The sequence below is a fragment of the Cherax quadricarinatus genome, chromosome 49, assembly GCF_038502225.1.
Source record: "Cherax quadricarinatus isolate ZL_2023a chromosome 49, ASM3850222v1, whole genome shotgun sequence".
NCBI lineage: Eukaryota > Metazoa > Arthropoda > Malacostraca > Decapoda > Parastacidae > Cherax > Cherax quadricarinatus.
In genome coordinates this window covers 16,728,241-16,871,515 of record NC_091340.1, presented here as the reverse complement: position 1 = coordinate 16,871,515, position 143,275 = coordinate 16,728,241, and the positions used below count along the sequence as shown (strand labels likewise).

The 143,275-nt window shown below is 41.4% G+C and overlaps 1 protein-coding gene across 1 annotated transcript; it reads left to right on the top strand.

Annotated features, from left to right (window-relative positions):
- The first annotated feature begins 26,974 nt into the window (after window positions 1–26,974).
- On the top strand, window positions 26,975–119,224 carry MED28 (mediator complex subunit 28). Its single transcript, XM_053788518.2, has 4 exons — window positions 26,975–27,134; window positions 36,845–37,024; window positions 70,665–71,000; window positions 118,777–119,224. The coding sequence occupies exons 1-4, from the start codon at window positions 27,078–27,080 to the stop codon at window positions 118,987–118,989; spliced, it is 786 nt and encodes a 261-aa protein (XP_053644493.1). The 5' UTR covers window positions 26,975–27,077; the 3' UTR covers window positions 118,990–119,224.
- The last annotated feature ends 24,051 nt before the right edge of the window (window positions 119,225–143,275 follow it).

Sequence of the window (143,275 nt, the reverse complement as noted above, 5' to 3'; positions counted from 1 at the left end):
ATATACAGACTTTGCAAAAGCCTTCGACAAGTGTGACCATGGCGTAATAGCGCACAAAATGCGTGCTAAAGGAATAACAGGAAAAGTCGGTCGATGGATCTATAATTTCCTCACTAACAGAACACAGAGAGTAGTCGTCAACAGAGTAAAGTCCGAGGCAGCTACGGTGAAAAGCTCTGTTCCACAAGGCACAGTACTCGCTCCCATCTTGTTCCTCATCCTTATATCCGACATAGACAAGGATGTCAGCCACAGCACCGTGTCTTCCTTTGCAGATGACACCCGAATCTGCATGACAGTGTCTTCCATTGCAGACACTGCAAAGCTCCAGGCAGACATCAACCAAATCTTTCAGTGGGCTGCAGAAAACAATATGAAGTTCAACGATGAGAAATTTCAATTACTCAGATATGGTAAACATGAGGAAATTAAATCTTCATCAGAGTACAAAACAAATTCTGGCCACAAAATAGAGCGAAACACCAACGTCAAAGACCTGGGAGTGATCATGTCGGAGGATCTCACCTTCAAGGACCATAACATTGTATCAATCGCATCTGCTAGAAAAATGACAGGATGGATAATGAGTACCTTCAAAACTAGGGAGGCCAAGCCCATGATGACACTCTTCAGGTCACTTGTTCTATCTAGGCTGGAATATTGCTGCACACTAACAGCACCTTTCAAGGCAGGTGAAATTGCCGACCTAGAAAATGTACAGAGAACTTTCACGGCACGCATAACGGAGATAAAACACCTCAATTATTGGGAGCGCTTGAGGTTCCTAAACCTGTATTCCCTGGAACGCAGGAGGGAAAGATACATGATTATATACACCTGGAAAATCCTAGAGGGACTAGTACCGAACTTGCACACGAAAATCACTCACTACGAAAGCAAAAGACTTGGCAGACGATGCACCATTCCCCCAATGAAAAGCAGGGGTGTCACTAGCACGTTAAGAGACCATACAATAAGTGTCAGGGGCCCGAGACTGTTCAACTGCCTCCCAGCACACATAAGGGGGATTACCAACAGACCCCTGGCAGTCTTCAAGCTGGCACTGGACAAGCACCTAAAGTCAGTTCCGGATCAGCTGGGCTGTGGCTCGTACGTTGGTTTGCGTGCAGCCAGCAGCAACAGCCTGGTTGATCAGGCTCTGATCCACCAGGAGGCCTGGTCTCAGACCGGGCCGCTGGGGCGTTGACCCCCGGAACTCTCTCCAGGTATAACCTAAGGTCAACCAACTGTTGTGTGATGTATGTCAGAAAGAGCTTGCCACATTCACTCCTTTCCTTGCAGAGTCGAGTTAACATGCAGTATCATGGTGTCAAAGTATATGCAGGCGATTTTTCCATAAACATTTTTAATCTCTATGCCCCAGCGAACCAGCTTCGACCTGATGCTTTACCAGATCGCATCAATAGTGAACCTACCATCATTCTTGGAGATTTTAATGCCAGACATAAGAATATTGGTGGGTCTATAACAAACACCAATGGAACTAAACTAGTGAGATTGCTAAATGAGCATGATAATGTTCGAATTGTGGGCACTACTGAGCCTACTCACATATATGGTGGCATACTAGATCTGTGTCTTGGATTTAATACATCATATACGATGCATGACTCTGTCATAGTTGATGATCTTCTATCTGATCACTTCCCAAGACTAACAACTGTCAATCTTGATCACATCTCCAGCAATCAAGGAGCTAAATACAGAAGGAGGAAACTTATTCTCAAACCAGAACACAGAGACAACTTTATTAACCACTTGGATCAATGGTATAAGAATTACGAGCCCATTGGCACACAAAAATTTAATGATGATTTAATTACCACTATTGAGAGTGTTCTCACAGATCAAGTGGGCAGGAATGGGAAACAAAAACCCTCCACTATAAATAACAATAAAAACCAATGTAAATACTACAATGATCCACAGCTGCGCAATCTAACACATGCAGCTAGGAGGATTGGTAAAGCATACCGTGAATGTAGAACCCCAGACCTGCTCAGAACGTTCCAAGCTGCACTAACAAATGCAAGGAATAGAAAGGAAGAACTTAGGCAACAGGAATGGGAACAGTTTGTTAGTGGATTAAATAGGTCCACCCCTTTGAGTTTGGCTTGGAAAGGTATAAATAAAATAACCAGGAAAAAGACTGGCAATGTTGCTCATCCCTTTCCTCTTGAAAAAGCAAATGACCTCATAAATGACTGGTCCAAAACATCCAGGCATGAAGCCTTCCATCTCATATTAGAAAAAATTTAGAGAGTACTTCTGAAGAAATGTTGAAACTGATTAATTTTATGAGCCAAAATATTGATGAGAGTGATTGCCTCTTTACCGAGTATGAATTAGATAATGCATTAACCAAAGGTCGATCAACTGCTCCTGGAGAGGATGGTATAACCTATGATATTCTCAGAACTCTAAGGCACGTGCCTGATAACCCTTTGTTGGCACTGTATAATCTCAGTTACATTGAGGGCGTTCTTCCTACTTCCTGGACCAATAGTCTCATTGTGCCTATCCCTAAGCCCCAACAGCCTGATACATTTAGGCCGATCTCCTTAACTAGTTGTCTTTGTAAAACTTTTGAAAGAATGATGCTTAACAGACTGTACTACAGAATCAGAGATCAACTTTCCCCCTACCTCTATAGGTTCATGAAAGGTAAAAGTGTGCAGAACTGTATTTCCACCTTTCTCACTGCACATACCTCTACTAGTTTTACCACTTTTCTTGATCTAAAATCTGCATTTGATATTGCGAACAGAACCGTTATACTACATGAACTAGCCAAAATGAATATTGGTGGTAGCTTACTCTGCTGGATAATAGGATACCTGTCAAATAGAGTATCCTCTGTCCTTTACCAAGGCTTCAGAAGTGATTCTAAAGAAATGTCTTTAGGTACACCGCAGGGAGGAGTTCTTAGTCCCATGCTATTTAATATTCTGATTAATGCTCTCCTAAATGCTCTACCTGCCTCACCTAAACATATAGCTATAAGCTATGCTGATGATATCATGATCCATACAACAGGGCATAAGAAGATGAATACCATTCTTAATGAAGTTCAAGCAATTTGTAATCGACTAGGCCTCATAATATCTTCCTCTAAAACTAAGATATTAACAAGCAAACGACATCCCCCACCCATCTATTTGCAGGGTGAAATCATTAGCTACGTTAAAACTTACAGATATCTTGGTGTAGATGTACCCTTTAACAAATCCACTATACCACAACTAAACAAGAAATGTAAAGCTAGGCTAAATGCTCTCAAAGCTGTTGCTGGCTACAATCCCAACTATGGTGCAAATGTGAGAATCGTGAGAATGATGTACATAGCCTATGTTAGGTCCTTAATTGATTATGCTGCTCCCATGTTGATATTAGCTAGAGAAAGTTCTCTCCGACCCTTGGAGTTAATGTAAAATGAAGCTCTCAGGATTATTCTTGGCTGTCCCAGATCTACAAAAGTTCTTAACATGAGGAAGGAGCTTGGTATTTCTAGTATCAGTGATAGGATTGTTGAAATTAACACTGTACTCGGTATTAGAATGTTGAGAAACGAACCAGACACTGTCACAGTGAATCTTACCAAGTGTCTAGAGGTAAATACACACAGATCTAAATGGATTGTGAAAACGTGCAATTGCATTAAGTTTTATAACCTGCATGAACTGTATCACTGTAGGCAACAAGAGCATTTCACCCCTCCATGGAAGATGTGTTCATTTAATATCACATACCTACAAGTCCCTCCCAAGAAGCTCATTGCTAGTAATCCCTTCCTTAAATCTCTTGTTAGAGCAACTGCTCAAGAAGAAATTTCTCACCTAGCTGGTAGTAACAAGTTATCACAAGTTATATACACTGATGGATCTAAACAGGAGTCTTCTGGCAGGGCTGCATCTGCTCTTGTTGCCACCTCCCTAGTTAAGAACGATAATAAATTTGTTGAGTTAGGCATAAGAATTAACAACTGGGCGTCTACACTGCAAACTGAATTGTTTGCAATCCTAATGGCGCTAAAGCTAACCTATGACACTGAGCTTGACTCTATCATCATTACTGATTCTATGTCATCGTTGAAGGCTCTTGGCTCATATAATGACTCCAACAACATGCTCATTGGGGAAGCCAGGTATAGATACTCAAAAATTAGGGACAAAGGAATTAATGTACAATTGCTATGGATCCCATCACACATTGGATTACTCCTTCATGATAAAGTTGATATGTTAGCCAAGAAGAGTATCGAGAAGGAGAATGTAGAATATAACTTTGGTATAACTGTGTCTAGCATTAGGAATAATATTAGGAGAGAAGTAAATAATGAAAATGATTGTTATAGGAATGCAGTTAGAAGCCTGAGTAGATCTATAACCCACTATGATAACATGAACGTAGATAAGTATGTTTATGGAGCAACTTGCAATGTGAACAGACTGACTGATGTTGTAGTGGCCAGGCTTAGGCTTGGTTACAAGTACTTCTGGCAGTTTGGGAGACACACAGATGATGATCAAACTAAATGTAAATTATGTGATCAGGCATATGGTCACTCTCTTGAACACTATGTGCTTAATTGTCCACTTATTGAGGAATACAGAGACAGACAGTATAATAACCTATGTGACATGTCAAGATATCTTATTAATGAAAATAAGATACCAGATATATTAAGCAAATTTCCTAAATTTGCTTGTAACAGATAAGTGAACTATAGATATGTAGATATAAATCCATATGTATTCCTGTTAACCCTTTGGGGCCTAGTTCCTAGGCCTTTTGTGTATCCATATGCTCTCGCGCTACCGTCCACAGGATGGATATGGGGTGCACAATAAACTAGCCACTTCGGTGGCAAAATCTAAAAAAATCCCATATGTAGATAATGGCGATGAGTTAAGGGATACCGGTGAATAGGAAAGTCGAGGAAGGGACATTCACCTCACTAGACACACGCAGTATGGGTGTAAGTGGCATGTGGGTCTTATAGTGCCATTTTCAAGGTCACCCAGCAGGCCAGACATTCCTCACTCATTTTAAGCCTACGTAGGTACTGATGGTAGCACAACTGCTTAAGTCAGTGAAATCCACTCGTGCAAATAGTTACAACAAATCTGCAGCACTTAACACTTCTAGCACAAACTTACTATGTTCATAGGTGAACCTCTGGCATGTCCCACTTAAAAAGTTAGTACTGCAATGCTCGTTAAATTGTTCTTAACTAAGCCACTGCAGGAAACACTGGTATGCCAGCAGCACTGTAGAACGTATACGTAGACATGCTGGGCCTTCAAATGCTGCTTTCAAGCCTGCTTGAATGTGCTTGCTAAGCCCGTGTCAACCACTTGGATATTTGCTTGTAGCAGGCAGGTAGGCACACAGGAGACATATTCGTAAGATGAATGGAGTGCGGCACGGAGGACTGACACGGGCACTCAAGCATTTATGCGGTCTGGCAAAAACCGCCTCTAGACCATAAGTAAATAGAGGCGAATGCCTGAGTTCCAAATCGAGGAAGGAGGGGAGACAGGCGAGGTGAAGGTGTAGCCTCCTACAGCCACTTCAAATCAACATGTTTGTGTTTCACTAGGTATATCACTAGTCACAGTTGACACATAAGAGTTCCAGCAGCAATTCAGCTGCGCTCCAACGATATTTGTTGCATGATGAGTTATCAGTCAGGTGAGATAAGCAGTTCTGATATAGAAGGCCTAGGACTTCACTCAACACACACGTCCTCTCCCCTCAACCACTCAGGCCTAACTGCTGTTGTATATGCATGCGTGCGTGTGTGGTTCATACGTCGGGTTGTGTGCAGCCAACAGTAACAGCCTGGCTCATCAGGTCCTGATCTATCATGAGACCTGGTACACAAATAACCCGCACATAAAAGAGAGAAGCTTACGACGACGTTTCGGTCATTTTGTAAATGGTCCAAGTCGAACCGAAACGTCGTCGTAAGCTTCTCTTTTATGTGCAGGTTATTTGTGTATCGTTCCAGTCACGGTATTGTGCCTTTTTTTGTTATTTATGAGACTTGGTCACAGATTGGGCTGTGGGGGCATTGGCTTCCGAAACCCTCTTCAGTTATTTACAGTGGAATATACGAGGCCTCGGGTAATCGCAATGAGCTTCAGGTGTTGCTCTCCCAATTTTCCCCTGTTTGTCTGTTTACAAGAACCTAAATTATGCTCTGCTGTTATCCATCCCATCTTGGGCTATGTTTTATTATATTCATCTGATCCTTATCCCGATGGAACTCTTAATGAAAGTGCACTTCTTGTGTGCACCGGTATACCATACCATCAGATCTTTATTCATACTTCGCTGCATTACACAGTATCTCCTTGAACAAGTGGTATACAGTATGTTCTTTGTATCTTTCCCCTTCTCGAGTATTATCTATCATAGATGTTGTGTTTCTCGTTGCTTCTGTGCTACAGTATCACGGTGTTTGGATTTATATTGGGAACTCTGCTCTCAACATATTTAACTTGTACGCTCCTGCTGATAAGTTTAATTACTTGGAGCTCCCAACTTGTGCTCAGTCTGAACCTACTCTCATTATTGGTGATTATAATGCAAGACACAAAAGCATTGGAAACTTCCATAATAATCATAAGTCTTATAAAAATCATACCTATTACAATGATTCTAAACTTCGAACATTGAAACGTACTGCTCGCAGACTAGGCCTAGCCTATAGAAACCATCGTACCCCTGAAATGCTGAGCCTCTTCCAAACTGCCCTTGCTGCTGCCAGAGAGCGTATGACAGAGCTGCGGCAAACAGACTGGGAACAATTTGTCAATGGTCTCAGTGCTCACACCCCACTTAGCCGGGCATGGAGGGACATAAATAGAATTAAGGGTAACAGAACTGGGCAGATCGCGCACCCTCATCCCTTGCATAGGGCGAATGAGTTAGTCAATGCTTGGGCTGCTACATCTAGCTATGACAGTCTTCCCAGTACCACACAGGCGAAATTAATGGACAAATATGATGCAAGGGAGAGACTTGTTTGCTTTATGCTCAGCAAGGCAGATGACTGCAACATTCCTTTCACTAATTATGGACTTGATGCAGCACTAACTAAGGGCAACTCCACGTCGCCTGGTGAGGATGGTATTACTTACAACATACTTAGATTGCTGTGTCGAGTACCAGGTAATCCTTTACTTGAATTATATAACATGAGTTATGTCACTGGGGAGCTCCCTAAATCATGGACCAATAGCCTCATCATTCCCATTCCAAAGCCCAATCAACAAAACTCATTTCGCCCAATATCCCTTACTAGCTGCTTGTGTAAAACATTTGAAAGGATGATTCTTAATCGTCTTATGCACAGAATTAAGGAATTCTTGTCACCCCGGTTGCATGGCTTCATGCATGGAAGGAGTGTGCATCATTGCATTACCACCTTTCTCACTCTGCACACTGACAGCTCATACACTACGTTCCTTGACCTTAAATCCGCTTTTGATGTAGCCAACAGACATGTAATCATTAGTGAACTTGCCAGAATGGATGTTGGAGGATGGCTTCTCCGCTGGATTAAAGGTTACCTGTCCAACAGAAAGTCGTCTGTGTTGTTCCAGGGACATAGAAGTGTAACTAAAGATTTTGAATTAGGAACCCCACAGGGAGGTGTGCTTAGTCCCACCCTTTTCAACATTTTGATTAATGCCTTACTTAATGCCATGCCTAGCCAGCCCCATCATTATATGGTTAGTTTTGCTGATGACATAATGATTCACACTACCGGATTCTCCAACACCCAAAACATTCTTAATCATGTACTAGCCTCGTGTCAGGACCTGGGGTTAATAATCTCAGGGGATAAAACAAAGATACTCAACAGGCGTCCTCCTCGGCAGAGAGGCACAGTTCGTCAGATCCAGTTGCATGATGGGTCTCTTCTAGAATATGTAAGCAGATACAGGCTTTGAGGTTCCACTACTTGGACCTGTTGTAACGAGACTTTGTCGCCAATACAAAGAAAGGCTGAGAGCACTTAGAGTTGTGGCAGGTTTTCATCCCAGGTATGGTGCTAATGTTAAAATTGTGAAAATGATGTATCTTGCTTATATTAGATCATTGGTTGATTATGCAGCGCCACTACTTGCACTCGTGTCTGACTGGAAGCTTGGAGGGCTGGAAAAACTGCAAAACGAAGCAATGAGGATAATCCTAGGATGCCCTCGTACTGCCAAAATTTTAAATATGCGGAAAGAACTTAATATTCCAAGCATTAGAGATCGTGTTACTGAAAGAAATATCCTTATTGGGGTCAATATGCTTAGGCTAGCCCATTCAAACCCCTGCACAGAAGCCCACCAAACTTTCCTCAGCACTGGTGAACATCCTTCCAGATGGATCGAAAAAACTGGAACCGACCTCCGCATGAACCAGCTACATGATCTATATCAAGTTGGACAACAGAGACATTTCCCTGCTCCATGGGATATTACCCCATTCCAAACTACCATTCCTCCATTTCCCCCCAAAACTCTTCTTAAATCACAACCAAAGCTTCGTCTTGAAGCCAAACATGATGCCTTAAGCTGTATTGATAACTTAGTCACACAGAACAATCTTTCACAAATTATTTACGTCGATGGTTCTGTTCACCAGTCCACCGGTGCAGCTGGTAGTGCTGCTGTTGTCACAAAGAGTGATGGCTCTCATAAAGAAATTGGAGCACGCATCAATAACTGGGCCTCTACCCTTCAAACAGAACTGTTTGCCATACTCCTTGCACTCAAATGTGTCCATGTATCTAAGGTTGACACTTTAATTGTAACTGATTCTCTGTCATCCATAAATGCTCTCAACTCATTAAGTATAAATTGTGGCATGCTTGTGTCAGAAGCCAGACATAGATATGGTAAGATTGTGGACAGTGGAGTCAGGGTGCACATGCTGTGGATTCCATCTCACATTGGTCTTCAGATGCATGATAGAACTGATAAATTGGCTAAGCTGTATGCTTCCAAAGAGGGGGTAGATTACAATATTGGGTTGTCATTTAGCAGTTTGAGAACAATAATACGAAAAGAACTTCAAATGAACTTTATTGACTTAAGACTTAGGGAGATTGACACAAGTCAGTCCATCTATCATCATTCCATCATGCAGGAGGAGCCACATGTCTATGGTGCATCCAACAAAATAAGCAGACTCTTGGATGTCACTACTGCCCGGCTCCGGCTGGGTTACAAGTATCTTTGGCAGGTTAAATCACCACCACCAGATGTAGACCAAACGAAATGTAAACTTTGCCAGATGGATTATTGTCACACCTTGCGTCATTATGTACTGGAGTGTGATAAAATTAATGAATTTAGAAACAACTCACTCAGAAGTGTTCAAGAAATGGCTAAGTATTTTATCCACAGTGGTATATTGCAGACCATTCTGGAGAAATACCCTGACTTTGCTAGCTGTAAATAAAGCATTACCACATGTGTGCATGTGTGCATGTGTGTGTGTGTGTGTGTGTGTGTGTGTGTGTGTGTGTGTGTGTGTGTGTGTGTGTGTGCGTGTGTGTGGGTGTGTGTGAGGGTGTGTGTGCGGGTGTGTGTGAGGGTGTGTGTGTGTGTGTGCGTGTGTGTGTGTGTGTGTGTGTGCGTGTGTGGGTGTGTGTGTGCGTGTGTGGGTGTGTGGGTGTGTGTGTGTGTGGGTGTGTGTGTGTGGGTGTGTGTGAGGGTGTGTGTGTGGGTGTGTGTGAGGGTGTGTGTGTGTGTGGGTGTTGGTGTGTGTGTGTGTGGGTGTGTGTGTGTGGGTGTGCGTCCTTGTGTGTATGCATATATTTGTACGCTCGTGTGCACATGTCCGTGCGTGCGCCCTCGTGTGTGTATGTGCGCGCGCGCGCTAGTGTGGGTGTATGATCCACTTAATATTTGTATTTATAACTCATTACAATTGTGACCAGGTGTGGACGTATCAGTGGTTCATTACTTTGTAATTTGTTCATGACTGTAACCATGTATAGGAGTGAAGCTGATTCATTACCTCTGTAACTTGCCATGATTAGTGACCAGATCTACCTGGAGTTCATTACCTTTGTAACTAGTTCAGCTATCATAACTTTGGGGTCCAGTCACTGGACCCATTATGTACCTTTGTAATCTTTTGACTACCGCCCACAGGATGGGTCTGGGGTGCATAAAGATATTAAACTAAAGTGTGTGTGTGTGTGTGTGTGTGTACTCACCTATTTGTGGTTGCAGGGGTCGAGTCCTAGCTCCTAGCTCCTGTGTGTGTGTGTGTGTGTGTGTGTGTGTGTGTGTGTGTGTGTGTGTGTGTGTGTGTGTGTGTGTGTGTGTGTGTGTGTGTGTGTGTGTGTGTGTGTGGTGTGTGACTCAACAATCAATATTTGCACCAATAACTCATTACAGTTGTGACCGGGTGTGGAAGTGTGAATTGCTCATTACTCTATAATTTGTTCATGATTGTAGCCAAAGTATAAACGTAAGTAACCATTCTACAGAATTCATTACCTTTGTAACTTGTGAGCTCATTACCTTTGTACCTAGTTCAGCTATCAAAACTTTGGGGGCCCAGTCCCTGGACCCATTACGTACCTCTGTAATCTGTAAATACCTTTGTAACTTGTCATGATTGTGACCAGACTTACCTGGAGTTCATTACCTTTGTAAATTGTGAGTTCATTACCTTTGTAAATTGTGAGTTCATTACCTTTGTAAATTGTGAGTTCATTACCTTTGTAAATTGTGAGTTCATTACCTTTGTAAATTGTGAGTTCATTACCTCTGTAACTTGCTCAGCTATCAAAACTTTGGAGTCCAGTCCCTGGACCAATTATGTACCTCTGTAATCTTTTGACTACCGCCCACAGGATGGGTATGGGGTGCATAATAAACATATTAAACTAAAAAACTTCTGTACCGCCACCTATTCTGTTATTAGGTGATTTTCGTGCTCATCATTTCCTCTGGGGGAGGGGTCCTCACTGCGACTCTCATGGTGATAAGTTAGAGGCTCTTCTCACTTCTCCCCTCCATGCTTTAAATACTAGTATTTTCGCCCATTTTGACCCTCACGCTCAATTTCTCTCTTGCATTGATATCTCTGTTTGCTCTGCATCAACTGCACTTGACTTGACCTGGTCTGTTCCCAGATTTACATGAAAGTGATCATTTTCCTATCCTCCTTACTTCCCATTCATATTCTCACCCTCCTCGAAACCAACGTTGGCAATTTGAATGAGCAAATTGGGATCTGTACTCGAGCCCCTCCCCTCAAGGGAGGTTCCTTGACGCTCGTGAGGGGCTCTTGATCTAGGGAATTGGATCTGTGCTCCAGTCCCCTGAATTGAGCCTGAATACCTTCTATCCCCCCACACATGCGCTATGTAATCCTGCGGGTTTAGCACTTCCCTGTGATTATAATAATAATGTACTCGAGCCAAACTGCTTTTAGTGATGACCTTTCTTCGTCCTCTAGTGATGAGCCGTTACACTTATTTTCAACCTCGGTTTTAACCGCAGCATCACATTCTATACCTCAAACCTCAAGCAAGCATTCTCAGAACTGCGTGCCTTGGTGGTCTCCTACTTGTGCTTGTGCATTACATTTGAAACAAGTTGCATGGGACCGATATCGTTACAATAGGACCACAGAGCATCTTGATTTTAAACTGGCGAGAGTGGTCACCCGACATGTCATTCATAAAGCTAAATGATGACATTCATATTCATATGCTTCAGCATTTACATCCATCAGCCCTTGCAGTCCATTTACGTCTTTTCAGTCTTAATTGGTCACGAGGAGTTCTTCCCCAGCTGTGGAAATCTGTCATAGTCCTACCTTTTCGTAAACCAGATACTTCAGGACATGATACCTTGCACTATCATCCCGTTGCTCTTATCAGTGCAGTTTGCAAGGTGATGGAACGTCTGGTAAATAGAGGTTTGATGTGGTATTTAGAGACACAATAGTGTCTCCCCCTGTCAATATGGCTTTCATAAGGGCTGCTCTACTATTGACCCTTGTCTCTGCTTAGATACCTATGTTTGTAATGTGTTTGTTAGTAACCATTCCATTACAGCAGTCATTTTTTTTATCTTGAAAAGGCATATGACAGTACTTGGAAATATAACATCTTGGCCCAAACTCACTCCTTGGGCCTCTGAGGCAATCTGCCATTTTTTCTTGCAAACTTCATATCTGAGAGACATGTTCGGGTTAATAATTTGCTTTCCCCAGACTTTGTCTAAGCTAAAGGTATCCCTCAAGGATGTGTCCGTAGCACCACCACTTTCCTCCTTGCTATAAATGATCAGGTATCTGTTCTTCCATTTAATATTTGGCCATCACTATGTTGACTTCGCTATAACTGTGCAGGCGCTAACTGCCACCTAGTAGCAGCATCACCCCAAAATGCTGTCAACAGTGTTTCCTATTGGCCACTACTCATGGGTTTAAGTTTTCTAGCGTTAAAACACACCAAATTACTTTCACCAGACATTCATTGTCCTTGATATTCCATTGTGCCTATATGGCTCACGAATCCCTGAACGTGATACGGTCAGATTCCTCGGCCTACTGTTTGCCTGCCGGTTGTCTTGGAAATCTCGCATTACCTTCCTGAAAGCAACTTGCCATAGCCGGCTGAACCTCCTTAAAGCCTTTGCTCATCTTTCGCGGGGGGATGGGGCGAATCGTCGAGCTCTCCTTCGACTGCATTCAGCCTTAATTTTATCGAAGCCAGATTATGGTGACCAGATGTATTCTCCGGCCTCTCCTGCAACTCTTTCTAAATTCAATCCCATCCATCATCAGGGATTACGTTTATGTCTAGGTGCTTCTCGCTCCTTACCTATCAAGAGCCTCTGTGCAGAAGTAAATGTCCCATCCTTGACCAATCGTCGCGATGCTCATTGCCTCCACTATTTTGTCCACTCTCATGACCTTCATACCTCTTCAAGGGGAGCTCTCTTTTCGTGGTAAAGAGGCTATTTTTCTGAGGAATTGGACCTGCTGCTGCTCCCCACAGGACCAGTATCACTACAGTCTTCTTCCTCAGGCTGAACCTAATTACCTCCCAATCCACCCTTCCCTATCCCATCCTCCCCATCCCTCCCCTCCCTTTCTCCTCTCCCCATCCCTCTCCTCCCTTCCTTCTATCCCCATCCCTCCCCTATTCCCTTCCCGTTTTCAACCTATGGGATTCTTCCCTCAGGCATTCTAGTTCCTAGGTAGGGGAAAGGGTACCGTGTGCCAACTCATTCCATTGAGGTCCTTGGTGCTGGTGTAGTTTGCCATAGAATCTGGATCAAATGGGGATGTCCCATTCCCTCTCCTTTTCTCGGGGGGCGGCTCTGGGTGTCTTTCGGGTGACAAGTGTATTTCTGGAGGCTGCCTGTCAGATTCTGGGAGGTGGTGGCTGTAGGAGGTATGCTTTGTGGTGGGTTTCTGGCCACCCTCTCTCTCTCTCTTGTCCACCGAGGTGGCTCGGTGGATGTGAGGCTGTTATCCCGGATTGCTGGTTTACTGGCATGAAGGGTAGGGTATGGCATGGGTTCCATGCCGCATCTGCATGATTTATGACCCTTTCATTCCTCCTAGGAGCTAATCTTCCACGTCCCACCCCCCCCTTTTTTTTATTCTTTTTTCTTTTGTTTTCTAAGAAACAAAAAGAAAGAAGTGACATAACCATGGAGTCCCAAGTCCATTAACAAGCTCGGCCTGGGCCCCTTTCTGCTACCACACCCTGTTCCAACCCTATCTCATTATTTGACTATTCTTTGGACTTTTCTAATGGTGCCGGTGCCGTCACCAGCTCCAGGTACCATGGTTCTGCCTGACTCCTTCGATACATTCAACCTCCACACTTCTTTGACCATACTTCCTGCTTCTCCCTCTACAGTGCGATGATTCTCGGATTGCCCGCCCATTTCAAGTCTGACCAACTTCGGTCCTACTCCTAAACGACCAAGACCATTAATTAACTGATGACACTACTATTACTTTTCACTCTGCCCAGAAAATACCGACACGACACTCCCTTCTCTTACACACTACGTTTCAAAGTACACAGTGGACTAGGTTTTTTACTCTATAGCCGACGTCTCCTACTGACTATCAGCTTATAGTATCGGCAAGGCGCTCCTATGCCATGTTGGTTAAAATATTTTATTTCATGCTCTCAAGAGCGGTGCATGCATCGTCACGGCATGCATCGTCAAGCTCACGATCTTTCTCTCCTTGCCACAGTAGATGCTATCCCTGTAACAGTTCAAAAACACCACTCTGTTCTTGCAGTGGTACCATCATTCTTCCTCATACCATTGTTCAACATAACTTCCAGATGTGGTGACGACATTCTCAAACAACTTGAGCTGCAAGACCTCCCAATTCTCAAAGTAGACACATATACTACCTGCCCGCAGGTGGAAACGCTACCCCTGCTGTGTAGCTCGCTTAACTTTTGACTGTCGTGAGCTTCCGTCCTCCGTTTATATTGCTGGACACCGTCTCCAAGTCCGTGAGTTGATCCCTACACCACAACAGTGTGGAAATAAATTTCTGGCACTTTGGCCACCCAGCAAAATACTGCAGGTCCATGATACAGTGCCCAGTCTGTGGTGCTGACGACCATACAAATACAAATACATCCTGTAACATGAATCCCTCTTGCCTTAATTGTAATGAGGCTCACCCGGCTTTTTCTTGTCATTGCCAAGTTTACGTAAAAGAATGAGAAATTCGTTGTCTCGCCCGGTGGCCTGGTGGCCTGGTGGCTAAAGCTCCCGCTTCACACACGGAGGGCCCGGGTTCGATTCCCGGCGGGTGGAAACATTTCGACACGTTTCCTTACACCTATTGTCCTGTTCACCTAGCAGCAAATAGGTACCTGGGTGTTAGTCGACTGGTGTGGGTTGCATCCTGGGGGGACAAGATTAAGGACCCCAATGGAAGTAAGTTAGACAGTCCTCGATGACGCACTGACTTTCTTGGGTTATCCTGGGTGGCTAACCCTCCGGGGTTAAAAATCCGAACGAAATCTTATCTTATCTTGTCTCAAAGAGAAAGTTTCACATGTGCCATGGCAGTCTGCCATCTTCACCTCCAGGGGAGACTTCCACGACTTTCTTATTCTTGAGTTACTAAGAGACCTCCAATCTCGGTAGTACCTACTTCCACTGTCTCTAGTGTCACAACTTCTTCATTAGATTTTGCCACCGAAGTGGCTAGTTTATTGTGCACCCCATATCCATCCTGTGGACGGTAGCGCGAGAGCATATGGATACACAAAAGGTCTAGGAACTAGGCCCCAAAGGGTTAACAGGAATACATATGGATTTATATCTACATATCTATAGTTCACTTATCTGTTACAAGCAAATTTAGGAAATTTGCTTAGTATAGCTGGTATCTTATTTTCATTAATAAGATATCTTGACATGTCACATAGGTTATTATACTGTCTGTCTCTGTATTCCTCAATGAGTGGACAATTAAGCACATAGTGTTCAAGAGAGTGACCATATGCCTGATCACATAATTTACATTTAGTTTGATCATCATCTGTGTGTCTCCCAAACTGCCAGAAGTACTTGTAACCAAGCCTAAGCCTGGCCACTACAACATCAGTCAGTCTGTTCACATTGCAAGTTGCTCCATAAACATACTTATCTACGTTCATGTTATCATAGTGGGTTATAGATCTACTCAGGCTTCTAACTGCATTCCTATAACAATCATTTTCATTATTTACTTCTCTCCTAATATTATTCCTAATGCTAGACACAGTTATACCAAAGTTATATTCTACATTCTCCTTCTCGATACTCTTCTTGGCTAACATATCAACTTTATCATGAAGGAGTAATCCAATGTGTGATGGGATCCATAGCAATTGTACATTAATTCCTTTGTCCCTAATTTTTGAGTATCTCTACCTGGCTTCCCCAATGAGCATGTTGTTGGAGTCATTATATGAGCCAAGAGCCTTCAATGATGACATAGAATCAGTAATGATGATAGAGTCAAGCTCAGTGTCATAGGTTAGCTTTAGCGCCATTAGGATTGCAAACAATTCAGTTTGCAGTGTAGACGCCCAGTTGTTAATTCTTATGCCTAACTCAACAAATTTATTATCGTTCTTAACTAGGGAGGTGGCAACAAGAGCAGATGCAGCCCTGCCAGAAGACTCCTGTTTAGATCCATCAGTGTATATAACTTGTGATAACTTGTTACTACCAGCTAGGTGAGAAATTTCTTCTTGAGCAGTTGCTCTAACAAGAGATTTAAGGAAGGGATTACTAGCAATGAGCTTCTTGGGAGGGACTTGTAGGTATGTGATATTAAATGAACACATCTTCCATGGAGGGGTGAAATGCTCTTGTTGCCTACAGTGATACAGTTCATGCAGGTTATAAAGCTTAATGCAATTGCACGTTTTCACAATCCATTTAGATCTGTGTGTATTTACCTCTAGACACTTGGTAAGATTCACTGTGACAGTGTCTGGTTCGTTTCTCAACATTCTAATACCGAGTACAGTGTTAATTTCAACAATCCTGTCACTGATACTAGAAATACCAAGCTCCTTCCTCATGTTAAGAACTTTTGTAGATCTGGGACAGCCAAGAATAATCCTGAGAGCTTCATTTTGCATTAACTCCAAGGGTCGGAGAGAACTTTCTCTAGCTAATATCAACATGGGAGTAGCATAATCAATTAAGGACCTAACATAGGCTATGTATATCATTCTCAAGGTGAACTGGAACTGGGTATAATTTTCGTTTGATAGGATTGTCCGTCACTAAGTCAATCTTATGGACTACCGTGGAGGTAACACCTTTCGCCCACACAGTGGGCTTTTTCAAGTCACAAACAGAACTACCTGGGGTGAACGAACGAACGAACGAAAGTTCAGGTAAGATCCCAAATGGGATGAGCGGGGAAGACGGGACAGACGAAGAATAGTGCTGGAGAGGAGTGTTCTTAGTCTTAGAAATAGAGCCAGGGCTTAACCCAGCAGCAAAGGCGATCGTGGGACAGATATTGAAAAGAGAAATTCCGGTTCTTCTGTTGGGACTCCGGTGGGGTGAGCTGGGAGTAAGGGACTTGCGACCTTTAGAGCTAGAGAGGAGTGCAGAACTGAGTCATGTCTTAACCCAAAAAAGCTAAGGCGAACGTGGGTCAGAGAATGGTACCTGTCTTAGAAGGTACCTGTCAGCGGATCCAAGGTTATTTGTAAGTAGGGTTAGGAGCAGGATCATGCAAGGAGTAGAAAAGGTTGTGTTGGTTTGTGGGTCTGCGAATGTCTTCGTCAAGGAGAGAGGTCCAGTAGTCATGTCGTGTCTCAAGTTTGTCTATCTGTCTGTCACTGAGCCTCTTCCAGTACAGATTCAGCGCAGGGACGTCTAACTGGGCATGGAGAGACTCGCTTGTGGCGAAGTCCTCCCATCTGACATCAAGCACCCAGCGCAGCGCCTTGTTCTGGACACGCTGCAGCTTAAGTAAGTTTGTTTTTGCTGCAAGAGAGAGGGCTAGAGGAGAGTAAGTTATCAGAGGACGTATTAGGGATTTGTAGAGGTGTAGTTTGGTGCGTTGAGAGGCATGTTTCAGCTTGTAGAGGCCCGCAAGGGCCTTACTAGCTATTGCATGCCTTGAGTGAATGTGTCCGTGTAAACGAAGAAGGTAGTCAAGATTAACGCCAAGGACAGTGACAGATTGTGTGATAGGGAAGTAAGTGCGGGTGTCAGCTGTTCTGAGTTCGACAGGTAATGGAGGATCACGTTTCCTGTAGTTAAAATACGTAATGCTGGATTTTGCTGCATTGGTTTTGATCCTCCATTTTTGTTCCCAGATGGCTATCCTGTCAACCTCATTTTGTGTTTTGTGTGTGAGTGTATCTATATTGGCATGAGTGATAAGTTGTGTAATGTCGTCTGCATAGGCTAGTGTGATGGAGTTGTGGTATATAGGTGTTGGAATGTCGTTAGTGTATAAAATGTAGAGGGTAGGGGAAAGGACAGATCCCTGGGGTACTCCAGCATTTAGTGTGAAGTAGTCAGAGTAACAGCCTTGGAATTTGATTCTCATGGTACGGCCGTCTAGGAAGTTGCAGAGGAGTTTACGAGTATTGAGAGGCAGGTTGAAGTTAGTGCAGAGTTTGTACTTAAGCCCCTCGTGCCACACAGTGTCAAAAGCTTTTTCAACGTCTTTTGCAACCAGGGCTGTCCTGTTTCTTTGTTTTGTGTTTATGTGGATGTAGTTGAGAATGATGTTAATGGCATCCTGTGTGGATCTGTGTGTTCTGAAGCCAAACTGGCCATCTGAAAGTACAGAATTATGTTCCAGGTATCTGCGAAGGCGATGATTAATGAGTTTTTCAAAGAGTTTTCCTAAAGTTTCGAGGAGGCTGATAGGGCGATAGTTTCTAGGGTCAGAGTGGTCTTTATTGGGTTTAGGTAGGAGGATAGCAGTAGCAGCTTTGAAGAGGGAAGGGAAGTATCCAGAGGCAAGGGAGGCATTGAGGAGGTTTGTGTAGGCAGTAATGATAGAGTCAGGAAGGTGTTTCAGGATAATATGGTTTAGGCCAGAGGCACCAGGAGCCTTTGGAGGAAGGTGTCTGAGGAGAGTTTTAATGTCTGTGTTGGTGAAAGGAGTGTCGAGTTCTTGGGAGGAGGTAAGAGTGTCTAGATGTATGTGGCTGTCTGGTGTTGTTTCTTGTGTGTGTGCAGTGTTCCAGTGTTCTATGTTCTGAATGTGTTGAATAACGTTAGGGTGAGGTGGGTGAGCGTGGAAGATGTTCTCCCAGATGTGTTTGAAGATGTTGGTAGCAGCCTGTGAGTCTGAGATGTGTGTGTTGTTGTGGGTGATGTGTTTGAATTTGTTGGTGGGAGTAGTGCCTCTGATTTTTTTGATAAAGTTCCAGAAGGCTTTAGTGTTTTTAACACGCTGCCTGTCCGCTTGTTGTATTAGTCGTGACCAGTGATTGTTGTGGTCTTGGTCTAGGCTGTGTAAAATGTTGTTTCTAAGGTAAGTGAGATCTAATCGGACTTGATTAAATCTATGTGTGTTGTAGAGGAAGCGGTTGTGGTAGCAGATAATTAGTCTTCTTGTTCTGAGTGACGGTTTGAAGGAATAACGAGTGGTGTGAGTTTTCTTTGGTATTGCGATGTTGGCTGCTTGTGTAATGGTGTCCTGGATGAGATCAAGTTGAGTATCGATGTCAGAGATAGGTTTGTTGTTGTAGTCATAGGTGAGGTTAATATTGTCTATGTGTTGTTTGAAAGCATCCCAGTCAGCGTTCTTGTAGGAGAATGAAGGTGTGGTTGGAATGAGGATAGGGTTGGAGGAGATGTGTAAGATGACTGGGATGTGATCAGAGCCTGTAATAGGGCCAGGTGAGATGTAATGTTGAAATAGAGAGCTGGCTCGGTTTGTGAGCAGACCTTCTACAGTGTTCTTATGTGGGATAGCGATGAAGAAGTTTCTTGGCAAGTGGTTCAGCTATGTTATAGAAGCCACTATTCTGGTTGAAGTTGTCGGATATAGAAGCCACTATTCAACCAGAATAGTGGCTTCTATAACATAGCTGAACCACTTGCCAAGAAACTTCTTCATCGCTATCCCACATAAGAACACTGTAGAAGGTCTGCTCACAAACTTGTCCAGTCTCCTTTCCAAGCTACCCAAGTTTTTAGACTCTACAACCCAACTCGGTACATCATCAGATGCAGCATTCTTCACCTGACTTCAGCCGGACTATAAATACTCGCGTTCCTTCCACCCCAGGTAGTTCTGTTTGTGACTTGAAAAAGCCCACTGTGTGGGCGAAACGTAGTCAATAAAGGATCACATTATACTGCATTTGTGTTTATATTACCATTGTGTCGGTATTTTATACCATTTATTTCCATCCAGGTAACACCTGGAATATCAGTAAAGACGTCTGAAAAGTTACTCACACATTGAAGTAGTTCATGTCTCTGATGATCATCCAAAGATTCATTAATATTAATGTTGGTTGCGCCCGAGTGGTCAAAAGTCACCAAGTCATGTAGTTCATCATAGTCTAAGTTAGAGGTGTCAATTACGCACACCTTACATTCTTCAGTTGTCTTATCAAGTTCGTGTGGAAAAACTAAGTCAAAGTTATTAAGGCAGTTAACCGAATTTCTTCGGTAATGACTCAAGAAATCGTAATGACACGATTGCAAACAAACCATACCCCAGGCCGGGATTGAACCCGAGGGTTCAATCCCGGCCTGGGGTATGGTTTCTTCGGTAATATTTCTTAAGGATGTTGATATGATAAAGCTTAGGTTTCCCCTTGACTTCTATGAGGTAATCAACTTTTCCACAAATTTTTAATACTTTATATGGACCTTTCCATGCTACTAATAATTTATTTGACTTGATAGGCAAAAGGACAAGAACTTCATCCCCTACTTTAAAACTTTTCCTCTGACTTTTGGAGTCAAAATAGGTTTTGTACTGGTCCATTGACAAGCTTAGGTTTTTCGAAACTATGTCAGAGGTCTCCTCAAGTTTGGATCTAAGGTCAAGGAGAAACTGGTAAGAAGACTGAACCTCAGCACTCACCTCCTCATTAGTCCATAAGTCATGAAGGATGGACAATGGACCTCTGGCCTGTCTACCATAGAGAAGTTCAAAAGGTGAAAACCCCAAAGAGTCACTGGGAACTTCCCTCATGGCAAACAAAGCACAGGGTAGGTAACGATGCCACTCCTTAGATTTAAGGGAGCAAAGTTTCCTTAAAATGGACTTGAGAATCGAATGCTGGCGCTCAATCCTCCCATTACAGCTGGGATGATAGGGTGTGGTGAAGAGAGGCTTCACTCCCAGAAGTTGGTATAGATGTTGCATTAAGTCAGATGTGAATTGTGTCCCAGGGTCAGACAAAATTTCTCTAGGGATGCCCACTCTGGAGAAGATGGACAAAACGGCTTCAGCCACCTCTGTAGGAGTTATGGTCTTTAAGGGAACGGCTTCAGGGAAGCTCGAAGCATAGTCAACTAATGTTAATATATATCTATGTCCCCCAGATGAAAGTGGAGATAAAGGACCAACGATGTCAATAGCTACTCTTTCAAACGGTACCGTAAAGATAGGCATTTTGACCATAGGTACTCGCCTGGTACCTCGGGAGGATGACAGTTGGCAAACTTTACACGATCTACAATAGGTAGTGACATCTGAGGACATTTTTGACCAAAAATAGGTTTCCCTAATTTTATTTAAGGTTTTACGATGCGAGAAATGTCCGGCCACTGGCAGGTCATGAGCCATTTTAAGAACAGTCTCTCTGCACTGACTTGGAACAACTAAGATGGAATAGTCTATCTCATCTGAATTTAATTTGAATACCGACTTGTACAAGATACCTTTTATATATTCAAATTTATATGAAAAGTTTTTCCTTTGGATAACTTGATTTTGTTTAGCGGCATTATGGCAATTCTGAAGAGAAGGGCAATTACGTTGTAAATTGACAAAGGAGTCCTTCGATACATCTAAAGGCTTGAAGTCAGGGAAAATCAAAGGATGGACAGTAGGAGAAGCCTGGGCTTGGTCTGAGCCCTAGTCAAGACATTTATAGTATCGGAGGTGATATCTTCACTTTCATCTAACAAGTGAACCGGTGATCCTACTTCCTCGCTTTCGAGAGTAGCATCACTTGTTTTTAATCCCACATGAATATCGCGAGACATTGTCTCATCTGAACTTTCGAGGGGCTTCTCTGACTCTACAGGAAGAGGATCTGAAACACTTATATCCATCTTTGGTGATGAAAGGTCAACCTCAGAAGGAAGAATGACACCTTTTACATTACCTATTAGTACGGAGCAAGAAGTGATGGGAGCTAGTACGGCTTCAGACCAACCTGTGAGCCATTTAGACCTAATGTAACAACGGATGGTAGGAAAAGTGTCTGTACGGCCCAAGTAATCTGAAAGTATAGCAGAGGAATGAGTTTCTTTAAGGTTAGGGAACAGCTTATCAGAAATGACTACTCATGTGCATCCAGTGTCTCGTAAAATGGTAGATACATTAAGTCCATTAACTGTTCCTGAACAGAAGGGTGCTTGGTCATTACAGTCTTTAAAACATCTTCCAACTTTTTGGACCTTCTTAGGACAATCTGGACGTTTATGTCCCTTAATCAGGTTACGTTCTCTAATGAACGTTCGTATCTGGTGAGGAGGAGCTGTCAGGAACTGGTCAGCAACCATGAAGTCTCTAAGAGATTCATAACTGTGATCAATTCCTGAACTCTCTATCCAAAAGTCGAACAAACGAAAGAGTGTTACCTGTAACTGCTGAAAGTTCTTGCCCGGCTGTAAGGTGGCATACCTGAAATCTTTCCTGTAATAAATAGTGGTTTTTTGGTATGCTTTAAGGATTGCCTTCTTCAGTAGGTTATAATTACATATAATATCCTGTGACAAAGTTGCATAGATATTCAAAGCTGTACCAGAAAATAACATTCCTAACCTGGTAGCCCAGGTGTCAGCAGGCCATTCACAGAGGGTAGCGGTATTTTCAAACCTGATAATGTATGAAGTTATATCTTCCCCCTCTGTGAAGGGAGGTAAATTAGGTGTTGGAATATGTGCACTGACTGCACGTTGTTCCATTACTCCTTCCTCTAATTGTTGTTGTGTAAAAGTTAGAGATAAGATAAGATTTCGTTCGGATTTTTAACCCCGTAGGGTTAGCCACCCAGGATAACCCAAGAAAGTCAGTGCGTCATCGAGGACTGTCTAACTTATTTCCATTGGGGTCCTTAATCTTGTCCCCCAGGATGCGACCCACACCAGTCGACTAACACCCAGGTACCTATTTGCTGCTAGGTGAACAGGACAACAGGTGTAAGGAAACGTGTCGAAATGTTTCCACCCGCCGGGAATCGAACCCGGGTCCTCCGTGTGTGAAGCGGAAGCTTTAGCCACCAGGCCACCGGGTCACCCAACTTTTTATTCTCTAATTCAAGGCGAGATTTTTCGAGCTCGCGATCCTTTTCTCTCTCTATTAACTCATGTTCTCTAGCTTTTTCCTCAACTTCTCTATCCTTTGCTCTTTCCTCAAGTTCTCTTAATTTAACCTGTTCCTCACATATCTTAGCTTGTTCTTCACGTTCTCTAGCTCTTTCCTCATGATCAAGTCTATCACGCTCTTTTAGGTCTTCTCGCTCTCTAACTGTCTTTCTCGGATTTCTCTCTCAATTCTCTCTCTCTCCTTTTTCTCTTCTCTTTTGATTCTATCTCTCTCCTTATTCTCTTCTCTTTCCCTTTCTAGCTGTCTTTCTTCTCTCTCAATTCTCTCTCTTTCAAGTCTTTCCTGGATCTTAGCACTAATGAAAGATTCTAAATTTTTCCCTGTTATTCCTAACTTACTTCCAGCATTCATCCAAAACTGGTATTCCTCCATGCTTGCAAGAATAACTTAAACTATCAGGGGAAATTAAACGGGTATTAAAGAAAACGGAGGGTTCAATTCCTGCTCCGCTCAAACTGTAAATAAACCAGAGGGCTCGATCCCTGCTTCAATTAAACAATATGTATTAATTAAAACGAAGGGTTCTATGCCGGCTCCGAGCAAACAGTAAGTAGAATGGGGTCATTTGACCATCCAATCTTCTCACCAACAAATCAAGAGTGTCCTATGACAGTTCCCTTGATATAATAAAGAGCTCAATGAAACAAATTGTCACTGGAAAATCTCGGGTCCCTAGAGTCTAATCCTCCAAAGTGTTTCAAGCTCCAAAAGGTGGCAGAATTAAATATTATATCCTGCCTGACTTGACTTACAATAAATTGAGACTATAACAATCACCAAATCTTTTAAATACCTGTACTGTAGTCCTACCATAGAGAATGATTACTCATGGCTGGTGGTAACCGTCTGTGGTATGCGGCGTTGAAGTTCCAATGGTAGATTCGAGATGGAGTTGAATCTTGATTCAGTCGAATTGATCCTGGCAAGGTCGCCACTTGTGAAGGCTTACTCAGCCCTGTAATAACTTCAGACAGTATTACTCAGGCTTGCTCCTCCTCAGGAAAATTAATGAATAGAAAAAGAAATAATAACAGACAAACATAAACACTTTATTATACAGAAAATATAAAATATAAAACACTTAAATATGAAATATTAATCCTACATTAAAGAAAATGAAAAATGAAAAATATAAATAACTAAATTCAACGCTAATATATATAGGGGTGTCTGGTGTTGGTGACACTGTTGTTGAAATCGTAGCCGTTGCTGATGATGGGGGGGGGGGGTCGCAGGTGTTGGTTACGACCCACTGGCTAGTTCTTCACAGTATAGCCGTGAGTATTATATCCCGATGACAGGAAAGCAGGTTCTTTACCGCTGCAATGATGTGGGGTTACATCCAGCAATTTCTTACAGGTGCACAGGTAATTAAATCCAAAATGGGACGTCTCCAGGACGTTAGTCCATCTCCATCAGTTCTTCTCGTTGATTGACAGGTGACCCCCTCTGTCATCCAAGCTGAAAAGATAGACAGGTTACTCACTGCTTAAATAATCACTCTCCATGATAAGTACAATACCTAAAAGACGTGGTGATTATTACAACAGTCTACTTAGAGCAAGGCTGAAAAGACTAAGTTTATTATTGGTCAAAAGTGAAGCTTTCAACCAATAAATCCACTAGAATACAAGGCAGGCATGTACTTACAGTAGTGTTGGGAGCTGTGAATCGAGTGATTTACTGTTTGACCAGAGCCCCACACGTCACCTTTCGGGGGGGGGGAGAGGGAGGGGAAGGGATAGTGGGAGCTAGACTGACCCTACGTTAACAAGCAGCCGGCAATCAATCTATCACTTTAGGGGTGGGGGAGAAAAGGCGGGAATAGCGGGAGCTGGACTTACCCTACCTTAACAAGTAGCCGGCAATGAAACTATTGTTACTATATACTCCCTCGCTACTCCTATCTACTGAACTTTTCCCTCACAATCTGTTACAAGCAAATTTAAGAAATTTGCTTAGTATATCTGGTATCTTATTTTCATTAATAAGATATCTTGACATGTCACAAAGGTTATTATACTGTCTAACTCTGTATTCCTCACTAAGTGGACAATTAAACACATAGTGTTCATATGCCTGATCACATAATTTGCATTTAGTTTGATCATCTGTGTGTCTCCCAAACTGCCAGTAGTACTTGCAACCAAGCCTAAATCTGGCCAATACAACAGTCAGTCTGTTCACATGTTAGTTTAATATGTTTATTATGCACCCCATACCCATCCTGTGGGCGGTAGTCAAAAGATTACAGAGGTACGTAATTGGTCCAGGGACTGGACTCCAAAGTTTTGATAGCTGAGCAAGTTACAAAGGTAATGAACTAGATCTGGTCATAATCATGACCAAGTTACAAAGGTAATGAGCTCCAGGTTGAGCTGGTCACACTCATGAATAATTGCAAAGGTAAGATAAGATAAGATTTCGTTCGGATTTTTAACCCCGGAGGGTTAGCCACCCAGGATAACCCAAGAAAGTCAGTGCGTCATCGAGGACTGTCGAACTTATTTCCATTGGGGTCCTTAATCTTGTCCCCAGGATGCGACCCACACCAGTCGACTAACACCCAGGTACCTATTTGCTGCTAGGTGAACAGGACAACAGGTGTAAGGAAACGTGTCGAATGTTTCCACCCGCCGGGAATCGAACCCGGGCCCTCCGTGTGTGAAGCGGGAGCTTTAGCCACCAGGCCACCGGGCCTGGTAATGGGCTCTAGGTAGAGCTGGTCACAATCATGACAAGTTTCAAAGGTAATGAATGATAAACACGTTATGACATGATTACAATCATAGACAAATTACAGAGTAATGAGCAGTTAACAAACATAGCAGGGAATTCATCCATTGCCCCAACAACAGATGCTGCTAGGTGCCTGTCTTTCCTAGGCAGACAGCCATTGCAAACAGCAGCAAGTTGCCCAGGGATCTACTGCTTGCACGAGCACCATCGACCCTCCCCAAGAGGTCCAAGAAGCCAGTGACTCCGTTAGCAGCCCGATGGAGAGCTGTCCTAGGGACTTGTCAGCGTCCTGGTGGACGCCAAGTTGATTGAAGATCCCAGGCCCTCGTGTGCACGGATGTTGAAGCTTGAGGAACTGTGCAGTGACATAGGTGGAAATACAGTTCTGCACAGTTTTACCTTTCATGAACCCATAGAGGTAGGGGGAAAGTTGGTATTTGATTCTGTAGGCTGTAGAGTGAGGAATGTAGACTGGAGAGAGAGTGGGGAGTGTAGACTGGAGAGAGTGAGGAGTGTAGGCTGGAGAGTGAGGAGTGCAGGCTGGAGAGAGTGAGGAGTGTAGGCTGTAGAGTCAGGAGTGTAGGCTGGAGAGAAAGTGAGGAGTGTAGGCTGGAGTGAGAGGAGTGCAGGATGGAGACAGTGAGGAGTGTAGGCTGTAGAGTCAGGAGTGTAGGCTGGAGAGAAAGTGAGGAGTGTAGGCTGGAGAGTGAGGAGTGCAGGATGGAGACAGTGAGGAGTGTAGGCTGTAGAGTGAGGAGTGTAGGCTGGAGAGAGTGAGGAGTGTAGGCTGTAGTCAGGAGTGTAGGCTGGAGAGAAAGTGAGGAGTGTAGGCTGGAGAGAAAGTGAGGAGTGTAGGCTGGAGAGAAAGTGAGGAGTGAAGGCTGGAGAGTGAGGAGTGCAGGCTGGAGAGAGTGAGGAGTGTAGGCTGTAGAGTCAGGAGTGTAGGCTGGAGAGAAAGTGAGGTGTAGGCTGGAGAGTGAGGAGTGCAGGCTGGAGAGAGTGAGGAGTGTAGGCTGTAGTCAGGAGTATAGGCTGGAGAGAAAGTGAGCAGTGTAGGCTGGAGAGAGTGAGGAGTGTAGGCTGTAGAGTGAGGAGTGTAGGCTGGAGAGAGTGAGGAGTGTAGGCTGTAGAGTGAGGAGTGTAGGCTGGAGAGAGAGTGAGAGGAGTGTAGGCTGGAGAGAGTGTGTGAAAGGATTGTAGGCTGGAGAGTGACCTTATATACCAACAACAACAACATGGCAGCCACGCCAACCCCAGGAAACATTTTTGATGAATTTGAAGAAGCTTTTCAGGTGACGTTAATATTAATAAGTTAGTGAGGCTGTCCACGACTGGCAGTAGGATGGAGGAGCTGTTACCCAAGTGGAGGTGCTGTTACCTAAGTGGAGGTGCTGTTACCTAAGTGGAGGTGCTGTTACCTAAGTGGAGGTGCTGTTAACTAAGTGGAGGTGGTGTTACCTAAGTGAAGGTGCTGTTACCTAAGTGGAGGTGCTGTTACCTAAGTGGAGGTGCTGTTACCTAAGTGGAGGTGCTGTTACCTAAGTGGAGGTGCTGTTACCTAAGTGGAGGTGCTGTTAACTAAGTGGAGGTGCTGTTACCTAAGTGTAGGTGATGTTACCTAAGTGGAGGTGCTGTTACCTAAGTGGACGAGCTGTTAACTAAGTGGAGGTGCTGTTAACTAAATGGAGGTGCTGTTAACTAAGTGGAGGTGCTGTTACCTAAGTGGAGGTGCTGTTACCTAAGTGGAGGTGCTGTTACCTAAGTGGAGGTGCTGTTACCTAAGTGGAGGAGCTATTACCTAAGTGGAGGTGCTGTTACCTAAGTGGAGGTGCTGTTATCTAAGTGGAGGTGCTGTTAACTAAGTGGATGTGCTGTTACCTAAGTGGAGGTGCTGTTACCTAAGTGCAGGTGCTGTTACCTAAGTGGAGGTGCTGTTAACTAAGTGGATGTGCTGTTACCTAAGTGGATGTGCTGTTACCTAAGTGCAGGTGCTGTTACCTAAGTGCAGGTGCTGTTACCTAAGTGTAGGTGCTGTTACCTAAGTGGATGTGCTGTTACCTAAGTGGAGGTGCTGTTACCTAAGTGGAGGTGCTGTTAACTAAGTGGATGTGCTGTTACCTAAGTGGATATGCTGTTACCCAAGTGCAGGTGCTGTTACCTAAGTGCAGGTGCTGTTACCTAAGTGCAGGTGCTGTTACCTAAGTGGAGGTGCTGTTAACTAAGTGTAGGTGCTGTTACCTAAGTGGATGTGCTGTTACCTAAGTGCAGGTGCTGTTACCTAAGTGGAGGTGCTGTTACCTAAGTGTAGGTGCTGTTACCAAAGTGTAGGTGCTGTTACCTAAGTGGAGGTGCTGTTACCTAAGTGTAGGTGCTGTTACCTAAGTGTAGGTGCTGTTACCTAAGTGTAGGTGCTGTTACCTAAGTGGAGGTGCTGTTAACTAATTGGAGGTGCTGTTACCTAAGTGGAGGTGCTGTTACCTAAGTGGAGGTGTTGTTACCTAAGTAGAGGTGCTGTTACCTAAGTAGAGGTGCTGTTACCTAAGTGGAGGTGCTGTTACCTAAGTGCAGGTGCTGTTACCTAAGTGGAGGTGCTGTTACCTAAGTGGAGGTGCTGTTACCTAAGTGGAGGTGCTGTTACCTAAGTGGAGGTGCTGTTACCTAAGTAGAGGTGCTGTTACCTAAGTGGAGGTGCTGTTACCTAAGTGGAGGTGCTGTTTCCTAAGTGGAGGTGCTGCTACCTAAGTGCAGTGCTGTTACCTAAGTGCAGGTGCTGTTACCTAAGTGCAGGTGCTGTTACCTAAGTGCAGGTGCTGTTACCTAAGTGGATATGCTGTTACCTAAGTGGAGGTGCTGTTACCTAAGTGGAGGTGCTGTTACCTAAGTGTAGGTGCTGTTACATAAGTGCAGGTGCTGTTACCTAAGTGCAGGTGCTGTTACCTAAGTGTAGGTGCTGTTACCTAAGTGCAGGTGCTGTTACCTAAGTGCAGGAGCTGTTACCTAAGTGTAGGTGCTGTTACCTAAGTGCAGGTGCTGTTACCTAAGTGCAGGTGCTGTTACCTAAGTGCAGGTGCTGTTACCTAAGTGCAGGTGCTGTTACCTAAGTGTAGGTGCTGTTAGTAAGGGAGAAAAAGTTAGCATATGAGAAGTTTTTACAAAGTAGAAGTGATGCAAGGAGGGAAGAGTATATGGAGAAAAAGAGAGAAGTTAAGAGAGTGGTGAAGCAATGTAAAAAGAGAGCAAATGAGAGAGTGGGTGAGATGTTATCAACAAATTTTGTTGAAAATAAGAAAAAGTTTTGGAGTGAGATTAACAAGTTAAGAAAGCCTAGAGAACAAATGGATTTGTCAGTTAAAAATAGGAGAGGAGAGTTATTAAATGGAGAGTTAGAGGTATTGGGAAGATGGAAGGAATATTTTGAGGAATTGTTAAATGTTGATGAAGATAGGGAAGCTGTGATTTCGTGTATAGGGCAAGGAGGAATAACATCTTGTAGGAGTGAGGAAGAGTCAGTTGTGAGTGTGGGGGAAGTTCGTGAGGCAGTAGGTAAAATGAAAGGGGGTAAGGCAGCCGGGATTGATGGGATAAAGATAGAAATGTTAAAAGCAGGTGGGGATATAGTTTTGGAGTGGTTGGTGCAATTATTTAATAAATGTATGGAAGAGGGTAAGGTACCTAGGGATTGGCAGAGAGCATGCATAGTTCCTTTGTATAAAGGCAAAGGGGATAAAAGAGAGTGCAAAAATTATAGGGGGATAAGTCTGTTGAGTGTACCTGGTAAAGTGTATGGTAGAGTTATAATTGAAAGAATTAAGAGTAAGACGGAGAATAGGATAGCAGATGAACAAGGAGGCTTTAGGAAAGGTAGGGGGTGTGTGGACCAGGTGTTTACAGTGAAACATATAAGTGAACAGTATTTAGATAAGGCTAAAGAGGTCTTTGTGGCATTTATGGATTTGGAAAAGGCGTATGACAGGGTGGATAGGGGGGCAATGTGGCAGATGTTGCAAGTGTATGGTGTAGGAGGTAGGTTACTGAAAGCAGTGAAGAGTTTTTACGAGGATAGTGAGGCTCAAGTTAGAGTATGTAGGAAAGAGGGGAATTTTTTCCCAGTAAAAGTAGGCCTTAGACAAGGATGTGTGATGTCACCGTGGTTGTTTAATATATTTATAGATGGGGTTGTAAGAGAAGTAAATGCGAGGGTCTTGGCAAGAGGCGTGGAGTTAAAAGATAAAGAATCACACACAAAGTGGGAGTTGTCACAGCTGCTCTTTGCTGATGACACTGTGCTCTTGGGAGATTCTGAAGAGAAGTTGCAGAGATTGGTGGATGAATTTGGTAGGGTGTGCAAAAGAAGAAAATTAAAGGTGAATACAGGAAAGAGTAAGGTTATGAGGATAACAAAAAGATTAGGTGATGAAAGATTGAATATCAGATTGGAGGGAGAGAGTATGGAGGAGGTGAACGTATTCAGATATTTGGGAGTGGACGTGTCAGCGGATGGGTCTATGAAAGATGAGGTGAATCATAGAATTGATGAGGGAAAAAGAGTGAGTGGTGCACTTAGGAGTCTGTGGAGACAAAGAACTTTGTCCTTGGAGGCAAAGAGGGGAATGTATGAGAGTATAGTTTTACCAACGCTCTTATATGGGTGTGAAGCATGGGTGATGAATGTTGCAGCGAGGAGAAGGCTGGAGGCAGTGGAGATGTCATGTCTGAGGGCAATGTGTGGTGTGAATATAATGCAGAGAATTCGTAGTTTGGAAGTTAGGAGGAGGTGCGGGATTACCAAAACTGTTGTCCAGAGGGCTGAGGAAGGGTTGTTGAGGTGGTTCGGACATGTAGAGAGAATGGAGCGAAACAGAATGACTTCAAGAGTGTATCAGTCTGTAGTGGAAGGAAGGCGGGGTAGGGGTCGGCCTAGGAAGGGTTGGAGGGAGGGGGTAAAGGAGGTTTTGTGTGCGAGGGGCTTGGACTTCCAGCAGGCATGCGTGAGCGTGTTTGATAGGAGTGAATGGAGACAAATGGTTTTTAATACTTGACGTGCTGTTGGAGTGTGAGCAAAGTAACATTTATGAAGGGATTCAGGGAAACCGGCAGGCCGGACTTGAGTCCTGGAGATGGGAAGTACAGTGCCTGCACTCTGAAGGAGGGGTGTTAATGTTGCAGTTTAAAAACTGTAGTGTAAAGCACCCTTCTGGCAAGACAGTGATGGAGTGAATGATGGTGAAAGTTTTTCTTTTTCGGGCCACCCTGCCTTGGTGGGAATCGGCCGGTGTGATAATAAAAAAAAAAAAATAATCAACTCTACAGCTTATTTATATATCACAATTAATCTAATTTCACCATCACTCTAGGAATGCACAACAGGTGCATCATTGTCAGTGTTCAGCATTTCTTTGATGTCAGCTTCCTGTAACTCCATTAATACACAGTCAAGATGAGTAAATAGAATTGTCAACGCTTATTGCTTGGGTACGTTTATTCTGTTAGTGGGTTGGATCTGTGAAGGACTTGCCTAGTATGGGCCAACAAGCCTACTGCAGTGTTCCTCCTTTCTAATGTTATTATGTACCTATGACACCAATCATACCCATCACCTCCCACTCATATATGTGTCCAATCTCTTTTTAAAGCTACCCAGGGTACTATCAAAGCTAAAACCTTGGGTAGTTTCAAACTTAGGTTGGATAAATACATGAGTGAGAGGGGTTGGATTTGAGTGGGACTTGCAAGTGAGTAAATAGGATTTTTAAAGCTTATTACTTGGGTAACGTCAAAAATTGAGTTGGGCAAATATTCTGTTAGTGGGATGGATTGTGAAGGAACTACCTAGTATGGGCCAACAGGCCTGCTGCAGTGTATTATTATTAGTACGTATGTATTGTAATAATAATAATTATTATTATTAATTTAAGGAAGTGGTGCACAGATCCAATTCCCTTGATCAAGAGCCCCTCACCGAGGAACCTCCCTTGAGGGGGAAGTTCACATCCTGAAATTTCGTTCATATCCAGAAACAAAAAATCAATCGAGTGACTGTTTGTATCCTGAAAAATTTGCATAGTGGGGCATTCGTAAGGCGAGGTTCCACTGTAGTTTGTTGGACTATGTATTGGTAGATAAAAGACTGTTGAGTAGACTTCAGGATGTATGTACATGTTTATAGAGGGGCCACAGGTGAAGTAGAGCTTGATCATACAGAATGTGAAAAAGACTTGGGAGTCATGGTAAGCAGAAATCTAAAGCCAAGACAGCAGTGCTTTAGTGTGCGTAACAAGGCTAACAGATTACTAGGATTTATCTCTATAAGTATTAGTAACAGAAGTCCAAAAGTTATTTTAGAGCTTTATACCTCACTAGTGAGACCTCATTTAGATTATGCCACTCAGTTTTGGTCTCCTTACTACAGGATGGATATAGACTCGTTGGAGAACATACAGAGAAGAATGACTAAAATGATTTACTGTGTAAGGAGTCTCCTGTATGAAGATAGACTTAAAGCCTTAAATCTCCACTCTCTGGAGAGACATAGAATGAGGGGAGATATCATTGAAGTGTATAAGTGGATGATGGGCATAAACAAAGGAGATATTAATAAAGTACTGAGGGTGTCGAACCAGGTAAGAACCAGAAATAATGGATTTAAGTAGGAAAAATTTAGATTTAGAAAGGACATAAGTAAGTACTGGTTTTCTAACAGAGTTGCGGATGCGTGGAACAATCTTCCCAGTAGGGTGATCAAGGCTAGGACCTTGGGTGGCTTTAAAAAGAGATTGGACAAATATATGATGATGATACAAAGATAGGCCGTATAATTCACTCTGAGGAGGATAGCAATGAACTCCAGGAGAATTTGGACAAATTAATCTCTTGGTCTGAAAAATGGCAGATGAAGTTCAATGTGGATAAGTGTAAGGTACTAGCCCTTGGTAATGAAAATAACCCTCGAAGCTATAATCTAGGTGAAGTAGAGCTTGATCATACAGAATGTGAAGAAGACTTGGGAGTCATGGTAAGCAGAAATCTAAAGCAAAGACAGCAGTGCCTTAGTGTGCGCAACAAGGCCAACAGATTACTTGGACTTACCTCAAGAAGTATAAGTAACAGAAGTCCAAAAGTTATTTTACAGCTCTATACATCACTAGTGAGGCCTCATTTAGATTATGCTGCTTAGTTTTGGTCCCCTTACTACAGGATGGACATAGACTCATTAGAGAACATACAGAGAAGAATGACTAAAATGATTTACTGTGTAAGGAACCTCCCGTATGAAGATAGACTTAAAGCCTTGAATCTCTACTCTCTGGAGAGGCGTAGAATGAGGGGAGATATCATTGAAGTGTATAAGGTGATGACGGGCATAAATAAGGGAGATATTAATAAAGTACTGAGGGTGTCGAACCAGGTAAAAACCAGAAATAATGGATTTACGTTGGATAAATTTAGATTTAGAAAGGATGTAGGTAAGTACAGTGGACCCCCGCATAACGATATTAATCCGTTCCTGAGAGCTCATTGTTATGCGAAATTATCGTTATGCGAATGAATTTTCCCCATAAGAAATAATGGAAATCAAATTAATCCGTGCAAGACACCCAAAAGTATGAAAAAAAAAATTTTACCACATGAAATATACATTTTCCTACACACAAAGAGAAGGATACATGCACAATAGTAGAGTAGTACATGCACAATATATATTGTGCATGTACTACTCTACTAAATGAAGAATAAATGACACTTACCTTTATTGAAGATGCAGCAATGACTGATGAGACACTGTGTCCTGGGAGTGCCTTTTCCTCCTGAGTACTGTAGGTCCTGTTTGGCATTTTCTTCCAGAACAGGCCTTATCACACTGTGTATGCCACTACGATTCTTAAATCTCTCAAACCAACCTTTGCTGGCTTTAAATTCACCAATATGAGCACTAGTTCCAGGCATTTTTCCCTGTTCACCTGGGTGTTAGTTGACTGGTGTGGGTTGCATCCTGGGAGACAAGATTAAGGACCCCAATGGAAATAAGTTACAGTCTTCGATGACACTGACTTTTTTGGGTTATCCTGGGTGGCTAACCCTCTGGGGTTAATTGTTTCTTGGTATTCTCAATAAGCCACACCAACAACGGTGCTACAGCAGCAGCAGCAGCAGCTGACAGTGCTACAGCAGCAGCTGACAGTGCTACAGCAGCAGCAGACGGTGCTACAGCACCAGCAGACGGTACTACAGCAGCAGCAGCAGCAGCTGACGGTGGTACAGCAGCAGCAACAGCTGACGGTACTACAGCAGCAGCAGCAGCTGACAGTGCTACAGCAGCAGCAGCATCAGCAGTTGACCATGGTACCACAGTATTTCGATAATATTTCTCACCCTTTTTACCACAGGGTTGGCACTAGAAGCTTTCTTGGGGCCCATGGTCACTATTTTGCAGATAAAATCACCAAAAACTCTGTAATAATACGAAATGTTCCGATTGTATGCTTGGATGTTACCGCGGAGGCTGGCTGGTAAACAATGCCACCAGTGGAACATGTGAGGCTGGCTCAGGCCTCACATAGATGCGTCTCGGATGAATAGCGTTGAGCGGGTTTTTTAGCGGTATGCGAGGCAAAATCTTAGCGATAAAACGCATCGGTATGCGGATTTAACGTTATGTGATGCCAACGGTATGCGGGGGTCCACTGTATTGGTTTTCTAACAGAGTTGTAGATGCGTGGAACAGTCTTCCCAGTGGGGTGATAGAGGCTAGGACCTTGGGTAGCTTTAAGAAGAGACTGGACAAATATATGAGTGGGAGGGGCTGGGTTTGATTTGTGTCATTGGGTATGGGAGTTATTTCTTGGGTAACTTAAGATAGAGGTCGTTTTGATAAGGACCTGCCTTGCATGGGCCAGTAGGCCTTCTGCAGTGTTCCTCCATTCTTATGTTCTTATGAGTGGGAGGGGCTGGGTTTGATTGGTGTCATTGGGTACAGGAGCAAATTCTTGAGTAGCTTTGGATAGAGGTCGTTTTGATAAGGACTTGCCTTGCATGGGCCAGTAGGCCTTCTGCAGTGTTCCTCCACTCTTATGTTCTTATATATCAGATCACTTTTTAGTTGTACCTACAGTGAGTGTAAAAGGTAGATGGGATACAAGGAAAATAGAAGCATCAGGTAAGAGAGAGAGGTGAAGGTTTATAAACTAAAAGAGGAGGCAGTTAGGGTAAGATATAAACAACTATTGGAGGATAGATGGGCTAGTGAGAGTATAAGCAATGGGGTCGAAGATGTATGGGGTAGGTTTAAAAATGTGGAGGGAATATTTAGAGGAATTGTTAAATGATGAAGATAGGGAAGCTGTGATTTTGTGTATAGGGCAAGGAGGAATAACATCTTGTAGGAATGAGAAAGAGCCAGTTGTGAGTGTGGAAGAAGTTCATGAGGCAGTGGGTAGAATGAAAGGGGGTAAGGCAGCTGGGATTGATGGGATAAAGATAGAAATGTTAAAAGCAGGTGGGGCTATAGTTTTGGAGTGGTTGGTGCTATTATTTAATAAATATATGGAAGAGGGTAAGGTACCTAGGGATTGGCAGAGAGCATGCATAGTTCCTTTGTATAAAGGCAAAGGAGACAAAAAAGAGTGCAAAAATTATATTGGGGTAAGTCTGTTGAATATACCTGGTAAAGTGTATGGTAGAGTTATTATTGAAAGAATTAAGAGTAAGACAGAGAGTTTTTACGAGGATAGTTAGGCTCAGGTTAGAGTAAGAAGAAAAGAGGGAGATTATTTCCCAGTAAAAGAAGGTCTTAGACAAGGATGTGTGATGTCACTGTGGTTGTTCAATGTATTTATAGATAGGGTTGTAAGAGAAGTGAATGCAAGGGTCTTGGCAAGAGGCATGGAGTTAAAAGATAAAGAATCAAACATAAAGTGGGAGTTGTCACAGTTGCTTTTTGCTGATGACACTGTGCTCTTGGGGAATTCTGAAGAGAAGTTGCAGAGGTTGGCGGATGAATTTGGTAGGGTATATAAAAGCAGAGAATTAAAAGTGAATATGGGAAAGAGTAAGGTTATGAGGATAAAAAGATTAGGTGATGAAAGATTGGATATAAGATTGGAGGGAGAGAGTATGGAGGAGGTTAATATATTCAGATATTTAGGAGTGGACGTGTCAGCGGATGGGTCTATGAAAGATGAGGTGAATCATAGAATTGATGAGGGAAAAAGGGTGAGCAGTGCACTTAGGAGGCTGTGGAGACAAAGAACTTTGTCCTTGGAAGCAAAGAGGGGAATGTACGAGAGTATACTTTTACCAGCGCTCTTATATGGGTGTGAAGCATGGGTGATGAATGTTGCAGCGAGGAGAAGGCTGGAGGCAGTGGAGATATCATGTCTGAGAGCAGTGTGTGGTGTGAATATGATGCAGAGAATTCGTAGTTTGGAAGTTAGGAGGAGGTGCGGGATTGCCAAAACTGTTGTCCAGAGGGCTGAGGAAGGGTTGTTGAGGTGGTTCGGACATGTAGAGAGAATGGAACAAAACAGAATGACTTTGAGAGTGTATCAATCTGTAGTGGAGGGAAGGTGGGGGTAGGGGTCGGCCTAGGAAAGGCTGGAGGGAGGGGGTAAAGGAGGTTTTGTGTGCGAGGGGCTTGGACTTCCAGCAAGCATGCGTGAGCGTATTTGATAGGAGTGAATGGAGACTAATGGTTTTTAATACTTGACGTGCTGTTGGAGTGTGAGCAAAGTAACATTTATGAAGGGATTCAGGGAAACCAGCAGGCCGGACTTGAGTCCTGGAGATGGGAAGTACAGTGTCTGCACTGTGAAGGAGGGGTGTTAATGTTGCAGTTTTATAAACTGTAGTGCAAAGCACCCCTCTGGCAAGACAGTGATAGAGTGAATGGTGTTGAAGTTTTTCTTTTTCCGGCCACCCTTTCTTGATGGGAATCAGCCAATGTGTTAATAAATAAATAAATAAAATCAAAACTTTTCTTTAAAGCTGACAGCTGTATTTCTTTCAGAACTGCATGGCCCCTCTCACCAAGGAAGATAGTTTTAATGCAGTCAATCAAGAAGAACTGAGAACAAATGCTGAATCAAGTGGGCAACGCTTCCTGGACTTAGCTAGACAAATGGAGGCATTTTTTTTGCAAAAACGCTATTTATTGTCAATCCAGAAGCCAGAGCTAATTCTCTTGGAGGTAAGTACACTACAGTACAGTAAAGCAGCCAGGAATACAACTACCAATTTAATCTAAAGGTTTTTCATGTATTGTAGCATATACAGTACAGTAATATATGATAATCAGCAAACAACAACAAACAAAAAAGTTTTTCTTTTTTAAAGGTTACAATGTGTGTTTACATTTCATAATTAGACTGGTACAAAGAAAGCCACTATCATGCCAGGGCATTTCGGGCAGACTTAACCTAATACTTAAGACTACAGTGGAACCTCAACTTACGAGTGTCCCAACATATGAGTTTTTTGAGATATGAGCTGTCACTCGGTCGATTTTTTGCACTAAGTTACGAGCCAACATCCAAGTTACGAGCGAGCTTCCCCCTCAACCTACAACCCGCACACCTCGCTTGTTTATCTATGATTTCATGCTTTAATTCCATGGACATCATCTTTTTCTTCTCAACACTGTCCTTTGCACTTTCTTTCTTGGGACCCATGGTTAGAAAAAAGAAATTTGGCAAAATAACTCTACAAAATGTAAGCAAAACACGAGAAAAATGCTTCCATGGTGAGGTAAACAGTGTACTGAGTTGTTGGTACAGGTCCTCCATCACAAATCCGGCATCATTGGGATCTGTAGTGTACCGGATTACTGAGTTTGCCGAATTACAGAGTGGTTAGGTTAGAATACACTTAATAAAATTAACCAACTTGACTTACACAGTTCATTGAACATCGGCAAAAATCGAACATTTCCGCTACTTTGAGCTCAATTTCAAGGCACTTTTCATTATGAAAGCAATCAAAATCATGTCTATTTCTGTAATATATCTTCCATTCTATCAAATGAGTCCAAAAAATGAGAATACAACCATAAAAATCTTTCGAAAATATACTGCAAAGAGGCGGCAAATGGCTGAGAAGTGAACTCCCTTATTTATCATCTGTCTTTTTTATTTTTGTTGTACGTTAAGAAGCATCTTTCCATCATACATTGCCCAAGTTTCAATGAGATAGCCCAACAAACAACCGAGAAAAAAAAAATATTTACCAAAAATCATATATGGCAAGCCCAAGCCAGGTACTGGAAATAAGTCACTTTGTTTGACTTTTCTGGGTTATCCTAGGTTCTCTATACATACACTGCTATGTATGATAATCTATGTAACTGTATTTGTGTATACCTGAATAAACTTACTTCTAGTCTTTCAACTGAGTACAAGAAACCACCCATTCACTTATTTCAACTACCCAATAAAGTGGTCAGAAATTGGCAATTTGGCCAATTTCACACAAATTTCAACAGATGCCAATTTCAAAATAGGATCCAGAATAAACAATGCAGACATTCCTGGCACTAAAATAACATTTTCTCTGTTCATTAGTCAAGGCTACAGGCCCCTCTTATATTACTCTTGCTTACCATTTGGAATTTTTATTCACAAAAAAATAGAAGATTTACTGTTATGCAGACTACTGCATTATTGTAATACTTGTATAAATAATGTCAATCCATTCTTGGCTCCGTACTGGAATTTGGGCTGGCAGGCAGACAGGTATTGGACGGTGACGCCATTTGTTTACTCTTGAGCTTCACTAAAGAATAGAACATTTTCACTACTGTGAGCGCAATTTCAAGGTACTTTTTGTCATGAAAGCAATCAAAATCATATCTATTTCTGTAATATATCTTTCATTCTATCAAATGAGACCGAAAAAATGAGAATATAACCATAACAGCCATACAAAAATACACCGCTAAGCGGTATATTATATATACCGCTAAGCGGTATATTATATATACCGCTAATGGCTGAGAAGTGAACTCCGCTATTTATGGTCTGATTTCTTTCATTTTTGGTGTACGTGAAGAAGTATCTTTCCATCATACATTGCCCAAGTTTCAGTAAGATAACCCAACAAACAACTGAGAAAATAATAATAATAATAATAACAATAATAATATTAATAATAATAATAATATCTTTATTTACTACACGTACATGTACAAGGAAGGAAGAGTATATGGAGAAAAAGAGAGAGGTTAAGAGAGTGGTGAAGCAATGTAAAAAGAGAGCAAATGAGAGAGTGGGTGAGATGTTATCAACAAATTTTGTTGAAAATAAGAAAAAGTTTTGGAGTGAGATTAACAAGCTGAGGAAGCCTAGAGAACAAATGGATTTGTCAGTTAAAAATAGGAGAGGAGAGTTATTAAATGGAGAGTTAGAGGTATTGGGAAGATGGAGGGAATATTTTGAGGAATTGTTAAATGTTGATGAAGATAGGGAAGCTGTGATTTCGTGTATAGGGCAAGGAGGAATAACATCTTGTAGGAGTCAGGAAGAGCCAGTTGTGAGTGTGGGAGAAGTTTGTGAGGCATTGGGTAGAATGAAAGGGGGTAAGGCAGCTGGGATTGATGGGCAATGTTAAAAGCAGGTGGGGATATAGTTTTGGAGTACTTGTTGGTAAGAGGGTATGGAAGAGGGTAAGGTACTTAGGGATTGGCAGATAGCATGCATAGTTCCTTTGTATAAAGGCAAAGGGGACAAAAGAGAGTGCAAAAATTATAGGGGGATAAGTCTGTTGAGTATACCTGGTAAAGTGTATGGTAGAGTAAGACGGAGAGTAGGATAGCAGATGAACAAGGAGGCTTTAGGAAAGGTAGGGGGTGTGTAGACGAAGTGTTTTCAGTGAAACATATAAATGAACAGTATTCAGATAAGGCTAAAGAGGTTTTTGTGGCATTCATGGATTTGGAAAAGGCATATGACAGGGTGGATAGGGGGCAATGTGGCAGATGTTGCAGGTGTATGGTGTAGGAGGTAGGTTACTGAAAGCAGTGAAGAGTTTTTATGAGGATAATGAAGCTCAAGTTAGAGTATGTAGGAAAGAGGGAGATTATTTCCCAGTAAAAGTAGGCCTTAGACAAGGATGTGTGATGTCACCGTGGTTGTTCAATATATTTATAGATTGGGTTGTAAGGGAAGTAAATGCAAGGGACTTGGCAAGAGGCATGGAGTTAAAAGGTAAAGATTCAAACATAAAGTGGGAGTTGTCACAGTTGCTTTTTGCTGATGACACTGTGCTCTTGGGAGATTCTGAAGAGAAGTTGCAGAGGTTGGTGGATGAATTTGGTAGGGTATGTAAAAGAAGAAAATTAAAGTGAATATAGGAAAGAGTAAGGTTATGAGGATAAAAAGATTAGGTGATGAAAGATTGGGTATCAGATTGGAGGGAGAGAGTATGGAGGAGGTGAATGTACTCAGATATTTAGGATGGGTCTATGAAAGATGAGGTGAATCATAGAATTGATGAGGGGAAAAGGGTGAGCAGTGCACTTAGGAGTCTCTGGAGACAAAGAACTTTGTCTTTGGAAGCAATGAGGGGAATGCATGAGAGTATAGTTTTACCAACGCTCTTATGTGGGTGTGAAGCATGGGCGATGACTCTTGCAGCGAGGAGAAGGCTGGAGGCAAAGGAGATGTCGTGTCTGAGGGCAATGTGTGGTGTGAATGTAATGCAGAGAATTCGTAGTTTGGAAGTTAGGAGGAGGTGCGGGATTGCCAAAACTTGTCCAGAGGGCTGAGGAAGGGTTGTTGAGGTGGTTCGGACATGTAGAGAGAATGGAATGAAGCAGAATGACTTCGAGAGTGTATCAATCTGTAGTGGAGGGAAGGCAGGGTAAGGATTGGCCTAGGAAAGGTTGGAGGGAGAGGGTAAAGGAGGTTTTGTGTGCGAGGGGCTTGGACTTTCAACAAGCATGCACAAGCGTAAATGATACAACTGAATGGAGACAAATGGTTTTTAATACTTGACGTGCTGTTGGAGTGTGAGCAAAGTAACATTCATGAAGGGATTCAGGGAAACCGGCAGGCCGGACTTGAGTCCTGGAGATGGGAAGTACAGTGTCTGCACTGTGAAGGAGGGATGTTAATGTTGCAGTTTTATAAACTGTAGTGTAAAGCACCCTTCTGGCATGACAGTGATAGAGTGAATGATGAAAGTTTTTCTTTTTCGGGCCACCCTGCCTTGGTGGGAATCGGCCAGTGTGTTAAAAAAAAAAATAATAAAAAAAATTCCTTCTTATTTCGATTGTAATTCTCACCCTTTTCACCACATGGTTGGTACTAGATGCTTTCTTTGGGCCCGTGGTGGCTTATTTAACAGTTTTTTTTTTTTTTTTTTTTTTTTTCAACAAGTCGGTCGTCTCCCACCGAGGCAGGGTGACCCAAAAAAGAAAGAAAATCCCCAAAAAGAAAATACTTTCATCATCGTTCAACACTTTCACCACACTCACACATTATCACTGCTTTTGCAGAGGTGCTCAGAATACAACAGTTTAGAAGCATATACGTATAAAGATACACAACATATCCCTCCAAACTACCAATATCTCAAACCCCTCCTTTAAAGTGCAGGCATTGTACTTCCCATTTCCAGGACTCAAGTCCGACTATAAGAAAATAACCGGTTTCCCTGAATCCCTTCACTAAATATTACCCTGCTCACACTCCAACAGATCGTCAGGTCCCAAGTATCATTCGTCTCCATTCACTCCTATCTAACACGCTCATGCACGCTTGCTGGAAGTCCAAGCCCCTCGCCCACAAAACCTCCTTTACCCCCTCTTTCCAACCCTTTCGAGGACGACCCCTACCCCTCTTTCCTTCCCCTATAGATTTATATGCTTTCCATGTCATTCTACTTTGATCCATTCTCTCTAAATGACCAAACCACCTCAACAACCCCTCTTCTGCCCTCTGACTAATGCTTTTATTAACTCCACACCTTCTCCTAATTTCCACACTCCGAATTTTCTGCATAATATTTACACCACACTGCCCTTAGACAGGACATCTCCAGTTACAAGCACTAAAAACATGGGGATAATAAAAAATGTACCGAATCTATGAGTGGAAGTAACTGCATTGGCTTGTAAACACTGGTACACTAACTGAAGGCAGGGCAGCTAAGGCGCGCTCAGGCCAGACAGACACGTGGACGCTTTTAGGACTAATGTTGTTTGTCGTGTATTTCATCGTTGGTCGGGCCAAAATTTTTATGCTTGAAGGCATCGTTATGCGATTTTATTGTTAGAAGATGCCAGCGTTGTCGAGGGTCCATTGTATTATTATACATTATTATTATTATTATTATTATTATTATTATTATTATTATTATTATTATTATTATTATGACAGTGGACTCTCGCCTAACGCTATTAATCCGTTCCTGAGAGCTCAACGTTAGGCGAAATTATTGTTAGGCGAATTAATTTTCCGCATAACAAATAATGGAAATCAAATTAATCCGTTCCTGACACCCCAAAGTATGAAAAAAAAAAAATTTACCACATGAAATATTAATTTTAATACATACAAACTGAAGAAGACATGCACAGTTACATGACACTTACCTTTATTGAAGATCTGGTGATGATTGATGGGATGGGAGGAGGGGAGAGTGTTGATGGTGTTAGTGTTTAGAAGGGGAATCCCCTTCCATTAGGACTTGAGGTGGCAAGTCCTTTTCTGGGGTTACTTCCCTTCTTCTTTTAATGCCACTAGGACCAGCTTGAGAGTCACTGGACCTCTGTCGCACAACATATCTGTCCATAGAGGCCTGTACCTCCCGTTCCTTTAAGACATTCCTAAAGTGTTTCACAACATTATCAGTGTACAGGTTGCCAACACGGCTTGCAGTAGCTGTGTGAGAGTGATTTTCATCAAAAAAGGTTTGCACTTTAAGCCACATTGCACACATTTCCTTAATCTTTGAAGTAGGCAACTTCCTCAATTTCTTTATCCCCTCCAAAGCAGTTTCCTCAGGATGTTGCCTCTTGCTGTTGAAGATGATCTTGCAGCTCATCAGTGGTTAGTTCTTCATTGTCCTCCTCCACCAACTCTTCCACATCCTCCCCACTAACCTCCAACCCCAAGGACTTCCCCAATGCCACATTGGATTTCTCAACTGGCATAGGATTCCCAGGGTTAGCGTCAAACCCTTCAAAATCCCTTTTGTCTACACATTCTGGCCACAGTTTCTTCCAAGCAGAGTTCAAGGTCCTCTTAGTCACTTCCTCCCAAGCCTTACCTATAATGTTTACACAATTGAGGATGCTAAAGTGATCTCTCCAAAACTCTCTTAGAGTCAGTTGAGTTTCTGAGGTCACTACAAAGCACCTTTCAAACATAGCTTTTGTATACAGTTTCTTGAAGTTGGAAATGACCTGCTGGTCCATGGGCTGCAGGAGAGGAGTGGTATTAGGAGGCAAAAACTTGGCCTTAATGAAGCTCTTTTCCGCAGAAAGTCGCTCTGCCACGTCTGAAGGATGACCAGGAGCATTGTCTAATGCCAGGAGGCACTTAAGGTCTAATTTCTTTTCAATTAAGTAATTTTTCACAGTGGGGGCAAATGCATGGTGTAACCAGTCATAGAAAAAGTCCCTAGTGACCCATGCCTTACTGTTTGCCCTCCACAGCACACACAAATTAGCCTTGAGGACATTGTTTTTCCTGAACACTCTGGGAGTTTCAGAGTGATACACCAATAAAGGCTTCACTTTGCAATCACCACTAGCATTGGCACACATCAACAGAGTAAGCCTGTCTTTCATAGGCTTATGTCCTGGGAGTGCCTTTTCCTCCTGAGTAATGTACGTCCTGTTTGCCATTTTCTTCCTAAACAGGCCTGTTTCGTCACAATTAAACACTTGTTCAGGTTTCAGTCCTTCACTGTCTATGTACTCCTTGAATTCCTGCACATATTTTTCAGCCGCTTTGTAGTCCGAACTGGCAGCCTCACCATGCCTTATCACACTATGTATGCCACTGTGATTCTTAAATCTCTCAAACCAACCTTTGCTGGCCTTAAATTCACTCACATCATCACTAGTTGCAGGCATTTTTCTAATTAAATTGTCATGCAACTTCCTAGCCTTTTCACATATGATCGCTTGAGAGATGGTATCTCCTGCTATCTGTTTTTTGTTTATCCACACCAATAACAGCCTCTCAACATCTTCTGTCACTTGCGAACTCTGTTTCAAAAACAAAGTTGCACCTTTGCCAAGAACAGCGTCCTTGATTGTCGTTTTCTTGGCCGTTATAGTAGCAATGGTTGATTGGGGTTTTGTGTACAACCTGGCCAGCTCGGAGACATGCACTCCACTTTCATACTTAGCAATGATCTTTTTTCATATCCATAGTAATTCTCACTCTTTTTGCTGTAGGGTTGGCACTAGAAGCTTTCTTGGGGCCCATGGTGACTTATTTTGCAGGTGCCATCACTAAAAAGGCTGTGATAATATGAAATGTTCCGATTGTATGCTTGGAAGCGACCGCGGTGGCTGACTTGTAAACACTGGCACCCACGGAACAAGTGAGGCGGGCTCAGGCAGCACGTGGACTCGTCTCGAACAAACCGCGTTGTGCAAGTTTTTTAGCGCTAGCCGAGGCAAAATTTTTGCATTAAAATGTATCGCTAGGCGGATTTAACGTTATGCGATGCGTTCGTTAGGCGAGGTTCCACTGTTTTATTATTATTATTATTATTTTTATTATTATTATTATTATTATTATTATTATTATTATTATTATTATTATTATTATTATTATTCTATTATTATTATACAGTGGACCCTTGACCAGCGATAATAATCCATTCCAGAGAGCTTGTCCATAGCCGAATTTATCGTTATCCGATTTAATTTTCCCCATAAAAAATAATGGAAATCCAATTAATCTGTTCCAGATACCCAAAAGTATGAAAAAAAAAAAATTCACATGAAATATATATTTTCCTACACAGAAAAACAAGGATACATGCACAATAAATACTACATGAAATATAAATGACACTTTCCTTTATTGAAGATTTATTGGTGAGTGATCAGATGGGAGAAGGGGAGATGGAGGTGTATTATTGTTTGGAAGGGGAATTCCCTTCCATAAGGACTTCAGGTAGCAAGTCCTTTTCTGGGGTTCCTTTCTTTTTTTAATGCCACTGAGAACAACTTGACAGTCACTGGACCTCTGTCGCACCAAAAATCTGTCCATAGGGCTCTGTACCTGGCGTTCCTTTAAGATTTTTCTAAAGTGGGCCACAACATTGTCCTTGTAAAAGTCACTAGCACAGCTTGCAATAGCTGTGTTAGGGTGATTTTCATCCATAAAGGTTTGCATGTCTATCCACTTTGCACAAATTTCTTTAATCGTTGAAGAAGGCAACTTCCTCCATCTCTCCCTTCCTCTGAAGCAATTTCCTCAGTTGTGGTCTCTTGCTGTTGCAGATGCTCTTGCAGCTCATCAGTGGTTAGTTCTTCATCGTTGTCCTCCACCAACTCTTCCACATCCTCTCCACTAACCTCCAACCCCATGGACTTCCCCAATGACACCATAGACTCCACAACTGGCATAGGCTTCTCAGGGTTAGCCCCAAACCCTTCAAAATCCCTCTCTTGTACACATTGTGGCCACAATTTCCTCCAAGCAGAGTTCAAGGTCCTGTTAGTCACTCCCTCCCAAGCATTACTTATAAGGTTTATGCAATTGAGGATACTAGAGTAAGCTTTCCAAAAGTCTCTTAGGGTCAGTTGAGTGTCTGAGGTCACTTCAAAGCACTTTTGAAACACTGCTTTGGTGTACAATTTTTGAAATTTGAAATGACCTGCTGGTCCATGGGCTGGAGGAGAGGAGTGGTATTAGGAGGCAAGAATTTCACTTTGATAAAGCTCAAGTCCCCCACAGTTCACTCTGGCAAGTCTGAAGGATGAACAGGAGCATTATCTAATACCAAACACTTGATAAAACCATAGAAAATGTCCCTAGTGACCCATGCCTTACTGTTTGCCCTCCACATCACACACAACTTAGCCTTGATGACATTGTTTTTCTTGAACACTCTGGGAGTTTCAGAGTGATACACGAGTAGAGGCTTCACTTTGCAATCCTCATGAGAGTTACCCTGTCTTTCATGGCTTGTCCCCTGGCAGTGCTTTTTTTCCTGTGTAATGTAGGTGATGTTTGGCATTTTCTTCCAAAACAGGCCTGTTTCATCACAATTAAACACTTGTTGGGGTTTTAATTTTTCAGTGTCTATGTACTCCTTGAATTCCTGCAAATATTTTTCAGCCACTTTTTGTCTGAACTGGCAGCCTTACCATGCCTTACAACACTGTGTATGCCACTACGATTCTTAAATCTTTCAAACCAGCCTTTGCTGGCCTTCAGTTCACTAACATCACCACTAGTTGCAGGCATGTTTTTAATTAAATCATCATGCAGCTGCCTTGCCTTTTCACATATTATTGACTGAGAAATGCTATCTCCTGATATTTGTTTTTCGTTTATCCACAACAACAACAGTCTCTCAGCATCTTCGAGTATTTGCGATCTCTTTCGAAAACATACTTGCACCTTTTGCAACAACAGCTTCCTTGATTGCCTTTCTGTTGGCAAGATAGGGCAAGATAGTAGCAATGGTTGATTGGGGTTTGCTATACAACCTGGCCAGCTCGGAGGCACATACTTCACTCTCATACTTTGTGATTATCTCTTTCTTCAATTCAATTGTAATTCTCACCTTTTTGCCGCAGGGCTGGCACTAGAAGCTTTTTGGGGGCCCATGGTGGCTTATTTAGCAGTTACAAGCACTAAAAACACTGGAATAATACAAAATGTATCGCAGGTACATGTGGAACCGACCGCAGTGGCTTGTAAACAATGGCACACTAGCTGAATGCAGGGCAGCTGAGGCGCTTTCAGCCTGGACAGACAGGCGGATGCGTTTGTGACGAATGTTGTTACCCGAGTTTTTCACCGTTGGTCGAGCCAATATTTTTACGTAGAAACGCATCGTTAGGCGATTTTATCATTAGACAATGCCAGCGTCGGTCGAGGGTCCACTGTACATATTATGTACTCTAGAATGAATAAAGTACAGTGGACCCCCCCATACCGTTGGCCTTACATAACGTTAAATCCGCATACTGATACATTTTATTGTTAAGATTTTGCCTCGCATACCGCTAAAAAGCCCGCTCAATGCTGTTCGCCCGAGATGCGTCTAATGTGCGGCCTGAGCCAGCCTCACATGTTCCGCCGGTGGCATTGTTTACAAGCCAGCCTCCGCGGTAACATCCAAGCATACAATCGTAACATTTCGTATTATTACAGTGTTTTTGGTGATTTTATTTGCAAAATAAGTGACCATGGGCCCCAAGAAAGCTTCTAGTGCCAACCCTGTGGTAAAAAGGGTGAGAAATATTATTGAAATACTGTGGTACCATGGTCAACTGCTGATGCTGCTGCTGCTGTAGCACCGTCAGCTGCTGCAGCACCGTCAGCTGCTGCTGCTGTAGCACCGTCAGCTGCTGCTGTACCACCATCAGCTGCTGCTGCTGCTGTACCACCGTCAGCTGCTGCTGCTGCTGTAGTACCGTCTGCTGCTGCTGCTGCTGTAGTACCGTCTGCTGCTGCTGTAGCATCGTCTGCTGCTGCTGTAGCATCGTCTGCTGCTGCTGTAGCACTGTCAGCTGCTGCTGCTGCTACACTGTCAGCTGCTGCTGCTGCTGTAGCACTGTCAGCTGCTGCTGCTGCTGTAGCACCGTCAGCTGCTGCTGCTGCTGTACCACCGTCAGCTGCTGCTGCTGCTGCTGCTGCTGTTGTAGTACCATCTGCTGCTGCTGTAGCATTGTCTGCTGCTGCTGTAGCACTGTCAGCTGCTGCTGCTGCTGTAGCACTGTCAGCTGCTGCTGCTGCTGTAGCACTGTCAGCTGCTGCTGCTGCTGTAGCACCGTCAGCTGCTGCTGCTGCTGCTGCTGTACCACTGTCAGCTGCTGCTGCTGCTGTTGCTGCTGTTGTAGTACCATCTGCTGCTGCTGTAGCATTGTCTGCTGCTGCTGTAGCACTGTCAGCTGCTGCTGCTGCTGTAGCACTGTCAGCTGCTGGTGCTGCTGTAGCACTGTCAGCTGCTGCTGCTGCTGTAGCACTGTCAGCTGCTGCTGCTGCTGTACCACTGTCAGCTGCTGCTGCTGCTGTAGTACTGTCTGCTGCTGCTGCTGCTGTAGTATCGTCTGCTGCTGCTGTAGCATCGTCTGCTGCTGCTGTAGCACTGTCAGCTGCTGCTGCTGCTGCTGTAGCACTGTCAGCTGCTGCTGCTGCTGTAGCACTGTCAGCTGCTGCTGCTGCTGTACCACCGTCAGCTGCTGCTGCTGCTGTACCACCGTCATCTGCTGCTGCTGTTGTAGTACCATCTGCTGCTGCTGTAGCATTGTCTGCTGCTGCTGTAGCACTGTCAGCTGCTGCTGCTGCTGTAGCACTGTCAGCTGATGGTGCTGCTGTAGCACTGTCAGCTGCTACTGCTGCTGTAGCACTGTCAGCTGCTGCTGCTGCTGTACCACTGTCAGCTGCTGCTGCTGCTGCTGTAGTACCGTCTGCTGCTGCTGCTGCTGTAGAACCGTCTGCTGCTGCTGTAGCATCGTCTTCTGCTGGTGTAGCACTGTCAGCTGCTGCTGCTGCTGCTGTAGCACTGTCAGCTGCTGCTGCTGCTGCTGCTGTAGCATCGTTGTTGGTGTGGCTTATTGAGAATACCAAGAAACAATTAACCCCAGAAGGTTAGCCACCCAGGATAACCCAAAAAAGTGTGTCATCGAAGACTGTCTAACTTATTTCCATTGGGGTTCTTAATCTTGTCTCCCAGGATGCAACCCACACCAGTCGACTAACACCCAGGTGAACAGGGAAAAACGCCTGGAACTAGTGCTCATATTGGTGAATTTAAAGCCAGCAAACGTTGGTTTGAGAGATTTAAGAATCGTAGTGGCATACACAGTGTGATAAGGCATGTTCTGGAAGAAAATGCCAAACAGGACCTACAGTACTCAGGAGGAAAAGGCACTCCCAGGACACAGTGTCTCATCAGTCATTGCTGCATCTTCAATAAAGGTAAGCGTCATTTATTCTTCATTTAGTAGAGTAGTACATGCACAATATATACTGTGCATGTACTACTCTACTATTGTGCATGTATCCTTCTCTTTGTGTGTAGGAAAATGTATATTTCATGTGGTAAAATTTTTTTTTTCATACTTTTGGGTGTCTTGCACGGATTAATTTGATTTCCATTATTTCTTATGGGGAAAATTCATTCGCATAACGATAATTTCGCATAACAATGAGCTCTCAGGAACGGATTAATATCGTTATGCGGGGGTCCACGGTATGTCATTGTGTGATGAGTGGTGGCAGCCACTCCCGAGGTAAAAATAATTATTGCTTTGACCATATCAAATTCAAGTTCAAAAATTCAAATTTATTTATTTATTTGCAAGTACACCTACCATCTGACTTACGACCTGCTCGACTTATGACCACTCGACTTACGACCGTGTTTTTTATGCCAAATTTCTGGGAAATAAACAACTACAGTGGTCCCTCACTTTTCGTAGTTCTCGGCAGTCGTAAATTTCACCAATCATAGGGGTATTTTCGTATAAACATGGACTCGCTTTTCATAGGTTGACTCGCGAATAGTAGTTCGTCTGGGACGCGTACGCACGGTGTGAGCCGGGGAGGCCTCCCTACCTGGCCAGTCTGGCATTGTTTACCAGTGAGTGAAGGTCCCCTCAAGTGCTCCTACAAAATATTTCATAATATTCCACTCATTATAGTGCTTGCAAGTACTAAATAAGCTACCATGGCTCCAAAGAAAGCTCCTAGTGCCAAGCCTGTGGTAAAGAAGGTGCGAAATATGTACAGTGACAAAGTCTTCGGCCATTTTAGGGAAGTGTTAAAGAGACGCCAGAAACAGAGCTCTCTCCACAGTTACTTTGCGAGACAGGACTAGAGTGACTCTCAAGGTGGTCCTAGTGGCATTAAGAAACAGAGAAGCAACCCCAGAGAAGCAATTGGTACCTGAGGTGTTGCTGGAAGGGAATTCCCCTTCCAAACTGTAAACAATCCAATCTCTCTCCTCCTCCAGTCTCCCATACACTAAGAAGAATCTCCAATAAAGGTAAGTGTTATGCTGTTAATGTTTCATTCATCACTTCCCATTGTATTGTTTATGTACTACATGTATATTTCATGAAAAATATTTTTTGGTTTTAATACTTCTGGGTGTCAGGAATGGATTAATTGTATTTATATTATTTCGTATGGGGAAAATTGATTCGCAAATTGTAAATTTCGTTTATAGTAGCTTCTCCAGGAACGGATTAATTACGAAAAACGAGGGACCACTGTATTTGTGTTGTATAAAGTGTTTATCCTAAACCTTACAGTATAAAATACAGTACTACCAGCATAAAAAGTAAAGTAAAACGTGAAATACCAAAATAAAACAATAAAATAAAGTCATTGCAAAAATGTTTTGTTGATATTCAGTAGTAAAGTTCGACTTACGACCATTTCAACTTACGACCGGTTTCTCAGAACCGAACTCGGTCGTAAGTCGGATGGTAGGTGTAGTACATTGAGATTATGTATTTGTGTGATAAATGGTTTGGAAAACAAACAAGTTGAAGAATTGAGACACTTATGCAGCATATGGGAATCTTTATTGACGAAATGTTTTGCCACACAGTGGCTTCATCAGTCCAATACAAAGTAGAAATGGGTAAAGAGAGGAGGAGATTGAGGTAATCAGTCCCCCAGCCTGGAATCGATGTGTTCAGTCCATCACAAGAGTGATGGACTGAAAACATGTTGCATGTGTCTCAATTCTTCACATTACGTATTTACAATAATGGGTTGCAATGCAAAGAGAGCCTCTATTATGCCTAGGCATTATGGGCTGACTTAATTTAATGGCTTACTGACTACTTAACACTAAAGAAATTTATCATAGTTATGAAGTAGATCTATTAATTATAAGTGAATCACATTTATATAAACCAAAGGATATATTCATATATTCCAAAATGCTTTTTGTGAAACATGATTCAATTATATTCCTGTCGACAATGGACAATAGGTTCAAAAGTAAATACATATTAAAATTACATTATGGGAATACTGAGTATTGAGCATTTAGTCTAGGGTGATTAAGTGGCTTTTGAGAAGAGTCTTAAATTGATTTTCAGACCAGGTTACTTTAGTATTTTCTGGTAATGAATTCCATATTTTGGGGCCCTTTAACCCTTTGAGGGTCGACAGGTCCTGTCAGAGACTCGTTCTCAGGGTCGACCAAATTTCAAAAAAAAAAAAATGATTTTTTCTTATGAAAAAATATTTTTTTTTTTAAATATTATAGGCTAAACAAAAAATTTTTACCATCAATACTTACCAAGATATGGAGGCGTGAAGTTGATGAAAAAGGGGGACAATGTGGCAACATCGCCGACTGCCGTCTCCCGGTATTCTTTTATTTACTTTCTTATGTACTAATTTCTATTATTTTTTCATTTTTCTTTTTCCAAGTAACTTTTATGGCCTGTGAGACCAATATGATCAGTATTTTGTAAGTTTTTCTTTTTCAGTACTACACAGTAAAGGCGTAAACACTGTTGTCATTGTTTTGTTTTTAAAAAATATTTACACAAACAAACGATATGAAATGTTGCTTATTACTATTTTTCTATATTTTATATACACATATACAGTCACAGGGAATGTTTCTAGAAGTTCTGCAGCCTGTGGAAGTCTTTGAAACATGGTGTCATGCACAGTGGTGTTTTACATTCCTCACACTTAAAACGAGTCTCTGCATTGTTGTGGGCGTTTCCTTGTATGTGCACAGACGTAACACCTCTTCTGAGCCTTTTTCTTGAAAGCAGTAACAGGCAGTTTTACCAGGAAGTGATCACCATGCTTCAGACGAGAAGGTAGTTGTTGATAATTTGGTGGGCGGTCTATTGCAGGTGTTCTTCCTTGGTACTTGAATACTATTTGTCTGATGACAGACAAACAGAATTCGCCATATTGTGGTTTGTTTCTGGTCCTCATCTTATACATATTATAAGCATTGAGCATGGAAATGTCCAGAAGATGGAAAAAGAGTTTTATGTACCACTTATAACTCTTGCGAACACAATCAGCAAACCCAATCTGCATGTCACATTTGTCCACTGAACGCATATTGAAGGTGTAATCAATCACAGCTGCAGGTTTTAGAATGGGTTCATTGCTCTCTTTATGGTGCCTGCCAGTGTCTGCCATTTCATTAAGGTGAACTGATGACAACAGCGTGACATCTCATTTGTCATGCCACCGAAATGCCATGATGCCATTGGCAGCAAACGCCTGCACCTCACCTCTACGAGTGCCAGCGTCAAACCTGGGCATGTGTTTCCGATTTACATGCACTGTGCCACACACATCTGTCATGTTCACTCGCAAAAAATCACTGAGTGAGGGGCTTGTGTACCAGTTATCAGTATATAATATATGCCCCTTACCAAGGTATGGTTCTATCATTGTTCTAACCACATCACCCGAGATGCCCAATAACTTCCTGGTATTTTGCAATGTATAACTTCCAGTGTACACAATAATATCCAATACCAGACCACTGTAACAATCACAAAGCACAAACAACTTTATGCCAAAGCATTTCCTCTTGCTTGGTATGTACTGCTTGAAAGAGAGTCTTCCTTTGAACAGAATCAAAGATTCGTCAATTACAAGCTTCCTGAAGGGATAAAAATACATATTGAATTTCTCTTTCAGATACACAAACACATGCCTTATCTTATATAACCTGTCGTTTCTGTCAGGCCTGGTTTTGTCTGAGAAGTGAAGCATATGTAACATTAGCACAAATCGATTCACTGGCATTATATCACTGAAACCTGGGGTTGCAATCAGGCGGTCTGTTGACCAGTATGATTTCACTTTGTGCTTATACACACGTGGCATAAGCATTATTGTGGCAAAGAAAAATACATCTCTTCCACAGTTGCCTCCTTCCACTGGTGTAGACGTGATTTTGATGAAAGTATAGTGGACCCCCGCATAACGATTACCTCCGAATGCGACCAGTTATGTAAGTGTATTTATGTAAGTGCGTTTGTACGTGTATGTTTGGGGATCTGAAATGGACTAATCTACTTCACAATATTTCTTATGGGAACAAATTCGGTCAGTACTGGCACCTGAACATACTTCTGGAGTGAAAAAATATCGTTAACCGAGGGTCCACTGTATTGTGATTGCCATGGTGTACTCGTAGAATGTGTTGCTTTCCATGACAATACTTTCCATCAGGGGTTCGTCAAAGAATAACTCTAAACATTCCAGTTCAGTGGCATTGTTCCCAAGTGTACAAGATGGCCGTATTCCACTTTGGCTGTCATCAAACTGGTGGGCATTTGGAACAAAATTGACAGCTTCCTGCCAATCCCAGGTGCGGTCTGCTGGTGGGTACTGGACAATGACAGGTGGTTGTGGTTGTGGAGGTTGTGGTTGTGGGGGCTGGTGTGGTGGGTGGGTGGGGGATGGTGGCCTTTGTTGTAGATTAGCTGAGGCAGCGGCATGGGTGGCAGCATGGCCCACTGCTGGTGCCTCTCGGCCGTCACCACCACTACCACCACCATGCACATTTTCCATCCCAATTGCAACACTATCATCGTCATTTTCACTGTCTGTTCCTGTTGTACAGCCACGGGATGTACTCTGAGATGTACTCCTTCCCCTTGGAATAGCATATGGCACACTACCAGAGCGCATATATCGTCGTATATACTGACGCTTCACTGGGGAATATTCCACTTCACTATCACTACTGGAGCTTTTTTCAAGAGCTTGTAGTTCATAATCACTATCACTAGCATCACAAATGCTCACATCTGAGTCTGGGATTTGGGAAAATAGGAGTTTCCTCTTTGATTCTGGTACAACTGAACGTGAACAAGACGGCCCAGCACCAGAGGTGGAAGGCTGAGGGTCGTCTGGGTTTTCCTCACTGTTACTGATATTATGGTCATTAGTTTCGGTCAAAACCTCGCCAAAACCTTGAAACTCATCTTCACTGGCACTTCCATCTGTATTAGAACTGTCACTGGGGAACAAAAGTGTCCCAGTTCGCTGAGGAGTGAGGAACTTCTTACCGCGAGGCATGGTGGACATTGTGTACTAAAATGGCATTCCCACAATGCACCACTGGGTCCCAGATTTTTTTTCTACCACACACACACCGACCACACAGACCCATTCTCTCACATCTAGGCCTACCAGCCTTTTCCCGCGAGATTTGATGGCGCTAGAATTTATGCGTACTAGTACGTCAAAAAACCCTGCGCATAATCTGTATTAGTACATCCGAAACCCTCAAAGGGTTAAGTGCATAGAGTTTTTACTGTGTGATATGGACACAGGATACATCAAAAAGAGATCTTTGTCTTGTGTTTGGTCGCGTGTCCTGTTAACCCCTTGACTGTCGCAACCCCCAATCCTGAGGTGTCTCCTGGTGTCACGAAATTTAAAAAAAAAAAAAAAAATTATTTTTTCATATGAAATGATAGAGAATCTTTTTGCGATTGTAAAGACACCAAAAAAACGAAATTTGATGGAAAACTAACGGAATTACGCTCTCGCGAAGTTAGCGACCTCAGCGATATTTACAAATCGGCGATTTCGCCCACTTTGAGCCCTATTTTTGGTTAATTCCACTATTCCAGTCAACCAAACTCATAGCTATTTCTTCAGAACTCCATTTTTTCTATTGATTGAGTACACGAAACTTCCCATTTGCCGATTTCAACTACCCAATAACATGGTCAGAAATTTGCAATTTGGCTAATTTCATGAAAATTAAAAAATATGACAATTTCAAAATAAGGACCAGAATGAACAGTGCAGACATTCCTGGCTCTAAAATAACATTTTCTTTATTCATCAGTCATGTCTCCAGGCCCCTCTGATATTACTCTTGCTTTCTATTTTGAATTTTTATTCACACAAAAAATAGAAGATTTACTGTTATGCAGACTACTGCAATACTGCAATAATTGTAAAAATTACATCAACCCATTCATGACTGCATATTAGAATGGCTATTTGGACATTTATTGGACAATGACATCATTTGTTTACTTTTGAACATTGGCAAAAATCAAACATTTCCCGTACTTTGTGCTCCATTTCCAGGTTCTTTTTATAGCAAAATCAGTCAAAATCACCTCTATTTCTATAATATGTTTTCCATTCTATGAAATGAGACCAAGAAAACGAGAATACAACAATAAATACTATACGAAAATAGACCACAAAGTCAGCATTTTAATTAAAAAAAACGGTCAGAGTTTTTTTTTCTCATTATGCACTGCATGCTCCAGGATTTTTTTTTATATGGTGCACACTGACCACAGACCCATTCTCTCACATGTGGGCCTACCAGCTTTCTCCTGCTTGATTTGAAGCCACTAGAATTTATGAGTATACAGTGGACCCTCAACCAGCGATATTAATCCGTTCCTGAGAGCTCATCGTTAGTCAAAATTATCGTTAGTCAAGTTAATTTTCCCCGTAAGAAATAATGGAAATCAAATTAATCCGTGCAAGACACCCAAAAGTATTGAAAAAAAAAAAAATTTTACCACATGAAATATTAATTTTAATACACACAAACTGAAGATTACATGCACAGTTACATGACACTTACCTTTACTGAAGATCTGGTGATGATTGATGGGATGGGAGGAGGGGAGAGCGTTATCTTCTTACTGTTTAGAAGGGGAATCCCCTTCAATTAGCACTTGAGGGAGCAAGTCTTTTTCTGGGGTTACTTCCCTTCTTCTTTTAATGCCACTAGGACCAGCTTCAGAGTCACTGGACTTCTGTCGCACAACATATTTGTCCATAGATACCTGTACCTCTCGTTCCTTTATGACTTTCCTAAAGTTATCTGTTTACATTAATGTTTTATCACTGATTTCATCATTGCTTAGTAGCAGCGCTGTATAGTCCTTGTGGCTTAGCGCTTCTTTTTGATTATAATAATAATAATAATCATTGCTTAGTTAATCTTAAGTTAATTTTAAGCCAGCCCGTAATGCTATGCATAGTATAAGTGGCTTTGGCATACTGCTCTTATCTGTATTTTTTTTGTACCTCTGTATGTGTGCACAAATTGGAAATAAATAAATAAATAAATAAATAAATAAATAAAACATTGTCAGTGTACAGGTTGCCATCACGGCTTGCAGTAGCTGTGTCAGGGTGATTTTCATCAAAAAAGGTTTGCACTTCAAGCCACTTTGCACACATTTCCTTTATCTTAGAAGTAGGCAACTTCTTCAATTTCTCTCTCCCCTCCTCCGAAGCAGTTTCCTCAGGTCTGCCCTCTTGCTGTTCAAGATGATCTAGCAGCTCATCAGTGGTTAGTTCTTCACTTTCCTCCACCACCAACTCTTCCACATCCTCCCCACTAACCTCCAACCCCAAGGACTTCCCCAATGCCACAATGGATTCCTCAACTGGCATAGGATTCTCAGGGTTAGCCTCAAACCTTTCAAAATCCCTTTTGTCTACACATTCTGGCCACAGTTTTTTCCAAGCAGAGTTCAATGTCCTCTTAGTCACTTCCTCCCAAGCCTTACCTATAATGTTTACACAATTGAGGATGGTAAAATGATCTTTCCAAAACTCTCTTAGAGTCATTTGAGTTTCTGAGGTCACTACAAAGCACCTTTCAAACATAGCTTTTGTGTACAGTTTCTTAAAGTTGGAAATAACCTGCTGGTCCATGGGCTGCAGGAGAGGAGTGGTATTAGGAGGCAAAAACTTCACCTTAATGAAGCTCATGTCCCTAGAAAGTTGCTCTGCCAAGTCTGAAGGATGACCAGGGGCATTGTCTAATTCCAGGAGGCACTTAAGGTCTAATTTCTTTTCAATTAGGTAATTTTTCACATTGGGGGCAAATGCATGGTGTAACCAGTCATAGAAAAAGTCCCTAGTGACCCATGCCTTACTGTTTGCCCTCCACAGCACACACAAATTAGCCTTGAGGACATTGTTTTTCCTGAACACTCTGGGAGTTTCAGAGTGATACACCAATAAAGGCTTCACTTTGCAATCACCACTAGCATTGGCACACATCAACAGAGTAAGCCTGTCTTTCATAGGCTTATGTCCTGGGAGTGCCTTTTCCTCCTGAGTAATGTACGTCCTGCTTGGCATTTTCTTCCAAAACAGGCCTGTTTCGTCACAATTAAACACTTGTTCAGGTTTCAGTCCTTCACTGTCTATGTACTCCTTGAAGTCCTGCACATATTTTTCAGCCAATTTGTGGTCCGAACTGGCAGCCTCACCATGCCTTATCACACTATGAATGCCACTACGCTTCTTAAATCTCTCAAACCAACCTTTTCTGGCCTTAAATTCACTCACATCACTAGTTGCTGGCATTTTTGTAATTAAATCGTCATGCATCTTCCTAGCCTTTTCACATATGATCGCTTGAGAGATGCTGTCTCCTGCTATCTGTTTCTCGTTTATCCACACCAATAACAGTCTCTCAACATCTTCTATCACTTGCAATCTCAGTTTCGAAAACATAGTTGCACCTTTGGCAAGAACAGCTTCCTTGATTGCCGTTTTCTTGCCCACAATAGTAGCGATGGTTGATTGGGGTTTATTATACAACCTGACCAGCTCCGAGACACGCACTCCACTTTCATACTTAGCAATGATCTCTTTCTTCATCTCCATAGTAATTCTCACCCTTTTTGCTGTAGGGTTGGCACTAGAAGCTTTCTTGGGGCCCATGGTGACTTATTTTGCAGGTGCAATCACTAAAAAGGCTGTGGTAATATGAAATGTTCTAGTTGTTGTGTGTTTGGAAGCGACCGCGGTGGCTGGCTGGCTTGTAAACACTGGCACCCAAGGGACAAGTGAGGCGCGCTCAGGCCAAAGTGGACGCGTATGGCACGGAACGAATAGTGCTGGTCAGGTTTTTAAGCGCTAGTTGAGGCAAAATTTTTGCGTTAAAATGTATCGCTAGTCAGATTTATCATTAATCGATGCCATTGCTGGTCGCGGGTCCGCTATATACGTCAAACACAGTACCTCGTAAGACGTATATATACGGCCACGACAGTCTAAGGGTTAAGGTTGGTGAGGAGAAGTTTTTTGAGAGGAGGGTTTATGGTTGTGTGTATTGTTCTGTGTATGTAGTAGGCACATGCATAAGTATGGATATTCTTAACCCTTAACCCCTTCAGGGTCCAAGGCCAAAATCTGAAGTGGTGCTCCAGTGTCCCAAGAAATTTTGAAAAAAAAAAAAAAAAAAAAAATTTCTTACGGAATTAAAGAGTATATTTTTGTGAAGGTAATAAGACAAAAAAAAATTTTTCTGATCAGTACTTACCGAGATACAGTGCCAAGAAGTTGACCCAAAATGACGTGGTGGCGGCAACATCGACGATTTCCACATACGCGTATTACTTTATTTAACGTTTTTTGTAGTTTTTTCTTTTCTTTTCTAATTTTTTTCTTTTCCTACTAACATTTGGGGCCTGAGAGACCAATAGTGTATCTTTCTTTCAACACACCGGCCGTATCCCACCGAGGCGGGGTGGCCCAAAAGGAAAAACGAAAGTTTCTCCTTTTACATTTAGTAATATATACAGGAGAAGAGGTTACTAGCCCCTTGCTCCCGGCATTTTAGTCGCCTCTTACAACACGCATGGCTTACGGAGGAAGAATTCTGTTCCACTTCCCCATGGAGATAAGAGGAAATAAACAAGAATAAGAACTAGAAAGAAAATAGAAGAAAACCCAGAGGGGTGTGTATATATGTGCTTGTACATGTATGTGTAGTGTGACCTAAGTGTAAGTAGAAGTAGCAAGACGTACCTGAAATCTTGCATGTTCATGAGACAGAAAAAAGGACACCAGCAATCCTACCATCATGTAAAACAATTACAGGTGTATATAATGTATATATATAAACTAGCTGTATTGAACACAATAACCGCACTAAAGTTATTATCATATTGTTTACCACTTTTGTTTATTACAATAAACATGCACAAATCTTGTATAATACTAATGTTCTATCATATATTTACATATTTACAATCACTGGACATGGTTTTAAAACTGCTGGAGCTTGTGGAACTCCTTGAAACAAGGCGCCATGCACAGAGGTACCTTACATTCCTCACACATAAACCGAGTGCCTTTGCATCTTTGTTGCCGTCGTTTTGTTTGTGCACAGACAACACATCTCTTCTGAGCAAATTTCTTCTGAGTTGAAGGAAGCTGTATTATGAAATGATCACCTTCCCTCAAACGCTTGGGTATATCCTGAGGAGTTCGAGGACCTTGTTGTATAGCAGGTGTTGTTACCTGGTACTTCATTACGAGTTGTCTGACAACAGATAAACAAAATTCACCATACAGTGGTCTGTTGCCAGTCTTTATTTGATACATATTATATGCATTGAGCATTGAAATGTCCATGAGATGAAAGAAGAGTTTCATGTACCACTTGTAACTTTTACGAACACAATCAACAAAGTCAATCTGCATGTCACATTTGTCAGCCAAGCGCATGTTTTGTGTATAATCAATCACTGTCACTGGTTTTCAAACACGTTCATTAGTCACTCGATCAACTTTGCCACTGTCTTGCATTTTGTTACGGTGAATGGTTGTCAACATTGTGACATCTCATTTGTCATGCCACCGTAATGCCATGATGTCATTGGCAGTAAACACCTGCACGTCATCACCACGAGCACCTGCATTGAGCCTGGGCATGTGTTTACAATTAGAACACACTGTGCCACACACATCTGTCTTGTTCACTTGCAAGAAATCACTGAGTAATGGGCTTGTGTACCAGTTATCGGTATATAATGTATGCCCCTTACCAAGATAAGGTGCCATCATGCTTCTCACTACGTCACCTGAGATACCCAATAACATCTTGGTATCTTTCAATGTTTTACTTCCCGTGTATACAACAATATCCAATACCAGGCCACTGTCACAGTCACAGAGTACAAACAGTTTTATACCAGAGCGTTTCCTCTTGCTCGGTATATACTGCTTGAATGACAGTCTACCTTTGAACAAAATCAAAGACTCGTCAATTACAAGATTCTTGAATGGATAAAAGTACATGCTGAACTTTTGTTTGAGATACATAAAAACATTTCTAATCTTGTATAACCTGTCACTTCTGTCAGGCCTGGTTTTGTCAGAGAAGCGCAACATACGTAACAGTAAGATAAACCTGTTCACTGGGATGATTTCACTGAAGACCGGGGTAGAAATTAGCCGATCTGTGGACCAGTATGCTTTTATATTATGCTTATAGACATGAGGTATAAGCATTATTGTTGCAAAAAACAAATACATTTCTGCAACAGTTGTCTCTTTCCACCGTTCCAGTTCATTGGCCGTGGTTCCAAGGGGACAAGTAGGTAGAATTCCACTTTGAGAGTCATCAAAGTGGTGGGGCTTGGGAACAAAATTGGGATTTTGCTGCCAATCCCAGATACGGTTTGCTGGTGGATACTGGACATCATAGGCTGGTTGTGCGGGTGGTTGTGGTTGTGGTGGGCTGGTGGCTGACGCTCCGCTTTGTCCTTGAACTGAGGAGTCAGCAGCGTGGGTCCCAGCCTGGGCTGGTGAGTCACGCATGGCCGTGGCACTACCGTCACCACTACCACCATCTACTGATTCCTGTGGTCTATCCATGCCAAGTGTAGCCACATTATCCTGTGGCTATCACTGTCTATACCTGGTGTAGGGCCATGGGATGTACTCCGTCCCCTGGGCACGGCATAGGGTACACTACCCGAGCGCATGCGGTGGCATACATACCAACGCTTCACTGGTGAATATGTTTCCTCACTATCACTAGTCGAATGATCGTCAAGAACAATAAAATCACAATCCACATCACTATCATCATCATTACTGAAGTCAGAGGCCTGGCCACGCGAAAATAATAGTTTTCTCTTGCGTTGAGGTACAACTGACTGTGACTGAGGAGTGCCCACACTGGAGGTAGAAGGTTGAGGATCATCAGGGTTTTCTGCACTATTATTGATATCCTGGTCATTCCTTTCGGTCACTAACTGATCAAAGCCAAAGAATTCGTCTTCATTTCCACTTCCATCACTGTCAGAACTATCAGATAGGAAGAGGAGAGTCCCAATTTTCCTTGGAGTGAGAGCTGCTTTGCGACGAGGCATGGTGAACAAGGGTAACTGAGCTGGCGTTCCCACAATGCTATGCGGGCGCCTAGATTTTTTTTATGGCGCACGCCCACCACGCAGGCCTGTTCTCTCACGTGTAGGCCTGTGAGCGTTTTTGTGCTAAATTTGACGGCGCTAGAATTTTGGCGTAGATCTACATTTTGGACACTGAACGTGAAGCCGTAGATCTATGGGACGGACCCCAAAAGGGTTAAACTGTCCAAACAAATTTACGTTCACATGCGTAGTGCTCCAAAAGTAGATCTACGTTTTTTTACACATTTTCAAATATAACAAAAAAAAGTAGATCAAAGTTTTCTTACACATTTTCAAATGTAAAAAAAAAAAAAAAAGATGATCTACTTTTTTACATACTTTCAAATGTTGAAAAAATGTAGACCTACATTTGAACAGTTTAAGGGTTAATGGTGAGCAGATATAGACTTTTGAAAATTGGTGGAATATGCTGTTGGGAGTGGGAATTTATCATTCTGACTGCTGCCTTTTGCTGGGTTATTAGTGGTCTTTGGTGATTTAATGTTGTTGATCCCCATGCACAAATTCCATATGTGAGATAAGGGTATATGAGTGAATGATACAGTGTAAGGAGAGCTGATTGTGAAACATAGTACCATATCTTTGATAGTATGCCTACAGTCTTAGAGATTTTCTTGGTGATTTGTTGTATGTCTCTGGAACTTGAGGCTACTGTCAAGGTGGATTCCTAGGAATTTTTCCTCTGCGAGTCTTGTGACGGGTGATCCGTTTAGCGTCATGTTAAGTGGAACATTTGCAGCTTTGTTTGTTAAATTAGACACATGTGCAACTCTTGGGTATCTTTATTGAGGAAACGTTTCACCACACAGTGGCTTCATCAGTCCATACAAAGGAGAATCTTGAAGAACAGGAGGAGAATGAGGTAATCAGTCCCTCAACCTTGAGTCGATGTGGTCAGTCCATCAATCTTGAGCAGAATACGGCATACGTGCTGAGAAGGGGGTTATAAACCGTTGGGAGGAGAGGTGCAGCAGTCATAGGTAGTGTCACATTTGTTCAATGTGGAAGTAGGTCGTGCCCAAGAATTAGGCAAGCGAAGAATTCCCAAGTATTAAGATCCCAAGAAGTTGCAGTATCTGACAGGTTTGTAGATGAATGGTTCAGAGAACCGACATGTTGATAAATTAGACACATGTGCAACTCTTGGGTATCTTTATTGAGGAAACGTTTCGCCACACAGTGGCTTCATCAGTCCATACAAAGGAGAATCTTGAAGAACAGGAGGAGAATGAGGTAATCAGTCCCTCAACCTTGAGTCGATGTGGTCAGTCCATCAATCTTGAGCAGAATACGGCATACGTGCTGAGAAGGAGCTTATAAACCGTTGGGAGGAGAGGTGCAGCAGTCATAGGTAGCTTTGTTTCTAAACTGAATGAAATAGGTTTTATCAGTATTCAGGGTAAGTTTATTAGTCATCATCCAGGCAGGTATTTTCTGCAATTTGGCATTGACAGTGTCGGTGAGTATGACTGGGTTTGGGTATGAGATGTATGTAGTGTCATCTGCAAATATGGGTTTGATTAGCTGTGATGCGTTCAGTAGGTCATTGATGTAGATGAGAAAGAGGAGTGGTCCAAGGACACTTCCCTGTTGGACTCCTACTGTGATTGGTTGAGTGGAAGAGTTTGCACCATTTGTGTACACATATTGGCTTCTGTTACTAAGGTATGATTTTAGGTAGTTGAGGGAGTGGCCTCTTACACCATAGTGTGTTAATTTAATTTAATGTACAGCAGTTCATGGTCAACTGTATCAAAAGCGTTACGTAAATCAGTGAAAATTCCCAGCGGGACTTTTTTCTTTTTGAGAGCAGTATATATTAGTTTTAGCATGTGTATGATAGCTTCATTTGTGCTTTTATTATTCCTGAATCTAAACTGACAGCGGTTTAGTATGTTGTGTGAGACGAGGTAGGAATAGATCTGTCTGTGAATTAATTTTTCAAAGATTTTAGAGAGAGCAGTGGTAAGTTAGGTATTGGTATATAGTTATTCAAGTCAGCTTAGTCACCTCCTTTGTGGATCGGAGTGACCCTCACTATTTTGAGAATTGTTGGGAAGGTAGATGATTCAGTGGATTTGTTAAAGAGTGTTACAATAATTGGTGACAATACTTGAGAGGCTTTTTTGTACATAAAAGTTGGCAAGATGTTTATGTCTCCTGCCTTCTTTATAAGGGTGTTGATGATGAGCGAGACTTCTATTGGGTTGGTTGAAGCTAGGAATAGTGTATTCGGGTAGGTGCTCGTGAGGTAGTCTGATGGACGGGTGTTTGAGTTTGGGATTTTGCTCGCTAGGTTATTTCCTATGGTGGAGAAAAAAACATTGAGTCTGTTTGCTGTTTCAGTTGGTGGGAGTAGGGGTTTGTCTGATTTTGTTAATTTGATTGTTTTGTTTTTGGATAGCTTTTTAGTTCCAAGAATTTCAGATAGGGTTTTCCAGGTCTTTTTCATATCACCTTTGATGTTATGTAATCTGTTTTCATAATACAATTTTTTAGATCTTCTTATCAGGCTGGTAAGAGCTGACAAGTAACGTTTAGACTGGTCTCTAGTTATTTGACCCATTCTGCCTTCTGAGGTCTTATTATAAGAGAAAATGGAGTGTTTGTGAGGCTAACTACACTAGGTCACTAGTTTCATAAGGAAAACACTGAAACGAGCGATTATCTTGTGTTTTTCTTTGATTTCGTGCTTTAATTTAATGGACATGATCCTCTTCTTCTCATCACTGTCCTTTGCACTTACAGTGGTCCCTTGTTTATCGTCATTAATCTGTTCCTGGAAGTGCGACGATTATCGAAATAGACGATTTTCGAATCAATTTTCCCCATAAGAAATAATGTAGATACAATTAATCCGTTCCTGACACCCAGAAGTATTAAAACAAAAAAAATTTTTACATTAAATATAGATGTAGTACATAAACAATACAATGGGACATGATGAATGAAACATTAACAGCATAACACTTATTTTTATTGGGGTTTCTTAGTGTATGGAAGACTGGAGGAGGAGAGAGATTGGATTAGTTACTGTTTGGAAGGGGAATCCCCTTCCATCAACACCTCAGGTACCAAGTCCTTTTCTGGGGTTACATACTTCTCTTCTCTGTTTCTTAATGCCACTAGGGCCAGCTTGAGAGTCACTGGAGTCCTGTTTCGCAAAAAAAAGTGTCCAGAGAGCTCTGTTTCTGGCGTCTCTTTAAAACTTCCATATAATGGGCCAAGACTCTGTCACTGTACAAGTTGCCGATATGGCTTGCAACATCCTTCTCAGGGTGATGTTTCTCCATAAGTCTTTCCATCCTACCCCACATTTCAACAATCTCCTTAATTTTTGAAGAAGGCACCTTCTTCCATCTCTTCCTCCTCCTCTGCGGCGAGATTCTGAGCTGCGATCTGTTGCTGTTCCTGCTGAAGTTCTTGCAGCTCCTCAGTGGTTAGCTCTTCGTTGTGGTCCTCCACCAACTCTTCCATATCCTCCAAACTCACATCCAACCCCATTGAACTCCCCAATGCCACAATAGATTTCACAACTGACATAGGCTCATCAGGGTCAGCCACAAACCCTTCAAATTCCCTCTTGTGGACACAATCTGGCCACAGTTTTTTCCAAGCAACAACAGCTTCCTTGATTTCCTTTTTCTTTGCCATGATGGAAGATATGGTTGTATGGGGTTTGTTATACATCCTGGCCAGTTCAGCCACACGTACGCCACTTTCGTATTGTTCAATGATGTTTTTCTTAAATTCAATTGTATTTCTCACCTTCTTTACCAAAGGCTTGGCACTAGAAGCTTTCTTTGGAGCCATGGTAGTTTATTTAGCACTTGCAAGCACTAAAATGAATGGAATATTATGAAATATTCCGTATGAACAAGTGAGGGGACCGTCACTTACTGGGAACGTCACGACGAACGACACCAAGGAAGGTAAGAATATTGTTGTTGTTAGGGATAGCCAAGTTAGGTATATGGATAGGGCGTTCTGCTTGAAGGACAGGAGTAGGAGACAGAGGGTTTGCTTTCTTGGGACTGGGATGGAGGATATTGTTAGCCATCTGGATGACATCATGAGAGGTAATGGGAGCAATCCTATTATCTGTCTCAGTGCTGGAGGCAACGATGTTGGCAGACGTAGGAGTGAAGACCTGATTAGCAGGTACAGGTCAGCAATAGAAATAATTAGGAGGAAGGGTGGGAACTCTGTCATATGTGGTATTTTGCCAAGGAGAGGAGTTGGAAATGAATGGTTTTCCAGGGCAATTGGTGTCAATTGCTGGCTGGACAAATACTGTAAGGAAAATGCAGTAACATTCATTGACAACTGGGACCTCTTCTATGGCAGAAATGACATGTATGCCAGGGTTGGGGTTCACTTATCTAGGTCTGGGGTGGGGGCACTGGCAACTGCAGTGGAGGGAGCTGTTAGGACTTTAAACTAGGAATAGTTAGTGGTATGGGTTTTGGCAGGAAAACAGTGAAGTCCCAGTGTAGTAATATTATGAGTTGTAGGGGAACTAGTAATAAGCAGAACGAGGTAGATATTGAAAAGCCAGTGACACTAGGTGATAAGGACTTAAATGAATCAAACAGTTACTGTAATTACTACACAGCAGAACAATCAAAGGCACTCCTCAGAGCCAACAACAACATAACTGTCTTTAACTACAATATCAGATCTTTAAGCAAGCATTACGATGACCTCATAGCATTACTAAATTCCTTGCATGCCAATATGTCCATCATTACACTAACTGAAACCTGGCTAAAGCCTGATACTACAGATGTCTATGTCATTCCTGGTTACACAGCCATACACAACTGTAGGCCAGACCAACAAGGGGGTGGCACAGCTATATACTACTCAGACCAACTAGAATGTATCACTAATACTTGCACAAGGGATGAACATGGGGAATATATAATAGCTAAATTCAAATCCAAATACCTACAAAAACCTCTCACATTGATAAACATCTATAGAGTTCCACAGTCAAACATTAGCCAATTTAGTCAAAACCTAGGAAGTATGATAACTGATGCACGCATGAACAAAGATCACTTACTACTCTCAGGTGACTTCAATATAAATCTCCTGCAAGACCAGGACCCACACATTACTGAATTCACAAACACAATGAGTAACTGCATGTTCCTACCAACAGTAACAAAACCTACAAGAGTTACAGAGACTAGTGTTTCCCTACTTGACCACATCTGGACCAACACCATATCCCCTTTAAAATCAGGCATAATTACAGATAATACCACAGACCACTACCCTACTTTCCTCATAACAACTCTTGGTAAATTACCCCAAGACACTACTAAAGTCACCTTCAGACTTCACAATGAGGCAACCATTAATAACTTCACAACAGCAGTAACAAACATTGACTGGCACACTGAGCTAGAAATCTATACAGATATTGACGAATGTATTAATAATTTTCTAAAAAAGACCCAATACCTCTATAACAAGCACTGCCCTAAAAAAACTAAACAGATGGCAGCTAAGAGACTGAACAGTCCCTGGCTAACACCCAGCATTCGCAAATCCATAAATACAAAACACCGATATGAAAAACAGTACAGAATGGGTCACATAACCAGAGACCAAACAAAACGTTACTCGTCAATCCTAACCAGCCTGATAAGAAGGGCAAAAAAATTGTGTTATGAGAACAGATTATCCAACTTACGAGGTGATATAAAAAAGACCTGGAAAACCCTATCAGAAATTCTAGGAAGAAAAAAGTTATCACGAAATAACGAAATAAAATTAGCAAAATCAGATGAACTCCAACTCCCACCAACAGAAACAGCAAACAGACTCAATGATTTCTTCTCCACTATAGGACAAAACCTTGCCAATAAAATCCCAAGCTCAGATACCCCACCAAATGGTGGCAACTACCCGAACACACTGTTCCTAGCTCTGACTAACCCATATGAAGTTTCCCTTATTATCAACGCACTAAAAAATAAGGCAGGAGATTTAAATACCTTACCACCCTTTATATACAAAAAAGTGTCACAAGTGCTATCACCAATCATTGCAACACTCTTTAACAAATCCATTGAATCCTCCACCTTCCCTGCAGTTCTCAAAATAACAAGGGTCACCCCGATCCATGAAGGAGGAGACCAAACAGAGTTGAATAACTATAGGCCAGTATCCAACTTACACCCTCTCTCAAAAATCTTCGAAAAATTAATTCATAAACGAATCTACTCCTACCTCATCTCCCAAAACATACTCAACCCCTGCCAATTTGGATTCAGGCCTAATAAAAATACTAATGATGCTATTATACACATGCTAGAACATATATACACTGCAATAGAGAAAAAAGAAGTCCCACTGGGGATCTTCATTGACTTACGTAAAGCTTTTGATACAGTTGACCATGACTTGCTCCACATAAAATTGTCACACTATGGTATAAGAGGGCACTCCCTCAACTACCTCAAGTCATACCTCAGCAACAGAAGCCAATATGTGTATGCAAATGGGGCAAACTCTTCCGCACAACCAATTACAGTTGGTGTCCCACAGGGAAGTGTCCTTGGCCCTCTTCTCTTTCTCCTGTACATAAATGACCTACCAAATGCATCACAATTACTCAAACCCACACTATTTGCAGATGACACTACATACGTCTTCTCTCACCCGAGCCCAGTCACGCTAGCCAATACTGTAAATACCGAATTACAGAAAATATCTACCTGTATGAGGACTAACAAACTTACACTAAACATTGACAAAACCTACTTCATTCACTTTGGTTACAGAGCTACAGATGTCCCTCTTAACATAATGATAAACGGATCACCTATCACAAAGCTAACAGAGGGAAAATTCTTAGGAATCCACCTTGATAATAGACTCAAATTTCATACACATACACAACAAATTTCTAAGAAAATTTCCAAGACCGTAGGCATACTATCGAAGATACGGTACTATGTTCCACAGTCAGCCCTCCTGGCCCTATATCACTCTCTTATTTACCCCTGTCTCACCTATGGAATTTGTGCATGGGGCTCAACAACAATTAACCATCTCAGACCACTAATTACCCAACAAAAGGCTGCAGTCAGAATGATAACAAATTCCTACTACAGGCAGCACACTCCACCAATATTCAAAACACTAAACCTACTCACCATACAAAACATCCATACTTATTACTGCACCTATTACATACATAGAACACTTAATTCTGATATTAACCCTCCCCTCAAACATCTCCTTGCCAACCTCAACAGAACACATGACCATAACACAAGGCACAGATCACTCTTTGATGTTCCTCGTGTCCATCTCACGCTATGCAAAAACTCAATACACATAAAAGGCCCTAAAATCTGGAATTCATTACCTGTAAATATAAAAGAAACACTACCTGTTTATAAATTCAAGTCTCTTCTCAAAGATCACTTACTCACCCAAAACCAAATAAATACTGAATAACTGAACCTTATAAATTGTATATCTTAAATGTTTCTCACAATTATATCACATAAATGTTAAACCTAGGACCCAATCTAACTTTGTTATTTTTTAAATTCACTACCTAACAGAATACTCCATTCGACTGAATGTACAGCAATGCATGCAACCATATGACCTGTCTTTGTAATACTCATTTGTGCTTAATTGTTATCTGTTTACAATAATGTTTTATCACTGATTACATCATTGCTTAGTTAGTCTTAAGTTAATTTTAAGCCTGCCCGTAAGAGCAGCATGCTTTGGCATGCTGCTCTTACCTGTATTTTTTTGTACCTCTGTATGTATGCTCAAATTACTAAATAAATAAATAAATATATAAAAGTAGAAAAACAGAAATGAGCAGGAAGGGTAAAGAGAAATGAAGATAGACTTAAAGCCTTAAATCTCCACTCTCTGGAGAGGCGTAGAATGAGGGGAGATATCATTGAAGTGTGTAAGTGGATGACGGGCATAAACAAGGGAGATATTAATAAAGTACTGAGGGTGTCGAACCAGGTAAGAACCAGAAATAATGGATTTAAGTTGGATAAATTTAGATTTAGAAAGGACATAGGTAAGTACTGGTTTTCTAACAGAGTTGTAGATGCGTGGAACAGTCTTCCCAGTGGGGTGATAGAGGCTAGGACCTTGGGTAGCTTTAAGAAGAGACTGGACAAGTATATGAGTGGGAGGGGCTGGGTTTGAATGGTGTCATTGGGTACGGGAGTTATTTCTTGGGTAGCTTTAGGTAGAGGTCGTTTTGATAAGGACCTGCCTCGCATGGGCCAGTAGGCCTTCTGCAGTGTTCCTACATTCTTATGTTCTTATGTAAACAATGGCACACTGGCTGGGAAGGGAGGCCAAGGCGGCTTAGAGCAGTGAGTACGCGTCCAGGATGAACAACGATTAGCGAGTCAACCGACCATTTGTGAGCCAATGTTTGGACGAAAATAATGTGATGATTTCCGAAAAGGATGACTATCGAGCCCGACGATTATCGAGGGACCACTGTACTTTCGTAGGACCCATGGTTAGAAAAAAGAAATTTGGTAAAATAACTGCACAAAAAGCACAAAATGCTGGGATGCTGGGCAGATGTTGTTGCATTCACTGCGCCAGTTAGTGGCAGCGTATCTGAAGCTTGCTCATATTTCAGATTTTGGCTCGCAACTCAAAGCAAAAAATTGACAGATTGACGGCTCGTAACTCAGAAAACTCGTAAGTTGAGGCACTCGTAAATCAAGGTACCACTGTACCTGGAAAGTACTTGAGGGTCTGGTCCCAAATCTGCACATTGCCATAACAACATACTGGAGTGAGATATATGGGAGGAAGTGTAAAATAAACCCAGTGAGGTGTGGTGGGGATGATAAAGGAACACTGTATCAACATTTGGGATCCCAGACTATTCAACCAGGAGATATTAGAAACAAGGCTGGAACAAGTTTAGAAGCTTTCAAGAGGAAACTGGACAAGTATCTTCACCAGGTGCCAGATCAACCAAGCTTTGATGGATATGTAGGGCAGCAGGCCTTGGGCAGCAGCAGCCTAGTTGACCAGGCAAGCATCAGATGAGCCTGGCCCATGGCCGGGCTCCGAGAGTAGTGAAACTCTCGAAACTCTTCAAAGGTATATCAAAGGTATGGTGCAAGTGAAAGGGTCTTGCAGGGTATCAGATAAATTGGATTTTTTGAAACAGTGATGCCACACACATTTCTATACACAAAAGCTTCAAGTGATTATTTATGTTCATGGCCTGGCTGAACTTGGTTCTCTTTCAGCATCTTACTTAGATTCATAAACTTGTTACATTATTTGCTTTAACTTATGTCTATTTAGTCACTTGGCTGAATTTTTCCAACAAATATTCAGATCTGCTCTCTTTTACACAAAATATTCAATATTTATTTTCAAAGTGTACTGTACCACTTTTTTCCTCCCATTTCAGGACATCATTGAAATGCGTAATGAGCTAGCTCGAAAAGATGAACTTCTTAAAAAACATGCAGACAAACTGAATGAGTGGCAAGGACTTCTGTCATCAATGCAGACAAGACTGGGAACATCACCTTCCATAGGGCCAAGGCCACCAGGTCCCCCAGGATCAACCTTGCATCCAGGAATGATGGCTACTCAAACAAGCTCTCATAATGCTGTTCCAATGCCAGGTTTGAGTCCTGTGGGTGGTGGTATGGGGCCATCACCAATGGGTCCCACTGGACAACCAATACAACACAACATGAGCAACCCAGGGATGGGAATGGCTCAGTCATCCATGATGCAAGCAAGTATTATGTCCAATGTTGGACCTTCTTCCACTCTGTTATAATGTAGACATATATGGATGTTTCAAGTCAAATTTAACTTGGAAACTCTTAATATATGGCAATATTAAAAACATATATTTAAGAATGTTTTATTTTTAAACGGAAATAGGTATTTGCCTGAGTCATAGGTACGAAGTGCATTACAAGCATATTTGCTAGTAATTGCTGTAATGTAAGTAAATGCTAGTAATTGTAGGTAATGTTTATTCTGTTATGTTTATTTCATAATGATATGTTTTGCATGGTCGTAATAGTCATAAAATATTGTGTTACTTTTTTTGCATGAGATAATAATACAATTCTTTTGTATATTTGTAGGCAAGATGACACATGTGACTGCAATGTAGGACTTTTTTTTTTTTTTGTATATTAAAAAAACATTCAGAAGAAAGGCATGCACCTCATGGGAGAATTATTATGTATTGTGTTACCATACACTGAGGTGTAAACAGTGTTTCTGTGATAAATATATAAGTTGGTGACTGCATTATTCTGTACACTATATCAAAAACCTGTTCCTTTTCAATAGAGTTTGAATTGTAATGGGTTTATCTTGAAAAATAAATGCTTGTATATAAGATTCCTACTTCTGTTTCAGTAATGCTTTAAAATAATGTGTTAAGAAAATAGTGTAGCATTTAAGTGATGAATAGATGACAGCTTCAGGGCTTCTAGTAGTGGTCATAATAACAGGTCAAAATGCAGCTTACTTAAGCCTTTAAATTAATTAACGTGAATTTGATAATTTTCTAGGACTTAAAGAAATAGTTATATCTGCTAATGGTTTTGTGGATCATTGTTCCCATCTGGTCTCACACATGGCCTCCAGAATTTGAAAGGAAATACTATAGGAATAACAAATACACGTACTAAGAACAGGAGAAAGGGGGTAGTAACCTCTTTTCCTGTATAAATTACTAAATTTAAAAGGAAAAACTTTTGTTTTTCTTTACAGGTCACCCCGCCTTGGTGGGATACAGCCAGTTCATTGAAAAAAAATAAAAAATAAAAGATAGTAAGAAAAATACTGGAAAGTAAAGATTAGATTAGTAAATGTAAGTACAGTGGAACCCCGAGTTTTGTACGCCCTGAGTATCGTACGTTTCAAGTTTAGAACCGTTTTTTTTTTTTTCGCCTAAATTTTGTCCCGAATTTTGCACTGTGCTCCATGTTTCTTCCTGCATACCAGACCTGTCCGCCTGCCTGCACGCCTCCCCACACACCCATTGTGTGTCAGTCTGGCTTTATTTCTCCTCCAGTGAACATTACATTATATGTACTAGGCATTTAAAGTGCCCTAGAGCAATAAAATGCATATACAGTATACTCATTACTTACCTTAAAATATTTGTAGGGTCCAGAGGCCAAATTTCAAAGTGCACACCAGTGTCCAAGAATTTAAAAAAAAAAATTTGTTATTTTTTCTTATGAAATGGTAGAGAATCTTTTTCTGAAGGTAATAAAACAAAAAGTACAAAATTTGATGGAAAATTGCGAATTTTGACTTGTCAGCAATATTTACGCATCAGTGATTTTGCCGAATTTGACTCCCATTTTAAGCCAATTACCTTATTCCAGTCGACCAAATTTTTAGCTATTTCACTAGTATTACTTCTATTCTATCGACTGAGCACAAGAAATTGCCAACTTGACTGTTTCAACTACAAAATAAAGTAATTGGAAATTGGTAATTTGGCATATTTAGTGCAAAAGTTCAAAATATTCCAATTTCAAAATAGGGTCCAGAATGAGCAATGCAGGCATTCCTGGCACTAAACTAACATTTCCTCTGTTCATTAGTTATGTTTTCAGACTTTACAAATGAATTCCATTTTGATTTTTTATTCACCTAATGAATTTTTATTCAAACCAAAAAATAGATTTACTGTCATGCAATATTGTAATAATTGTATAAATATCATCACCACATTTGTGAACATATATTAGACCCACCAGCTGGTGTGTATTAGATGTGTAAGGTCATTTGTTTACTCTTGAACATCAGCAAAAATTTAACATTTCTGCTAATTTGAGCTCAGTTTCAAGCCATTTTCAGTACTAAAACCAATGAAAATCATCACTATTTCTGTATTATATCTTCCATTCTATCAAATGAGACCGAGAAATCGCAAATACAACTATCAAAAACATATGAAAAAACACTGCAATGTTGCTGTTTTAATCGAAAATTACAGTCTCATTTTTTCTCATTATGCACTGTGTGCTGCGGGATTTGTTTTATGTGGTGCACACATACCACATAGATGTATTTTCTCATATCTAAGCCTAAATTTACAGCTCACAGCTTATCAGAGTGTGCTGAGCTCATGGTGTAGATCTACAGTTTGGACCCTCAATGTAAAGCCGTAGATCCACGGCACGGGCCCTGAAAGGGTTAATATAGGGTGCAAGGTGAATAGTATGGTAGGTGGGTATGAAAGTGTGGTAGGTATGTAACCCCCATCTGGCTACCCCATCCACACATTATATACAAGGCTTTTAAATTGCCCTAGAGCGATAAAATGCATATACAGTACACTCATTACTTACCTTAACCCTTTCAGGATCCATGCTGTAGTTCTACGGCTTTGAGTTGAGGATCCAAACCCTAGATCTATGTCATGAGCTCAGCTCACTCTGATAAGCTGTGAGCAGTAAAGTTGGGCCTAGATATGAGAGAATGCATCTATGTGGTATGTGTGCACCACATAAAACAAATCCTGCAGCACACAGTACATAATGAGAGAAAAAACCTGAGACTGTAATTTTCGATTAAAACAGCAACTTTGCAATGTTTTATCGTCCATTTTTTATAGTTGTACTTGCAGTTTCTTGGTCTCATTTGAGAGAATGGAAATTATATTACAGAAACAGAGATGATTTTGATTGGTTTTTGTATTGGAAATGGCTTGAAACTGAGCTCAAAGTAGCGGAAATGTTAAATTTTTGCCAATGTTCAAGAGTAAGCACATGACCTCACACATCTAATACACGCCAGCTGGTGGGTCTAATATACATTCACAAATGTGGTGATATGATTTATACAATTATTAGAATATTGCATAACAGTAAATCTTCTATTTTTTGGTTTGAACAAAAATTAATTATGTGAATAAAAAATCAAAATGGAATTCATTTGTAAAGCCTGAAAACATAACTAATAAATAGAGGAAATGTTAGTTTAGTGCCAGGAATGCCTGCATTGTATATTCTGGACCCTATTTTGAAACTGGTGTACGTATTTTGAACTTTGTGTTAAATTGGCCAAATTACCAATTTCTGATCACTTTATTTTGTAGTTGAAACAGTTGACTTGGCGATTTCTTGTGCTCAATCGATAGAATAGCAATAATACTAGTCAAATAGCTAAGAATTTGATTGACTGTAATAATGTAATTTGCCTAAAATGGGAGTCGAAGTCGGCAAAATCGCCGCTGTTTAAATATCGCTGACACATCAAAATTCGCGAGAGCATAATTTCATCAATTTTTCATAAAATTTCGTACTTTTTGTTTTATTATCTTCAGAAAAAGATTCTCTACCATTTCATAAGTAAAAATATAAAAATTTTTTTTTTTTTGAAAATTCTTGGACCCTGGTGCACACTTTGAAATTTGGCCTCTGGACCCTGAAAGGATTAAAATATTTGTAGTCTTAATGTAGAGTGAGAGATAAGTAAACAAGATGAGTACATGAGAGTGTAGAAGGCTCACTGAGTTTTGTAAAGAAACCAGTTGTTGTTGTTATTACCAGTCCAGGCACGAATGTTTTTTGTTCACTCCGTCAAGCCGACGTAGCATGTTTATTATATAATATAATATGGAAGTGGAAAAGAATCTTTCCTCTGTAAGCCATGCGTGTCGTATGAGGCGACTAAAATGCCGGGAGCAATGGGCTAGTAACCCCTTCTCCTGTAGACATTTACTAAAAAAGAGAAGAAGAAAAACTTTATAAAACTGGGATGCTTGAATGTGTGTGGATGTAGTGCAGATGACAAGAAACAGATGATTGCTGATGTTATGAATGAAAAGAAGTTGGATGTCCTGGCCCTAAGCGAAACAAAGCTGAAGGGTTAGGGGAGTTTCGGTGGGGGGAAATAAATGGGATTAAATCTGGAGTATCTGAGAGAGTTAGAGCTAAGGAAGGGGTGGCAGTAATGTTGAAGGATCAGTTATGGAAGGAGAAAAGAGAATATGAATGTGTAAATTCAAGGATTATGTGGATTAAAGTAAAGGTTGGATGTGAAAAGTGGGTCATAATAAGCATGTATGCACCTGGAGAAGAGAGGAATGTAGAGGAGAGAGAGAGATTTTGGGAGATGTTACGTGAATGTATAGGAACCAAGTGAGAGAGTAATTGTGGTAGGGAACCTGAGTGCTAAAGTAGGAGAAACTTTTAGAGAGGGTGTGGTAGGTAAGTTTGGGGTGCCAGGTGTAAATGATAATGGGAGCCCTTTGATTGAACTTTGTATAGAAAGGGGTTTAGTTATAGGTAATACATATTTTAAGAAAAAGAGGATAAAAAAGTATACAAGATATGATGTAGGGCGAAATGACAGTAGTTTGTTGGATTATGTATTGGTAGATAAAAGACTGTTGAGTAGACTTCAGGATGTACATGTTTATAGAGGGGCCACAGATATATCAGATCACTTCTTAGTTGTAGCTACACTGAGAGTAAAAGGTAGATGGGATACAAGGAGAATAGCAGCATCAGGGAAGAGAGAGGTGAAGGTTTATAAACTAAAAGAGGAGGCAGTTATTGTAAGATATAAACAGCTATTGGAAGATAGATGGGCTAATGAGAACATAGGCAATCGGGTCAAAGAGCTATGGGGTAGGTATAAAAATGTAGTGTTAGAGTGTTCAGCAGAAGTTTGTGGTTACAGGAAAGTGGGTGTGGGAGGGAAGAGGAGCGATTGGTGGAATGATGATGTAAAGAGAGTAGTAAGGGAGAAAAAGTTAGCATATGAGAAGTTTTTACAAAGTAGAAGTGATGCAAGGAGGGAAGAGTATATGGAGAAAAAGAGAGAGGTTAAGAGAGTGGTGAAGCAATGTAAAAAGAGAGCAAATGAGAGAGTGGGTGAGATGTTATCAACAAATTTTGTTGAAAATAAGAAAAAGTTTTGGAGTGAGATTAACAAGTTAAGGAAGCCTAGAGAACAAATGGATTTGTCAGTTAAAAATAGGAGAGGAGAGTTATTAAATGGAGGGATTGTTAAATGTTGATGAGGATAGGGAAGCTGTGATTTCGTGTATAGGGCAAGGAGGAATAACATCTTGTAGGAGTGGGGAAGAGCCAGTTGTGAGTGTGGGGGAAGTAGGTAAAATGAAAGGGGGTAAGGCAGCCATGACTGGTGGGATAAAGATAGAAATGTTAAAAGCAGGTGGGGATATAGTTTTGGAGTGGTTCGTGCAATTATTTAATAAATGTATGGAAGAGGGTAAGGTACCTAGGGATTGGCAGAGAGTATGCATAGTTCATTTGTATAAAGGCAAAGGGGACAAAAGAGTGCAAAAATTATAGGGGGATAAGTCTGTTGAGTATACCTGGTAAAGTGTATGGTAGAGTTATTATTGAAAGAATTAAGAGTAAGACGGAGAATAGGATAGCAGATGAACAAGGAGGCTTTAAGAAAGGTAGGGGGTGTGTGGACCAGGTGTTTACAGTGAAACATATAAGTGAACAGTATTTAGATAAGGCTAAAGAGGTCTTTGTGGCATTTATGGATTTGGAAAAGGCGTATGACAGGGTGGATACTAAGGCAATGTGGCAGATGTTGCAGGTGTATGGTGTAGGAGGTAGGTTACTGAAAGCAGTGAAGAGTTTTTACGAGGATAGTGAGGCTCAAGTTCGAGTATGTAGGAAAGAGGGAGATTATTTCCCAGTAAAAGTAGGCCTTAGACAATGATGTGTGATGTCACTGTGGTTGTTTAATATATTTATAGATGGGGTTGTAAGAGAAGTAAATGCTAGGGTCTTGGCAAGAGGTGTGGAGTTAAAAGATAAAGAATCACACATAAAGTGGGAGTTGTCACAGTTGCTCTTTGCTGATGACACTGTGCTCTTGGGAGATTCTGAAGAGAAGTTGCAGGGGTTGGTGGATGAATTTTGTAGGGTATGCAAAAGAAGAAAATTAAAAGTGAATACAGGAAAGAGTAAGGTTATGAGGATAACAAAAAGATTAGGCGATGAAAGATTGGATATCAGATTGGAGGGTGAGAGTATAGAGGAGGTGAATGTAGTCAGATATTTGGGAGTGGACGTGTCAGCGGATGGGTCTATGAAAGATGAGGTGAATCATAGAATTGATGAGGGGAAAAGGGTGAGTGGTGCACTTAGGAGTCTGTGGAGACAAAGAACTTTGTCCTTGGAGGCAAAAAGGGGAATGTATGAGAGTATAGTTTTACCAACGCTCTTATATGGGTGTGAAGCATGGGTGATGAATGTTGCAGTGAGGAGAAGGCTGGAGGCAGTGGAGATGTCATGTCTGAGGGCAATGTGTGGTGTGAATATAATGCAGAGAATTCGTAGTTTGGAAGTTAGGAGGAGGTGCGGGATTACCAAAACTGTTGTCCAGAGGGCTGAGGAAGGGTTGTTGAGGTGGTTCAGACATGTAGAGAGAATGGAGCAAAACAGAATGACTTCAAGAGTGTATCAGTCTGTAGTGGAAGGAAGGTGGGGTAGGGGTCGGCCTAGGAAAGGTTGGAGGGAGGGGGTAAAGGAGGTTTTGTGTGTGACGGGCTTGGACTTCCAGCAGGCATGCATGAGAGTGTTTGATAGGAGTGAATGGAGACAAATGGTATTTAATACTTGACGTGCTGTTGGAGTGTGAGCAAAGTAACATTTATGAAGGGATTCAGGGAAACTGGCAGGCCGGACTGAGTCCTGGAGATGGGAAGTACAATGTCTGCACTGTGAAGGAGGGATGTTAATGTTGCAGTTTAAAAACTGTAGTGTAAAGCACCCTTCTGGCAAGACAGTGATGGAGTGAATAATGGTGAAAGTTTTTCTTTTTTGGGCCACCCTGCCTTGGTGGGAATTGGCCAGTGTGTTAATAAAATAAAAAAATAATTAATATGGCAACTTCAAGACTAATAACACTCTTAGTGCTTTTAATGTGTTCCTGCACACCAGCACAGGCACAACATGTGGAATTTAAAGCAGTTAAGTTTAGTGACAAAGTGTAGCATTAAGAGTGTAGCAGTTAAGCGTAAGCCACTCTGTGTATCTTCTGCAAGGTATGTAAATGGTGTGTGTACACCAGTTCTTTTGTACATTATGGTTTTCTTGTGATCTAATGCAGTTGGCCTCACAAGCTCCATTTTCTCTTATACTAACACATCTGAAGGAGGAAAGAATGTTTTCGTAGCTAGAGCAAGAATGCTCGTGAGTGCTGTCCTGCCTCCCCACCACATATGTACGTATTGGCATACATATTTTATTCAGGTTTTTATGTTATTTATATTGTTTATTATGTCAGATGAATTGTGATAGATAAATAACCCGTAGAGCTGATGATAACGTCATATTGAATTACTATTTTGTCATGCCTCCTGACAGCAGGAACGGATTAATTTGGATATACATATTTCTTATGGGAAATATTGCTTTGGCTTTAGTATGATTCGACTTTAGTACTAGCTCCTGGAACGGATTAAGTACGAAACTCGAGGTACCACTGTAGAAGTTTGTAATAATTACCTGTCATCATACAAGTTCATGAGACAGAAAGAAAATATCTGAAATCTTGTTTACAAAAAAAAAAGTTAGGTTTTATGCTCACATAACAGGACTGTAGTACCTTCCTGGCTGGGATGTATGCTAACTTACTAGTTATTTTGCTGTATATTATCTGTATCTAAAATAGTCATTCTTCCTGTGTTATGATAGAGTTATGACTGTCATAACATTCTTTTCATGTTTAGGGCATCTTTAATTTTATTATAAATTGCAATTCTGTAATGTTTAAAAGGCATAACTTAGTCAAAGGCTAAAATAATCCTGAAATTTTTACTGCAGAAACTTTAAAAACTGGACATTCCACTGGCTTAACCTGTCTTATTGCACACCACAGTAAATGTTCATCTTCAGTTTAGAGCAAACTGGCAGAAAAGATATGGTCTTTCCAGAATTGAAAAAACAAGTACACTAGGTAAATTTAAAAATTACCTTAGCTAAATATTAAGAGTTTATAAAGGCATTAATGATCAAATTGAGACTGTAGACAAAACAATTATTAGTTTTGGATGCTTTGAAAATATAATAAAATTTATTTTTACAAATAAAGAGCATATAGCAATCAAGTACAAAAATACAAGGAGGATCAAAACAAGCAGCTGCACTTGACTCTTTCGCTGTCCAAACCACCAAAATTAACCCTTTGACTGTTTTGGTCATATGTATACGTCTTACGAGCCACTGTTTTTGACGTATATGTACAGTGGACCCCCGGTTAACGATATTTTTTCACTCCATAAGTATGTTCAGGTGCCAGTACTGACCGAATTTATTCCCATAAGGAATATTGTGAAGTAGATTAGTCCATTTCAGACCCCCAAACATACACGTACAAACGCACTTACATAAATACACTTACATAATTGGTCGCATTCAGAGGTAATCGTTATGCGGGGGTCCACTGTACTCATAAATTCTAGCAACTTCAAATCAAGCAGGAGAAAGCTGGTAGGCCCACATGTGAGAGAATGGGTCTGTGTGGTCAGTGTGCACCATATAAAAAAAATCCTGTAGCACGCAGTGCTTAATGAGAAAAAAAACTTTTTTTTTTTTAATTAAAATGCCGACTTTGTGGTCTATTTTTCTATAGTATTTATAGTTGTATTCTCGTTTTCTTGGTCTCATTTGATAGAATGGAAAACACATTATAGAAATAAAGGTGGTTTTGATTGGTTTTACTATGAAAAGAACCTTGAAATGGAGCTCAAATTAGGGGAAATGTTTGATTTTTGCCAATGTTCAAAAGTAAACAAATGATGTTATTTTCCAATAAATGTCCAAGTAGCCTTTCTAATATGCAGTCATGAATTGGTTGACATTATTTATACGATTATTACAATATTGTAGTAGTCTGCATAACAGTTAATCTTCTATTTTTTGTTTGAATAAAAATTCAAAATAGAAAGCAAATCAGAGGGGCCTGGAGACGTGACTGATGAACAAAGAAGATGTTATTTTAGAGCCAGGAATACCTGAATTGTTCATTCTGGACCCTATTTTGAAACTGTCATATTTTTTAATTTTCGTGAAATTGGCCAAATTGCAAATTTCTGACCACATTATTGGATAGTTGAAATCAGTAAATGGGCAGTTTCTTGTACTCAATTGATAGAAAAAAATGAAGTTCTAAAGAAATAGCTATGAGTTTGGTCGACTGGAACAATGGAATTAGCCGAAAATAGGGCTCAAAGTGGGCGAAATTGCCAATTCGTAAATATCGTCAAGGTCACTAACTTCGCGAGAGCGAAATTCCATCAGTTTTATATCAAATTTCGTTCTTTTGGTGTCATTACAATTGGGAAAAGATTATCATTTCATAAGAAATTTTTTTTTTTTTTTTTTTTTTGGGTTGGGGGGATTTTGCGACACTGGGAGACACCTCAGGATTTGGGGTTGTGACAGTCAAGGGGTTAATATTGCTTCCAGTGTCCACTTTAAAAAAATAAAAAAATTCTTATGAAATGGTAGAGATTTTTTTTATGAAGGTAATAACACCAAAAGTACAAAATTTGATGGTAAACTCACAGAATTACGTAGAGACAAAGTTAGTGGTCTTGGCGCAATTTACGCATCAGCAATTTTGCTGACTTTGAATTCTGTTTTAAGTCATTTCTATTACTCCAGTTGACTAACATGCCTTCTGTTGTATTGATTGAAAACAAGAAACTGCCCATTCAACTATTACAACTACAGTATAAAGTGCACAGAAGTCAGTAATTTGGCCAGTTTTACAGAAAAGTAAAAAATCTATTTTTAAAATAGTGTGTAAAATAAACAATTTAGACATTCTTGGCACTAAAACAACATTTCTACTTTTCATTAATCAAATTCCCAGGCCTTTCCTACATTACATTTGCCTTCCATTTTTAATTAATAATCACACAAAAATAGAAAATTTACTCTCATTTCCCAGATAATACAACATAACCAGGAACAGTTGATCATGGTTTATGGCATCTCAGTAATTGAATCAGACATATTATTAACCCTTAAATGTTGAAAAAACTACGTTTTTTCAACATTTGAAAAGTATGTAAAAAAAGGTAGAGCTTCCTTTTTTTTTTTTACATTTGAAAATGTGTAAAAAAACTTTGATTTACGTTTTTTTTTGTTATACTATTTGAAAGTATGTAAAAAAACGTAGATCTACTTTTGGAGCACTACGCATGTGAACGTAGAGCTGTTTGGACAGTTTAACCCTTTGACTGTTTCCGACGTATATATATAGCCAATGTTTCTGACGTATTTATACGCATAAATTCTAGCAGCTTCAAATCAAGCAGGAGAAAGCTGCTAGGCCCACATGTGAGAGAATGGGTCTCCATGGTCACTGTGCACCATATAAAAAAAATCGGGGAGCCAGTGGTGCATTGTGGGAATGCCATTTCAGTTGTCATTTTTCAGCATGTCTAGTGGTAAGAAATATGTGATTCCCCAGCAAATCTGGGACTCTTCTCTTCCCAAGTGATGCTCTAACACAGATGGAAGTGTCAGTGAAGATCAATTTCATGATTTGGAGGAGTTTGAGACCAAAAGCAATGGAGGAGGAGGAGGGGAGGAAGAGGAGGAGGAGGAGGAGGAGGAGGGAAGGAAGAGGAGGAGGAGGAGGAGGAGAAGAGGAGGAGGAGGAGGAGGAAGAAGAAGATGTAATAATATTGTTCCCTTGAAGCAAGAAAAAAAAAAGTCCACCCCATGACAGTGACAAGATAAGGGGAGATAACATCTGATAAGAGCTGACTTTGATGAGCGTAAAGGAGGGTAATATTACATGACCATCGCCTCCCTTTGTTTTTGCTGGTACACAAACATTTCTGTCTGTCTATTTGTCTGTCTGTCAAGCTCCCTGTCTGTCCATCTAGCTCTCTGTCTCAGAGAGAGCCACAAGACTGTGTCATCACGTTTACTCACATCTTCAAGCAGAGTATAGCACTTTGTCTGGATTTCTTGGGTTATCCTAGGTAATTTACACTATGTATACTTGTATTTATGTGTACCTGTGAGACAGAGATAGGCAGACAGAAAGAGAGACAGATTGAAAGATATAGAATGAGGGAGAAAGATAATTAGATAGAATGGAGGAGGGGAAGCAGCATCCGACCCCATTGTTTTGACAGGGGTAGGGGTAGTGACTAATGAGATAATATGTCACTTTGACAGCTGCCGACTTCTGACTCAAAACAATTATAAGCCACACACTCGCACACAAGGAGGAGGAGGAGAAGGAGGAGAAGGAGGAGGAGAAGGAGGAGAAGGAGGAGAAGGAGGAGGAGGAGGAGAAGGAGGAGAAGGAGGAGAAGAAGGAGGAGAAGAAGGAGGAGAAGAAGGAGGAGAAGAAGGAGAAGAAGGAGGAGAAGAAGGAGGAGAAGGAGGAGGAGAAGGAGGAGGAGAAGGAGGAGGAGAAGAAGGAGAAGAAGAAGGAGAAGAAGAAGGAGAAGAAGAAGGAGAAGAAGAAGGAGAAGAAGAAGGAGAAGAAGAAGGAGAAGAAGGAGAAGAAGAAGGAGAAGAAGAAGGAGAAGAAGAAGAAGAAGAAGAAGAAGAAGAAGAAGAAGAAGAAGGAGAAGGAGAAGAAGGAGAAGGAGAAGAAGGAGAAGAAGAAGAAGAAGGAGAAGAAGAAGGAGAAGAAGAAGGAGAAGAAGAAGGAGAAGAAGAAGAAGGAGAAGAAGAAGAAGGAGAAGAAGAAGAAGGAGAAGAAGAAGGAGAAGAAGAAGAAGGAGAAGAAGAAGAAGGAGAAGAAGAAGAAGGAGAAGAAGAAGAAGGAGAAGAAGAAGAAGGAGAAGAAGAAGAAGGAGAAGAAGAAGAAGGAGAAGAAGAAGAAGGAGAAGAAGGAGAAGAAGAAGAAGGAGAAGAAGAAGAAGGAGAAGAAGAAGGAGAAGAAGAAGGAGAAGAAGAAGAAGAAGAAGAAGAAGAAGAAGAAGAAGAAGAAGAAGAAGAAGAAGAAGAAGAAGAAGAAGAAGAAGAATTGTTTGTTTGTTTGTTTGTTTGTGTAAACAAGTTTTGTAAACAATATATTGATAATTATGTTTGTGTGCTTATTGTGTTGTATACAACGAGTGTATATATATACATTGCACCTTACTTTGATCTCATAGGCCACATAAGTTATGTGAAAAAATAAAATAGTGAAAAAAACAACAAACCTTCAAATACAAGTAAACTAAAGTTTACCGGGTGAGCGGCAGTCGCCGCTGTTGCCATACGCGGCTCATTTTCTGCAAACTTCACGGCTCTATATCTCGGTAAGTACCAATGGCAAAAATTTTTTTTTTGGACTAAAACACTCAGAAAAATAATCTTAACATTTTCATAAGAAAAAATAATTTTTTTTTTTGAATATTTGGCGACATAGAATGACAGTTTCAGAGAGGGGCCTGAAACAGTCAAAGGGTTAAGGGTTAACCCATACAATAGACTGGGGGTGTAGGGAGGCCTTACCCATCCTTAGGAAAATTGGCAAATATTGAGTATTTCCACTATTTTGAGCCCAATTTCAACTACTTTCAGCACTGAAACCAAAAGCATCTCTGTTTCAGTAGTATGTCATCTATTCTGTCAAAAGATACCAAGAAACAGCCAACAAAACCAATCTGGAAAATAACTCAACAACACATGCACAGAGTTTTGCTTTTCCCATCATGCAAAAAATGGGGCAGGATTTACTTTATACTGTACACACTCTCTGTTCAGACCAGTTCTTTCACATCTAGGCCAAAATTTATCACTGACAGCTTATCTGAGTGAGCTGAGCACATGATGTAGAATTATGTGAGGGACCCTGGCCTCAATGACATAGTTCTACATGATGGCCACTGAATGGGCTAATGTATAACGAAAATCAGCTAAACAAAGTCGAGGACATAATGAAACAGGAAGTTTGCATGGACATGTCAATCAATGATCTGTCTCAAGAGGAAAGAATAAAAATTATTTAAAAACTACGGGAGAATTTATTGACTATGTAAATGAACATGCTTGTAAATGATGTAAAAGTTCTATTTTAGATAAGCAAAAGAAATGACAGTGTATCCTTACAGGAAGAACTGGACAAAATTGAGTAAGTCGAGTAAGACATGGATGATAGATTTAATGCAGATGAATGCTGTGTAATGGATTTAGGTTAAAATGAAAACAGGATACATACAGAATGTGAACTTCAACAAAAGACTAGAGGCATTAGCTACAGAGAGGCCTAGGAGTCCCCACTGACAAGTGAATCACAGTGAATCACTCATATGTGACACTGGCCAACTTTAGAATAACATTTAGATACTATATGGATAGGAAAATGATAAAAGAACTTTTTACAATGCATACAGCAGGGCCCCGCTTTATGGCGTTACACCTTACGGCATTCTGCTAATTCAAATTAGCAGAACAATTTCAAACTATGACTAAAACTTGCTATACAGCTCCCCGTCTTTCTAATATGGTGCGCCCCACCCGGTTTGTTTACATTCTCTGTGAGCACATTTCTCTGTTATGTCTGGAAACTTTCAAAAATTTCAAGTGTGTTAAAGTTAGTGCATATTTTATATGTACTCTGTTATACTTATGTGTACCTGTACCTAAATATACTTACACACTGTGTTGGCATGCAGGTACACATTAAAATCACTAAGAGTCTCTCTACTCTTGAAGATGCCATACTAATAATCTCGTGGGCACATTAAATGTCGTATATTATGTTAATGTAGACATTTCCATAAATCCATCTATGATATTTTTTCAAAATTATATAAGAAACACGTTACATAACACATCAACTTGATACATACACCCGCAGTATAAAAATTGACATAAATATGAGATGTGTTTACCAAGCAGTTTGTAGGAGTGTCGGAAGAATTACGCTTTCTCTAGTCAGACACCAATTACTGGGGGATAACTGTAGAAAAATATTCCTTTCGTATGCCTTCACTCTATAGCTATTCACGACCCTTGTGGGTTTAGCACTTTTTTTATTATGATTATAAAAATAGTATCATCATTCACTCTTAAAAACTGTGTGTTGCATGAGAATGGGAGTGTTGCTGTTTATTTAGTCTTCTGTAATAACTTGTCAGAGTGTCATTCCTTCTAAAAATGATGTTACATGAGAATGGAAGTGTTGCTCTTTATTTATTCTACTGTACCACTGTGGAGACAACTTATACACAAATAACCCGCACATAGAAGAGAGGAGCTTACGACGACATTTCGGTCCGACTTGGACCATTTACAAAGTCACACTAACCAGAAGTGGAGCAGGATGGCTATATATAGGGTAGTAGTAGTAGTAGTAGTAATAGTAATAGTAGTAGTAGTAGTAGTAGTAGTAGTAGTAGTAGTAGTAGTAGTAGTATTATAGTGGGAAACTAAGGAGGAGGAGCCTGTCAAATACAAAGAAAAGGGAGCACTGCAAGGGAGCTAGGTGCCCACAGAGGGAGAGCAAGTGCACAGAGGTGGGGGGAAGGGGAAGTGATGAAATAAATAAGGAAGGAACAGAAACACGCGGCAGAAGAAAGACAAAAAAAGGAAAGGGGAAGAGGGAGAAGAAGAAAAAAATGAGGATTCAGGTTAAGTCATGGGTGTTCTGAAGTTTGGAGCATTTTACAATGTAGTGGGAGAGGAAGGCATCTACAGAGACGAAGCCAGTACTAAGATTCATACAAGGAAAGTTGTGTATTAGAGAGGATTCAACAAGACGGCGACTGTTAAAGTTGGAAGTAGGGAAGACAGTTTTAGCAGAAGACCAGTCTATAGGATGGCTGTGACCTCTGACGTGACAGAAAAGAGCATTGTTAGTGTCGGCAAGCCTAACACTATTTTTGTGCACCCTAAGTCTGTCAGAAAGAGATCGGCCAGTTTCTCCAAAGTATTAAAGAGGACAGGAGGAGCAAGAAATAGAGTAGACACCAGGAACATCTGTAGATGGAGGAGAGGTATGAACGAGATTAGTGCGAAGAGTGTTAGTCTGGCGGAAAGTAAGCTTGATGTCTAAGGGATGGAGAGAATTGTTGAGATTAGAAAGACCAGAAATGTAGGGAAGGCAGAGGACAGAAGAGTTCCCAGGAGTAGAGAGTTTGGGAGAGAAGAAATTACGTTTAGCTCGTGAGAAGGCAGTCTATGAAATGGGAAGGGTAGCCAAGACGGGAAAACGAATTATGAAGAGTGGAAATTTCTGCTGGAAGGAACTGAGGATCACAAATGCGGAGGGCACGATGAAAGAGGGAGATAAGAACACTTTTCTTGACAGGGGAAGCATGATAGGAAAAGTAGTGAATGTACATGCCACTATGCATAGGTTTTCGGTAAACGGAAAAGGAAAAACCTGTATCTGAGCGGTGGACATGGACATCAAGGAAAGGAAGCAAGGAATTAGATTCCCATTCAGCTTTAAACTTAATGGAAGGGGCAAGATTATTAAGAGCTTCAAGAAAAGGTTGGAAGAGATTGGAGTCATGAGGCCACAGAGCAAAGATGTCATCTACATAGCAGAGCCAGAGTGAAGGTTGCACATTGATGGTAGGAAGAAGAACAGTCTCGAAGTATTCCATATAAAGATTAGCAAGGACAGGAGAGAGAGGAGAGCCCATAGCGACACCGAAGGTTTGAGAATAATATTTCCCTTGGAAGGAAAAGGAATTAGAGTCCACACAGAGGCAGATAAGATCAAGAAAGACTTCACTAGGTGTAGGGAGATGTAGAAACCCTTCAAGGGCCTTCTCTCTAAGGAAATCAAGGACATCATCAAGAGGGACATTGGTGAAGAGGGACTCAACATCAAGACTAAGCATCTTACAGGTTGGGAGAGAGCAAACCCGTTCAATGAAGTCTTGAGAGTGACGGAGGTGGGCAGGAGAAAAAGTACCAAGAAAGGGAGTGAGGGTTTTGGCCAACCAAGAAGTAAGAGAATAAGAGACAGAACCTCTAGAGGATATGATAGGACGAAGAGGAATATTAGGTTTGTGAGTTTTGGACTAGGGGCTCTTCTCTCTCTCCTGTCCTTGCTAATCTTTACATGGAATACTTCGAGACTGTTCTTCTTCCTACCATCGATGTGCAACCTTCACTCTGGCTCTGCTATGTGGATGACATCTTTGCTCTGTGGCCTCATGACTCCAATCTCTTCCAACCTTTTCTTGAAGCTCTTAATAATCTTGCCCCTTCCATTAAGTTTAAAGCTGAATGGGAATCTAATTCCTTGCTTCCTTTCCTTGATGTCCATGTCCACCGCTCAGATACAGGTTTTTTCTTTTCCGTTTACCGAAAACCTATGCACAGTGGCATGTACATTCACTACTTTTCCTATCATGCTTTCCCTGTCAAGAAAAGTGTTCTTATCTCCCTCTTTCTCCGTGCCCTCCGCATCTGTGATCCTCAGTTCCTTCCAGCAGAAATTTCCACTCTTCATAATTCGTTTTCCTGTCTTGGCTACCCTTCCCATTTCATAGACTCTGCCTTCTCACGAGCTAAACGTAATTTCTTCTCTCCCAAACTCTCTACTCCTGGGAACTCTTCTGTCCTCTGCCTTCCCTACATTTCCGGTCTTTCTAATCTCAACAATTCTCTCCGTCCCTTAGACATCAAGCTTACTTTCCGCCAGACTAACACTCTTCGCACTAATCTCGTTCATACCTCTCCTCCCTCTACAGATGTTCCTGGTGTCTACTCTATTTCTTGCTGCTCCTGTCCTCTTTAATACTTTGGAGAAACTGGCCGAACTCTTTCTGACAGACTTAGGAAGCACAAAAATAGTGTTAGGCTTGCCGACACTAACAATGCTCTTTTCTGTCACGTCAGATATCACAGCCACCCTATAGACTGGTCTTCTGCTAAAATTGTCTTCCCTACTTCCAACTTTAACAGTCGCCGTCTTGTTGATTCCTCTCTAATACACAACTTTCCTTGTATGAATCTTAGTACAGTGTACTGGCTTCGTCTCTGTAGATGCCTTCCTCTCCCACTACATTGTAAAATGCTCCAAACTTCAGAACACCCGTGACTTAACCTGAATCCTCATTTTTTCTTCTTCTCCCTCTTCCCCTTTCCTCTTTCCTTTTTTTGTCTTTCTTTTGTTGCGTGTTTCTGTTCCTTCCTTATTTATTTCATCACTTCCCCTTCCCCCCACCTCTGTACACTTGCTTTCCCTCTGTGGGCACCTAGCTCCCTTGCAGTCCTCCCCTTTCATTATATTTGACTGGCTCCTCCTCCTCCTCCTCCTCTTCCTCCTCCTCCTCCTCCTCCTCCTCCTCCTCCTCCTCCTCCTCCTCCTCCTCCTCCTCCTCCTCCTCCTCCTCCTCCTCTCCTCCTCCTCCCTCCCTCCCTCCCTCCCTCCCTCCCTCCTCCCTCCCTCCTCCCTCCTCCCTCCCCTCCCTCCCCTCCCCTCCCTCCTCCCCTCCTCCCCTCCCCTCCCTCCCTCCCTCCTCCCCTCCCTCCCTCCCCTCCCCTCCCTCCCTCCTCCCTCCCCTCCCTCCCTCCCTCCCTCCCTCCCTCCCTCCCTCCCTCCCCTCCCTCCCCTCCCTCCTCCCTCCCTCCCTCCCTCCCTCCCCTCCCTCCCTCCCCTCCCTCCCTCCCCTCCCTCCCTCCCTCCCCTCCCTCCCCTCCCTCCCTCCCTCCCCTCCCTCCCTCCCTCCCTCCCTCCCTCCCTCCCTCCCTCCCTCCCTCCTCCCTCCCTCCCTCCTCCTCCTCCTCCTCCTCCTCCTCCTCCTCCTCCTCCTCCTCCTCCTCCTCCTCCTCCTCCTCCTCCTCCTCCTCCTCCTCCTCCTCCTCCTCCTCCTCCTCCTCCCTCCTCCTCCTCCCCTCCCTCCTCCTCCTCCTCCTCCTCCTCCTCCTCGTTCTTCTTCTTCTTCTTCTTCTTCTTCTTCCATTACTACTACCACCACTACCTCTTCCTGCCTATATATAGCCGTCCTGCTCCACTTCTGGTTAGTGTGACTTTGTCAATGGTCCAAGTCGGACCGAAACGTCGTCGTAAGCTCCTCTCTTCTATGTGCGGGTTATTTGTGTATCGTTCCAGCCGCGGTATTGTGCCTTTTTTTGTTGTTTTTGGAGACAACTTGTACACAATGTAAGGTGTTTGTATGAATGTGTATGAACCATATCTCGCTTAGTCACCTCTCACCCTACATTGAGACTACAAATATTTTAAGGTAAGTAATGAGTGTACTGTATATGCATTTTATTGTTCTAGGGCGCTCTAAATGTTGTAGTATATTACGTGTGTGTGGGGTGTCCAGGCAGGCTACCATACCTCCCACACCTGACTTTCTACAAATAAATACTTTTCACCTTTCACCCTACATTAAGACCATTAAGACTACAAATATTTTATGTATATGTATTTTATCACTCTAAGGCACTTTAAGCGTTGTTGTATATTATGTGTGGGTGGGTGGCCAGAGGGCTTACAGTAAATACTACTCACCTTTTTCCCTACATTCAAGCTCAAATTTCAAATTCAAATTTATTTCTTTGCAAGCAATACATTGCAGTTATGTATTTATAATAATGTGTTGCAGTGCAAAGAGAGCCTCTATTTTTCTTAGGCATTATGGGACGACTTAATTGAATGGCTTACTGACTACTTGACATTAAAGAAATTTATCATAGTTGTACAATAGTTCTATTAGTTATAAATGAGTAATTTATATAAACAAAGGATATATTCATATTTTAAAAAAGCTTTTTATGAAGCATGATTCAGTTATATTCCTGTTGAAAATGGACAATAGATTCAAAAGTAATTATTGTAATTATATTATGGGAATATAACATTGTGAGTTGCTAAAAGTAGTTTACAGTATGAGAATGCTACAATTTCTATTTCCAATACTGTTTTTGGGTAGGTATTTATAGAGGAATAAGTTTATTGAGTATAGCAGGAAAACTGTACAGTAGGGTTATAATTGAAAGAATTAGAGGTAAGACAGAATGTAGGATTGCAGATGAGCAAGGAGGTTTCAGAGTGGGTAGGGGATGTGTAGATCGTGTTTACATTGAAGCATATATGTGAACAGCATATAGATTCAAATTCAAATTCAAAGTTTATTCTCTATAAGTATTACAATGCTGAGTTTACAGAATTTGGTTATTGTGTGGTTTACATGTAGTAAAATAATAATTACAGAGTGTACCACTAGAACACCTAGCATGGCTAGGCATTTCGGGCAGACTTAAATTAAATCTTAAGTTTAAAATATTACAAAATTATGAGGTAAGTTGGTATTATGGCTAAGTGACTAAATACTAGTTTGTGAGTTTAGCAATGTGAATGCTTTTGTTTTGGCACTATACATAGTTTCAGTATTGGAGTATCACAGGCCAACTTATGACTAGTTAAGATTCATTATTTTGAGATTGAGATTGATATTTCTGTTTATGGTCAAATGGGTGAGTGAGTGTAAGTGTGAACCACCAGGTGGTATTCGTGTAATTAGTTGACAGGGTGTATCAGGGAGATAAGATGTTTTCTGATGGTAGTTTTGAAGGTGATGAATGTGTCTGCAGTTTTAGAATTTTCAGGTAGGGTGTTCCAGATTTTTGGGCCTTTGACATACATTGAATTTTTGTAAAGGTTTAGTTGGACACAGGGAATGTCATAGAGATGTTTGTGTCTGGTATTGTGCCTGTGGGTTCTGTCGCAACTATCAAGAAAGCGTTTTAGGTCAAGGTTAATATTGGAATTTAAGGTCCTGTAGATGTAAATTGCACAGTAGTAAGTGTGGATGTACTGAACAGGGAGTAAGTTTCGATCTATGAAGAGTGGAGGGGTGTGTTGCCAGGGATGGGATTTAGTGATTATTTTTACTGCGGCTTTTTGTTGGGTTATTATTGGCTTTAGGTGTGTTGCTGCAGTTGAAAACCAAGCACATATAGCATAGGTGAGGTATGGATATATAAGTGAATGGTATAGTGTGAGAAGGGCAGTTTGCGGCACGTAGTATCGTATCTTGGAGAGGATCCCAACCGTTTTGGATACTTTTTTGGTTATGTGTTGGATATGGGTGCTGAAGTTCAGGTTGTTGTCGAGGTATAGGCCAAGGAATTTGCCCTCATTATGCCTGGCAATTAGAGTGTTGTCGATCTTAATGTTAATTTGCGCATCTCCTGCTCTGCTACCAAACATAATGTAGTAGGTTTTGTCAGTGTTAAGCGTAAGTTTATTGGCTGTCATCCAAGTCGATATTTTGATCAGCTCCTCATTAACAATGGTGTTGAGGGTGGCAAGATTAGGGTGAGAGATGACATAAGTCGTGTCGTCAGCAAAGAGAATGGGGTTCAGGTGTTGAGATACGTTTGGAAGATCATTGATGTATATGAGGAAGAGCAGGGGACCAAGGACACTTCCCTGCGGAACTCCAGTATCAAGTGGCTGTGTTGTTGATGCTGTGTCTTTAATGGTGACATACTGATACCTATTAGTAAGATAAGATTTGAAATATGCAAGCGCATGGCCTCTTATAAAGGTAGGGAAGTTTTTATTGCATTTATGGATTTAGAAAAGGCATATGATAGAGTGGATAGGGGAGCAATGTGGCAGATGTTGCAAGTATATGGAATAGGTGGTAAGTTACTAAATGCTGTAAAGAGTTTTTATGAGGATAGTGAGGCTCAGGTTAGGGTGTGTAGTAGAGAGGGAGACTACTTCCCAGTAAAAGTAGGTCTTAGACAGGGATGTGTAATGTCACCATGGTTGTTTAATATATTTATAGATGGGGTTGTAAAAGAAGTAAATGCTAGGGTGTTCGGGAGAGGGGTGGGATTAAATTATGGTGAATCAAATTCAAAATGGGAATTAACACAGTTACTTTTTGCTGATGATACTGTGCTTATGGGAGATTCTAAAGAAAAATTGCAAAGGTTAGTGGATGAGTTTGGGAATGTGTGTAAAGGTAGAAAGTTGAAAGTGAACATAGAAAAGAGTAAGGCGATGAGGGTATCAAATGATTTAGATAAAGAAAAATTGGATATCAAATTGGGGAGGAGGAGTATGGAAGAAGTAAATGTTTTCAGATACTTGGGAGTTGACGTGTCGGCGGATGGATTTATGAAGGATGAGGTTAATCATAGAATTGATGAGGAAAAAAAGGTGAGTGGTGCATTGAGGTATATGTGGAGTCAAAAAACGTTATCTATGGAGGCAAAGAAGGGAATGTATGAAAGTATAGTAGTACCAACACTCTTATATGGGTGTGAAGCTTGGGTGGTAAATGCAGCAGCGAGGAGATGGTTGGAGGCAGTGGAGATGTCCTGTCTAAGGGCAATGTGTGGTGTAAGTATTATGCAGAAAATTCGGAGTGTGGAAATTAGGAAAAGGTGTGGAGTTAATAAAAGTATTAGTCAGAGGGCAGAAGAGGGGTTATTGAGGTGGTTTGGTCATTTAGAGAGAATGGCTCAAAGTAGAATGACATGGAAAGCATATAAATCTATAGGGGAAGGAAGGCGAGGTAGGGGTCGTCCTCAAAAGGGTTGGAGAGAGGGGGTAAAGGAGGTTTTGTGGGCAAGGGGCTTGGACTTCCAGCAAGCGTGCGTGAGCGTGTTAGATAGGAGTGAATGGAGACGAATGGTACTTGGGTCCTGACGATCTGTTGGAGTGTGAGCAGGGTAATATTTAGTGAAGGGATTCAGGGAAACCGGTTATTTTCGTATAGTCGGACTTGAGTCCTGGAAATGGGAAGTACAATGTCTGCACTTTAAAGGAGGGGTTTGGGATATTGGCAGTTTGGAGGGATATGTTGTGTATCTTTATACGTATATGCTTCTAAACTGTTGTATTCTGAGCACCTCTGCAAAAACAGTGATTATGTGTGAGTGTGGTGAAAGTGTTGAATGATGATGAAAGCATTTTCTTTTTGGGGATTTTCTTTCTTTTTTGGGTCACCCTGCCTCGGTGGGAGACGGCCAACTTGTTGAAAAAAAAAAAATTATACCACTATGTAGTATTAGTCAGTGTATGAACTTGGTCATCTAGTCTTAAAGTTTTAAGCTTAGGTGATTTATTGGTAAAGTTAAATATTGAGTATTGAGTATTTAGTCTAGGGTGAGTAATTGGCTTTTGAGAAGAGTCTTAAATTGAATTTCAGACTGGGTTTCTTTAGTATTTTCTGGTAATGAATTCCAAATTTTGTGGCCCTTTATGTGCATAGAGTTTTTGCATAGTGTGACATAGACACGGGATACATCAAAAAGAGATCTGTGTCTTGTGTTATGGTCGTGTGTCCTGTTAAGGTTGGTGAGAAGTTTGAGTCGAGGGTTTATGTTTACATGTATTGTTCTATGTATGTAGTAGGCACATGAATAAGTATGGATGTTCTTTATGGTGTGCAGATTTAGACTTCTGAATATTGGTGGAGTATGCTCTTGGGAGTGGGAATTTGTTATCATTCTGACTGCAGACTACAAATATTTTGTGGTAAATGATGAGTGTACTGTGTGTGTATTTTACTTTTTTATTTTTAATGCCTAGTTCTATTGCTAACTTAATATATGTTAGTGTAAACTTGTTGTCTGGCATTTATATGCATTTATAAATAGAAAAAAATGGCGTTCTGCTTACCAGCAATGTCTGCTTTCTGGCGGTAGCCTGGACCCTAACCTGCTGTATAAGTGGGGCCCTACTTTATATGTTGAATTAAAATTGGAATATGCAGCGATAGTATGATGTCTGCTCTTTAGCCCTTTCAGGGTCCAGAGGCCAAATCTCGAAGGATGCACCAGGGTCCAAGAATTTAAAAAAAAAATTCTTGCAGAATTAAAGATAATAATTATCTGTAGGCAATAAAACAAAAAAAAAATTTGATCAGTCATTACCAAGATATAGAGGCGTGAAGTGGACCCTCAATGACCTGGTAGCGGCAACATCGGCAATTTCCGTAAGGTCCCAATACAGTGGACCCTCAGTTAACAATGCCATCAGATAGTGATAAAATCTGATGCCGATACGTTTTTTGCGTCAAAATATTGGCTCGGCTAACAATAAAAAAAGGACATTCATCCAGAACGTGTCTGTGCGGCCTGAGCCGCTTGGCCACTCCAGTGTGGCTAGTGTGCCATTGTTTACAAGCCACTGTGAATGATTCCACGCATACATGCAATACATTTTGTATTATTCCATTGTTTTTAGTGCTCGTAACTGCTTAATAAGCCACCATGGGCCCAAAGAAAGCTTCTAGTGTCAGCCAGCCCTTTGTAAAGGGCTGAGAAAGAAGGGAGAATGTGCCTTTTTCAGTGATTCTGCAATATGTATGATACTAAAGCAGCAGGAGTCTATAAAGGCTATAGCGGCAGCCAGCAATAAAGTGTAGCATTAACTGTAGCAAATAAGTTGAGCGATTAATCGATAGAAAAAGGACAACACGAACCTAACTCCTCCAGTGTTGTTGGAGTTATGTAGGGCGACTGACAACACCGCCTTCTCTACTGCCTCTGCTGCTGCCTCCCCCCACCACTATGTATGGCTAATGCTCTCAGTGGCCCTTATACACCCAACAACAACAACAACACAGCAACACTCCTGACATGCTTAATGACGTATTTTATTCATTCGAGAGTACAGTGGACCCTCGACCAATGATGGCATCGTATAACGTTAACCCTTTAAGGGTTTTCGTCGTACTAGTACGTCTTACGCGTAGGGGTTTTTGATGTACTAGTACGCATAAATTCTAGCGGCCTCAAATCTCGCGCGAAAAGGCTGGTAGGCCTAGGTGTGAGAGAATGGGTCTGCGTGGTCGGTGTGCGCGGTAGAAAAAAAATCTGGGACCCAGTGGTGCATTGTGGGAATGCCCTCTTAGTAAACAATGTCCACCATGCCTCGCGGTAAGAAGCTCCTCACTCCTCGGCGAATTGGGACACTTTTGTTCCACAGTGACAATTCTAATAGTGATGGAAGTGCCAGTGAAGATGAGTTTCGTGGTTTTAGTGAGGTTTTGACCGAAACTAATGACCATAATATCGGTAATAGTGAAGAAAACCCAGACGACCCTCAGCCTTCCACCTCTGGTGCTGGGCCCTCGTGTTCACGTTCAGTTGTTCCAGAACCCAAGAGGAAACTTCTATTTTCCCAAATCCCAGACTCAGATGAGAGCATGGGTGATGATAGTGATAGTGAATATGAACTACAAGCTCTTCAAACTAGTTCCAGTAGTGATAGTGAAGTGCAATATTCCCCAGTGAAGCGTCAGTATATACGACGATATATGAGTTCTGGAAGTGTGCCATATGCTATTCCAAGGGGAAGGAGTGTATCTCGGAGTACATCCCGTGGCTGTACAACAGGAACAGACAGTGAAAATGACGAAGATACTGTTGCAATTGGGATGGAAAATGTGCGTGGTGGTAGTGGTGCTGGCGGTGAGGCACCAGCAGTGGGCCATGCTGCCACCCACGCCGCTGCCTCAGCTGATCTAGAACAAAGGCCACCATCCCCCACTCCCCCACCACACCAGCCTCCACAACCACAACCTCCACAACCACAACCTCCACAACCACAACCACCTGTCATTGTCCAGTACCCACCAGCAGACCGCACCTGGGATTGGCAGGAAGCTGTCAATTTTGTTCCAAATCCCCACCAGTTTGATGGCAGCCAAAGTGGAATACGGCCATCTTGTGCACTTGGGAACAAAGCCACTGAACTGGAATGTTTCGAGTTATTCTTTGACGAACCACTGATGAAAAGTATTGTCATGGAAAGCAACACATACTACGAGTACACCATGGCAAACACATTACTTTCACCAAAATCACGTCTACACCAATGGAAGGAGGCAACTGTGGCTGAGATGTATCTTTTCTTTGCCACAATAATGCTTATGCCACATGTGTATAAGCACAAAGTGAAATCATACTGGTCAACAGACCCCCTGATTGCAACACCAAGTTTCAGTGATATAATGCCAGTGAATCGATTTGTGCTAATGTTACGTATGCTTCACTTCTCAGATAAAACCAGGCCTGACAGAACTGACAGGTTATATAAGATTAGGAATGTGTTTGTGTATCTGAAACAGAAATTCAGTACTCATTTTTATCCCTTCAGGAAGCTTGTAATTGACGAGTCTTTGATTCTGTTCAAAGGAAGACTCTCAAGCAGTACATACCAAGCAAGAGGAAACGCTTTGGTATAAAGTTGTTTGTGCTTTGTGATTGTTACAGTGGTCTGGTATTGGATATTATTGTGTACACTGGAAGTTATACATGGCAAAATACCAGGAAGTTATTGGGCATCTCAGGTGATGTGGTTCGAACAATGATAGAACCATACCTTGGTAAGGGGCATATATTATATACAGATAACTGGTACACAAGCCCCTCACTCAGTGATTTTTTGCGAGTGAACATGACAGATGTGTGTGGCACAGTGCGTGCAAATCGAAAACATATGCCCAGGTTTGACGCTGGCACTCGCAGAGGTGAGGTGCAGGCGTTTGCTGCCAATGACATCATGGCATTTCGGTGGCATGACAAACGAGATGTCACACTGTTGTCATCAATTCACCCTAATGAAATGGCAGACAGTGGCAGGCAGCATAGAGAGAGAAATGAACCCATTCTAAAACCTGCAGCTGTGATTGATTACACCTTCAACATGCGTTCAGTGGACAAATGTGACATGCAGATTGGGTTTGCTGATTGTGTTCGCAAGAGTTATAAGTGGTACATCAAACTGTTTTTCCATCTTCTGGACATTTCCATGCTCAATGCTTATAATATGTATAAGATGAGCACCAGAAACAAACCACAGTATGGCGAATTCTGTTTGTCTGTCATCAGACAAATAGTATTCAAGTACCAAGGAAATGCACCTGCAATTGACCGCCCACCAAATTATCAACAACTACCTGCTCGTCTGAAGCATGGTGATCACTTCCTGGTAAAACTGCCTGCTACTGCTTTGAAGAAAAAGGCTCAGAAGAGGTGTTACGTCTGTTCACATACAAAAAAACGCCCACAACAACGCAGAGACACTCGTTTTATGTGTGAGGAGTGCAAAACTCCACTGTGCATGACACCATGTTTCAAAGAGTTCCACAGGCTGCAGAACTTCTAGAAACATTCCCTGTGACTGTATATGTGTATATAAAATATAGAAAAATAGTAATAAACAACATTTCAAATTGTTTGTTTGTGTAAATATTTTCTGTAAACAAAATAATGACAACAGTGTTTACGCCCTTATTGTGTAGTATTGAAAAAGAAATAACTTACAAAATACTGATCATGTTGGCCTCAGAGGCCATAAAAGTTACTCAGAAAAAGAAAAATTGAAAAATAATTGAAAATAGTACATAAAAAAGTAAATAGAAAAATACCGGGTGACGGCAGTCGGCGATGTTACCATATGTTGTTCAATTTTGGCAAATTTCATACCTCCATATCTCGGTAAGTATTGACATTAAAATTTTTTTGTTTAGCCTATAATGTTTAGAAAAAAATACTCTATTTTTTCATAAGAAAAAATAATTTTTTTTTTTTTGAAATTTGGCCGACCCTGAGAACGAGTTTCGGAGAGGGCCTGTCGACCCTCAAAGGGTTAAATCCGACTAGCGATACATTTTAACCCCTTGACTGTCGCAACCCCCAATCCTGAGGTGTCTCCTGGTGTTGCAAAATTTAAAAAAAAAAATTATTTTTTTCTTATGAATTGATAGAGAATCTTTTCCCTATTGTAATGACACCAAAAAAACGAAATTTGATGGAAAACTGACGGAATTATGCTCTCGCAAAGTTAGCGACCTCGCCGATATTTACAAATCGGCGATTTCGCCCACTTTGAGCCCTATTTTTGGCTAATTCCGTTGTTCCCGTCGACCAAACTCATATCTATTTCTTTAGAACTCCATTTTTTCTATCGATTGAGTACAAGAAACTGCCCATTTACCGATTTCAACTACCCAATAATGCGGTCAGAAATTTGCAGTTTGGCCAATTTCACGAAAATTAAAAAATATGACAATTTCAAAATAAGGTCCAGAATGAACAATGCAGACATTCCTGGCTCTAAAATAACATATTCTTTGAAAGTTAAGACACATGTGCAACATCTGGATATCTTTATTGTAGACGTTTCGCCATCCAGTGGCTTTATCAATACAGATTCTAGGACATAATAGGAAGACAGTAGAACTATATACAAAAGATGAGGTAATCAGTCCCTCGGCCTTGGAGTTAGTGTTCACAGCATCGTGGTGGAGGAGAATCTGGAGCAAAGGCAAGAAGACTGGCGTTTATATAAGCGTCAGTGGAAGGGACGGGCAGCAGACGAGGGCAGTCACTGGTAGGCGGGATTCCCCAGTGGAAGTAGGTCCTTCCCAAAGAGATGGGTTAGTTGCAGCAGCCGTGAAGAAGGTCTTGTAGATGTCCTCTGAACCAAGATTCCATGATGTTGCAGTGTCTGACAAGTTGTGCAAGAAAGGTATAAAATACCGACAACTTGTCAGACACTGCAACATCATGGAATCTTGGTTCAGAGGACATCTACAAGACCTTCTTCACGGCTGCTGCAACTAACCCATCTCTTTGGGAAGGACCTACTTCCACTGGGGAATCCCGCCTACCAGTGACTGCCCTCGTCTGCTGCCCGTCCCTTCCACTGACGCTTATATAAACGCCAGTCTTCTTGCCTTTGCTCCAGATTCTCCTCCACCACGATGCTGTGAACACTAACTCCAAGGCCGAGGGACTGATTACCTCATCTTTTGTATATAGTTCTACTGTCTTCCTATTATGTCCTAGAATCTGTATTGATAAAGCCACTGGATGGCGAAACGTCTACAATAAAGATATCCAGATGTTGCACATGTGTCTTAACTTTCATATTGTCGGTATTTTATACCTTTCTTGCACAACATATTCTTTGTTCATCAGTCATGTCTCCAGGCCCCTCTGATATTACTCTTGCTTTCTATTTTGAATTTTTATTCAAACAAAAAATAGAAGACTTACTATTATGCAGACTACTGCAATACTGTAATAATTGTATAAATAACATCAACCCATTCATGACTGCATATTAGAATGGCTAGTTGGACATTTATTGGACAAAGACATCATTTGTTTACTTTTGAACATTGGCAAAAATCAAACATTTCCTCTACTTTGAGCTCCATTTCCAGGTTCTTTTTATAGTAAAATCAATCAAAATCACCTCTATTTCTATAATATGTTTTCCATTCTATGAAATGAGACCAAGAAAACGAGAATACAACCATAAATACTATACAAAAATAGACCACAAAGTCGGCATTTTAATTAAAAAAAATCGGTCGGAGTTTTTTTTTTTCTCATTATGCACTGCGTGCTCCAGGATTTTTTTTATATGGTGCACACTGACCACGCAGACCCATTCTCTCACATGTGGGCCTACCAGCTTTCTCCTGCTTGATTTGAAGCCGCTAAAATTTATGAGTATATATACGTCAAACACGGTACCTCGTAAGACGTATATATACGGCCGCGACAGTCAAAGGGTTAACGCAAAAATTTTGCCTCAACTAGTGCTAAAAAACTCGACCAACGCGGTTCATTCCGTTCGAGACGCGTCCACGTGTGGCCTGAGCACATCTCACTTGTCCCATGGGTGCCAGTGTTTACAAGCCAGCCACTGTGGTCGCATCCAAACATACAATCGGAACATTTCATATTATCACAGCATTTTTAGTGATTGCACCTGCAAAATAAAGTCACCATGGGCCCCAAGAGAGCTTCTAGTGCCATCCCTTTGATAAAAAGGTGAGAATTAGTATGGAAATTAAGAAAGATTTTGAAGGGTTTGGGGCAAAGATTAAGGAAATGTGTGCAAAGTGGGTTGAACTGCAAACCTTTATGGATGAAAATCACCCTAACACAGCTATTGCAAGCCGTGCTGGTGACTATTACAATGACAATGTTATGGCCTATTTTAGACAAATCTTAAAGGAACGGGAGGTACAGAGCTCTATGGACAGATATGTTGTGCGACAGAGGTCCAGTGACTCTCAAGCTGGTCCTAGTGGCATTAAAAGAAGAAGGGAAGTAACCCCAGAAAAGGACTTGATACCTCAAGTCCTAATGGAAGGGGATTCCCCTTCTAAACACTAACACCATCCACACTCTCCCCTCCTCCCATCCCATCAATCATCACCAGATCTTCAATAAAGGTAAGTGTTATGTAATTGTACATGTCTTTTTCAGTTTGTGTGTATTAAAATTAATATTTCATGTGGTAAAAATTTTTTTTTTTCAATACTTTGGGGTGTCAGGAATGGATTAATTTGATTTCCATTATTTCTTATGGAGAAAATTAACTCGACTAACGATGAGCTCTCAGGAACGGATTAATATCGTTGGTCGAGGGTCCACTGTATATGTCATGTTTCTATGTTATTAATATTGTTTATATAGCATATTAGATGAATTGTGCTAGGTAAATAAGCCGTAGAGCTGATATTAGTGTCATATTGAAGGACTATCTTGTGTCTCTCAACACACTTCCTAACATACGCCAGAAACAGACCTCTCTGGAAAACTTTTTTGAGCGACAGGGGTCCAGTGGCTCTCAAGCTGGTCCTAGTGGCATTAAAAAACAAAGGAGCGAAGTAACCCCACATAATGACTTGGTACATGAAGTCTTTATGGAGTGGGATTTCCCTTCCAAACAGTTGTAAACTCCTCCATCCTCTCCCCTCCTCCCATCTTCCATACATCACCATGTCTTCAATAAAGGTAAGTGTGATGTTATTTTTTTTTTTTTTTTTTGTGTGTGTGTGTGCGTGTGTGTGTGTGTAGTTTACATGCAATAAAATACTAATTACAGAGGGGTCCACTAGAACACCTAGCATGGCTAGGCATTTTGGGCAAACTTAATTCTTAACCCTAAATTATTACAAATTGTGGAGTAAGTTGACTAAATACTAAGTGACTAAGTACTAAGTGACTAAATACTAGTTTGTGAGTTTAGCAATGTGAATGCTTTTGTTTTGGCACAATACATAGTTTCTATATTGGAGTATCACAGGCAAACTTGTGACTAGTTAGGAATCATTATTTTAAGATTAAGATACGTATTTCTGTGCTTATAGTCAAATGGGAGAGTGAGTGAGTGTAAGTGTGAACTACCAGGTGGTTTTTATGTAGTTAGTTGATGAGGTGTATCAGGGAGATAAGATGTTTTCTAACGGTAGTTTTGAAGGTGATGAATGTGTCTGCAGTTCTAGAGTTTTCAGGTAGGGTGTTCCAGATTTTAGGGCCTTTGACATACATTGAATTTTTGTAAAGGTTTAGTCGGACATATTCTTCATGTATCATTGTTTTCTGTGTAGGGAAATGTATATTGCATGTAAAAAATTATTTTGTTTAATACTTTTGGATGTCTGAAACAGATTAATTGGGTTTCCATTATTTCTTATGGGGAAAATTAATTCGGATAACGATAAAATCAGTTAAGGACAAGCTCTCTGGAATGGATTAATATCGTTAGCTGAGGGTCCACTGTATTTTATTTTAAGTTTTTGTTACTTTTTTCTTTTCTAATATTTTTTTTCCAGTAACTTTTGTATCCTGTGAGACCAGTATAATGTATGATGTATAACTGTACACTCATTGTATTCAACACAATAACTGCACTAATTTGTTTATCATTATATTGCTTACAAAACTTGTTGACAAGTTTATTCTCATCTACATCATCTACATTAATGACCTGCCGAGTGCATCACAGCTACTCAGACCCGTATTATTTGCAAATGACACTACATATGTCTTCTCACACCCAAACCCAGCCATACTCGCCAACACTGTCAGTGCTGAATTGCAGAAAATATCTACCTGGATGATGACGAATAAACTTACCCTGAATACTGACAAAACCTATTTCATTGAGTTTGGAACCAGAGCTGCAAATGTTCCACGTAACATAACACTAAATGAATCATCCATCACAAGACTCACAGAGAGAAAATTCCTAGGAATCCACCTAGACAGTAGCCTCAAATTCCAGATACACATATACAACAAATTTCCAAGAAAATCTCTAAGACAGTAGGCATACTATCAAAGATACGGTACTATGTTCCACAATTGGCTCTCCTTGCACTGTATCATTCACTCATCTACCCTTATCTCACATATGGAATTTGTGCATGGGGATCAATAACATCAAATCACCTAAGGCCTAAGGCTGCAATCAGAATGATAACAAATTCCCACTCGCAACGGCATACTCCACCTCTATTCAAAAGTTTAAATTTGCTCACCATAAAGAACATCCATACTTATTCATGTACCTATTACATACATAGAACAATACACGCAAACATAAACCCTCCACTCAAACTTCTCACCAGCCTTAACAGGACACATGACCATAACACAAGACACAGATCTCTTTTTGATGTACCTCATGTCCATATCACAATGTGTATAAACCCTATGTATATAAAGGGCCACAAAATCTGGAATTCATTACTAGAACATACTAAAGTAACCAGGCCTGAAAATCAATTTAAGACCCTTCTAAAAAACCACTTACTCGCCCAGGACTAAAATATCAAGACTCAATATTTAACCCTTTCAGGGTCCGTCCCGTAGATCTACGGCTTTACATTCAGGGTCCAAACCGTAGATCTACGCCAAAATTCTAGCGGCATCAAATTTAGCGCGAGAAGGCTGGTAGGCCTACATCTGAGAGAATGGGTCTGGGTGGTCAGTGTGCACACTATAGAAAAAATCTGGACGCCCGCATGGCATTATGGGAACACCGCCAAAGTATCTTCGTTCATCATGCCTGGCGGCAAGGAAGCTCTCACTCCCCACTCACTCTCCGGGTGAATTCTGACTCTCCTCTTCACAACTTACAGTTCTAAGACTGATGGAAGTGGAGATGAAGAGGAATTCTATGGTTTTGAACCATATGGTACCATTGTACCATATGGTACAATGGTACCATATGGTACAATGGTGCCATATCATACATATGGTACAATGTGCCATATGGTACATTGTACCATATGGTACATTGTACCATATGGTACATTATACCATGTGGTACATTGTTCCATATGGTACATTGTACCATATGGTACATTATACCATGTGGTACATTGTACCATATAGTACAGGGACCCTAATGGGAATAAGTCTGTCTGACTTTTTTGGGTTATCCTAGGTTCTCCAAACATATACTGCTACGTCTGATATTCTATGCAGCTTTATTTGTGTATACCTAAATAAATTTACGATGTCACATGCGCTTGAGTAAGTTTATTCAGGTGTACACAAATACAGTTACATAGATTATCATACATAGCAGCATATGTATAAAATCCTAGGATAACCCAAAAAAGTCAGGGTAACTTATTTCCATAGGGATCCCTGTATCTGTACCATATGGTGTCCTGTACCATATGGTGTCCTGTACCAAATGGTACCCTGTACCATATGGTACCCTGTACCATATGGTACCCTGTACCATATGGTACCCTGTACCATATGGTACCCTGCACCATATGTTATCCTGTACCATATGTTATCCTGTACTGTATGGTACCCTATACCATATAGTACAGTGTACCATACGGTACCCTGTAACATATGATACCATGTACCATATGGTCAATAGGAGGTGTTGGTGGCAGGAGACACCAGCCAAGACTGAGTGAGTGACGAAGCAAGCTAGCTGCTGACTCGGCAGTTTCGAAACAAAGCGCTCTGTCATCCACCTCAAGTAATGTGTCCAGTTCCTGTACATTTGTAAATATATAATAGAACATTACTAATATACAACATTTTTGCATATTTTTGTTATAAACAATTATTGTAAACAAAATAAAGATGAAAATATTAGTGTGTTTATTGTGTTGAATACAACAGTACCATATAGTACCATATGGTACAATGAACCATATGGTATCATTGTACTGTATGGTACCATTGCACCACATGGTACTATTGTATCATATGATACCATTGTACCAAATGGTGCCGTTGTACTATATTCTACCATATGGTACCATTGTACCATATGGTACCATTGCACCCTATGGCACCATTGTACCATATGGTACTGTATGGTACCGTTGTATTCAACACAATAACCACACTAATATTTTCATCATTTTGTTTACAATAAACTTGTAGACAAGTTTTATAAGCAATGTAATGATAAACAAATTAGTGCAGTTATTGTGTTGAATACAATGAGTGTACACTTATACAATATACATTATATTGGTCTCACAGGCCACAAATGTTACTAGAAAAAGAAAAAAAATAGAAAAAAAAGAAAAAAGTATAAAAAACGTAAAATAAAAAAATGCGATTTTGCGGGAGTCACTGCTGTTGCCGCCACCAGGTCATTTTGGGTCAACTTTGTGCCACTGTATCTCGGTAAGTACTGATCAGAATTTTTTTTTATTACCTTCACAAAAATATCTTTAATTCTGTAATTTTTTTTTTTTTTTTTTTTTTTTTTTTTTTTTTTTTTTTTTTTTCTCAAAATTTCTTGGACACTGGGCTTTTGGCCTTGGACCCTGAAAGGGTTAACATTACCAATAATTCTCCCAATTACTTAAATCTTAAAACTTCAAGACAACATACAGTAAATTGATCATCTTGTTTCCTATACATGTACACTGTAATGCGACAAATTTGTACAACTATAATTCTTTAACACTTTCAGGGTTTTTGACGTACTAGTACGCCTAAATTCTAGCGTCATCAAATCTAGTGAGAGAAAGCTGGTAGGCCTACATATGAAAGAATGGGTCTATGTGGTCAGTGTGCAGTATAAAAAAAATCCTGCAGCACACAGTGCATAATGAGAAAAAAAAAACTTTGATCGTGTTTTTGGATTAAAACAGCGACTTTGCACTGTATTTTCGTATGGTATTTATTGTTGTATTCTAGTTTTCCTGGTCTCATTTTATAGAATGGAAGACATATTACAGAAATTGAGATGATTTTGACTGGTTTTATAATGAAAAGTACCTTGAAATTGAGCTCAAAGTAGCAGAAATGTTTGATTTTTACCAAAGTTCAAAAGTAAACAGATCATGCTACACGTCCAATACGCATCAGCTGGTGAGTCTAATATTCTTTCACAAGTGCACAGATATTATTTATACCATTTCTACACTAATGCAGTAGTCTGCATAACAGTAAATCTTCTATTTTTTGTGAGAATAAAAAATTCAAAGTGGGAACCTCTTCAAGGGGGGCTCCTTGGCGTGGTGAAGAGGCTCTTGGTCTGAGGAATTAGCCCTGTCGGTCTTCTTCCTCAGACCGAACCTAATTACCCCCCATTCTCCCCTCCCCTATCCCATCCTCCCCATCCTCCCCTTTTTCCATTCCTCCTCCTCCTCCTCACCCCTCCCTTTTGCCCTTCCTCTTTTTAGCCTTCGTGATTTCTCCCACAGGCGCGCTAGTTCCTAGGTAGGGGAAAGGACACCGGGGTCCATCCCATTCCGTTGAGGTTTCTTGGCGGTGGCGTAGTTTGCCGTGGAATCTGGATTGCCTAGGGATGTCCCGATCCCTCTCCAGTATCCCGGAGTGGCTTTGGGTGTCTTTTGGGCGACGGGTGTATCTCTGGAAGCCACCTTTCGGATTCCGGGGGTGGTGGCTGAAGGAGGTATGCTTTGTGGCGGATATCCGGCCGCCCTCTCTTTTGTCCACCGAGGTAGCTCGGCAGATGTGAGGTTGCTATCCCAGATTGCTGGTTTACTGGCATGAAGGGTAGGGTATGGCACGGGTTCCATGCTGCATCTGCGCTACTAGCGGTGTCGAGTCCTCTTGGGCGCGGAGGGGGATTTCCGGCCCTTTCATTCCTCCTGGGAACTATTCCTCCCCGCTCCCCCCTTTTTTTATTCTTTTTTTTATTTTTATTTTCTTTTCTTCTTTCTTTTTTTTTCTTAAAAACAAAAAGCAAAGGAGTAACCTAACCATGGCAGCCCTAGTCCATGAAACCACTACCCCCGGGCCCCTTCTTGATACCGCACCCCATTCTGACCCTGCCTTGTGTTTAGACCACTCTTCGGACACTCCTGATGCCCCTGTACCTCTTGCTGGTGCTGTTTCCTCACCCGCTTCAGGTACCGGGGCTTCGACTGACTCCTTCGATTTGTCTGAACTCCGCTCTCCTTTGACTATGCTTCCGGCTTCTCCCTCTACGGTACGGCAATTTTCGAATCGCCCACCCATTTCCTGCCGGACCAACTCCGGTCCTACTCCTAAACGCCAACGTCAATCTCCTGATGATGCTCCGTCGTTACCTTCCCATTCTACTCGGAAACGACCGACACGTCAAGCACTCCCTCTCCACGCTCAGTTTCGGACCACACAATGGACTAAATTCTTTACTTTAAGACCAACTTCTTCTTCTGCCTACCTTTCTGACCATAGTATTGCCAAAGCGCTCCTGCGTCATGTTGGCAGAGATATTTCATTTCACGCTCTCAAGAGCGGTACACGCATCGTCACTGTCCAGAATGCTACCCAAGCTCATGATCTTTCTCTCCTTTCGAATATCGATACTACTCCTATCACTATTGAAAAACATCTTTCTCTCAATTCTTGTAGTGGTACTGTCATTCTGCCCCATACCATAGTCCAACAGAATTTCCAGTCATGTGGCAATGACATTTTTGAACAGCTGGAACTCCAGGATCTCCCAATCCTCAAAGTAGACACTTATGTCCTTCCTGCCCGGGGGCGGAGACGTTACCCTTGCAATGTGGCTCGTTTAACTTTTGACAGCCGAGAACTCCCGTCCTCTGTATATGTCGCGGGACATCGGTTACAAGTTCGAAAGGTGATACCTACACCGCAACAATGTAGAAATTGCTGGCGTTTTGGTCACCCAGCGAAATATTGCAGATCTATGGCCGAATGCCCAGTCTGTGGTGCCGACAACCATTCTAATACATCTTGCAGTCAACCTCCATCTTGCCTTAATTGTAATGAAGCTCACCCTTCGTACTCCCGCCGTTGCCAGGTCTACTTAAATGAACGTGAAATCCGTTGCCTCAAAGAGGCAGAAGGTCTCCCTTATGCTATGGCAGTTACTCATCTCCGCCTCCAAGGGAGACTACCCCGTGTTTCTTATTCTCGTGTTGCCAAACGTCCCCCCACTTCTGGGGTCCCATCTTCTGCAGCCTCCTCTGTTGTTACCCCTCCCATAGCCACTACGGCATCTAATCCTTTTGCTGTCCTTGGCTCTGACGTCCCGACTACAACTCAGTCTGTTCTCACATCTTCGCGTCCTTCCTCACAAGCCCCAGTATCGACAAGACCTCGTACGACACCTAATACCAATCGCCCCTCTACTCAGAAGTCCAAAAAATCCACATTGCTCAAATCTTCTTTGCCCCTTCCTTCCCTTCTTCCACCTCCACACGTTACCTTTCCAGTCTCTGTACCTAGTTCTTCCCCTCTCTCTGGCTCTATTACAAGTGTGGAGATTCACCCTCCTCCTCGTACTATGCCTTCCACCCCCGTCCCCTCCCAAGTTTCTCCCTCTTCTGTCACCTCCCAGGTTTCTACCTCTTCTGTCCCCCCCCACACTTCATCTCCAGTCCCTTACACTTTTCCCTCCCCCTCTACTTTGGTACAGTCCATTACTGTCCCAATCTTTACTCACCCTCCTCCTCCTATCTCCAATATGGTTTCCCATACATCTTTGAATTCAGAAACACTTGAAGCCATTTCAGAATATATTGCAGAGACTAAACCTTCAATGGACACTGATTCACTTCCTGTTCCTTCTCTTCCCTCTCCTCCATCTTCACAACCCCATTCTTCGCAACGCTCCGTTCCTTCGCTACTTGAACATCTTCCAATGCCACCACACGTTGACTTTTCTAACCCCTCTAGTCCGTAGGTGCCTTTACCTACAGATTCCTGATATTTTCTTCATCGCCAATCATGGCCTATTTACAGTGGAATATCCGCGGCCTCAGGGGTAATCGGGGTGAGCTTCAGATGTTGCTTTCCAGGTTTTCCCCTGTTGGTGCTTGCTTACAAGAACCAAAATTACACTCGGCTGTTTTCCAACCTATCTCAGGCTATAATTTATTGTATTCTTCGGATCCTTTCTCAGATGGGACCTTTAATGAAAGTGCCCTTCTTCTACGCAATGATATTCCGTACTGTCAACTATTTGTCCATACCTCGCTGCATTACACTGCAGCCCGTATCCACTTGAATAAGTGGTTTACAATATGTTCTTTATATCTCTCTCCTTCTCGAGCATTTTCTATCCCAGACTTTGCCTTTCTTGTTTCATCCTTACCACCACCACTTCTGTTACTTGGTGATTTTAATGCCCACCATTTCCTCTGGGGGGGGTCTCATTGTGACTCACGTGGCATTCAGTTGGAGGCTTTTCTTGCCTCTCACCCCCTCCATGTTTTAAATACGGGTACTCCCACCCATTTTGATCCTCGTACTCATACTCTCTCTTGCATCGATCTATCAGTCTGCTCTTCCTCCACTGCACTAGACTTCACCTGGTCTGTTCTACCAGACTTACATGACAGCGATCATTTTCCGATCATTCTTACTTCTCCTTCCTATTCACCACCTTCCCGTAGCCCTCGCTGGCAATTTGATCGGGCAAATTGGGATCTTTACTCACACCTCACTGCTTTTAGTGAGGTTCCTTCTTCATCCTCCATTGATGAGCTCCTACACATCTTCTCGACATCAGTTTATACCGCAGCTTCTCATTCTATACCCCAAACCTCAGGCAGGCATTCTCAGAAGTGCGTGCCTTGGTGGTCTCCTGCTTGTGCTCGTGCAGTACGTTTGAAACGTGCTGCATGGGGCAGGTACCGGTACAATAGAACCGCTGAGAGACTTGTTGATTTTAAGCAGAAGCGTGCGATCGCTCGCCGTGTCATCCGTGAAGCTAAACGCACTTGTTGGCGAGACTATGTTTCCACCATCACCTCTGCTTCTTCTATGAGTGCAGTCTGGAAAAAAGTGAGGAAATTGAGTGGTAAATACTCTCCTGACCCGGCTCCTGTTCTACGGGTCACTGGTGTTGATATAGCAAACCCTCTCGACGTTGCCATTGAACTTGGCACACATCTGGTCCGTATTTCCCGAGGGCTCCATCTATGCCCCTCGTTTCTTTCCTCAAAGTCTGCCAGAGAGTTAGTACCCTTGGACTTTTCTTCTCTCGGAGAAGAACAGTATAATGTGCCTTTTACACTTCAAGAACTGGAGGCAACGCTCTCAGCTTGCCGATCATCGGCAGCTGGGCCTGATGACATTCATATTCGTATGTTACAACATTTACATCGGTCAGCCCTTGTAGTCCTCTTACACCTCTTCAATCTTATTTGGGCACAAGGAGTTCTTCCCCAGCTGTGGAAATCTGCCATTGTTCTCCCTTTCCGCAAACCGGGTACTACAGGACATGATGCCTCCCACTATCGCCCCATCGCTCTTACAAGTGCAGTTTGCAAAGTGATGGAACGCCTCGTAAATCGACGTTTAATGTGGTATTTAGAGACTCACAACAGTCTCTCCGCTAGTCAATATGGCTTTCGTAAGGGTCGTTCTACCATAGACCCCTTACTACGCTTGGATACGTATGTTCGTAATGCCTTTGCGAATAATCACTCAGTTATTGCCATATTTTTTGACCTTGAGAAGGCATATGACACAACTTGGAGGTATAATATTTTGGCCCAGGCCCATTCCTTAGGCCTCCGAGGCAATCTACCATCCTTCCTTAAGAACTTTTTAACTGACAGACATTTCCGTGTTCGAGTCAATAATGTTCTTTCCCCGGACTTCGTCCAAGCTGAAGGTGTCCCTCAGGGATGTGTTCTAAGCACAACACTTTTTCTCCTTGCTATAAATGATTTGGCCTCTGTTCTTCCACCCAATATTTGGTCATCACTCTATGTTGATGACTTCGCTATTGCTTGTGCAGGCGCTGACTGTCACCTTATTGCAGTTTCTCTCCAGCATGCGGTCGACCGTGTTTCCACTTGGGCCACCACACATGGGTTTAAATTTTCAAGTACCAAAACTCACCAAATTACTTTCACTAGACGCTCTGTTATCTCCGATCATCCTTTGTATCTCTATGGCTCCCGTATCCCCGAACGTGATACAGTCAGGTTTCTAGGCCTTCTCTTTGACCGTCGGTTAACCTGGAAACCTCACATTACCTCTCTGAAGGCAACTTGTCACAGCCGGCTAAACCTTCTTAAAACCCTTGCTCATCTTTCCTGGGGAGCTGATCGTCGAACTCTGCTTCGCCTACATTCAGCCCTCGTTTTATCGAAACTCGATTATGGTGACCAGATTTATTCCGCGGCCTCTCCTGCTACTCTCTCTAGCCTTAACTCTATCCATCACCAAGGCTTACGTTTGTGCCTTGGTGCTTTTCGCTCTTCCCCTGTTGAGAGCCTCTATACAGAAGCAAATGTTCCATCCTTGTCTGATCGCCGTGATGCCCATTGCCTTCGTTACTATGTACGCTCTCACGATCTACACAATCCTTCCATTTATAGAATGGTCACCGATATTAGTAGACATTCTTTATTCGTTCGCCGCCCCTGTTTGCTCCGTCCCTTTTCTCTTCGCCTACATTCACTCTTGTCTTCCCTTCAGTTACCACCTTTATATGTTCATGTAGCATCTCACTTTTCCCTGCCCCCCTGGGAAGTTCCAGCTGTTCGGGTCTGTTCTTTCTCACTCCCTTGCTCGAAAGCTCAACTGCCTACGGTGGCTTCCCGCTCTCTTTTTCTTGATCACTTCCACTCCCATTCTCATGCCACCGCTGTGTACACAGATGGCTCTAAGTCTTCAGACGGCGTCGGATTCGCAGCAGTGTTTCCGGACAGCGTCGTACGAGGGCATTTACTATCTTCAGCTAGCATTTTTACTGCTGAACTGTATGCCATTCTTGCAGCACTTATTCGTATTGCATCTATGCCTGTGTCATCATTTGTAGTAGTCTCAGACTCCCTTAGTGCTCTACAGGCTATACGAAAATTTGATACATCTCATCCCCTAGTTCTCCGTATCCAACTTTGGCTACGCCGTATCTCTACCAAACATAAAGATATTGTTTTTTGTTGGGTCCCTGGTCATGTCGACGTACAGGGCAATGAACAGGCAGACACTGCTGCGCGGTCAGCAGTATATGACCTACCAATTTCCTATCGAGGTGTTCCATTTCTGGACTATTTTGCTGCAATAGCTACCCACCTTCGCACCCGTTGGCAACAACGTTGGTCAACTCTGCTCGGTAACAAACTTCATTCTATTAAACCGAGCATAGGTTACTGGCCGTCTTCTTGTCATCAGTGCCGAAGTTGGGAGACCACTCTCTCCCGCCTTCGCATTGGCCACACTCGTCTTACTCATGGGTATCTCATGGAGAGGCACCCTGTTCCTCTCTGTGAGCAGTGTCAAGTTCCAGTATCGATTAGCCACATTCTGTTAGACTGCCCTCTCTATCAACGAGCACGCAGAATTTACCTCCAACGTCGTCTTCGTTCTACTACTCTCTCTTTACCTTCCCTTCTTGCTGATGGACCCTCCTTTAATCCTGACTCTCTCATTGACTTCTTGACAACGACCGATTTACTCCACAAACTCTGATGATACTTTTCGCACTCCCCTCAGCCCTTTCTGGTTCAGTCTCTTGCTGCCCTTTAGCCTTTCACCATCCACTGCCCCGCTGTTATCCGTAACCTGTTGCTCATCCATCTCCCTTTTGCCACCTGATGCCCTCACTTCCTTCCTGCCCTGCAGCGCTGTATAGTCCTTGTGGCTTAGCGCTTCTTTTTGATTATAATAATAATAATCAAAGTGGGAAGCAAAAGAATGTAAGAGGGGCGTGGGGACGTGACTAATGAACAGAGGAAATGTTATTTTAGTGCCAGGAATATCTTTCCTGTTTATTCTGGACCCTATTTGGATATTGGCATCTTTTGAAATTTGTGTAAAATTGGCAAAATTGCTAAATTCTGACCACTGTATTGGATCATTGAAATTGGTAAATGGGTGGTTTCTTGTACTCATTCGATAGAGAAAATGGAGTTCTAGCGAAATAGTTATGATTTTTGTCGTCTAGTACACTGGAATTGGCCAAAAATAGGGCTCAAAGTGAGCAAAATCGCCGATGTGTAAACATCGTCGTGACCGCTAATTTCGTGAGAGCATAATTCCGTAAGTTTTCCATCAAATTTCATACTTTTGGTGCCTCCTTGCTGCCAGGCATGGTAACAAAGTTATTTTGGCAGCATTCCCACAATGCCATGCGGGCATCCATATTTTTAATGTAGTGCGCACACTGACCACCCAGACCCATTCTTGTAGATGTAGGCCTACCAACCTTCTCGAGCTAAATTTGAGGCCGCTAGAATTTTGGCGTAGTTCTGTGGTTTGGACCCACAACTCAAAGCCATAGAATTATGGCACAGACCCTGAAAGGGTTATCCCATTAACTCTCCAAACGTAGTTCTATGTTCTTACCTCTAGCACTCCAAACGTAGATCTGCATTTATTTTTCCTGCCTCCAAATTTGGCACGATTGGCCTGAGATGCCTGGTCAGCATAGAATGGGTGTTAACACTTGGTGTGCGCAGAGACACACAGGCAGACAGAAAGACGGACACACACAGGCAGACAGAAAGACATGCACACAGGCAGGCAGAAAGACAGTGACATACAGGCAGACAAAAAGACAGACACACACAGGCAAACAGAAAGACAGATGCACAAAGGAAGGCAGAAAGACACACACACACACATACAGGCAGACAGAAAGATGACACACACAGGCAGACAGAAAGATGGAGACACACAGGCAGACAGAAAGACAGACAGACACAGGCAAACAGAAAGACAGAGACACACAGAAAGACAGAGACACGCAGGCAGACAGAAAGACAGACACACACAGGCAAACAGAAAGACAGACGCACAAAAGAAGGCAGAAAGATGCACACACACACAGGCAGACAGAAAGACGACACACACCGGAAGACAGGCAGACAGACACACACACAGGCAGACAGAAAGACAGATAAACAGAAATAGCTAGACAGACAGATGGACAGACATGTTTATGTGTAACAGTGAAAACAAATAAAGCCAGGGTTCCATGCAGCAGTGCACGATCACTGTGTCACTCCACTGCTTACCTTGTCAGCAGTTTAATAACACTTGTCTTAACACCATGCTTCTAGAAGTTTCGTATATACTCCAGCGTGTCTAAAACATTGCAGGTGTAAATGTTCACCTGTCAGTGTGTTTGTGACAATTAAAGTACAATTTCAGTACCTAATATTAGTGTCAGAACAAAGATTGGCTATGAAATCACAAGAACTGCTATAAATTGTAATTATCAGAATATAAAAATTATATAAAATAATATAAAAATGAGAAAAAAGGTATATCAGCAACACTTCTGCAAGTGGCATGACTCCATGTTGCCATCAGGTGAGCATCCAGTGCCAACTTCGCGGTCTTACATCTCGGTAAGTACTGGTCCTAAAGTTTTTTTTTTTTTTTTTTTTTTTTTTTGTCTTATTACACACAGAAAGTTGCCCTCTTTAATTTAAAAAAAAAACAAAAAATCAAAATGCTGGTCCAGCGAACATAGACCTACATTTGGACAGTTAACGGGTTAAAATCATTCTTGAAAGCTATAAAAAAAAGTTGAAAGAAAAGACACAAAATGATTTTCAGTGCTAAAAAATATTTGTTGTAAAGCATGTCACTGAATTTACCATCTTTGGCTGATAAGAGAAAAAGTGAAGACATAATTACTTTACAAGATTTTGAAAGCATATAAAAAAGTTTACAAGAAAAACTTTTAACTATATAAACTGGCACAGCTAAAGGATATAATTACAAACTATGGGAAAAAAGGTCCCAGAAGGGTACTAGAATGTTATTCCTTCATAAAGATGGTAGTACAGTAGATCAGTATAATTGTGACAACTGCCGTAAATTTTAAAATTCTTTACAGGAGCAGATATGCCATCAACTTAGCTCTGCTCCTGTCATTACCTATACACTATGGTATAAGAGGGCACTCCCTCAACTACCTCAAGTCATACCTCAGCAACAGAAGCCAATATGTGTACGCAAATGGGGCAAACTCTTCTGCGCAACCAATTACAGTTGGTGTCCCACAGGGAAGTGTCCTTGGCCCTCTTCTCTTTCTCCTATACATAAATGACCTTCCAAATGCTTCGCAATTACTCAAACCCACACTATTTGCAGATGACACTACATACATCTTCTCTCACCCGAGCCCAGTCACGCTAGCCAATACTGTAAATACCGAATTACAGAAAATATCTACCTGGATGAGGACTAACAAACTTACACTAAACATTGACAAAACCTACTTCATTCAGTTTGGTAACAGAGCTACAGATGTCCCTCTTAACATAATGATAAACGGATCACCTATCACAAAGCTAACAGAGGGAAAATTCTTAGGAATCCACCTTGATAATAGACTCAAATTTCATACACATATATAACAAATTTCTAAGAAAATTTCCAAGACTGTAGGCATACTATCGAAGATACGGTACTATGTTCCACAGTCAGCCCTCCTGGCCCTATATCACTCTCTTATTTACCCCTATCTCACCTATGGAATTTGTGCATGGGGGCTCAACAACAATTAACCATCTCAGACCACTAATTACCCAACAAAAGGCTGCAGTTAGAATAACAAATTCTCACTACAGGCAGCACACTCCACCAATATTCAATACACTAAACCTACTCACCATACAAAACATCCATACTTATTACTGCACCTATTACATACATAGAACACTTAACTCTGATATTAACCCTCCCCTCAAACATCTCCTTGCCAACCTCAACAGAACACATGACCATAACACAAGGCACAGATCACTCTTTGATGTTCCTCGTGTCCATCTCACACTGCAAAAACTCAATGCACATAAAAGGCCCTAAAATCTGGAATTCATTACCTGTAAATATAAAAGAAACACTACCTGTTTATAAATTCAAGTCTCTTCTCAAAGATCACTTACTCACCCAAAACCAAATAAATACTGAATAACTGAACCTTATAAATTGTATATCTTAAATGTTTCTCACAATTATATCACATAAATGTTAAACCTAAAACCCAATCTAACTTTATTATTTTTTAAATACACTCCCTAACAGAATACTCCATACAACTGAATGTACAACAATGCATGCAACCATATGACCTGTCTTTGTAATACTCATTTGTGCTTTATAGTTATTTGTTTACAATAATGTATTATCACTGATTTCATCATTGCTTAGTTAATTTTAAGCCAGCCCGTAATGCTATGCATAGTATAAGTGGCTTTGGCATGCTGCTCTTATCTGTATTTTTTTGTACCTCTGTATGTATGCTCAAATTGTAAATAAATAAATAAAATAAATAAATAAATAAATTAGGTAATGATAACCACATGTTCAAGTACTTGCGTACATTCAGTATTATAGTCTGCAACTATACCTGAATAATTTAAGAAAGGAAACCTTTATTGTTTTACATTGATTGTGTAGTACAGTAGAATCTCATACATCTCATGGGTTTTTCTGAAAAAGTACGCCTTGTGTAAAATAGCTATATGCGATCTGACAAATGTAGAGGAACACTAGGGTTATGTTCACGAGACCTTGGGAAAAGCCAAATATGCTTCTTTCTTTTCTTAAATTTTTGGTTGTTGATCTGGAAATGTGTGGATGGGTTGATGTGATGTTACTAGGCATAGCTGGATATTAAAAGGTTTATACAGTAGCTAAAATTTTATGTAAACTAGCTTTACCTTACTGCTCCATAAATTCTGGTTGTGAATGCCTGTTGATCTTGATATGTACACATTGAGATGGCATAGTTGGATGTAGTGAGGTTTATAATATACCTATAGTTAAAGCTGTAAAATAGCCAACTTTATCTTACCCTAAATTCTGGTTGCTAGCGCTTGTTGACATAGAAAGTGTTGTGGATGACTGGGACAAATTTCCGAGCAGAGTCAACTGCTTAGTTAGCTTTATAATTTGTTTGGACAAGTATATGAGCAAGAAGGGTTATGTTGGATAAAGACCTGCCTAGCATGAACCAGTAGGTCTGCTATAATGCTTCCATTCTTTTGCTCTTATTTAGGAAAAAATGGTTTAGCAGTAGTGTTGTGTATGAGTTGAGAGTAGGACCTACATTGCCTACTGAAGTGTTCATATTTATGAAAGCTACAATGTACTGTACTTCTGGATATGTCTGGATTCTATTCTGTCAAAAAAGTCTGCATATTATCAGTGTAATGTAGGATCTCAAAATATTTTTGTCAATTTGTCAGGGAAATTTCCCCATGTACTTATTTTTCCCAAACTTTATGCCACAATTGGCTGACCACTCATCCTGTGCAATTACCATAGAACATGGGTACAGTATTTAACCCTTTCAGGGTCCAAGGCCCAAATCTGGAGTCACGCACCAGTGTCCAAGAATTTTCACAAAAAAAATTTGTTATTTTTTCTTATGAAATCGTAGAGAATCTTTTTGTGAAGGTAATAAAACAAACAGTACGAAATTTGGTGGAAAATTGACGAAATTATGCTCTCGCGAATTTTGATGTGTCAGCGATATTTACGAATCGGCGATTTTGCCGACTTTGACTCCCATTTTAGGCCAATTACATTATTCCAATCAACCAAATTCTTAGCTATTTCACTAGTATTACTTCTATTCTATCGATTGAGCACAAGAAATCGCCAAGTCAACTGTTTCAACTACAAAATAAAGTGATCGGAAATTGTTAATTTGGCCAATTTAACACAAACTTCAAAATATTCCAATTTCAAAATAGGGTCCAGAATGAACAATGTAGGCATTCCTGGCACTAAACTAACATTTCCTCTGTTCATTAGTTATGTTTTGAGGCTTTACAAATAAATTCCATTTTGATTTTTTATTCACATAATGAATTTTTATTCACACCAAAAAATAGAAGATTTACTCTTATGCAATACTGTAATAATTGTATAAATATCATCACCATATTTGTGAATGTATATTAGACCCACCAGCTGACGTGTATTAGATGTGTGAGGTCGTTTGTTTACTCTTGAATATCGGCAAAAATTTAACATTTCCGCTACTTTGAGCTCAGTTTCAAGCCATTTCCAGTGCTAAAACCAATCAAAATCATCTCTATTTCTGTAATATGTCTTCCATTCTATCAAATGAGACCAAGAAATCGCAAATACAACTATAAAAAACATACGAAAAAACACTGCAAAGTTGATGTTTTAATCGAAAAATCATGATTTCATTTTTTTTCTCTCATTATACACAGTGTGCTGCAGGATCTGTTTTATGTGGTGCACACATACCACATAGATGTATTCTCTCATATCTAGGCCCAAATGTACCACTCACAGTTTATCAGAGTGAGCTGAGCTCATGGCGTAGATCTACGGTTTGGACCCTGAACGTAAAGCCGTAGATCTACGGGACGGACCCTGAAAGGGTTAATCATGATTTAATGAAAATGCAACACATGGATGTGTGGTGTTCTTTAACATGCAGTGAGCACCAGTCATATTATTATGCATGCAAATAAATATTAAATGCTTTTTCACTAACACTATTATTTATTGTTGTATGTAGTTAAAGAATAACATCTGTTATTACTGTTTCCTATGGAATTAATATTTTTGCATAGTAATATCTTTATATAAGTTAGAAAAGACTGCTCTAAATATGTGTTGAGTTTTAATATATTGACAAAGACACAAGGAACTGACCAAGAGAGGAAGCTGGTGCAACATGTACACTACTGGATTACCTCTATTGTCTTCCTGGCCTAGATTGGGTTTTTTAGTTAAATTGTAACTTTACAAATTGTGAATTACAAGAACATGTATTCATGCATTGTGTCACCCTGCCTTGGTGGGAAACAGTCAGTATTAAAAACAAGAATATTACATACAGGAGGGTCCCGCTTATACAGCAGGTTAAGTTTCTGACTGCTGCTGTAAAGTGAAAATTACTGTAAAGTGAAACTTAGCTTTTTTGTACTTTCAGATACATATAAAAGCTTGGCAGTGTGTTTACACATATATTAAGTGAGCAATAGAGCGAGGCCTTAAAAATGCATATATTCACAATAAACACATTACTTACCTTAAAATATTTTAGTGCTTAGCTTACTTTGAGTGGTGAATATATTTACTGTAGGAATCCTGAATAAATTAAGAATGGGTATAATTGAAATCTGCTATATTAGTGAAATCCTGTAAAGCAAAGTGCTGTAAAGTGAAGTGCTGTAAAACGAGGCCCTCCTGTATACTCTATGCTTGTCAGCCACAAAGCTAAAATTTGTAGAGGTAAGAAGCTTCATTTAGCTTCATATGTTATTCTACACTACAATACAATGCTTAGGAAAGATACTTCTCTGGTGGCTCTCATATTTTCCCATTAACCCTTAAAACAATGGTAAGAAATGCATGATTAACTTTCTTTCTCTGTTTCCGCAGATGGGTGGTGGAGGAGGGAGCATGGGCCCGGGTCCTGGCATGGGGGGAATAGGTGGCATGAATCAGGGGGGGTATCAAGGGGTTGGAGGGGGTACAATGTACTCTGGCAGCATAGGTCAGCAACACCAGGGAGCTCCAGGTGGACTCCAGGGACCACTAGCTTATCTTGAAAAAACCACAACTAATATAGGTATGCCAGAGCCCAGACGCTAACTAACTCTTACCTTTAAGGACAGTGCAGTCATTTCTGTAATCTTTCTTTTATATATATTTTAGCCAAGCTGTATTATTGATGCTTATTGAAAATTCTTCCACATTTTACCAAATACTGTAATTTGTATTTAATTCATATCATTGTAGTAAATGTTAACAGCATATGTAAAATACACTATATGTTCTATTGTATTCTATTTGTAATGTAAGAAAAATATATTTTCACAGCTGTATTGCACAATTTCTTATTCTAAAGGTACTAGGCAGTTCCTATATTAATCATAACTTATTTAATAAAGAAATATCAACAACATCTTTGGAAACACAAATCTTAAAAGAAGAAAAAAAACAGTGTAAGCATTCACCAGATATATTAAGAGAGAGAGAAGGAGAGAGAGAGAGAGAAACAGACAGAAAAACAGAGTCAGAGACAGAGTCAAAGACAGACAGACTGACAGAGTCAGAATCAGACAGACACACAGATGCACACACACACACACACACACACAGAAAGAAACAAGTGTATAATTGACAACCAGCACGGTTTCAGGGAAGGAAAATCCTGTGTCACAAACCTACTAGAGTTTTATGACAAGGTGACAGAAGTAAGACAAGAGAGAGAGGGGTGGATCGACTGCATATTTTTGGACTGCAAGAAGGCCTTCGACACAGTTCCTCACAAGAGGTTACTGCAAAAGCTAGAGGACCAGGCACACATAACAGGAAAGGCACTGCAATGGATCAGAGAATATCTGACAGGGAGGCAACAACGAGTCATGGTACGCGACGAGGTGTCAGTGGGCGCCTGTGACAAGCGGGGTTCCACAGGGGTCAGTCCTAGGACCTGTGCTGTTCTTGGTATATGTGAACGACATAACGGAAGGGATAGACTCAGAAGTGTCCTTGTTTGCAGATGATGTGAAGTTAATGAGAAGAATCAAATCGGACGAGGATCAGGCAGGACTACAAAGAGACCTGGACAGGCTACAAGCCTGGTCCAGCAACTGGCTCCTTGAATTTAACCCTGCCAAATGCAAAGTCATAAAGATTGGGGAAGGGCAAAGAAGACCGCAGACACAATATAGTTTAGCCCTTTGACTGTCGAAGGGCCCAATCCTGAAGTGTCTCCTGGTGTCGCAAAATATTCGAAAAAAAAAATTATTTTTTCTTATGAAAATGTTAAGATTATTTTTCTGATTGTTTTAGTCCCAAAAAAAAAAATTTTCCCATCAGTACTTACCGAGATATAGAGTCCTGAACTTTGCTGAAATTGATCTGCTGGCGGCAACAGCGGCGACTGCCGCTCACCCGGTAAACTTTTATTTACTTGTATTCAATGGTTTCTTGTTTTTTTCACTATTTTATTTTTTCACATAACTTTTGTGGCCTGTGAGACCAAATTATTGTGCAATGTTCAAATATACACTCGTTGAATGTAACACAATTATAGCAAAAACACTCGTATCATTATAATGTTGCTAAAACTTGTTTACACAAACAAACAATGTAAACAAATGTTTATTACGATTGCTTTATAATATATATACATATGTACAATCACTGGACACTTTATTAGAACTGCTGCAGCTTGTGGAATTCTTTGAAACATGGGTATAAGCACAATGGTGTCTTACACTCCTCACACATAAAACGAGTGTCTCTGCGTTTTTGTGGGCGTTTTGTGGTATGTCCACAGACAAAACACCTCTTCTGAGCATTTTTCTTGGCAGTAGTAGCAGGCAGTGGTATGGGGTAGTGATCACCAGGCCTCAGACGAGAGGACATGTGTTGATAATTTAGTGGGCGCTGGTCTATTGCAGGTGTTGTTTCTTGGTACTTGAATATTATTTGTCTGATGACTGACAAACAAAATTCACCATATTTGGGTTTGTTCTTGGTCTTCAACTTATACATATTATAAGCATTCAGCATGGAAATGTCAAGAAGATGGAAAAACAGTTTTATGTACCACTTATAACTCTTGTGAACACAGTCAGCAAACCCAATCTGCATGTCACATTTGTCCACTAAGCGCATATTGAGGTTGTAATCCATCACAGCTGCAGGTTTTACAATAGGTTCATTGGTCTCTCTATTCTGCTTGCCAGTCTCTACCATTTCGTGTCGGTGAACTGATGTCAGCAGTGTGACATCACGTTTGTCATGCCACCGAAATGCCATGATGTCATTGGCAGCAAACACCTGCACTTCACCTCTACGACTGCCAGCTTCGAACCTAGGCATATGTTTACGATTTCTATGCACTGTGCCACACACATCTGTCATGTTCACTCGCAAGAAATCACTGAGTATAGGGCTTGTGTACCAGTTGTCAGTATATAAAATATGCCCCTTACCAAGATATGGCTCCATCATTGTTCTAACCACATCACCAGAGATACCTAGTAACTTCCTGGTATCTTCCATTGTTTTACCGCCAGTGTACACAATTATATCCAAAACCAGACCAGTTTTGCAATCACACAGAACAAATAACTTTATACCAAAGCGTTTCCTCTTGCTTGGTATATACTGCTTGAATGAGAGTCTTCCTTTGAACAAAATCAAAGACTCGTCAATAACAAGCTTCCTGAAGGGATAAAAATACATACAGCACTTTTGTTTCAGGTACATAAACACACGTCTGATCTTATATAACCTGTCGCTTCTGTCAGGCCTGGTTTTGTCTGAAAAGTGTAACATACGTAACAGTAACACAAATCTATTCACTGGTATAATGTCACTGAAAGCAGGGGTTGAAATCAGGCGGTCTGTTGCCCAGTATGTGTTGACACTATGCTTATACACATGTGGCATAAGCATTATTGTGGCAAAGAACAGATACATCTCTGCCACAGTTGTGTCCTTCCACTGGTGTAGGCGTGATCTTGGTGAAAGCATAGTGTTTGCCATGGTGTACTCATAGTATGTATTGCTTTCCCTGACAATAATGTCCATCAGGGGTTCATCGAAGAACAACTGAAAGCATTCCAGTTCAGTGGGATTGTTCCCAAGTGTACATGATGGCCGTATTCCACTTCGTCCTCCATCAAAGTCATGGGGATTGGGAACAAACTCGTCATCTTGATGCCAATCCCAGATGCGGTCAGCTGGTGCGTTCTGGATATTGTAATGTCGTTGTGGTTGTGCAGGTTGTGGTTGTGAGAGTGTGGGGTCGGCCAAGGCGGGTTGTAGTTGTGCAGAGTCAGCAGCGCGGGCACTAGCGTGGCCCGCTGCTGGTGTCACATGACTCATGGCACCGTCACTATCACCACCACCGCCTGCTGCCTCACTCACATCATTTATACCCATCGTAACAATATCGTCATCTTCACTATCAGGACGTGGTGTAGGGCCACGGGATGTGCTCCGAGATGTACTCCTTCCTCTTGGAAAAGCATATGGCACACTACCAGACCGCATGCGACGTCGTATATACTGCTGCTTCACTGGGGAATATTCACCCTCACTGTCACAACTAGAAGTGCTTTCAATAACCTTGAAATCACTATCACTATCACTTGCACTGCTCACATCTGAGTCTTGTACACGGGCAAATAGTTTCCTCTTTCGTCCTGGTACAGGTGAACATGAACAAGCCGGCCCAGCACCAGAGGTGGATGGTTGTGGGTCATCTGGGTTTTCATCACTAATTATGTTATCCTGGGTAATTTTCTCGGTCACACCCGCTTCAAAACCAGGGAATTCACTTTCACTGACACTATCATCACTGTTTGAGCTATCACTTGGGAACAAAAGACCTCCAATCCGCCGAGGAGTGAGGAACTTCTTACCGCGAGGCATGGTGAAAATGGACTACCAAGATGGCGTTCCCACAATGCACCGCTGAGTCCCAGATTTTTTTCACAGGGTGCACACCGACCACTGAGACCCATTCTCTCTTGTGTAGGCCTACCAGCCCTCTCCTGCTTGATTTGAAGCCGCTAGAATTTATGCGTATAGATACGTCAAACACGGTATCTCCCATGACGTACATATACGACCGCAACAGTCAAAGGGTTAGATGGCCAAAGACTGCAAACCTCACTCAAGGAAAAAGATCTGGGGGTGAGTATAACACCGAGCATATCTCCTGAGGCGCACATCAATCAGATAACTGCTGCAGCATACGGGCGCCTGGCAAACCTACGGATAGCGTTCTGATACCTCAGTAAGGATTCGTTTAAGACTCTGTATACCATCTACGTCAGGCCCATACTGGAGTATGCAGCACCAGTTTGGAATCCACACCTAGTCAAGCACGTCAAGAAATTAGAGAAAGTGCAAAGGTTTGCAACAAGACTAGTCCCAGAGCTACGGGGATTGTCCTATGAAGAAAGGTTGAGGGAAATCGGCCTGACGACACTGGAGGACAGGAGGGTCAGGGGAGACATGATAACGACATATAAAATACTGCGCGGAATAGACGAGGTGGACAAAGACGGGATGTTCCAGAGATGGGACACAGACACAAGAGGTCACAATTGGAAGTTGAAGACTCAGATGAATCAAAGGGATGTTAGGAAGTATTTCTTCAGTCATAGAGTAGTCAGGCCATGGAATAGCCTAGAAAGTGATGTAGTGGAGGCAGGAACCATACATAGTTTTAAGGCGAGGTATGATAGAGCTCATGGGGCAGGGAGAGAGAGGACCTAGTAGCAGTCAGCGAAGAGGCGGGGCCAGGAGCTGTGACTCGACCCCTGCAACCACAAATAGGTGAGTACAAATAGGTGAGTACACACACACACACACACACACACACACACACACACACACACACACACACACACACACACACACACACACACCCACACACACACCCTTACTAGGCGAGTACACACACACACACACACACACCCGTAAGGACCCTCATCCTTCTCTTCCCCTCCCCCACCTCCCTTCCCCTCCTAATCCCATCACACACACACACCTCCCCCACTTCCAGGGGTCACTCTTCCCTCATTCTTCTCTCCCCCTCCCCCCTTAATCCCATCCCTCTCCCACACATGCACACACACATACACAAGCACACATACACAAGCTCATATACACTTGACACAAACACACACCCCCTTCCCCTAACCTCCTCTCCCCCTTCCCCTAGTCACCTACCCCTCCTGCAAACCATCTAACCCCTCCCCCAAACCATCCCCCCTCCCCCAAACCATCCCCCCTCCCCCAAACTATCCCCCCTCCCCCATAACCATCCATCCCCACTCCCCCTAACCATCTATTCCCCTCCCCCTAACCATCTCTCCTCCTTCTGTGGTGCAATGGGGCAACCTAGAACTAGGATGAGAGCCAAGGGCCTGAAGGACGAATCTGGGAGGGAGGACTGGGAGGCAGAGCTCAAAAAAACAGGAGGAAGACTGGGGAAGGAGGCTAGATGAGCTTGCAAGGAAGATGGAGGAGAGGTTAGCAGCAGAGTGCAGAAGGTGGGAGGAATATGCCTCAGTAGTAGAAGCCCAGATACAGAGATTAGGAGCTGAGAAATCTGAAACAGCCAAGAGACAAAGATAATACAGAAGTACATCAGCAATGTTTACATCAGACACAGACAAAGGGTCTGAAGGGAGCATGGAAGCTAAACTGTATATAGAGGTCCTGTCAAACCCACATGGGGCCAAATCAAAGACAGAGAGCACACTAGGACAGAATGAGAGGTTGGAAGACATTGAAGGAACTAGGACATGTGCAGGGACCTTACCAGACACTTGTAGGGGCCAGGAACAGGTGAGCAGGAAGGACAAACCAATGAGCATAGGGGCCACAGCTAGGGAAGGGACTGAAGGAAGGAACACTCCACAGGAAGGAACTAAAACACCTCAGAGGATGCAGTGGAAGTCACAGTGGGAGGTGGAAAGGGAGAGATCAGTTTTTGTCTATGGGCTAAACGAAGCGGAAGGGGAAACTTATGATGAAAGAAAGCAGGATGAGAAAAAAGTGATTGAAGGTATCATGAAGGTGATAGGCGAGGGAGACATGACCCAGGTGGCAAATTTTCGGAGAATCGGGTGGTTCACAAAAAGAAGGAAATGGCCTTTCAAAGTAATTTTCAAGGCAGAATCAACTCGAACCATGATCCTGCAGGAGAAAGCACGGCTGAGAGGCAAACAGAAGTTCATGAGTGTGTACCTCGATCGAGACAGAACACAGGAGGAAAGATGATACTGAAAGAGAGACTGCAAAAACGAAAGGAGTAATGCGAGGAAATGACAAAGAAGAGCAGAATAACCCTGGCACAGGTGGAAGGGCAAGCACACCCCCGAAAAACACCTGCAGAAGGACTCAGCCACGACACCCCTAAGGTAAATGAACAATCCAAACCAACCATCACACACCGATCCCTCTGTTCCCACCCCCGCACCACGAACCCTACTCCTACAGCAACCCCCTATGGGAGCTCTTCCTCCACCTCCACTGCAACCCCCCCACAGGCCCCCACCAGGGCTCCTGCTCTCCCAACCCCAGTATTCCCCCAGGACCACAGTTACAGTATTAGAACAGAAGTTGAAGGTTTGGTACACAAATGCGGATGGATTAACGAATAAATATGAGGAATGGCAAGAAAGAATCAATGAGAAGTCCCCAGACATCATAGCAATTACAGAAACAAAACTCACAGAGACAACAGATGCAATCTTCCCACCAGGATACCAGATCATGAGGAAAGATAGAAGGGGCAGAGGGGGAGGAGGGGTTGCTCTGCTCGTAAAAGAACGATGGAAATTGGAGAAAATGGGAGGCATAGACAAGACAGGAGAAAGGGATTACATAGTAGGTACACTTCAGTCTGGGGAGCACAAGGTGGTCATTGCAGTGATATATAATCCACCACAACTGCAGGAGGCCAAGAGAGGAATATGAAGAGAGCAACAGAACAATGGTGGACACACTTGCTGAGGTGGCAAAAAGAGCTCACTCCAGCAGAGCAAAGTTGCTGGTTATGGGTGATTTCAACCACAGGGAGATTGACTGGGAAAACCTGGAGCCACATAGGGGTCCCAAAACATGGAGAGCCAAGATGTTGGATGTGGTGCTGGAAAACCTCATGCACCAACATGTTAAGGACACTACCAGAGAGGGGAGGATGAACCAGCAAGATTGGACCTTGTGTTCACCCTGGGCAGTTCAGACATTGAGGACATCACATATGAGAGTCCCCTAGGAGCTAGTGACCACATGGTTCTGTGCTTTGAATACATAGTAGAGTTGCAAGTGGAGAGAGTAATAGGAGTTGAATGGGAAAAGCCTGACTATAAAAGAGGGGACTACATAGGTTTGAGGAACTTCCTGCAGGAGGTTCCATGGGACAGAGAACTGGGAGGAAAGCCAGTAAATGAAATGATGGAATATGTAACAACAAAATGCAAGGAGGCAGTGGAAAGGTTTATTCCCAAGGGCAACAGAAACAATGGGAAGACCAGAACGAGCCCCTGGTTTACCCGATGGTGTAAGGAAGCAAAAACAAAGTGCAATAGAGAATGGAAAAAGTACAGAAGGCAGAGAACACACGAAAATAGGGAGATTAGTCGCAGAGCCCGGAATGAGTATGCACAGGTAAGGAGGGAGGCCCAGCGACAGTATGAAAATAACATAGCATCGAAAGTCAAGACTGACTCGAAACTGTTGTATAGCCACATCAGGAGGAGGACAACAGTCAAAGACCAGGTGATCAGATTGAGGACAAAAGGTGGAGAACTCACAAGAAATGATCAGGAGGTATGTGAGGAGCTAAACAGGAGATTTAAGGAAGTTTTTACAGTAGAGGCAGGAAGGGCTCTGAGAAGACAGCACAGAAGGGAACATCAAGAGGGAATATACCAACAAGTGTTGGATGATATACGAACAACCGAGGAGGAGGTGCAGAAGCTGCTAAGTGACCTTGATACCTCAAAGGCGATGGGACTGGACAACATCTCCCCGTGGGTCCTTAGAGAAGGAGCAGAGATGCTGTGCGTGCCCCTAACCACAATCTTCAACACATCCCTTGAAACTGGGCAACTACCTGAGAAATGGAAGACAGCAAATGTAGTCCCCATATTTAAGAAAGGAAACAGAAACGAGGCACTAAACTACAGACCTGTGTCTCTGACATGTATTGTATGCAAAGTCATGGAGAAGATTATCAAGAGGAGAGTGGTAGAACACCTGGAATGGAACAAGATTATAAATGAAAACCAGCATGGGTTCATGGAAGGCAAATCCTGTGTTACAAACCTTCTGGAGTTTTATGACAAGATAACAGAAGTAAGACACAAGAGGGGTGGGTTGATTGCATTTTCCTGGACTGCAGGAAGGCCTTTGACACAGTTCCTCACAAGAGATTAGTGCAGAAGCTGGAGGATCAGGCGCATATAACAGGGAGGGCACTGCAATGGATCAGGGAATACCTGACAGGGAGGCAACAACGAGTCATGGTACATGAATAGGTATTACAGTGGGCACCTGTGATGAGCGGGGTCCCACAGGGGTCAGTTCTAGGACCAATGCTATTTTTGATATATGCGAACGACATGATGGAAGGAATAGACTCTGAAGTGTCCCTATTCGCAGATGATGTGAAGCTGATGAGAAGAATTAAATCGAATGAGGATGAGGCAGGACTGCAAAGAGACCTGGACAGGCTGGACGTGTGGTGCAGAAACTGGCTTCTCGAATTCAACCCTGCCAAATGCAAAGTCATGAAGATTGGGGAGGGGCAAAGAAGAACGCAGACAGATTATAGGCTAGGTGGACAAAGACTACAGACCTCACTCAGGGAGAAAGACCTTAGGGTGACCATAACACCGAGCACGTTGTTGCGAATAAGAAATTTTATAAAGAACTTCAGAATGTGGTCTGTTACTATTTTCTTCATAGGGAACAAGATTTTGGATCAGAGTTAGTTAAAGGTATTTTAGAGTCTAGGGGAAATAATTTCAAATGGGAAACTCCATAGAATAGTATTCAAATTTATTAAAGTATTTAAATACAATACTTTATCTTTACTCTGTACCTAATATTATATCTTAATACTTTGTACAATAAATTTACAATATACATATTTAGTTCAAAATCATTGAAGTATCACATTAATAAGGAAGATTAATTATTCTTCCTGTAATTAAGTCTTCACTAACATTTACGTCTTTGTCTTAACAAGACTGTGTAAACTCAAACTACAAGATGTACAAGATTCAACAAGACCTTTGAATCTGGCCATAAAGGAAGTAGAAAGCAAGAGTTTGTCTAAGAAGACATATCTCTATGGATTACTGAACTGACCAAGAATATAAATATCAAAACAATCTTTCAGAGCAATGAGGAACTAATTATGAATCAGCTCTAAAGCCTAATTCTTAAACCCATTCAGACTGTACACCCTAAGAGAGAACCAATATACGATCAGTTGTCAAGGCTAGAGCAGCGAGCGGACTGACTACCTGCCAGTCTGTTGACCCGTCATCAGGTTGGATCGCCTGACCCAAATGTCAGTCAGCCGGACACAAACAATTGAACAATTTACCTGATGGTTCCGAGACTTGTATGTTCTATATACTTAAGAAATCCTACCTAACAATAATAATAATAATAATAAATAATAAAATAATAGTGATAATACCATGGTATTTTTTATATATTAACAGATAATAATCTAACGCCGAAAGTCTCTATTTTAGTTATAAACAAGGACTTTCGCGCTATAATATTGAGTGATGATCATATTCTCTTACAATAGTTAAATATCACAGGATGACCAATTTCCAAGGTATAACACCCCCCTCCCGTATGACAATAGGTCGCAGTAGGGAGTTTGCAAGCGTCCTCGGTAATATCTCCTTTATAGTAAGCGTCCTCTTGGTAAATAAGGCATGTAGGATGACGGAAGAATGGAGATGAAAGAACTCGATCAGCATGGTTATATGCCAGAGGATGAGCTTCTGGAAGAATGGCCGGAAGAACTATCTGGAGTGGCATCCATCACAATTCGAGAATAGGAGTCTCAGACATACGACTGTCAGGGTCATCCATGTGGACTTAATACTTCGTCCCATCAACGAAACGGTTTTCATAATCATACTGTCAATATAAAAGAAAATCATTAACAAAAAATATATAATATATATATATAAATTATATAGTATATATAGTAGGTTGGTAGACAGCAACCACCCAGGGAGGTACTACTGTCCTGCCAAGTAAGTGTAAAACGAAAGCCTGTAATTGTTTTACATGATGGTAGGATTGCTGGTGTCTTTCGTCTGTCTCATAAATATGCAAGATTACAGGCATGTCTTGCTACTTCTACTTACACTTAGGTCACACTACACATACATGTACAAGTTTATTTATACACACTCATCTGAGTTTTCTTTGATTTTCTCTTAATAGTTCTTGGTCTTATTACTTTTCCTTTTATATCCATGGGGAAGTGGAATAAGAATCTTTCCTCCGTAAGCCATGCGTGTTGTAAAAGCCAACTAAAATGCCGGGAACAATGGGCTAGTAACCCCTTTTCCTGTAAAGATTACTAAAAAGAATAAGAAGAAGAAAATTGTCAAAGTGGGAAGTCTGAATGTGCATGGATGTTGTGCAAATGATAAGAAAGAGATGATTGTGGATGTTATGAATCAGAAGAAGCTGGATGTCCTGGCTTTAAGTGAAACAAAGCTGAAGGGGGTGGGAGAGTTTCAATGGAGAGGAATAAATGGGATTAGGTCAGGGGTTTCAAATAGAGTTAGAGCTAAAGAAGGAGTAGCAATAATGTTGAAGGATAAGCTATGGCAGGAAAAGAGGGACTACAAATGTATTAATTCAAGGATTATGTGGAGTAAAATAAAGATTGGATGTGAAAAGTGGGTTATAGTAAGCGTGTATGCACCTGGAGAAGAGAGAAGTGTAGAGGAGAGAGAGAGATTTTGGGAAATGTTGAGTGAATGCGTGGGGAGTTTTGAATCAAGTGTGAGAGTAATGGTGGTTGGGGATTTCAATGCTAAAGTGGGTAAAAATGTTGTGGAGGGAGTAGTAGGTAAATTTGGGGTGCCAGGGGTAAATGTAAATGGGGAGCCTTTAATTGAGCTATGTGTAGAAAGAGATTTGGTAATAAGTAATACATATTTTATGAAAAAGAGGATAAATAAATATACAAGGTATGATGTAGCATATAATGAAAGTAGTTTGTTAGATTATGTATTGGTGGATAAAAGGTTGATGGGTAGGCTCCAGGATGTACATGTTTATAGAGGGGCAACTGATATATCGGATCATTATTTAGTTATAGGTACAGTTAGAGTAAGAGGTAGATGGGAAAAGAGGAAGGTGGCAACAACAAGTAAGAGGGAGGTGAAAGTGTATAAACTAAGGGAGGAGGAAGTTCGGGTGAGATATAAGCGACTATTGGCAGAAAGGTGGGCTAGTGCAAAGATGAGTAGTGGGGGGGGTTGAAGAGGGATGGAATAGTTTTAAAAATGCAGTATTAGAATGTGGGGCAGAAGTTTGTGGTTATCGGAGGGTGGGGGCAGGAGGAAAGAGGAGTGATTGGTGGAATGATAAAGTAAGGTGTGTGATAAAAGAGAAAAAGGTAGCTTATGAGAGGTTTTTGCAAAGCAGAAGTGTTATAAGAAGAGCAGAGTATATGGAGAGTAAAAGAAAGGTGAAGAGAGTGGTGAGAGAGTGCAAAAGGAGAGCAGATGATAGAGTGGGAGAGGCACTGTCAAGAAATTTTAATGAAAATAAGAAAAAATTTTGGAGTGAGTTAAACAAGTTAAGAAAGCCTAGGGAAAGTATGGATTTGTCAGTTAAAAACAGAGTAGGGGAGTTAGTAGATGGGGAGAGGGAGGTATTAGGTAGATGGTGAGAATATTTTGAGGAACTTTTAAATGTTGAGGAAGAAAGGGAGGCGGTAATTTCATGCACTGGCCAGGGAGGTATACCATCTTTTAGGAGTGAAGAAGAGCAGAATGTGAGTGTGCGGGAGGTACGTGAGGCATTACGTAGAATGAAAGGGGGTAAAGCAGCTGGAACTGATGGGATCATGAGAGAAATGTTAAAAGCAGGGGGGGATATAGTGTTGGAGTGGTTGGTACTTTTGTTTAATAAATGTATGAAAGAGGGGAAGGTACCTAGGGATTGGTGGAGAGCATGTATGGTCCCTTTATATAAAGGGAAAGGGGACAAAAGAGATTGTAAAAATTATAGAGGAATAAATTTACTGAGTATACCAGGAAAAGTATACGGTAGGGTTATAATTGAAAGAATTAGAGGTAAGACAGAATGTAGGATTGTGGATGAGCAGGGAGGTTTCAGAGTGGGTAGGGGATGTGTAGATCAAGTGTTTACATTGAAGCATATATGTGAACAGTATTTAGATAAAGGTAGGGAAGTTTTTATTGCATTTATGGATTTAGAAAAGGCATATGATGGAGTGGATAGAGGAGCAATGTGGCAGATGTTGCAAGTATATGGAATAGGTGGTAAGTTACTAAATGCTGTAAAGAGTTTTTATGAGGATAGTGAGGCTCAGGTTAGGGTGTGTAGAAGAGAGGGAGAATACTTCCCAGTAAAAGTAGGTCTTAGACAGGGATGTGTAATGTCACCATGGTTGTTTAATATATTTATAGATGGGGTTGTAAAAGAAGTAAATGCTAGGGTGTTCGGGAGAAGGGTGGGATTAAATTATGGGGAATCAAATTCAAAATAGGAATTGACACAGTTACTTTTTGTTGATGATACTGTGCTTATGGGAGATTCTAAAGAAAAATTGCAAAGGTTAGTGGATGAGTTTGAGAATGTGTGTAAAGATAGAAAGTTGAAAGTGAACATAGAAAAGAGTAAGGTGATGAGGGTATCAAATGATTTAGATAAAGAAAAATTGGATATCAAATTGGGGAGGAGGAATATGGAAGAAGTAAATGTTTTCAGATACTTGGGAGTTGACGTGTCGGCGGATGGATTTATGAAGGATGAGGTTAATCATAGAATTGATGAGGGAAAAAAGGTGAGTGGTGCGTTGAAGTATATGTGGAGTCAAAAAACGTTGTCTATGGAGGCAAAGAAGGGAATGTATGAAAGTATAATAGTACCAACACTCTTATATGGATGTGAAGTTTGGGTGGTAAATGCAACAGTGACGAGACGGTTGGAGGCAGTGGAGATGTCCTGTCTAAGGGCAATGTGTGGTGTAAATATTATGCAGAAAATTCGGAGTGTGGAAATTAGGAAAAGGTGTGGAGTTAATAAAAGCAGTAGTCAGAGGGCAGAAGAGGGGTTGTTGAGGTGGTTTGGTCATTTAGAGAGAATGGATCAAAGTAGAATGACATGAAAAGCATATAAATTTATAGGGGAAGGAAGGAGGGGTAGGGGTCATCCTCGAAAGAGTTGGAGAGAGGGGGTAAAGGAGGTTTTGTGGGCGAGGGGCTTGGACTTCCAGCAAGTGTGCGTGAGCGTGTTAGATAGGAGTGAATGGAGACGAATGGTACTTGGGACCTGACGATCTGTTGGAGTGTGAGCAGGGTAATATTTAGTGAAGGGATTCAGGGAAACCGGTTATTTTCATATAGTCGGACTTGAGTCCTGGAAATGGGAAGTACAATGCCTGGAGGGGTTTGGGATATTGGCAGTTTGGAGGGATATGTTGTGTATCTTTATACGTATATGCTTCTAAACTGTTGTATTCTGAGCACCTCTGCAAAAACAGTGATAATTTGTGAGTGTGGTGAAAGTGTTGAATGATGATGAAAGTATTTTCATTTTGGGGATTTTCTTTCTTTTTTGGGTCACCCTGCCTCGATGGGAGACGGCCGACTTGTTGAAAAAAAATATATATATATATAAATTAGGCTCTAAGAGTACTCATCTCTTAACTTTACACTTTAAGGTATATATATTTTTTTCAGGGGCGAGAAAGGGCATCAGCAATTATGTTAAGAGTTCCACTTAAGTGTTGAATACTAATCAGATAAGGTTGGATCCTCAGAGCCCACCTGAGGATCCGGGTGTCTTTGATTTCATAGAATTAATATAAATTAAAAGGTTGTGATCGGAAAATACCATAATTTTATGGGGGGAGGTTCCCAGATAAATGTCAAAATGTTCCAAAGATATTACTAGGCAAGAGCTTCTTTCTCTACAGTGGCGTAATTCTTTTGGTGACGTTTCAACTTTGAAGAAAAGTAAGATATAGGATGAAAAATATCAGTAGAGGGGGATTTCTGAAGTAACACCGCCCCCACAGAATAACCGCTGGCATTAATGTGTAAATAGAAGGGTTGATTAAAGTCAGGACTTTTCAATACGGGTGACAAAGAAAGCAACCGCTTCAACCAATTAAAAGCTATCTCACAATCTTTCGACCAGCGAAACTTCATCTTACTACTGGTCAACTCAGTAAGAGGAGACGCAACCTGAGAAAAATTAGGACAGAAACATCGATAATAACCAATCATTCCAAGGAACCTCTGTACAGACTTTCTATCTTGAGGGATAGGAAACTCGGCAATGACCCGAACTTTTACATCAACAGGACGTACCTCGCCCTGGCCTATACAAAAACCGAGGTATTTAATCTTGGCTTGTCCAAACTGACACTTCGCTAAATTTATGGTGAAGTTGTACTTTTCTAACTTCTTAAATAAGGTTTCCAGGCGAATTAAGTGTTGCTCCCACTCATTGCTATAAATAACAAGATCATCTAGATATGCATCCACTCCTTCTAAATCATTGGTCAGCAGGTTCATCAGGCGCTGAAAGGTAGAGGCCGCATTACACAACCCGAAGGGCATAACGCTATAATTGAATAATCCACCTTGTATAGTAAATGCAGATATTTCTTGGGCTCGCTGGGTAAGCGGCACTTGGTAATAGCCCCTTAATAAATCCAGGCGGGTAACATAGGTGGCTCCTGATACTCTGTCTATTAGATCATCAATACGGGGTAGTGGGAAACCATCCGGTACCATGAAAGCATTAACCTTATGATAATCAGTGCACATTCTAGAAGTTGCATCAGGCTTGGGAACTAATATACAGGGTGAGGCCCATGGACTTTTACTCCACTCTCTGAGTCCATGGGACAACAAAAATTCTACTCCTTTGTTTAATGCTTCTTGTTTGAGTGGACTTGCCCTGTAAGGTGACTGTTTGCAAGGCTTAGCTCCTTGTACATCTATGTCGTGAATTCCCAATGTGCAACACCTAGGGATGTCATCGAATAAAACTTCATAACGTAATATCAAGTCCTTGATATCTTTTGCTTTTTCCAAATCAAGGTCCATAAGAAAGGTATCAAGACATTGCAATGTCTCTGAATTTTTTAAATGTACTTCTATCGCATTAGAGATGCTGGGCAGACGTACATTTTCAGTTTCAGCTAAAGGAAGAACTGTCGTAATTGGTAGGAGACTAGGGTGGTAAGCCTTAAGTTTGTTTATGTGATAAGTACGTTTTGCTTTTCTCTTTCCTGGAGTTTGCAGTACATAATTTACCTCATTGAGCCGCTCAGTCACTTCCAAAGGGCCTTCGTCTCTAGGTTGCAGAGCGTGTCCAGGTAAAAATTTCTGTGCCGTCACCCTGTCACCTGGTTTAAAGAAGCGAGAGCGTGTGTGTTTGTCATAACAATGCTTCATCTTGGATTGGGCCTTAGCTAAGTTTTTTGAGGCTAATTCCCTCAGTTGTGACAAACGCTTTTGCATTAGAGTTGGAGTTGTTTTAAACGAGGGTTCTGATTTTCCCATCCATGAATCTTTTAGTACGGCGAGGGGGCTGCATACTTGGTGTCCGTAAATTAATTCAAATGGGCTAAACCCAGTGCTTTCTTGTTCACTTTCCCTTAAGGCGAACAAGAGAAATGGTATTCCCTCGTCCCAATCTCGGGAAAACTGCTCACAATACGCTCTCAACATTGATTTTAATGTTTGATGAAATCGTTCGAGGGCTCCTTGTGACTGAGGGTGATATGCAACAGAAAATACGGACTTAATTCCGAGGCGAGATAAGCCATCGCGAAACATCTTAGAGGTAAAATTTGAACCTTGATCGGATTGAATTATTCGGGGAATCCCCACCTGAGAGAAAAAATTTTGCAAAGCTCGAACAATGATGCGAGAATTAATTTTTCTCAAAGGGATAGCCTCCAGATATCGAGTAACGACATCCATAATTGTAAACAGATATTGATTCCCTTGTTTAGTCCTGGGTAACGGACCAACACAATCTATTATCAGGCGTGAGAAGGGCTCACCACTGACGGGAATTGGAATGAGGGGAACTGGTTGTTGCAACCCCTGAATGGGTTGCAATGATTATTATGTATATATATAATTATTATCTTTTCATATAATTTTATACTGCTTATATTTGCGATAATAGCTAAATTGTGAATATATTGCTTTATAATATTATTTGACGTAGTTATGTTGTTAGGTAGGATGTTACATATTATGTGCTCAGTTCAAGTCTTGATTGTCTAACTACTGTAATTATCGCTTGTGGCTCGTTAGACTGCTGGCTTCTGTTTCCGAGCTGCAGCTGTCCATTGAGCTATCACGTGATCAAGGGGGGGTGTCCTCACCTCGCCTGAAGTATTCAGTCTGGTCTAGACTCGCTTGGTGGTTGGACAGATTGTCTGTCTCATTATTCTTGTTAGTTCTGTAGAATTCTGTTCACAGAACATTGTATAGACTTAGTGATTTTCGACGTTGTACTGAGGTTGTGTGTCGCATAGACACTCTGAGCAGCTCAGGTCCTGAGCTGTAGCTTCTGACCTAACTTGTACTGGTATCCGTGTATTATATCACAGTCGGGGATTTTCTTATGCTGAACTTAGATTCAGTAGTATGGGAGTTTTGTGACTCTTGTGGAGGATCTGCTGATGGTCCCTACTTAGTGTCGTTATATTATCTCCTTGATCCTGATTGTGTCGCAGTTGCTTGTTATATTGCTATTGGGCTTAGCATTCTTTTTATTGTTCAAGCAGATTGTTCTGATTGCCAGTTGGTCAAGAAGTTAGTTAATGTGAGGACTGTCAGTCACTTGTTTAAGTCTAGTCGAGTCGTGAGACATAGCGAACTACTTAGAGCACTTACACACATACACACAAACTTACTTGTACATATTTGTAATATCTTATTAAATGTTAATGTACCAGACGGTACTTAAGAATTATAAATGTGATATGTGCTTTAGCACAATAATATTGTACTTGAGAGAAGTGATATTATTTTGATTACTGTGATTAATTTAATTTAACTTAATTTGATAATATACCTCTAGACTTAATAAATTTATTAAATTTTAATTTCTCTAGTTAGTAGCCTACCAGTTGTAATCCTGAAGCACTATTGAATCATACTGAATTCTAATGGATAATTGGACAAGGATACTGACTACTTGTTACAAAAACCCAGTAACAGGCTGAATGCTAGAAGAGCAGTCCTTTCTAGTATTCACTGGAGATCTCTAAGCTTTTAGAATCGCGTTTTTTGTAACAAATGGGGGGGCCTGTCCGGGAGGCTCTTGATCCAAGGTGTTGGAGAAATTGTCCAGTTTGACATACTAGTAATTCTATGGTCAAACACTTTGAGTACTTTCCTAATCTGAAGACTTTGAGTTTAGTCTTGTACAACATACCAAGTGGATTTATGTACCTGACTGAGTCTCTTGATCCAAGGAGATGGAAATACTGTTTATGAGTTCTAGCTCTAAGACAACCAACACTAAAATTCCTATTAGGATTATAGTTTCCCATAATCACTCTCTCGTAGTACATTTATTTTCGTGATGTATGCCAAAGTGAAACAGTTAATTGATACTCTGACTTTGTCTGAGTTGAGTACATTAAAACTTCAGACGTGTTGGCGAGTAGCCAAATATCTCGGTGTGACGTATAACAGGAATTACACCACAGAAACTGTCAGAGCGTTAATTAAAGATATATTGTTTCCTGCTCTTACAGAGATGTCTGATTATGATTCAGATTCAGAAAGCCTAGTGTCACAATTAGGAAGTATGACTCTATTTGATGAAGTAGAAGAAAGAGCAACTAAGGCAGAAGTGAGCCTAGTGTCTGAGCCTAGTGTAGCTCAGTTCTCGCTCACTCCTTCCCTCACTGACACAATAGTACAGAGTATACCTGGCTGTATGACACAGCCTAATGCTAGTACTGTGTATGCTACACCTGTATCTACTTACCATAGACCAGATCTAGACTCTCTAGGGACGGCTGGACGAAATGTCCGACCTAAGGACTGTCCAGACCACGTTAGATTCCTTACTCCTCCATTACCCTCTGGTCCTATCTCTCAGGAACAGTTTGAGAGGTTAGAACGTCTCATTATGTTGCAGACTGCACAAATAGAGGCACAGAGGAAATTGAACGAAGAAGATTTCCAAAGAGAAAATGTTCGTCTTGGATGACAAGAGACTGGTAGATCACAGGACACATTTAATGTGCAGAAAGCTGCATCCATGGTTTCTAAGTTTTTTGAGAGTGACTTAGACACCTATTTTGATGTGTTTGAGAACCAGGCACATGCTATGAACTGGCCACGTAAGCACTGGGCTACCTTGTTGCACACAGCTTTGACAGGAAGAGCTCAAACTTGTACCGCTGCTTTACCATTTGCCAAGTACATTAGTTATGACGCTGTCAAACAAACTATTCTAGAGACATATAACTTGTTACCTGTAAGTTATCAAAGCGCATTTCGTACGTTACAACGACGACAAGATCAAACTTGTGTAGAGTTTGCTCGTGAGAAAAAAGTTGCCTTTGAGAGGTGGTGTAGGTCTGCCAAGTGTAACAACTACGACAGCCTTGTTCAGTTGTTACTACATGAAGAGTTTAACAACTGTATGTCTGCTGACATACAAGAATATCTGATCGATCATACTACCTCGGATATTCTGGAAACTGCAGCATTAGCAGACAATTACGAGATTTCTCACAAACTTGTACGTACTAAAACACAAAGAAACAAGGTAACTAAAGATTGTCCTAGAAGTTGGCAACCTAAATCAGCTGCTCACTGCCGGCCTGATGTACCTGCTACTGTAACTTCTCGTACCTTTACCAGGAAAACTCACAATCCTGAATCTGTCTCTGTGGCTAGACAGAAATCTGATATTGAGAAAAAGAAAGTAAAATGTACATATTGTAACAGAAAAGGCCATGCTAGAGAGTATTGCTATAAGTTAGAAAGAGATACGAGAAGCAGTCGTGCAGCTGGCGCCCCCACACAAGTCGTATCCTCTTCAGAGCAACAAAGACACCAAAATCCTAGTAATACCTCTGATCCTACTGTTTTAGATAATATTACTCAGGACAGATGACTAGCGTCAGAAAGTGTATCTGACGAAAAGATTCGTTCAGCGATGAGTCCTTACTTTTCGAGAGGTAAAGTAGGATTTGACGAATCACTTCTAACTGACGTAATTACTTTCAGAGACACTGGCAATTATCTCATGTTATTGAGAGAAGATGTACTGCCCATAACTGATGATACCTATTGCAAGATAGATGTATTGTTAGTAGCCTATGGAGGGGCTGTTATAAAAGTACCTTTGCACAAAGTTTATATTCAAACAAGCTATTATATTGGTTATATTTCAGTGGGTATATCCAGTGGTGTATTTCCCATCAGGTCAGTGGACTTGTTGATAGGGAACGATATCCTTCATGCTGGTATATGTAAAGAACCACTTGTGATTGATAATAACACTGATGATAATTATGCCATTGAAGCTTGTAGAGAGAAGCCTATTTTATTTCCTCTCAGCACAATTACTAGAGCTATGTCAAAGATTCAACAACCATCCTTGTCTCCTGTTGAGTTAGTGGATGACAATGATTTGGGCTTGAATATGTTGTTTAGTGACGCTCTGCGCCCAGGATCATTAACACCAACTTCCCCGTGTCTTCAACCTAGTCAGGACACTACTGACGTTAAATTTCTAACTCATGATGATTTAATCAAGGATCAGTTTGTTGATCAGTCACTGGAAAGACTGAGAGATATAGCACTTACTGAGAGTGAAGCAAAGGATCTAGATAATTATTACTATTATAGTAACGGTGTACTGATGGAGAAAAATACATGTAAGTTGTCAGCTGATAGTGTTTCCACCACAGTCAAGCATCTCGTAGTGTTACCAGTTACATTTCGTGAACAAGCCATTGATTTTGCTCACAATAGTCCCATAGGAGGACATTTGGGTGTCAAGAAGACACTCGGTAAACTGGCAAAACATTTTACTTGGCCTAAAATGAAGGAAACAGTAGCTGATCATGTGCGACATTGCCACGTGTGTCAAGTGACAGGCAAGCCAACATACACACCTCCACCTACACCTCTCACTATGTTCTTTAGTAGCAAAGTTCAGTTCATCTGGACTAGACATTGTTCAGACTCGTTTAAAAGGTTGAAGCATCTGCTTTCCTCTGCTCCAGTGTTGAGTCCTAATTTCAATCTTCCCTTCTTTTTACATATAGATGCGAGTGGTTATGCAGTGGGCGCTGTGTTGCTCCAACAGTCAACATCCACTGACATTCTCCATCCTATATGTTACTATTCATCTAAACTTAAACAACACCAGAAAAATTATGCCACTATTGAGAAAGAGGCTCTAGCTCTTGTGGTGTCCTTGGAACATTTTGACGTGTATTTGGGCACTTCCCCATTTAAAATTAAAGTTTTTTCAGATCACAATCCACTCACTTATATTAACACTATGAAGAGTAAGAATGCTAGGATCATGAGGTGGGCACTCAGAATCCAACCTTATTCTATTAGTATAAAACACATAAGTGGTCATTGTAATGTAATTGCAGACGCTCTGTCACGTCCTTAATAATTATCAGTTACATTAAATTAACGTAATTTTAATGCCCAAATAACTTTTGTTACTTGCTATGTCAAATTCAGTAAAGTAACTTAATCCCTCCAGCCCATATTAACTATGTATACTCATGTCTAATTATTATATTTATATATTCACAATAGTGATGAGATGTGTGTGAGGAGGAGACAGAAGCTGAGTGTTGAGTGGGTAGTGTTGTGTGGGCGATGTTACTGCGTGTGACGCAACACTGTCCTGCCGCAGACCCCCCCCTTCACTACACACCTTAAGCTGTTTCATACTCAGATGTCCATACTGCATAGCATTCCACAACCACTACTTAAGAGTGGAATGCAGTCTCCACTACTATGATCGAGCCTCAGCGTGCCCTCCTTGTCTGCGCTATCCTGTCTCTACACTGATGTACATAACCACGAGTATGCAGAGATACGATACTGTGTACTGACCTAGTACTAGGGGCATATCTTAGTGTATAAACGCTGTGAAATTATAGAAGTGCTTGGCACAAGAGTGACTCTGATTTATGTTTATATTAATTTGTATTGACATGAGTAATCAGTAATAATGTGAAAGACAATGCAACTCCTAGTGCGACCGTTTGTCGTGTTGGGGGTTGTTGCAACCCCTGAATGGGTTGCAATGATTATTATGTATATATATAATTATTATCTTTTCATATAATTTTATACTGCTTATATTTGCGATAATAGCTAAATCGTGAATATATTGCTTTATAATATTATTTGACGTAGTTATGTTGTTAGGTAGGATGTTACATATTATGTGCTCAGTTCAAGTCTTGATTGTCTAACTACTGTAATTATCGCTTGTGGCTTGTTAGACTGCCGGCTTCTGTTTCCGAGATGCAGCTGTCCACTGAGCTATCACGTGATCGAGGGGGGTTGTCCTCACCTCACCTGAAGTATTCAGTCTGGTCTAGACTCGCTTGGTGGTTGGACAGATTGTCTGTCTCATTATTCTTGTTAGTTCTGTAGAACTCTGTTCACAGAACATTGTATAGACTTAGTGATTTTCGACATTGTACTGAGGTTGTGTGTCGCATAGACACTCTGAGCAGCTCAGGTCCTGAGCTGTAGCTTCTGACCTAACTTGTACCGGTATCTGTGTATTATCACAGTCGGGGATTTTCTTATGCTGAACTTAGATTCAGTAGTATGAGAGTTTTGTGACTCTTGTGGAGGATCTGCTGATGGTCCCTACTTAGTGTCGTTATATTATCTCCTTGATCCTGATTGTGTCGCAGTTGCTTGTTATATTGCTATTGGGCTTAGCATTCTTTTTATTGTTCAAGCAGACTGTTCTGATTGCCAGTTGGTCAAGAAGTTAGTTAATGTGAGGACTGTCAGTCACTTGTTTAAGTCTAGTCGAGTCGTGAGACATAGCGAACTACTTAGAGCACTTACATACATACACACAAACTTACTTGTACATATTTGTAATATCTTATTAAATGTTAATGTACCAGACGGTACTTAAGAATTATAAATGTGATATGTGCTTTCAGCACAATAATATGGTACTCGAGAGAAGTGATATTATTTTGATTACTGTGATTAATTTAATTTAACTTAATTTGATAATATACCTCTAGACTTAATAAATTTATTAAATTTTAATTTCTCTAGTTAGTAGCCTACCAGTTGTAATCCTGAAGCACTATTGAATCATACTGAATTCTAATGGATAATTGGACAAGGATACTGACTACTTGTTACGAAAACCCAGTAACAGGCTGAATGCTAGAAGGGCAGTCCTTTCTAGTATTCACTGGAGATCTCTAAGCTTTTAGAATCGCGTTTTTTGTAACACTGGTGGAGGTGTGTGCAAAGGTTTGCCTGTCACTTGGCAGACTTGACAACTTTTTAGATAGCTTTCCACAGTCTCCTTCATTCTGGGCCAATGGAAATGCTTGGCTATTTTGCCCAGCATTTTCTTTACTCCCAAATGTCCTCCCATGGGACTATGGTGGGCGAAACTAATAGCTAATTCTATAACGGTGTTTGGTAGCACTACTAGATGTTTGCTGGTAGACTGATGATCGTCGGAAGACAAAAGAGACTTTTCCTTTCTCATTAATATACCATTAGCAAGATAGTAACAATTGTCCAGGTTTTGGGCGTCGTCTTCTGTAATAGCTATCTCTCGTAATTTCTCTAGCATTTTAATATCAGAATCTTGAAAAGGGCTGATCATAGAATATTTCAGATTTGAAGATCTGGGTTTTAAGGATCACCTGAACAATAAACCGAGACCTAAATCCTCGCCTTCACATGGGATTTCACTTGACAAAGGATTTTGAGGCGCTCTAGACATAGCTCTAGTTATAACATTGAGAGGAAATAAGGTAGGAGCCTCTTTTCGAGCTTCTATGGCATAGTTAATGTCAGTAGAATTATCAATAACTAGAGGCTCTCGGCTTATACCTGGATAGTCTAGATCATTGCCTATGAGTAAGTCAACGCCCTGAATAGGAAAAGTTTCACTGGATATACCTACCGACACAAAGGCAGTATAGGTTGGTGTTTGGATGTATATCCTGTGAAGAGGCACTCTTACAATGGCACCTCCATAGGCTTCTAATAACACATCTAGCTTGGTGTGAGTCATATCACTTACGGGAAGTATGCCCTGCTTCAATAAGGTTAAATAACTTCCAGTATCACGGAAGGAATTAACTTCAACTAACTGAGCCTCGTCTATCCCAACTTTCACTTTAGCAAAGTAGGGACTCATAGCCGAGCGAATATCTTGTTCTGAAATAGCTCTAGTATTGAGTCATCTAGAATGACTACTGATTCGCTCTTGCGAACCTTGTTCGGTACTAGGGTTCAGTTTCTTTTGAGTTGTCGATGAAGATATTACCTGAGTTGGGAAACGAAGTCGCTCGTTCCTGGTATCCCTCTCTGGCCAATAACAGTGTTTCCTTAACCCTTTGAGGGTCGACAGGCCCTCTCCGAGACTCGTTCTCAGGGTCGGCCAAATTTAAAAAAAAAAAAAAATTTTCTTATGAAAAGATAGAGAATCTTTTCCCGATCATAATGACACCAAAAATGTGAAATTTGATGGAAAACTTACGGAATTATGCTCTCGCGAAGTTAGCAGTCTCGGCGATGTTTACAGATCGGCGATTTTGCCCACTTTGAGCCCCATTTTCAGCCAGTTCCACTGTACTAGTCGACAAAAAACATGAATATTTCGCTAGAACTCCATATTTTCTATTGAATGAGTGCAAGAAACCACCCATTTACCAATTTCAACTATCCAGTTCACTGGTCAGAATTTAGCAATTTTGCCAATTTCACACAAATTTCAAAAGATGCCAATTTCCGATTAGGGTCCAGAACAAACAAGAAATACATTCCTGGCACTAAAATGAAATTTCCTCTGTTCATTAGTCACGTCTCAAGGCCCCTCTTACATTCTTTTGCTT

What these genes read in the sequence shown, in the direction of transcription:
- MED28 (XM_053788518.2), top strand. Translation starts at nt 27,078, where the DNA reads ATGGCAGCCACGCCAACCCCAGGAAACATTTTTGATGAATTTGAAGAA. An exon ending in AATTTGAAGAAGCTTTTCAG is followed by an intron (nt 27,135 to 36,844) that starts GTGACGTTAATA and finishes TATTTCTTTCAG; the next exon opens with AACTGCATGGCCCCTCTCAC. An exon ending in CTCAGTCATCCATGATGCAA is followed by an intron (nt 71,001 to 118,776) that starts GCAAGTATTATG and finishes CTGTTTCCGCAG; the next exon opens with ATGGGTGGTGGAGGAGGGAG.